This window comes from Rhinatrema bivittatum, chromosome 14 (assembly GCF_901001135.1).
Source record: "Rhinatrema bivittatum chromosome 14, aRhiBiv1.1, whole genome shotgun sequence".
Classification (NCBI taxonomy): Eukaryota; Metazoa; Chordata; class Amphibia; order Gymnophiona; family Rhinatrematidae; genus Rhinatrema; species Rhinatrema bivittatum.
The window spans coordinates 73,400,996-73,545,174 of record NC_042628.1 but is presented as its reverse complement, the minus strand read 5'-3'; the positions used below and the strand labels follow the sequence as shown (position 1 = coordinate 73,545,174).

At 47.8% G+C, this 144,179-nt stretch overlaps 1 protein-coding gene across 1 annotated transcript; it reads left to right on the top strand.

The window, feature by feature from the left end:
- Positions 1 to 57,077: 57,077 nt before the first annotated feature.
- LOC115075987 (neural cell adhesion molecule 1-like) lies at positions 57,078 to 137,888 on the top strand. The gene is made up of 11 exons (XM_029577021.1): positions 57,078 to 57,228; positions 78,544 to 78,627; positions 79,779 to 79,994; positions 81,347 to 81,493; positions 90,048 to 90,185; positions 98,004 to 98,185; positions 107,855 to 107,951; positions 114,967 to 115,091; positions 116,443 to 116,617; positions 133,040 to 133,238; positions 136,460 to 137,888. Exons 1-11 carry the CDS (start codon positions 57,180 to 57,182, stop codon positions 136,518 to 136,520), a joined length of 1,473 nt encoding a protein of 490 aa, XP_029432881.1. The 5' UTR covers positions 57,078 to 57,179; the 3' UTR covers positions 136,521 to 137,888.
- Positions 137,889 to 144,179: the final 6,291 nt, after the last annotated feature.

Here is a 144,179-nt window from a genome sequence, read left to right as displayed (position 1 = left end):
CAAGTAGATAAAATAAATTAAGTACTGATAAAGATTCGGGTACATTCAAGTGATGACAGTGAAACTAGGAAGCTGTGGAGACGGGGGAAGGACTCTAGGTTTAGAGCTAAGGATAAGGGAAAATATGACAGGGGAGGGGCTGGACAAAATCGACCTATAAGTTTGTACCTGAAGCAACAGAGGGTAAAGTGACTTGCCCAAGGTCACAAAGAGCAACAGTGGGATGTAAACCCTGGTTTCCCTGATTTGTATCCCACTGCTCTATCTAGGGTTGCCAACTGTCCAGTTTTGGACTGGACAGCCAGGTTTTCAGGTGTTCTGTATAGTGTCCAGTCAGAAGTACCAACGATACTAAGGGGTAGATTTTATACATCTACGCGCACGCGTACTTTTGTTTGCGCACCAGGCGCAAACAAAAGTATGCTGGATTTTATAAGATACGCACAAAGCTGCGCGTATCTTATAAAATCCGGGGTCGGCGCGTGCAAGGGGGTGCACATTTGTGCAACTTGCATGCGCCGAGTCCTGCGTGTGCTGCCTGTTCCCTTCGAGGCCGCTCCGAAATCGGAGCGGCTTCGGAGGGAACGTTCCTTCTGCCTCCCCCCACCTTCCCCTTCCTTCCCCTACCTAACCCACCCCCCTGGCCCTATCTAAATCCCCCCCTACCTCTGTCGCGCCTGCTCGAGGCAGGCGTAACTTTGCGTGTGTCGGGCCGGCTGCTGCATACCATGTTCCGGTCCGGAGGCTGTGGCCACACCCCTGGAACGCCCCCGGGCCAAAACCACACCCACGGCGCCGCCCCCGGATGACACGCCGGCCGTGTCACGCCCCCCCAACATGCCCCCCGATGACGCGCGGATCACGACACGCCCCCCTGACACGCCCCCCCAGGAAAGCCCTGGGTCTTACGCGTGTCCCGGGGCTTTGCGCGCGCCGGAAGCCTATGCAAAATAGGCTCGGCGCGCAGGGGCGTTTTAAAAGGGTTACGCGCATCCCTTATGTGCATAACCCTTTTAAAATCCGGCCCTCAATGTCCGGTTTTTCAGGTGGGTCCTCCTTTTTTCCACAGCCTCTTAGAGGAAGAGAAAGGCAGGTCGGAGCCTATCGGACCTGCCTCCTCTCCCATGCTTTGATTGGACAGCATAGGGAGAGGAGGTGGTGCACTGGCAGGATCTAACATTTATGCAAATGAGGGGATACCTCAAGAGTCCAGTCCTGCTCTATGAAAAGGTTGGCAACCCTAGCTCTATCCATAGGCTGCTGGGGATCCCCTCTGCCTCTACCAGGTATTGCCCCTCACTCCCCCACCACTGAAGATCCTGAGTGCCAGTTCAAGGTTTTCTGAAATCTTGATGCTGTTTGGCTGCCCACCATCTCCCCAGAGGTGGTGGGCAGCACCCAGCACCCTTTCTGTGACGCACGTGTGCAGACAACAAATTGCCCCACGGCTGCATGTGAAATGACATCGCCAGCCTTACTGTTTGCACAATAAAACGAGCTGCATCAGAAGGGCTGGGGCCTCTGTATACAAGCCTGGACAAAAAACCGTCCCAGAGAAAGCCAGCGCCTTAAAAACGAAAAACACAGCAGAGTGTTTTGCTTTGAAGGTGCTTCAGCACTTTCTTTTGATCTCCGAGAGGAACTACAAAAGCTTTCTTGATTTTCCTAACAGAGTGCACAGTGCCTGCTAACAGTCTCCCCGCCCCGTCTCTTCCCGCTTGTGAGAACGTAAAACCTTAAGAGGAGGGGGAGTTGTGTTTGCCTTGTTGTGACATGTCCATCCTGATCTCTTTTCCTTGCTTTCAGAGGACTGATCAAAGTACCCCATCACCCCTGCCTTCCCGTAAGTCCAGGAGGATACTGGGTTGCGGCAGACTGGCACCGCATCATCCATGTGTGTACGTGACCTTCAGCACAGAGTATACTCCTCTCTCCGGCAGGAAGCTCACTGTCACAACCTGATAAGTTTAACGAGATTCCTGCTGCTTCCTACACTGACAGTACCAGACCTGACTGGGCCAGAAGTTAACCTCGGAAGCTGCTTTGCCCTGCGCTGCAGGGCCACTGGGCAAACAGTGGCAAATTTGTGCTCTTGGGTATGCTTGAAAGGAGAAATAAAATAACGCAGCAAGCACTGTATCTCCTCCCCAACTGTACAGTGACCAAGTGGCTCCAGATCTTCAGGGACAGAGCTAATCCGGTTCTGCATCAAAAGGCTTGCAGGTATCATTCTCCTCAGCCTTGGCATCATCTTTGATTTCTGTCTCCTTCTATGCATACGTCCTATGCATACATACTGATAAAACATATCATTTCTCTCTCTATAATATCAAAATCTGACCCTTCCTTTCTGAAATGGTAAGCAAATACCCTTATCCCCTCTCTTATCACCTCCCACTTAGATGGCTGCAGCCTGCCTCTCACAAGTCTCCCACTGAACCATCACCCTGCACTAAAATCTGTGCACGGTTCTTCTGTGCTGCTTGTCTTCCTGCAGTGTCACTTCAACTATGTTCTCCCTCTTCTCAAGTCACTACACTGGCTCCCTGTTCTCTTACTTACCTTTAAGTCAATTCATTCCTTTCTTATCTCCCTAGAAACCCCACCTTCCAATGCCAGGAGGAGGGGCAGGGCTGGCATGACCAGACAGCTGTCTAGGGCACCAGCCATGGGTGGGGTGGCATTTTCAAAATGTCAAAGGAGGTATGAGCAGTTGCAGAGCACGAATGAGGCGGTGAGAAAGAAAGAAGCAACCATTTGCCATCCAAAACATTTAACAAGAAGAAGAAACACTATAGGATGGCATCCCCCTGACGGAGATATTCAAACCATGGACCCGTATTGGGGAGTACTGTCGTGTGCAATGCTAAGATAAGTTTTACTTGCATACATAAAATAAAGGAAAAAGGGGAAAATATTGACATTTGGCTGGTGATTAAGAACAAGGCAAGAAGGTGTTTAATACCAGGAGTGCCTATTATGATGGTTAAAACTGTGATTGGTGTGCATATAATACATATGTTTTCAGCACCACAGTCTCTTGTCTCGTAATTGTTTTCTCTCTGTCTGCGCAGGAATCTTTAAGTAAGCAAGGGATCCTACCACCCTCCTGGGTATGGTGAAACGGAGCTCCAGATGGGCAGGAAATCCCCTTCCATGGATGGCCAAAAATCCTGTCCTTACACAGAAAGTCATCTTTCTTCTCTCCCCAGGGGCTGAAGACTCCCTTCTAGGATCTTTACAGTTCTTGTACTAACGTTTAGCAATTTTTCCATTCTTTAGTTTATCTCAGTCTGACTCTCTTCGGGATCCCTGGACACGGGCCTTTTTTCTTACCCTGCTCCACTACAGGCAGGAAGGGGCAGCCAAAAATCTTGCTCCTGAATGTCTAACTTAATAGTCTCTTAAATGAAAACAACACCAGAGTTAACGCCCCACAAAGGGACACCACCAATTCTGGGGTCCCAGACACAGGGTTCCCCATGCCCTGAATCCAAGAAAGGCCCAGGTTTCCAGTGAGGCTTTTACCACGAAAAATCTCAAGTGCCTGAATACAACCCAGAGGGATATCCCTCCCAACCAGCTAGTGAAAACTCTCCCAACTCTGGTTAGTATGTACAGGCCGGGTTAGCCTGCTTCCACTGACTGGGCCTGAAAAATAACAGACAGAAGCTCCTCTCCACCTCCTAACTCTAGACAAACCATAAGAATCTGCCTCCAGACTCTCAGGAGAGCTGTCATAAAGCCTCCTAAGCAGAGATGGCGAGCTCCAGTCCTTGAGTGCCACAAACAGGACTGGTTTTTAGGATATCCATAGGGCCAGATTTTCAGAAGGTCACACGCGTAAATCCTCTGGATTTACGCGCATAACCATCCTTACGCGCGCCGGGCCTATTTTCAAAAGCACCGGCGATGCGCGTAAAGCCCTGAGACACGTGTAAGTCCTGGGGCTTTACAAAAGGGGCGGTCCGGGAAGGGGCCAGAGGCCTCTGCATGGCCGCTGGGCCGGGGATCGCTCGCAACTTACTTCAGCCCCAGGGCTGAAGTAAGTTTTAATACAAAAAAAAAGAAATCAATAAAGGTAGGGGGAGATAGGGGAAGGGAAGGGGGGGGGGGTAAGGAAGTTCCCTCCGAGGCCGCTTTAATTTCAGAGTGACCTGGGAGGGAACAGGGGAAGGCAGCAGGGCTCGGATAGGGCTCGGCGCGCACAAGGTGCACAATTGTGTACCCCCTTGTGCGCACCAACCCTGGATTTTATAACATGCGCGCGCGCCGGGTAGTGCGCACTCATGTAGGCTACGTGCATATATTTTAAAATCCGGCCCATAATGAATATGAATAAGATAGATTTGCATACAACCTATTCTTGCTATTCTCTTCCTGGGGATACTGGTAACCGAAGAATGGCTCTCAGTTACGCATCATAACAACATGACATACAAAAACCCCCATAAAACATGGAACATAAACACCAAGAAAGATGTCTAAATTGTACGTATTAAAAAAATTATAATAGCACCGTCATCTACCCTGCTTATGCAAGTTTTAAAGTAGTTAACATGTAAAAGATAATCTCTCATAGGTCAAAAGTCTGCTGAAACAGTTGCGCCTTTACTAGGCTCCTAAATTGTATAGATATTGTTTAAGAAGTTTTGAATGTATTTGTTTTTCCATAAAAGGATAGCCAGACAGAACATGTGCTCCTCCCTAATCCACTTACACCATCATACCCAGCACCCTCCACCCCCCCGCCCATGCCAGCTGGAATTGGTAGGAGAAATCTAAAGACATTAGTAGCTCTGTGGGCTGCACCCTCCTGTACCACTGCATCTCTCTCTGAGCTGAAGTCAGAGCAAGCAAACTCTCAGGCTGTTACAATAAGCTGAACGTACAGCTTTACCTGCACCTGAATGCACATTTTCTGCGTGTAAATCTTACTGCCAATGCAGAAAGGAGTTATATGTGTGTTTAAAAAAGAGTGAGCCCTGCTCTGCTCCCTCGCATGGCATCCCATGCAAAAGAAGGTATTAAGCAGTACTCCCCTAATTCACCTTTTCATAACGCTGAAGCCTTTCCTCCTGGTCAGAGGTGGAGTAAAGTTTCCAGCCCTGCTGTGTCCTTAACAAGCCAGTGCAATTTACTCTCAGGAGGAAATTGAATCTGTTAAAAAACAGTGACCAGCGAGCCTGTCTGTGGTTCAAGCATTGTGCATGACACAGATATTTGAGGTTTTTATGATCGATAAAAACTGTTATTTGGTGTGGAGCACCTTCGAGCCATGGACACCACTCCTCGAATGCCAACTTGATTGCAAGCAATTCTTTATCTCCAATTCCATAGTTTCGCTCAGCAGGGGAGAATCGCCGAGAGAAAAAAGAGCATGGGTGGAGTGTATATGTATCACTGTGTTGGCTTAGAACAGCGCCAACTCTAACATCCGAGGCATCTACCTTGACTACGAAAGGTCGTCGAGGGTCAGGGTGATGGAAGACATGGCTGCTGGAGGAAGGCTTTTATGAGTTCCTTGATGGCTGTTACAGCTTCAGGAGACCACTGAGAAGGGTTGGCTCCCTTGCATGTCATGGCGGTGAGAGGCGCAGTCAAAGTGGAGTAGTTATTTATTTATTTATTTATTTATTTAACAGTTTTATATACCGATTTCTTGTAACAGGTTACAAATCAAAACGGTTTACATAATAACGTGACGTCACTAACATCGGACAGTTAAGACAGCCTCAACACCAGGCGTCGCGTGTGGGAAGCCAGATAACATCAAGGGGGACCCTGCAGCGCTTCTCACCCCACAGTCATGGGAGGGGAAGTGAAGGAAACAGCTTGATCTTCACCTGGAACTGGAAAGAAGCAGCGATGTAAGTGCTGCGATCATTAGACCCGCCCCCCCTCATGACGTCACTAACATCGGACAGTTAAGACAGCCTCAACACCAGGCGTCGCGTGCCGGGAGTCGCGCGCCAAAGGGGCTCTCCCCTTTGTGCACCCCTTCGTGCAAACCTTTGTGTATATGTAAAAATTTATTTTTATGTTTCCTTTGTTAACTAAGCTGTTTCATTGTATTCGACTAAGGAATTTTTTCCTGCTTTTTCTGTTTCACTGTAAACCGGCATGATTTGCATTTAATGCAAGAATGTCGGTATATAAAAGTTAAAAATAAATAAATAAATAAATAAATAAATAACAATAACAGTGCCTCAAATAGTGCAATTACATAAAATAGAGGAATACAGAACTAGGATCATGAAACTGTTGAAACAAACCAGGGTATATATATATATATATATCGAGCTATGATACATGGCTGGTAGAGAATGGTTAGGTTAAGACCATGGTATTGGCAAAGGGCCTTGGGAATTGGGGCTAAAGTAGGACATATAGCAGTTGACTGAATCGAGAGAAAGCAGGCAAGAGTCAATGAGTTACTGGTGATAGAGTTGATTTAAGTTCATCAGGCGTATGATTCAGCAAAGGCCTGCTTGAACAGCCAGGTTTTGAGTCTTTTCTTAAATGTGACCGGGCAATGTTCCAGCCTGAGGTCTGGTGGAAGAGAATTCCAATGTATTGGTCCAGAGGCTGAGATGGCTCTCTTAATTAATGAAGTAGTGATGAATAAATGACCTATAGTAGTTGGTAAATCCTAGAAAACGGAGTAGGGCCTTTAAACCCTTAGGTTGAGGCCAGTCCCGAATGCTCTTAGTTTTCTGTGACCCATCTGGAAGCCCTGGCTGGACACGATGTATCCTAAGAAGGGGACTGACTCCTGGTGGAAGGCACACTTTTCTAGATTGGCGTATAGATGATTATCTCTAAGTCTCTGAAGAACCTTGGAAACGGGCGCAACATACAGAACCTAACATTGTGTAACTATAGCATGGGTTATTTTTCCCTATATGCATCACCTTGCACTTATCCACATTAAATTTCATCTGCCATTTGGATGCCCAATTTTCCAGTCTCAGAAGGTCTTCCTGCAATTTATCACAATCTGCTTGTGATTTAACTACTCTGAACAATTTTGTAACATCTGCAAATTTGATTATCTCACTCGTCGTATTTCTTTCCAGATCATTTATAAATATTTTGAAAAGTACGGGTCCCAATACAGATCCCTGAGGCACTCCACTGTCCACTGTCCACTGTCCACTGTCCACTGAGAAAATTGCCCATTTAATCCTACTCTCTGTTTCCTGCCTTTTAGCCGGTTTGTAATCCACGAAAGGACATCGCCACCTATCCCATGACTTTTTACTTTTCCTAGAAGCTTTTCATGAGGAACTTTGTCAAATGCCTTCTGAAAATCCAAATATACTACATCTACCGGTTCACCTTTAGATAAAGGTTTATTAACTCCTTCAAAAAAGTGAAACAGATTTGTGAGGCAAGACTTGCCCTGGGTAAAGCCATGCTGACTTTGTTCCATTAAACCATGTCTTTCTATATGTTCTGTGATTTTGATGTTTAGAACACTTTCCACTATTTTTCCTGGCACTGAAGTCAGGATAACCGATCTGTAGTTTCCCAGATCGCCCCTGGATCCCTTTTTAAATATTGGGGTTACATTAGCCACCCTCCAGTCTTCAGGTGCAATGGATGATTTTAATGATAGGTTACAAATTTTTACTAATAGGTCTGAAATTTCATTTTTGAGTTCCTTCAGAACCCTGGGTGTATACCATCCGGTCCAGATGATTTACTAGTCTTCAGTTGGTCAATCAGGCCTACTCCATATTCTAGGTTCACCGTGATTTGATTCAATCCATCTGAATCATTACCCATAAAAACCTTCTCCGGTATGGTTATCTCCCCAATTACTAGCTCGATATAAAGCTCCAAGTTGCAGAAGTCTGTTGGTTCTTGTATTAGTCATGCATGAATTGTCCCTGGATCAGTTTCTTTTCAGATTGTGTGCAAACTTCCCTGCACAGTTTTGCAGGTAGACACAGGACAGGAGGTGGATTTCTATAGCTAGGCAATTTGGTGCCTAGGGCCAAGTGAAAAGTTGTGCCCTCACCGTTTCACAAAACATGACTCTACAAGTTAGGTGACTGTCAAATGTTTGTTCAGCATTGCTCATGGGTATTAGGCACCCTGGACAAACCTTATAGCCTTGCACTCTATCCCATTTTGTCATAACATCCCTAATCATAATTACAAATTATGCTTTTATAATAACAGATTTTACATGAGAAAGGATATTCAAAGCATAGTCTTCTGAGATAAAATATCACTTACAATATGTATGTTTTATTTACGTGTAATGCTGTGGTATCAAACAGAAAGCCCTGCAAAACAGCAAAACTGACACTTGGAACCCATATGGTATTAGGCCTACTATAACGCACCATGGGCATGGGCTTGGTCCTCTGAAAGCCACAAGAAAACAGAGTTACAATACAATAAACTTTCTATATCAAAACAGCACTAAATGCCAGCATTCAAACAGCAACAACTTCTAACTATGAAAAGACAACACTGTAAACATTACAACAGGCCCTAAAACACCAATTCACACCCTATTAGGAAAATAGAACAAGCCAAGCTGCTATAGATCTCTTCAGAGAAACTATACACTGTTGGAATACCTCACTTCAGTCACAGACACCAAAATACCGAATAAAGAGACCATAAAATATAAATAGAAACATGTAGACAAAAACTGAACTGGAATCTCAAGAAGCCAGACTCTGTATGCAATGCAATAAAGGAAAAAAATAAACATTACCATTCCTCATAAAACAGTAAAATCAAGAAATATAAATTTCATCAATAATAGTAAAACCATATGAATCAAGAGTATAATTTAAAACAGCTAATGAATACAATAGCATCCAATAATTAAAAACTCATATAAACATTTTCTGAACATCAATAAAATATTTCAAAACACATACATCAAATAACACCCAATAATTAAAACTCATATGGATTTTTTTTTAATGCTTTATTTAGCCCTATAGGGATTTTACAATAGCACAACATTACAGCATGTGGCATATAAATATATTGTCATACATTGTCCAAAAATCTGTGATTAACATTGCAGTATATTAACATCAAGTAGAAGAAATCGTTAAGAAGCTCCATTGTACAATAGATACCCATATGCATTTTATAATGATAAAACTTTGATATAACTAGAAATCACTTTCATACACATCCATATAACCATTCATACAACTCAAATCACTATAGCTATATCTACTTCGGTGGTTCAGGACATCATGAAAATAAAAAATCAAAACTTGATTTGCAAGGTATTCACCTGTCATCAAGGAATTTTGAGATAAGACAGGTAAAAAATCATATGTGGCAGTCCAAACATTAATTTAATCAATATGCAATGACCTATTTCTTAAGAGTGCATCTAATCTCTCAATTTGTATCCAGTCTGCTAATTTTTGATACCACATCCATTGTGAGGGACTCTGAGGAAGGATCCAGTTGGACAGGACGCAGGGTTTTGCTAACAAACCACAATGCAGATATATTTTATTTGATGCTTACAAACATTATTTAACCACTTTAAAGAACCCAGTAATAAAAATTCTCCATAGAAAGGTGGTTTATGATGAATAATTGTTACGGTCATGGAACCTTGGGCCGGTTGAGACTGCAAATGTTGCACTGTGGGGATCTACAGGGAGTGTCGCAGCCGGGAGGCGGCTGGAGAGAGACTCCAGAGAAGGCTTCACCACTGGAAGTACGAGGTCCCCACAGGAGGAGCCCATAGGGACCTGGACCTCTTGGACTTAGGTGGGACCCTATGCGACCAAGGATCCAGGAAGCGGCCGAAGAGATGGTCGATGAGGACGGCAGGGCCCAGGAGGCTGAAAGAGTCTTCACCCTCAGAAGCCTGCGGCTCCCCCAGGAGCCCGAGCCACTGGGACTTAGGAGAATCCTCTGGGCCAGCAAGAACTGGATACCTGCGGAGGTGGATGAAGCTGAAGTCAGAGTCCAAGAACAAAGCCGGGTCAGAAGCCAGATGTCAGAGATCCGAAGCCAAAGCCAGGGGCAGAAACTGGAATCAGAGTCGTTGGACGGAGCCGGGTCAGAAGCCAGAAGTCAGAAGTCCGAAACCAAAACCAGGGGCAGAAGCTGAAGACAGAGTCAATGGATGAAGCCGGGTCAGAAGCCAGAAGTCAGAAGAGATGATCCAAGATCCAAAGCAGCAACTAGCAACTCAGCGAACTGAGTGAACCTCGTTGCAAGGCGAGGCATAGCTGTAGCTGCCGGGTTTAAATAACCCGGAAGCGTCTGACGTCATCAGGAGGGCTGTCTTTAGTTTCCCGTGCTGACCCCTTTAAATCGTGAGCCCCAGCGCGCGCGCACCTGCCTAGGGTGCAGGGCCAGCCGCGGATCGGTGTCGGCATCTCCCTCTCAGGGAGAATGCTGCGGTAGGCCGCGCTTCGGGCCTGGGCGGCCGACGAGGATCTCCCCCGGCTGGACCAGGCCACATGGTAAGTGGAGGTCCCGGGTCACGGCCCGGGACCGTAACAGTACCCCCCTCCTACGCCCCCTTCCTGGGGGCCTGGGTTTACCGGGATGATCCACATGAAACTGATGAAGGAGATTTTTGTCCAGAATATGAGACGAAGGTTCCTAGGAATTCTCCTCTGGATCATAACCCTCCCACGAAAGGAGGTACTCCCACCAGCGATGGTGGAACCAAATGTCCAAGACGTCTTTCACAGTATAAGTAGCATCCTGTTCAGCTGTAGGGGTGGTCGGTTCGGGAGGTAAGACCTGAAATGGGGAAAGTACCACAGGTTTGAGCAGGGACACGTGGAAAACATTATGGATCTTCAGGGTGGTCGGCAGTCGTAGCCGATAGGACACTGCCCCAATTCGTTCTGCTACTGTGCAGGGACCGATATAGCGGGGCACCAGCCACATAGAGGGAATCCGTAACTGAATGTTTTTGGTACTTAACCATACCTTCTCTCCCGGATGGAAGACCGGAGCAGGTTGTCGTGACCTGTCCTCGTATTCTTTAGCCTTGGAGGCAGTCTGACAAAGTTTCTCCTGGGTGGACTGCCAGAGGTTGCGCAATTGTCGTGCCGTAAGTTGTGCTGCAGGCGATGGTACTGTCAGCGGCAATGGCAATGGAGGCCTAGGGGTTTTTCCATAGACCAACTGAAAAGGAGACAGGTTAGTTGCAGAGTGTTTATGGCGGTTGTAAGAGAACTCTGCCCAGGGTAACAAGGTGACCCAGTCATCTTATAGGTCTCCGACGAAGGCCCGAAGAAAGGCCTTTAGAGTTCGGTTGGTACATTCGGCTTGGCCGTTACCCTGGGGGTGAAAGGCGGTTGTCAGGTCCAGTTGCACCCCGAATTTTCTGCAAAGAGCCTTCCAATACTTCGCCGAAAACTGTGGACCACAGTCTGAGGTGATGTGTGAAGGGAGTCCATGTAGTCGGAAGATATGCTATGTAAAGAGGTTAGCCAACTCTGACGCTGAAGGCAGTTTAGCGAGGGGCACGAAGTGAGCCATCTTCAAAAAACGGTCGACCATGACCCAGATGACGGTCTTCCCATCTGAGGCAGGTAAGTCTACAATAAAGTCTGTGGACAGATGAGTCCAGGGCTCAGTAGAAATGGGTAGCAACTGAAGGAGCCCCCAGGGGCGACCATGCAAAGGTTTCTGCCAGGCACAGGTAGGACATGACTGAACATAGAGTCGAACACCTTTCTTGACCTGTGGCCACCAGTAGAATTCCGTCAGAAGTTCTAACGTTCTGGCTGTTCCTGGATGTCCCGCGGTCAGGGAATCGTGGGCCCACGCTAACACTCTCCTACGTGAACAAGTTGGCACCACAGAGTTACCCGCGGGGGCCACCTCGGACGCGGCCAGAAGAACTTTGGCCGGATCCAGGATGTATTGAGGCGGGTTGACGGTATCTTCTGTCTCCGTCGTGCGGGAGAGTGCATCTACGTGGACGTTCTTAGATGCCGGTCTGTAACGGAGGGAAAAATTGAATTGGATGAAAAAGAGTGACCAGCGCGCCTGCCGTGGATTAAGGCGCTGGGCGCAGCACAGATACTCCAAGTTCTTATGGTCTGTGTAAACAACTACTGGGTGTTGGGCCCCCTCCAACCATTGGCGCCATTCCTCGAATGCTAGTTTGATGGCCAGTAGCTCTTTATCCCCTATGCCGTAGTTCCTATCTGCGGGTGAGAATTTGCGGGAATAGTAGGAGCATTGCAGGGATTTGCCTCCACTGGACAACTGACTTAGAACGGCCCCGACAGCCATGTCGGAGGCGTCGACCTCCACGATGAACTGGCTTTGAGGGTCTGGGTGCCAGAGGCATTTATCCTGGAGGAAAGCGTTCTTCAATTCCTGAAAGGCTCGTAGGGCCGTCACCGGCAGGTTCCTAGCGTCGGCCCCCTTTCGGGTGAGGGCCGTCAGCGGGGCCACCATCTGGGAATAGTGGGGGATAAATTGCCGGTAGAAATTAGCAAACCCGAGGAACCGCTGAAGCGCTTTGACTCCCATAGGTTGAGGCTAATCTTTGATGGCTGCCACCTTCTCTGGATCCATATGGAATCCTGTGGAAGGTACAATATACCCAAGAAAAGGCAGTGATTCTTGCTCAAATTGGCATTTCTCGAAGTTTGCATAAAGTCGATTATCTTGCAGTTTCTGTAGCACTTGACGAACATCGTGGCGATGCGTCTCCAAGTCTTTGGAATATATTAGTACATCGTCAAGGTAGACAATTATGGAGGTATGTAGCATCTCCCTTAGAACCTCGTTCATGAGGTTCTGAAAAACCGCTGGGGCATTGCAGAGACCGAAGGGCATGACGAGGTATTCATAGTGGCCATCCCTTGTGTTAAATACGGTTTTCCATTCGTCACCTGACCGAATCCTCACCAAGTCATACGCCCTGCGGAGATCCAATTTAGTGAACATCTTGGCCCCCTGTAGTCAGTCCAGGAGTTCCGGGATCAAGGGCAACGGGTACCGGTCACGCCGGGTAATGCTGTTCAGGCCATGGTAATCTATGCAGGGTCGGAGGGACCCGTCCTTCTTAGCTACGAAGAAGAACCCCGCTCTAACTGGGGATTTGGATGGCCGAATGAACCCTCGGTCCAGATTCTCCTGGATGTATGCGGACATGGCCTGCATCTCTGGGAGTGACAATGGGTACACCCGTCCTCGTGGTGGCGTGGTACCCGGAAGCAAGTTGATCGCACAGTCAAAAGGGCGGTGCTCTGGGAGGATCTCGGCTTTCTCCTTGGAGAAGACATCGAGGTAGTCTTGATAGTGGGGCAGCAGTGCCAACAAAGTTGCCAGGAGAGGTATCGGTGGTCGAGGAATGGCTGTCAAACAGGAGTTGAAGCACGAGGGCCCCCAGGACGCCACCACGAGGGTATCCCAACAGATTACGGGAGAGTGCTTCCGCAGCCAAGGTAGCCCCAGGATGACCGGATGCATGGACCTTTCCAGGACGAGGAACGAAATTTCCTCCATATGCAGGATACCAGTGCGTAGCGTGAGAGGCTTGGTATGAGTATAATTCAATTCAATAATTCTAATAGGCCTATTAGAAATCCCTATATTGCTACTCTACAAACCCCATTACCTAAACTATTTAAATATACATCCACCAAAGCTCGTGCCATTTCCATAGCTGGCCCTACACTATGGAATACTATGCCCACTGACCTACGCCTTGAACTGTCCTCCAAGACATTCAAGCAAAAGCTCAAGACATGGCTTTTTACTAAAGCCTACACTTGATTTTTCCGTGTTCCCCTTAACTCTCCTGTTTCTAATATGTTTCTAACTTTCATGATCTCTCTTAACTCCTATTACTCCCTTTTCTTAGTCTGCCAATCTTTCATCTTATCTCTACACTTTTTCTCTCACCTTTAATTTAACTATGCCCTCCTCTTCTAGTCATTCTAGTACTATTGTTACTCCCTCATAACCATTGATTTTGCCCTTTGTACATATGTATATAACCCTTTCCTTCCTTACCCTTTCTCTTCCCTTCCTGTTCCATTTTGCTCCTGTTCCATTTTGCTCCCCACCCCTCCCATACCCCTAGTTTTTTAGCCTTAATTCTAGATTCATTTATGCAATCACATTTATTTTACTCTATATTACTATCTAATATTCCGTTAAATAAGTTGTTCTTTCTTTATATTGTATTTTACTGTTTTAATTTATTGTTGAATTCAGCTATTATTATTCTGTTATATGTACACGCAACTGCGTATTTTTGTTCTATGTACACCGACGTGATATCTTTGATGAGCGGCGGTATATAAAAACCAATAAATAAATAAATAAATAAATAAATAAATGAGTAGAGATGGTACCTGGAAGGAGTCTCCCCTGAATGGAAGATACACGGAGGGGGGGGGGGGGGGCTTTGGGGTTGGACCCCAATCCAGAGTTGTTGGACTAAATCCTTAAGGATAAAGTTTCCCCCGGCTCCGGAGTCAACCAGGGCTAGTGTATCGACTCCCCTTTGGGAAGAAGTAAGTTCACTGGGACAGTTCACGGGGAGGCAGAAGTGGTATGACCTAGGGTTAGCTCCCCGACTGTCCCTAGGTCCGGGCGTTTCCAGGACGCTTGCTACAGCGGGCAAGGAAATGCCCCTTGCCAGCACAGTACAGGCACAGTCCCTGGGACCGACGTCTTCTCTTCTCCTCTTGAGAGATTGGGCCCCAACCCACCTGCATGAGTTTGGCATCATGAGCCCTCGGAAAGGCAGAGGTTCCAAAGTTCCTGGGTCTCTGGGCAGGCTTCCTCTCCCGGAACTGGCGTTGGATACGGCGGTCTACGCGACCCGCCAGATCGATGAGATCATGCAAGTCGTCCGGGAGATCCCTGGCCGCCAACTCATCCTGGTCGAGGGGAGAGGCCCTCCAAAAATATACTGTGCAGGCTGTCACTGCCCCAGTTCAACTCGGCGGCTAGGGTCTGAAACTCTACCGCATACTCGGAGAGGGGACAGTTGCCCTGGTGTAGCTGCAATAATTCCGAGGCAGCCGTGGGCCTGCGGGAGGGTTCATCGAAGATCCATCGGACGGAGGTGACGAATTGTACCAGGTTGGCTAGACGGGAGTCCTGACGCTCCCAGCGAAGAGGCCTATGCCAGCGGTCTCCATCCAACAGGGAGATAACGTAGCTCGTTTTGATCCGGTTCGTGGGAAACTGAACAGGTAGTAGATTGAAGTGAATGTAACATTGATTCAAGAATCTTCGACATAACCTCGCATCCCCTGAATACCGCGAGGGTGCTGGCATCTGTATGGGCACGGCTGGTCCAGTATCGGTCACAACTCCAGGTACCGGGGAACTGGCAGCAGCGGCTCCGTCAACGCGGTCGGCTAACCTCTGCACGGTGGCCATCAGTGAATCAAGGCAAGTTTGTTCTGTTGCAACCTCTGTGCAATACCCGGGATGGCTTTCAAGCCCGCAAGATCTGCCATGTCCATGGCCTTGCAAACTGTTACAGTCGTGGAACCTTGGGCCAGCTGAGACTGCAGGTATTGCACTGTGGGGATCCACAGTGAGTGTCGCCGCCGGGAGGCGGCGCTGGACAGAGACTCCAGAGAAGGCTTCAGCACTGGATGTCCAAGGTCCCTCCAGGAGGAGCCCTTAGGGACCCGGACCTCTTGGACTTAGGTGGGATCCTATGCGACCAAGGATCCAGGAAGTGGCCGAAGAGATGGTCGATGAGGATGGCAGAGCCCAGGAGGCTGGAAGAGTCTTCACCCTCAGAAGCCCACGGCTCTCCCGGGAAGAGCCCGTGAGAGCCCGAGCCGCTGGGACTTAGGAGAATCCTCTGGGCCAGCAAGAACTGGATACCTGCGGAGGCAGAGGAAGCTGAAGTCAGAGTCTAAGAACGAAGCCGGGTCAGAAGCCAGAAGTCAGAGATCCGAAGTCAAAGCCAGGGGCAGAAGCTGGAATCAGAGTCGTTGGACGGAGCCGGGTCAGAAGCCAGAAGTCAGAAGTCCGAAACCAAAGCCAGGGGCAGAAGCTGGAATCAGTCATTGGACGGAGCCGGGTCAGAAGCCAGAAGTCAGAAGTCCGAAACCAAAACCAGGGGCAGAAGCTGAAGACGGAGTCAATGGACGAAGCCAGGTCAGAAGCCAGAAGTCAGATGTCCGAAACCAAAACCAGGGGCAGAAGCTGAAGACGGAGTCAATGGACGAAGCCAGGTCAGAAGCCAGAAGTCAGAAGTCCGAAACCAAAGCCAGGGGCAGAAGCTGGAATCAGAGTCGTTGGACGGAGCCGGGTCAGAAGTCAGAAGTCCGAAACCAAAGCCAGGGGCGGAAGCTGGAATCAGTTGTTGGACGGAGCCGGGTCAGAAGCCAGAAGTCAGAAGTCCGAAACCAAAACTAGGGGCAGATGCTGAAGATGGAGTCAATGGACGAAGCCGGGTCAGAAGCCAGAAGTCAGATGTCCGAAACCAAAACCAGGGGCAGAAGCTGAAGACAGAGTCAATGGATGAAGCCGGGTCAGAAGCCAGAAGTCAGAAGAGATGATCCAAGAGCCAAAGCAGCAACTAGCAACTAAGGGAACTGAGTGAACCTCGTTGCAAGGCGAGGCATAGCTGTAGCTGCCGGGTTTAAATAACCCAGCAGCGTCTGATGTCATCAGGAGGGCTGTCTTTAGTTTCCCGCGCTGGCCCCTTTAAAATCGTGAGCCCCGGCGTGCGCGCGCGCCTAGGGGGCGGGGCCAGCCGCGGATTGGCGGTGGCGTCTCCCTCTCAGGGAGAGCGCCATGGTAGGCCACGCTTCAGGCCTGGGCAGCCGACGAGGATCTCCCCTGCTGAACCGGGCCGCTCGGTAAGTGGAGGTCCCGGGGCATGGCCTGGGACCGTAACAATAATATTTTCAATCAAGTTTAGTACTGCCTCCCAAAATGGGAACAACTATGAGCAAAGAACAAAATTATGGAGAAACATGCCTCTGTGTAAGTGACATTTAACACAAACATCTGAGTATAATTTTCATTTTCTATACTCTGATCATATCTATTTATTTATTTATTTAAAATTCTTATATACTGACATTCCTGTATAGCATACAGATCACACCGGTTTACAGTGCAACAGAACAGTCACATGGGAGCGATACAAGGAACATTTGAGAATTTGAGAACATTAGCAACTTATTAAAACAAGTACAAGTAACATTAACAACTAAGATAATATGTAACTTCAATACAGAGCAAATTAAAAATTAAAAAACGACAGAGTATAGGACCACAACAACATATGGAAGTATGTAAAGTAGGGATGAATTCAAGTACTGGGAACTGATCAGGGGCTGGGGCATATCAGGGCAAAGGACAAACGCCGGAAGGCGCTGGTAGGGAAAATTATGTTTCCTGTTCAGAAAGTAAAGAGAATTACCGGTTGCAATATATGAGAAGATGGGGAGTAGCGAGAGCGGTGGACACTAGTCTAGGGAGTATTAGTCCTAGAATCAGGAAACGGCTTACTCAAATGCTTAAGTCTCCGGAAAAGCTTGACTGAAGAGCCAAGTTTTAAGTTTTTCTTGAAGGCCTGAGGGCAGAGTTCTTGCCTAAGATCTGGGGGAAGCGTGTTGCAGAGGGTGGGACCTGCTGTCGAAAAGGTCCGCTTTCTTAAAAGAGTTTTAGCAGGGGGGAGCATAAAGTGACCCTTTGTATGCTCATCTGACAGGTCTTTCAGAAGACTGTGGGCGAAGACGTGTGCTGAGCTTGAGGGGGGAGATGTTGTGGATGTCCTTGTGGATCATCATGAGAACTTTGAAAGAGATCCTGAATTTGATGGGTAACCAATGTAGTGAGTAAAGAATGGGAGTGATATGATCTCTTTTGTTTGCGTTGGTGAGAATCCTTGCTGCGGCATTCTGAACCATCTGCAGTGGTTTGATGATGATCGCCGGGAGACCGAGAAGGAGGGAGTTGCAATAATCAATTTTGGAAAGGATGATGGATTGTAACACAAGGCGGAAGTCCTGGAAGTGAAGAAGAGGTTTCAGTTTTTTCAGAACTTGCAATTTGAAGAAGCATTCTTTAGTAGTGTTTTGAACAAATATTTTGAGATTAAACTGATCATCTAGCAGGACCCCTAAATCTCTGACTGAATGTGAATAATTAATTGATGTTTTAGCGAATTGAGAAGAGCTGGGGGAGTTGAGAAGGACTTTGTTTTCATCCGGTGTTATGAGGAGAATCTCCGTCGTATTGGAGTTGAGGATCAGGTTTAATCTAGTGAGAAGGTCGTTGATTGCTTGCAGACAAAAATTCCAGTGGGACCATTTTTTTGGAGCGATTCTGTGATTGGGAGAAGAATCTGAACATCGTCTGCGTAGAGGTAGTGAATTAGTTTCAAGTTGGTAAGTAATTGGCAGAGGGGGAGAAGGTAGATGTTGAAGAGGGTGGGTGAGAGTGCTGATCCCTGGGGAACTCCGAAGTTGGATCTGATTGGGTTTGATTCCTTATTGTTTATCCTGACCTTGAAGAATCTATTGTCGAGGAAAGATTTGAACCAGTTGATTACAACTCCCTTGATGCCTATGTCTGACAGCCGCTCGAGAAGAATGGTATGGTTGACAGTAACAAAAGCCGCAGATAAGTCTAGAAGCACTAGTAGATAAGGTTGTTTTTTTTCCAAGTTTAGAAGAATAGTGTTCGAGAGTGATGTTAGAAGGGATTCGGTGTTAAGGGTTTTTCGGAATCCAAACTGGAAAGGGGAGAGAATTTTGTTGTCCTCTAGGTATTCGGAGAGTTGTTTGTTTACTATTTTTTCCATGATTTTGGTAATCAGGGGCAAGTTCGCTATGGGACGGAAATTAGCTGGGTCCTTATCTACATAAGTCCTATGTAATAATTTGCGCTGTAACTTTTGACGTTTAGCATCAATCAATGTTTTGTGTGCCATTTCAAAATATTCAACCATTTTCTTCTCTGAAATAGGTGTACCCAAATCAGCAGCCCAGATGTGTGCTAGAAAAGAAAATAGAAATGAAGCCTTAATCTGGAAACGAAGATTGTACCACAAAGGCAATGTATTATTATATTTTTTAATTTGTTGGATTATTTCAACAAACGAATCTTCTGCAAACATTTTAGGCATTGTGACTGTACAGAAAAGAAATAATGACTGGCTTGCAAATACATGTAAAACTGGTGAACTGTTAAGTCATAGCAAAACTGTGGTTGTTCAAAGGAAAGAATATTACATTGTGTTTTACAATAAAAATTTTCAATATTGAGCAGTCCATTTTGTTTCTATATTTTAAAGGTTGGATTTTGTATGAATGGGAGAAAGTTAGAACTCCCCACTAATTCTATCAGTTCTGTTATGTAGAGATTATCTCTACGCCAAAATCATGTCTAATTAAGACGCCTTCTAATCTTATGTGGAAGTGAATTATTGGTTTAATGCAATAAGTTAATAGCTGCCAAGGGATAAGCAATACCATTGATTAAAGGGTAGATTTTAAAACGTGCACATGTGGTTCCACGTGTGCACAGTTCCCGGCGTGCGCACATGGACGCGACTATTTTATAACATGCGCGTGTTGGAAGGGGGCGGGAATTTTCAAATTACGCATTCCCTGTACGTACCCGGATCAGTCCAGACACCTGGGTTGTGACTCCGCACCAGCAGGTGGAGACAGAGCAAAACCTGTCGGGCTCCCTACATATAGAAGGTGCCACCCACAGCCCCTCAGTCTTTCTCTGTCTCCAGCAGATGGGGCAGGTCCACCCACAGTCTCTGGGATCCCTGGGGTTGGAGTTAGCTAGTCAGGGATAGATAGAAAAAAAAAAAAAAAAGAGGATAGCTCGGATTCCTTTTTTATTTTAATTAAAAAAAAAACAAAAAAAACAAGAGATAAAATTAGAACAGGAAGATTTTTCTTTCTGGAAGCTCCCGTTGGAGGTGTCTCCCAGGGGGGTTGCCAGATCCTGAGGGGATCATCCTCCCCTGGTAGAGGCCGCTGCTGGGGTCGAGGACCCGGCCCCTCTGGCAGCAGCGTCGGGGGTGACACCGGGGAGCCCGGTTCACTCACCCCCGGTGGAGCCCGGAGGCCTTCAGCACCTTGGTCAGCGAACAAAGTAAAAAAAAAAAAAAAAAAAAGGTTTTTTTTTCTTTATTTCTGCGCCGGCTCTCTCTCTCTCTCCCGCGCGACGGTTCATTTCGTTCGGGGGGGGGGGGGGGCGGTTTTTGGTGAGGCGGCGTATCTGTTTTTTTTCCTTGCTTGGCCGAGATGCCCGTCGGGTCCGCCTGCTGCGCGTGCGGGTCCGCGCGCACGCGAGTCTCGCGGGACGGGATGTGCTCTAGTTGCCTCGCCAGAGGCGAGGGACCGTCCAGGGGCGATTGGGGGGGGGTCGGACCCGGGCGTCCCGTTCGCCGCCGCGCGTTCTTCCAGCCGAGGCGGGGGGGCCGGATCCGTTCCCGCTTAGCGCGGGAACGGCGGCCATTTTGTCTTCGGTCCACGAGGCAACCAGGAGAGCCATGGAACATGGCGCCCAGCCTCCTCCTCTCTCTCCCCAGCCTCGGGCCTCGGGGGGGGGGGGCGCCTCGGGTGCCTCCGATGCGGCTGATTGGGGCTCGGAGGAGGGGCCCTCGGACTCGGAAGAGTCCTTTTCGGAAGATTTTAATTTTTTATTAAAAAAACTGGCGAAGTATCAGAGGACACGGTGCAGGCACGGGAAGGTGCCAGGGGATGAAGGAGGACGCGCTCGCTCCCGGAAGAGGTCGGCCCGCCCTAGAGACGTGTCGGTGCCCCCGAAGGACAAGAGACCGGCGCGAGGCGTGCCCCAGGACGCGGAATCGGAGTCCACTTCCTCGGAGGAGGAACGGTCGGTCTCGGGGACGCCTGGAGGGCCTGAGGGGCCCGATGATCAGGGTCCAGCGCAGCCGGGCGCGGGCAAGGGCGCGCTGACGGGGGATGGAGATGACCCCAAGGTCGTCCGCCTCTTTAAGAGGGAGGATCTTTCCCCTCTCATTCCAGCGATCCTCGACGAAATTGGGGGGGTGGCCCCGCCGGTGGAAACCCGTCAAGGGCCTAAGATGGATCCGGTGCTTCTGGAGCTCGCGGGCCCTACGGTGGCGTTTCCTTTCCATTTCTCTGCGTCCGAAATTCTTTTCCGAGAATGGGACACCCCGGAGCTGGGCCTCAAGGTGTGTAAGGCCATGGATAAGCTATATCCTCTGCCGGAGGATGCTTTGGAGCTGCTGCGGCTTCCTCGCGTGGATGCCGCTGTGTCAGCAGTCACCAAGAGGTCGACCATCCCCGTCACAGGCGCTACGGCGCTGCGGGATGTCCAGGATCGGAAGCTGGAGGTACAGCTCAAGAAAGTTTTTGAGGTGTCAGCCCTGGGGGTCAGGGCGGCCATTTGCAGCAATTTTGCGTTACGGGCTGGTCTCCGCTGGGCCCAGACCTTACAGGCGAATGCGGGTCTCTCAGAAGGGGAGGCTTCTCAGGCGGATCTTCTGGAGGCGGTAATCGCTTACAGCGCTGATGCCATGCACGATTTACTGCGGACCTCGGCCAGGGCTATGGTGTCTGTGGTATCAGCGCGCCGTCTTCTTTGGCTCCGTAACTGGGCGGCGGACGGTACTTCTAAGGCTCATCTAGGCGCCTTGCCCTTTAAGGGGAAGTTGCTCTTTGGGAAGCAGCTGGATGATATCATGCAGTTCCTGAGTGAGAACAAGGCTTTTAAGCTACCGGAGGACAGGCCACGGCCTAGGCCCAATTTCTCTACACGGAACCGTTTTCGAACTAACAGTCGCCAGAGGCCACAGAGGTCAGCTGGGGTGGGTCAGTCCTTCCGAGGGGGCGCTGTCAGATCCTCCACCTGGTCTCAGTCCTTTCGGGGGAAGAGATTCAACAGGTCAGGTGGACCCTCGGCGGGATCGGGGGCCAAGTCGGCCCAATGATACGCGATCGGTTCGTTTCTCGTCGGTGGCTCCAGAGGCCGTTCCACTTGTGGGAGCGCGCCTCGAACGTTTCTACGAGGAATGGACCAAAATCACTTCGGACCAGTGGGTGTTAGACGGGATAAGACACGGTTACGCGTTAGATTTTGCACATCTCCCCTGGAACAAGTTTCTCGTTTCTCCCTGCAAGGCCATAGCCAAAAGGGCGGCCGTACGGGCAACCCTCCAGCGCCTGGAGGCTCTGGGCGCCATTACTTCCGTTCCGCCGACGCAACGGGGCATGGGAAGGTACTCCATTTATTTCGTGGTCCCAAAGAAGGACGGGGCGTATCGTCCGATCCTCGACCTAAAGGGGGTCAACCGGTGCCTTCGTGTTCCCTGTTTCAAGATGGAAACGATTCGCTCGGTAGTGGCTGCGGTTCGTCCGGGCGAGTTCCTGGCATCCCTGGATTTGACAGAGGCGTATCTCCACATAGGGATTCAGCCAGCCTATCACCAGTACTTGAGATTTTGCATCCTGGGCAAGCATTTTCAGTTCAGGGCTCTTCCCTTCGGTCTGGCCACGGCACCACGCACCTTCACCAAGGTTATGGTGGTGGTGGCTGCTCAGCTCCGACGGGAAGGGCTCTTTGTTCACCCTTACCTGGACGATTGGCTCATTCGGGCCAAATCCAAGATCGAGTGTCGGCAAGCGATTTCCAGGGTCCTGCAGCTCTTGCAGTCGCTTGGTTGGGTGGTCAATCTAGCCAAGAGTCATCTTCAGCCCACCCAGAGGTTGGAATATCTGGGGGCATTGTTCGACACCGAGAAAGCCACGGTATCCCTGACTCAGGACAGGGTCCAGGGACAGGTGAGGCGCTTGTTAGCCCTGCGATGCCCTTTGGCCCGCGATTACCTGATGGTCTTGGGTTCCATGGCGTCGACACTCGCCTTGGTACCCTGGGCTTTCGCTCATCTGCGACCGTTACAATCAGCGTTACTTTCCCGCTGGAAGCCGGTATCGGAGGAGTTCCTGCGTCCGCTGCCTCTCACAGACCGCGCCAGGGCCAGCCTGCAGTGGTGGCTCTGCCCCAACCATCTGACGTGCGGGGTTTCTCTGATCCTGCCCAACTGGACGGTGGTCACGACGGATGCCAGTCTCTCGGGTTGGGGGGCGGTCTGTGGGGGGCGCTCGGTGCAAGGTCTGTGGTCAGACCGGCAATCGCAGTGGTCCATCAATCGGTTGGAAACCAAGGCGGTGGCGCTGGCGTTACAAGCTTTTCTGCCGTGGATATGGGGTCAGGCGGTAAGAGTCCTGTTGGACAACGCGACCACGGTAGCCTACTTCAACCGTCAAGGCGGGACAAGGAGTCAGCAAGTGGCGGAGGAAGCGAGTCAGTTGATGTGCTGGGCGGAACGGCACCTCAGCAGCATTGCGGCGTCACACATCGCCGGCGTCGACAACGTCCAAGCGGACTTCCTCAGCCGGCATCGGCTGGATCCAGGAGAGTGGGAGCTACCGGAGGTAGCGTATCGTCTCATCTGTGCCAGGTGGGGTCAGCCATGTCTGGATCTGATGGCCACCGTGCAAAACGCAAAGGCTCCGAGGTTCTTCAGCCGTCGGAGGGAGCGGGGCGCGGAAGGAGTCGATGCACTCGTGCTTCCTTGGCCCACGGACATGTTGATTTACGTGTTTCCCCCGTGGCCTCTGATAGGCAAGGTGCTACGGCGAATCGAGTTGCATCCGGCAGAGGTGATATTGGTGGCGCCGGAGTGGCCACGGCGTCCGTGGTTCGCGGATCTCCTGCGGCTAGCGGTGGAACCTCCGCTTCGTTTTCAGGGAGACGCGACCATTCTTCGTCAAGGACCCGTTTGTTTGGAGGACGCGGATCACTTTTGTCTCGCGGCTTGGCTTTTGAGAGGGCGCGCTTGAAGACTAACGGGTACTCCGAGGCAGTGATTACTACGTTGTTGAGAGCTAGAAAACAGTCCACGTCCTTAACCTATATGCGGGTCTGGACGGTTTTTGAGGACTGGTGTAGTTCTCACGAGGTTAACCCCATTCGGCCTGCGGTGCCTGAGATCCTCGCTTTTCTTCAAGAGGGTCTCTCGAAGGGGCTGTCCTGGAGTACCCTGAAGGTCCAAGGTGGCTGCCCTTGGTTGCCTTAGAGGAAAGGTTCAAGGAGTGTCCTTGGCGTGCCATCCAGATGTGACGCGGTTTCTGCGGGGGGCTAAACATCTCCGCCCGCCGGTCCGGAATCCGTGTCCCTCCTGGAATTTAAACTGCGTGCTTTCAGCTCTTTGTGGGTCGCCTTTTGAACCGGTCAAGCGGGCGACGTTGAAGGATTTAACATTGAAAACAGTGTTCTTGGTCGCTATTACGTCCGCTCGTCGGGTCTCGGAACTACAGGCTCTGTCTTGTAGAGAACCATTTTTGCGTTTTACAGAGACGGGTGTCTCTCTGCGGACTGTCCCTTCCTTTTTGCCCAAAGTGGTGTCGTCATTTCACTTAAATCAGTCGGTAGATCTTCCTGGGTTTTCGACCGTGGATCCCCAGGCCAGGGAGTCGAGGGAACTGAGGAAACTCGATGTGCGTAGGATTCTAATTCGTTATCTAGAAGTTACGAATCCTTTCTGGGTTTCCGATCACCTGTTTGTTCTCTGGTCGGGGGCTCGTAGAGGGTCGGCGGCCTCCCGGGCCACGATTGCGCGTTGGCTCAAGGAAGCGATTGGTTCGGCGTATCTTCTGCAGGGCAAGTTGGCGCCCAAGGAGCTTCGTGCCCATTCGACTCGGGCGCAGGCCACGTCTTGGGCCGAGGTTTCTAGTGTGTCCACCCAAGAGATCTGTAGAGCGGCAACGTGGAAATCGTTGCACACTTTCACGAGACATTACAGACTGGATGTCCAGGCGGCTGAGGCTCAGGGTTTTGGGGCGAGTGTTCTTCGAGCAGGACTCTCTGCTTCCCACCCTGGGTAAATTGGCTCTGGTACATCCCAGGTGTCTGGACTGATCCGGGTACGTACAGGGAAAGGAAAATTAGTTCTTACCTGATAATTTTCGTTCCTGTAGTACCACGGATCAGTCCAGGCTCCCGCCCGTCTGTGTCTTGTAGTTTATGATAGAAAGAGAGAGAGTCTGCTCGGTTGATTATTTAGCCATTGTAGTTTGCAGTTTTTTGCACTTGGTGTTCATGGTTCTGAAGGTTTTTCGGTTCCAGCTCGAGGGGCTGTTGTGAATCGGCCTCATTTTTGGTGTTTTTTCTTAGTTAGCTAGTTTTTATCTGGCTTTGACATTACGTGCGACTGAGGGGCTGTGGGTGGCACCTTACTATATGTAGGGAGCCCGACAGGTTTTGCTCTGTCTCCACCTGCTGGTGCGGAGTCACAACCCAGGTGTCTGGACTGATCCGTGGTACTACAGGAACGAAAATTATCAGGTAAGAACTAATTTTCCTTTTCAATGCGATTTGCGTTTTTCTCAGTTCCCTCTGTCTACTCCAATAAAGGAGTGGACTGGGAGGGAACGTCCCTAACCCTAACCCTATTCTTCCTCCCTCTTCCCTTCTCCTCCCTGCCCCCTAAACCTACCCTAGCTATCCCCAAATTTTCTATTTTCATATTTACTTCTCCTCTGGAGCAGAAGTAAACTCCGCACGCCAGGCAGCTGCCAGCGTACGCTTCCCCAGGACAGTGGCTAATGACGCTATCCCGACCCCCTCCCCACCCAGATCTTGCCCCCGGCCTGCCCCTTTTATCTGGCCCGGCACTTCTGCGCACCCTGGGAAGACATGCATGGGCAGGCCCTTTGGAAAATGTGAGCAGCGTGCACAGGGCCCAGCCATGCACGTAACCCCCTCAGGTTTATATTGTTGCTTACAGCACTCTCAACAGTATCTTAACTGACATGCAACATTATAAAAATGGAAGTGGGAAATGTGGAATAATTAAGTTGAGATATTTTCCCATGCCAAATAAAATGTATAACTGACGAATGCAGGTGGGCAACGTCTTTGGTTTTTAGCCAGATAGGAAGCATCTGAAGTTGATATAACAATTTAGGTAGAAGAGTCATTTTAAATAATGCATACCAGCCAAATAGTGAAATGGGAAGATCTTTTCAAACCTATAATTGCTCATCAATGGATTCAATTAGTTTGGAAATGTTTAGATCATATAGCCTGGATAAATCCTGGGTATCCATTAGGGATGTGAATCGTGTGCCCGATCGTCTTAACGATCGAAATCGTCTGGCAGGAGAAGAAAATCGTGTTTAGCACGATTTTTTAGTTAAAAAATCGGTTTTTCCGATTAGTGCGCGCTAACCATTGTTAGCGCGCACTAACAGAAAATGATACAATTTGACACTTTTCAGGTCAGTTAAGGTCAGTTTAGGAATGAATATGTATTCCTATTGGCTGCCCTCTTATGTATTCATGTTACCAAGGTTCCCACTGACAGTATATGGGGGATGGGAAATGGAAACAGTTGGTAGCTTGACAAAAAAAGTAATGTGATCAGTCAATGTGACTAGAACTTGTGCCCTATCCCTGATACCGGGAGTGTTGTGATCTTATTTATTTATTTATTTATTTATTTATTTAACATTTTTTTTTTATATACCGCAGTTCTAGTAACAATGTTACTAATCACTTCGGTTTACAAGTAACTTGGGGTGACATAACATATGTGTGTGTCTTACAGAGAACAGGAAGTCTGAACTGGGATTTGGTTAAGATTAATATACGTGAACATGTAATAAATATAAATATAAAGATAAGTATAAATATAAATAACATTGATCAGAAACGATATAACATTTTAAATAATGTATCTAACATAAATAGCGATTTTATAGTCAAGTAGCAGTCCTGTAATATATAAGCAGTCGTTTGGGGATGTGTTATATATGTATTCTTGATTCCTTAGGCAGTGGGACAAATGATGAGAAGCTCATGTAGTGATAGTGATATTACAGTTCCTTTCATACGAAGGCTTGGGAGAAAAGCCAGGTCTTGAGTCTTTTTTTGAAGTTTATTGGGCATTGTTCAAGCCTAATGTTCGCAGGGAGAGAGTTCCATAGGTTAGGGCCTGCTGAGGAGAATGCTCTTTTGTTTGAAGATGTCTTTAATGGAGGTGTTTTTAGAGAGCCTTTTTGTGCAGATCTTCGTGGACAAGAGGAGGAGTGCAGCTTTAATGGGATTATTAGGTCTAGGTGTGAGGTTTTGTAGATGGCTTTGTGGATGTTCGAGAGGGATTTGTAGAGGATTCTTTGTTTAATAGGGAGCCAATGGAGATTCTTTAAGATTGGGGTAATGTGGTCCCTTTTTTTTGTTTTGGTCAGAATCCTGGCAGTGGCATTTTGTAGCATTTGTAGAGGTTTAAGGGAGATAGCTGGGAGACCAAGTAAAAGAGAATTGCAGTAATCCATTTTTGAGAAAATAATTGCTTGCAGCACTGATCTGAAGTCATGGGGGTGGAGTAAAGGTCTAAGACGTTTTAAGACTTGGAGTTTGTAGAAACAATCTTTCACGGTGTTGTTAATAAAGTTTTTGAAGTTCAGTTGGTTGTCCATGATAACTCCTAGGTTTTTTACCATGGGCGATAGAGTAGGTGTTACCACGGGATGTGTGTTGGAGAGCTGGTAGTTGCCATCTTGTGTGATGAGGAGGAATTCGGTTTTGTTGGCATTGAGAAGTAGGCAGAGATCTGCAAGTAGATTGGATATGTTGGTGAAGCATGAATTCCAATAATGGAGGGTTTCTTGCAATGATTTGGTTATTGGGATGAGAATTTGTATATCGTCCGCATATAGGTAGTGTGTTAGATTCAGTTTAGATAGTAGGTTACAGAGGGGGAGCAGGTAAATGTTGAATAAGGTCGGAGATAAGGAGGATCCTTGAGGTACTCCTAGGGTTGAATCGATGGGTTTGGACTCCTTGTAGTTGATCTTAACTTTATATGTCCTGTCTTGTAGGAATGATTTAAACCAATTGAAAGCGGTGTTTTTGATTCCAATCTCTGCTAGGCGGTTTAAGAGCATCTCATGGTTTACCATGTCAAATGCCGCTGAAAGATCGAGGAGTATAAGGAGGCACGGTTGGTTTTTCTCGAGGTTGAGGAGAATGTTGTCACTTAGCGAAATTAAAAGTGATTCTGTACTTCTGGATTTTCGGAATCCGAATTGAGATGTGGCTAGAATGTGGTTTTCATCTATGAATTCGCAGAGTTGATGATTTACAATTCTTTCAAGGATTTTTGCTATGAAAGGGAGATTTGCAATTGGCCGATAGTTGGCTGGGTTTTCCGGTGAGAGATTTGGCTTTTTTAGAAGTGGTTTCAGAATGGCAAGTTTGAGTGGAATTGGCACTAGGCCTTGAGTAAGTGAGGCATTGATAATTTGAGATATTGGTTTAGCGATGACTTTGGCGTTTGCTATGAGAAGATTCACTGGAATTGCGTCAAGCGGGTGTGAAGAAGGTTTGAGTTTCTTTAGTATGTTTTCAATCTCTAGTGTAGATGCAGGTTTGAAGATATCCAGGTTTGAGGCCTGAGGTGGTGTAGCTGCTGAGATTGGTTGTTGAGGGAACCGATTTTTGTGATCCCGAAGAGGGTATAGGAGGTTGGAAATTTTTTCCTTGAAGAAGATGGCTAGTTCCTCAGCTTTGTTTGCGGCTTTTTCATCTGGAATGACTATTGATGGTGGTTTAGTAAGGGATGAAACCAGGGAGAAGAGGGCTTTTGGGTCATAAATGAAGTTGTGGATTTTTCAAGAGTAAAAATCTCTTTTGGTTTGAAGGATGGAGATCCTGTAATGGTGCATGCTGGTTTTGAAGGCTGAGATGTTCGCATTTGTAGGGTTTTTCCTCCAGATATTTTCTTTGATTCTGACTTCCCGCTTTGAGTCTGAGGTCTGAGGTGAACCATGGCTTTTTCTTTTCTTTATTGGTGTTGATGTTTTTGGAGACAAGAGGGCATGTCAGATCTGCGACTTTCTTTGTTATGTTGGTCCAGGATGTGAGTGCTGAGTCCGCGTCAGAGATGTTCATGTGTTTTAGTTCCTCAGATAGCTTTGCGGTGATAGTTTGTTGGTTGCATAATTTTCTGAACTGTACCGATGTTTTCTGTGATGTAGTTGTGTTTAGGTTGTGGCAGGCTAGAGAAATGTTGATTAATTTGTGATCAGACCATGGGATTGGCAGATAGACTGTTGAAGAGGAAAGGGTGAGACTTTGATTGATAAAGATTAAGTCTAAGGTGTGGCCTGCTTTGTGGGTGGGTTCTTTTAGCAGCTGTTGAAAACCCATGAGCTTAAGAGTGTTAATGAATAGTTCACAGCTGGAGGAGCGGGGATTAGTGTCCACGTGAAGATTGAAGTCTCTTCCTGCATGGAGTGCCGTATCCCTGATACTGGGAGTGTTGTGATCTTCCTGCACGGAGTGCCGTATCCCTGATACTGGGAGTGTTGTGATCTTCCTGCACACAGTGCCCTAACCCTGATACCGGGAGTGTTGTGATCTTCCTGCACACAGTGCCCTATCCCTATCCCTGATACCAGGGGTGTTGTGATCTTCCTGCACTCAGTGCCATATCCCTGATACTGGGAGTGTTGTGATCTTCCTGCACACAGTGCCCTATCCCTGATACCAGGGGTGTTGTGATCTTCCTGCACTCAGTGCCATATCCCTGATACTGGGAGTGTTGTGATCTTCCTGCACGCAGTGCCCTAACCCTGATACCAGGGGTGTTGTGATCTTCCTGCACACAGTGCCCTATCCCTGATACCGGGAGTGTTGTGATCTTCCTGCATGCAGTGCCCTATCCCTGATACCAGGGGTGTTTTGATCTTCCTCCACTCAGTGCCATATCCCTGATACTGGGAGTGTTGTGATCTTCCTGCACGCAGTGCCCTAACCCTGATACCAGGGGTGTTGTGATCTTCCTGCACAAGGTGCCCTATCCCTGATACCGGGAGTGTTGTGATCTTCCTGCACGCAGTGCCCTAACCCTGATACCGGGAGTGTTGTGATCTTCCTGCACGCAGTGCCCTATCCCTGATACCAGGGGTGTTGTGATCTTCCTGCACTCAGTGCCATATCCCTGATACTGGGAGTGTTGTGATCTTCCTGCACACAGTGCCCTAACCCTGATACCGGGAGTGTTGTGATCTTCCTGCACGCAGTGCCCTATCCCTGATACCAGGGGTGTTGTGATCTTCCTGCACTCAGTGCCATATCCCTGATACCGGAGGTGTTGTGATCTTCCTGCACGCAATGCCCTATCCCTGATACCAGGGGTGTTGTGATCTTCCTGCACGCAGTGCCCTATTCCTGATACTGGGAGTGTTGTGATCTTCCTGCATGCAGTGCCCTATCCCTGATACCGGAGGTGTTGTGATCTTCCTGCACTCAGTGCCCTATCCCTGATACCGGAGGTGTTGTGATCTTCCTGCACTCAGTGCCCTATCCCTGATACCGGAGGTGTTGTGATCTTCCTGCACTCAGTGCCATATCCCTGATACTGGGAGTGTTGTGATCTTCCTGCACTCAGTGCCCTATCCCTGATACCGGAGGTGTTGTGATCTTCCTGCACTCAGTGCCCTATCCCTGATACCGGAGGTGTTGTGATCTTCCTGCACTCAGTGCCCTATCCCTGATACCGGAGGTGTTGTGATCTTCCTGCACTCAGTGCCCTATCCCTGATACCGGGAGTGTTGTGATCTTCCTGCATGCAGTGCCCTATCCCTGCTCAGTGCAGGAAGATCACAACACCCCCGAAAACCTACCCCAAACCCCCCCTGCACGCGCGGAGCGGCATTTTGGGGGCGTGACGCGGCGTTTTGGGGGCAGCACCATGGGCGTGGTTTCGGCCCGGGGGTGTGGCCGCGGCCTCCGGACCAGCCACCGGGACCGGAACATGGAGCGGGGCAGCCGGCCGGCGCGCGCAAAGTTACGCCTGCTGGAAGCAGGCGTAACTTTGCCGACAAAGGTGGGGGGGGTTTAGATAGGGCCGGGGGGTGAGTGAGGTAGGGGAAGGGAAGGGAAGGTGCGGGGGGGTGGAAGGAAAGTTCCCTCCGAGGCCGCTCCGATTTCGGAGCGGCCTCGGAGAGAACGGAGGCAGGCTGCGCAGCTCGGCGCGTGCAGGCTGCCGATTTTGGGGAGCCTTGCGTGTGCCGACGCCGGATTTTAATGGATACGCGCATATCTATTAAAATCCCGCGTACTCTTGTTCGCGCCTGGTGCGCGAACTGGTTTGCGCCTGGTGCGCGAACAAATGTACGCGCTCACGCTAATTTATAAAATCCGGCCCATCGCGCCTGGTGCGCGAACAAATGTACGCGCTCACGCTAATTTATAAAATCTGGCCCATAGCTTTTTGTAAGTCATCTTCCTGTCTTCTCCAAGTTCTTATCATCTTTTCAGTTGGCGGTGGCCCTTAATTCCTCTCTGCTGCTCTGTTTCCTTGTTGTTTAGCATACGCAATCACTCGTAGCTTGAATGCAATATTATAACAGAATCTGCGTTGTTTTTGAGCCATGTTTTGTGTTTTGCCACGAGCGGGGCACAATGGGAGAGGAAAGCGGGGGATAACGTAACGCCGGTGATCGAGATTGTGGGTTGAAGTTTCAGTGTCTAAAACTTGGAAGAGAAGTCCATTAAGTTGACTTAGAAAATAGCAACTGCTATTAATTGCGTCAGTAGCATGGGATCTTCTTAGTGTTTGGGTAATTACCAGGGTCTTATGGTCTGGATTGGCCACTGTTGGAAACAGGATGCTGGGCTTGATGGACCCTTGGTCTGACCCAATATGGCAATTTCTTATGTTTTTATGTTCTTAACTCAGTCTATTTTCTGATGTACAAATCGAATATTGCTTCCACAATTGTGGAAATCAAGGAGGAGCTGCAAGCTGGGCGTGACGTGCCTATTTCTCTTTTCGGGAGAAATGTTTTCTTTAAGATGTCCTTACTCCCTAAAATACTACATAAGCTCCAAATGCTGCCATTTTGGCTTGCTGCTGAAGACATTGATAAACTTCACTCCTTAGTCACTTCTTTTATTTGGAGAGGAGAACCAGCAAATTGTAGCGTGTGTTAAACTGACTTATAATAAGAACTTTGGGGCACTAAATCAACAGCATCTGGTGGAGAGGGGGAGTGACGCAATGGGGTTGGGGAGTGAGGGTGCGCCGCCCGATTGGCTGGTGCTGGGCAAAAGGGGCTTGCCGAAGCGTGGCTTCCCCAATCCCCAACGCTACCACATCACTCCCCCCCCCCCCCCCCCTGCCTACCGGACGCTGTTAATTTTAATTATCAGCGCATAGGACGCACTCCATATTTCCCCCCTATTTTGAAGGAAAAAAGTGCGTCCTATACGCCGGCAAATACGGTACGCTGAATAATTTTGTATCATCTGCAAATTTGATCACCTCATTCATCCTACCCCTTTCCAGATTATAAATATATTAAAAAGCACCGATCCAAGTACAGATCCCTATGGCACTTCACTGTTTACCTTTTGCTATTTAGAAAACTGATCATTTAATCCTACTCTCTGTTTCCTGTCTTTTAACCAGTTTGTTATCCATGAAAGGACATCGCCTCCTATCCCATGACTTTTTAATTATCTTAGGAGATTCTCATGGGGGACTTTGTCAAACGCCTTCTGAAAATCCAAATACATCACATATACGGTTCAACTTAATTCACCTTTAACCCCATCAAAAAAATGTAGCAGATTTGTGAGGCAAGACTTCCCTTGGATAAATCCATGCTATCTGTGCCCATTAAACTTTGTCTATTTATATGTTCTGTGATTTTGTTCTTTAGAATAGTTTCCACTATTTTTCCTGGCACTGAAATCAGGCTCACTGGTATATAGTTCCCCGGATCACGCCTGGAGCCCTTTTTACATCTTGGGGTTACATTGGTCACCCTCCAGTCTGATGATTTTATTGATAGTTTACAAATTACTAGCAATATGCCAGTAATTTCATATTTTAGTTCTTTAAGAACCCTAGGGTCTATACCATCTGGCTCAGGTGATATGTTACTCTTCAGTTTGTCAATCTGGTCTACTACATTTTGCAGGTTCACCTATATTCGTAGCACTTAGGAAGAGATTGCTTTGACAACAGTGCTCCCCTCTCTCCTGCAATCCTCGCCAACCAGCACTCGTCAGCCCTCCTTCCGCAGTTCCGCACATTTTAACTCCCAATGCATTAGCATTGCATTAGTTTACTACATCGGGAGTTAAAGTTAAGTTTAGGTTGTGTGTTAAGAAAATGGGCGCTGAATTTTAACACACAGATTACTGCATCGGCCTTTCTGCGTGTTCTTCTAACAGAGGCTGGGAGGCCTTCTAAATGCCTGTTTCCCATCAGCTCCTTTGATCTCACCTCTGACCAATCCCCTTGCCTCAGGGAGGGAGTCAGCAGGTTATCTAATTGAATCTTTGTGCCTGCCAATCCAATATAAGATGCACTTGGCAGACAGCACACTTGTACATGCAATTGTGCAGCCATTTTTTGAGTGCACACTTTACCCCAATGCACCCAAAAAATGTGTAAACTGGTTAGCACCCTTGCATGGAAATCCCTTGGTAATGAAGGCAGTGAGAGTGGTGCACAGGTTTAATCCATGTATTCTCAGAGCTTGAAATTTCATTCCTCAGAGAAACATAGAAACATAGAAATGACGGCAGAAGACGACCAATCGGCCCATCCAGTCTGCCCAGCAAGCTCTCACACTTATTTTCCCATATTTATCTCTTTCACCAACCACCAAGTTCAGGGCCCTTGTTGGTAGCTGTTTGATTCAAGTTTCCTGCAATCCCCTGCCATTGTTGCAGAGAGTAATGTTGGAGGTGCATCAAAGGTGAGCATAAGGCTTAATGGTTAAGGGTAGTAACCGCCGCATCAAGCAAGTTACCCCGATGCTTGGTTACCCAGACTGCACAGATCAATGCCTTGTTGGATGTTGTCTGAATGTAAATCCTGTTTTCCACATTTCCCCCTGCATTATTTCTGCACACAATTTATTTTCTGCAAAGAAAACACTTTTTGTAAGCTATTGTTATGCTCATGTATTGAGAGTTTAAAAAGCACTTTAACCTTAAAATACGTGCAAAAAATTGCTTAGAGCACATAAAAACGTGCACAAGTCATGTTCTTATCTGTGTTAACCATTTGTTTTGCAAACATTTTCCAGTTGGTGTGCTTTTTGGACTCCCCATGCATTACTTATTGCAGCAGGAACTAACTCTGTCTTTAGTATCAGGCCGAGCGCACCGTTTAGCCCCCATTTGGTCACGCGTTTTTGATGTGTTATTATTACCCCTTATACTGTAAGGGGTAATAGTGCATGGAAAACGCACGGCCAACATCCTCGAATCTAAGAGATTTCATCACATGCAAATGCATGTTGATGCATTTGCATGTTGATGAGCCTATTAGTTAGTCGCCCGCAATACAGAAAGTAAAATGTGCGGCCAAGCCGCACATTTTACTCTCAGAAATTAACGCCTGCCAAAGGATTAGGAGTTAATTTCAGACGGCACCGGGCAAGTGACAGGACAAGTGTAAAGAAAAGCAGAAAAAACTGCTTTTCTGTGCACCCTCCGACTTAATATCATAGCGATATTAAGTCGGAGGCCCCAAAACTTGAAAAAAAATGTATTTAAAAAAAAAATCTGCCCGCAATTAGCGTGGGCCTGAATTTAAATAAAGAATCGTGCGCCCAGGAGAGGGGCCTGGGCGCGAGTCGGGAGAGCGGTCGCTTGCCTCGAAGCGCCGGCTCTCCCGCGGACTTTACTGAATGGGCCTGTATGTTAGCTCACACACGTTTTTCACTCACGTTAGAGTATCTCGGGCCCTTTGTTGGTAGAGCCCAGTTGGTTAAAGCCTTTGGCCTTCCTTCCCAGCCGACCCCATAGGAGGAAAACTTTATTCGGCTCTTTTAAGATAGTTGGGCTAACTTTGCAATCCAGCTAGGGGGCCATCCATAACTGATGCCACGCTCCAACGGGGTGGGGGGAGGGCGTTACCACATTTTGTGATGAGTAGGGTTCTAACTTGAAAGGGGCTTTGGAGATTTGTGACGACGTGTGACGAGAAGAGAAGATGTGGATTGATTTCATGTGTGACGTCATTTATGGACGGCCTCTAGTCCCTGATAGTAATGGTTTGCAGCAGGGAATAAGATGGAGGAGGATTGGCATGAAGAAGAACATACATAGTGGATCCATAGGAAACAAAGAGGGAAAAAGCTATTGATCGGAGGTAATGCTAGGACAGGTGCCTCCTGCCACCAAGAGACCCTGGCTGCAGCATTTCCCCTTGGGTCTCTTATGACCGCCCGCTCACAAACAGCGACTTTTTCTTTTTCCCCGGGTCCCAGCAGCCCTATCCTTTCTTCTTGGATCCTCACCTGCCCGTAGCCACATCTCTTTCGGGCCAGCTGGGCTCAGGACTTTTCAGAGAGATGCCGGGTTATGTCAGAGGGGCCAGGTTTCAGGTGGGTGCTGCTGAATTTTCTGCATCCTGATCAGGGCTCCAGCCTGCCTCTGCCATCTCCAGACTGCGATCAGGCTGAAGCTTCCGTGTAATGGGTGACACGGCCGGCAGGATGAAATTCCTCTGCGGTCCGGACCCCTGCCCTAATTGATACTAAAAGCAGTTAATGGCCAACAGGAAACCTCCCCGTGGGATGGAACAAACACTCCCAGCCCAGAAAAGTACAGAAGCTGACGCTGACAGCCTGACACTCTCGGGGGACAAGAGAATTGTTCTCTTATAACTCCAAACAATCTTTTTGCTCAGAATACAGAAAAGGGAAACTTCTGCACTCCGTTTTCTCCAGGAAGGAAAAAAGCCATTATTTCATCACAATGGGGACGATCATTTCTTAAAATGTCATCCAAGTATGTTAGAGGATTGTGCACGGGCGCTGGACAGATTGTGTTTTCCAGCCTGACACAAAAGCAGAAAGTGTTTGAACAAAGTGATCCAGGAAGGAGCTAACAGCTGCCACCAAGGCTGCCCACGCTTCTGAGGTTCCTTCCCTGAGCGAGGCCGAAACGTATCCAAGCACAGGATGAGCAGAGGAGCCAGCGAGAAGCACACACTGCCATATGTGTAACTGGATGTGTCAGGGGTACTGGACCTGACTGGCTTTAGGCTTCAGATGGTGTGAAACGCTCACAGCACAGGGCTGATCAGGCGCCTCCATTAGGGTTGCCAACTTTTCCATAGAGCAGGACTGGACACTTGAGGACCGGGGGGTGGGGTAGGAGAATGGTACCCCCTCATTTGCATAAATTTTAGATCCTGCCAGTGAACTATGTATCTGCAGAACCACTGGGAGCTGAAGGCTGTGCTGTCCAATCACAGCATGGGAAAGGAGGCAGGGATACAGCACAGCTGTCCTCCGATAGGCTCCGACCTGCCTTTCTCTTCCTCTAAGAGGCTGTGGGAAAAAGGAGGATCCAGCTGCAAAACTGAACATTTAGCGTCCGGTTGGTACTTCTGATTGGACACTATACAGAATCCCTGAAAACCTGGCTGTCCCGCCCAAAACTGGACAGTTGGCAACCCTAGCCTCCATGGATGGTATTAGTAGTTTTTAAGGCACAGAACTGAAATTTACTTCAGCACCGGAACCTTCTTAGGGGCTGATGCAATAATTGTGCCCTGAACGCGGGCGCTGAACAGTCAGCTCCTGCTTTCCTAATGCACCGCCAGGCACCCCTCCTGGGGGCACCATACATTTAAATTAGGGGTTGCATTATTAAAGAGGCACTAGGGTCACTTGCGCGCCCCTAGCACCTCCTTGATAACGGGAGCCCATGAGCATCGGCCGTCCGCCGGTTAGGCGGCGAATTTATCGGCGTTACTTTTCCTAAACGGCGGACAGCCAGGGGTTCAGGAAACGGACACTTGTCAACCGAGCATCCGTTTCCTGCACCCGATGTTGCAGTTTGATGCTGCTGGAGAGGATAGTGGACCCTTGGGCCGACCTACCTAGGGAGACAGGGTAGGCCGGGGGGCGGAGCCACAAGCTGGACAGGTTCAACCAGGGACCCCCCGGGAGGAGCCCGTAGGGTCCCGGGTCCTCGGGACTGGGAGCAGTCTATGGAATGTCCAGAGGTTGAGATGGGCGTAGGCCGGGACCAGAGCAAGCAGAAAGACTAGGAAGTCCAAGGTACCCGGAAGGCAGAGGACCGGCTGTACAGGGCCGAGGGCTGGCTGAAGGCAGGGCAGCGGGCGGCTGTAGAGTCTGTAGCAACCGGAGACAGAGGCAGGCAGTGGGTGAAGCGGAGTCGGAAGCAAACCGGAGTCTGAAGCAGGCTGTAGGCTGAAGCGGAGTCGGAAGCAAACCGGAGTCGGAGGCTGGCTGCAGGCTGAAGCGGAGTCGGAAGCAGACCGGAGTCAGGGGCTGGCTGCAGGCTGAAGCGGAGTCAGAAGCAAACCGGAGTCGGAGGCAGGCAGCGAGCTGAAGTGGAGTCAGAAGCAAACCGGAGTCGGAGGCAGGCAGCGAGCTAAAGCGGAGTCAGAAGCAAACCGGAGTCAGAAGCAGGCAACGTGGAGATCAACAGGAACGCAACTGGGAACAACTAAGGAGTTGTGAACCTCGTTGCAAGGCGTTGAGAGAGAGTCTGAACGCCGGTTATATCGGGACTTGGGCGTGACGTCAGCAGCGCGGGCGGGGCCGGGCTTCCGGGAGCTGGACGCTCAAGAGGGACGTCCTCGCGCGCGAGACCGAAGGGAAGCAGGCCCGTAATGGCGGCCGCCACGTGGAGTGAGAGAAGCCCCCGGGGTCCGGAGCGGGTGGAGTGCGGTGATCACTGAAGCAGAGGTAAGCGGGCCTGAGCCCTAACAGAAGGGAAGTGGTCGGGGGCAGGCAGAATGAAGGAGGCTTCCCATTGGGCAGTGGGGATAGGAAGAAAGGAGGCTTCCAATTGGCCCACGGGGGCTGGAAAAGGGAGAAGGAAAGTACAACAGAGCAGTGGGACACTGGGAGACGCGACACACCTGCCGGTGTTTGGCGACACACTGTGTGTCGCGACACACCGGTTGAGAAGCGCTGGTCTAGAACTCTATCCACTCTCCAGCGGTTTTACTGGTGGCCCACTATGAAAAAGGACACGCAGGCCTATGTTGAGCCCTGCCCCACATGCGCTCATCATAAGCCCCCAGTGGGTCATCCTTGGGGGTCTCCTGCAACCACTTCCTGTGCCAAGTGAACCATCGACGCACATAGCCACAGATTTTATCGTGGATCTTCCTCCCTCGGGTGGCAACAATACTATTTGGGTCACTGTGGATTGATTTTCAAAAATGGCCCACTTCATGGTGCTACCTGGTCTTCTTTTGCCACCAGAGCTAGCTAACCTGTTCATCCATCATGTGTTCCATCTCCACGGCCTCCCTAAACATATCCTCTCAGATCAGGGAGTACAATTCACTGCCCGATTTTGGAATTCCCTCTACAAAATGTTTAGCATTTATTGAATCTCAATTCGGCTTACCATCCCCAAGCCAATGGTCAGACAGAGAGAACAAACAGGACTTTAAAGCAGTTTCTGTGAGCCTATGTAAATTCACGGCAGAATGATTGATCCGACCTTCTGCCATGGGCGGAATTTGCCTTAAATTCCCACCAGTCTGCATCCACTGGATCATCACCCTTCCAGGTGGTTTACGGATGCCAGCCGCTGCCTCCTCTCTTGCTCTCGCTGTCAGTGCTGTCCCCAGCGGTGCACGCTACCACTCAGGAGTTGCATCGACTTTGGAACAACACTAAACAACTTCTTCAGCAAGCTGCCCAAGGATCTAAGAAATTCTACGATGCTCATCATCGAGAAGTTCCTCAATTTAAACCGGGAGACAAGTTGTGGCTCAGCACCGGTTTATCTGAATTAAACTGCCTTCAGTCTGCTTCGCTCCCAGATACATTGGGCCCTTTCCCATGGTTCGCCGTCTGGGCCCAGTTAACTACAGCCTTCAACTCCCCTCATCTCTTAAAATCCACAATGCCTTCCATATATCACTACTAAAACCTTTGGTACTGTCAAACTTCTCTAAGAACCCACCAGAGCCGCAACCTTTGACATTGGAAGCGGACGTCACTTTCCAAGTCCAAGATGTCTTGGACATCAGGAAGCGTGGAAAGAGGTGGGAGTATCTCCTCTCGTGGGAGGGCTTTGGGCCTGAAGAGAACAGTTGGGAGCCTGTGGCCAACATCCTTGACAAGGATCTAATCAGGCAGTTCCATGCCACACATCCTAATAAACCCAACCTTAAGAGAGTGGGTACTGTTATGACTTCGGTCGCAGACGGCTGCGACTGCTCTTACTCACATCATGTGCTGCCGCCCTCTCTTCTTTGGGTGAACTCGCGGCTGTGGCTAGCCGCTTCTGGCGCATGTCGCCATGACTCCTCATGGCGGCAGGGATGCCGCCAACCTCCATGTCTCCTCCGGGCCTTCCTAGGCGCACGCGTTACTCGGCCCACCTTTAAGGACACTAGGGCGGGAACCTCAGGGGCGTCTCCTCCTGATGACATCACTAGCCCTGGACTCTTAAGCAACACCTGGGCCTGGCTCTAATCGACTTGGCAACGAATTCCCTCATTGCTGATTCCTGCTGCAGTTAGTATAGCTGTGTTTAAAAAAGCATTGGATAAGTTCTTGGAGGTGAAGTACATTACCTGCTATTAAGTTCACTTAGAGAATAGCCACTGCCATTAGCAATGGTAACATGGAATAGACTTAGTTTTTGGGTACTTGCCAGGTTCTTATGGCCTGGATTGGCCACTGTTGGAAACAGGATGCTGGGCTTGATGGACCCTTGGTCTGACCCAGTATGGCATTTTCTTATGTTCTTATGTCCTTGGACCCGTGGTTCCCATATCCTGTACTTCCTGGCATGAGACACTCTCCGGGTACCCGCTCCTCGGGGGCTCGCTCCTATCTCTGGCTATCCCGCTCCTCGGGAAGGCCCTGCGCCTCTGAAGCTCTGCCTGCTGGCTTCCCCGCTCCTCGGAGTTGCTCCTGGAACTACCCTGCTTCTTTGGAAACTCAGCGTTGGTATACCCCGCTCTGCAGGCCATTGCCTTTCTACTTCAGTGACTGTGCCACGCTCCCCCGCTCCTCGGGGCAGCGCCTTGTGTTCTTCAGTGACTGTGCCGTGCTTCCCCGCTCCTGATTCACTTCAGAGACTGTGCTCGCACTTCCCCACTCCTCGAGGTAGTGCCTACTTGCATTGCCAGAGTCTCCATTGGGCTTCCCCGCTGCTCGGGTAAGCCTACGTCATTTCTCCTGTGCTGACTCACCACATGGCTCCGCCCCTCGGAGTTGTCCTCCCGGCACTCCTCCAATACTCTGCCTCGCATTCCCTGCTCCTCGGAGCCTGTTCCTCGCTCCACCACAGTGAGTTCCTACTCTGGCACTTTCACCCTCTTCCCAGCCTCTCTCCGTACTCTCTGGGCTGTGTCATCTGCTGCTACAGAACTCGCCTCCTGATGGTGAGGCCCAGTGGGGCTCCTCCCAGTTGGCGGTACCAACTCTCACCTCGGGCCAAGGTCCCACTAACCCAGGATCCTAACAGAGTTGCAGTAATCCATGACCAGTAGCATTGATGCTTGGACCAGCAATTTAAAATTGTTAGGTTCAAGCAAATTTCTTAAGCCATGAAAAACCCTCAACTTAAAAAAGCCATTTTTGATCACAGTCTTGATATGATGATGGAATCAATCCAGACACCAAGGCTTTTAACATGAGGAGAAATGGAAAATTTGATGTTATTCAGAACAAAATTAGCAGGTACAATGACACTGTTAGAACGTCTGACAACCAAGAACTCAGTTTTAGCCACATTCAAAGAGAATGCTTGTTGAAGCCAGTGTTTAATGGCTGATAAACCAATACCGATGCCACTAACTGTCTCTGACCAGATAGTGCCAATTTTGACATAGAATTGAGTGTTGTCAACATATATTCTGTAACCATCACAAAGGCTCGATAAGATTTTACAAATAGGAGCCAAATAGATATTAAATAATAGGGCAGAACCTTGTGGAATCCCTGTTAGCGAACCATGGGGAATACTGGTTTTCCTATTTTAATCTGTGAAAAGCAATCGGACAGATAAGATGTAAACCACATTAGAACTTGCCCAAATATCCCACATTCCTTCAACCACTGAAGAAGGACATGATAATAAAGAGTGTCAAACGCGGAGGAAATATCCAATGTGACCAGGACGTAACTATGGCCACTCTCATTGCCCTGTCTAATGCTGTTGAGAAGGGAAACAAGTAGAATCTCAGTACTGAGAGATTTTCTCAAACCAAATTGGAAAGGATCCAAAACCTGGTGATCTTCAACAAAATCAGACAATTGCTTCAAAACTACATTTTCCAAGAATTTACTGTGGAAAGAGGTGGGAGTATCTCCTCTCGTGGGAGGGCTTTGGGCCTGAAGAGAACAGTTGGGAGACTGTGGCCAACATCTTGACAAGGATCTAATCAGGCAGTTCCATGCTACACATCCTAATAAACCCAACCCCCCAGGGGGGCCTTAAGAGAAGGGGTACTGTAATAGGTCTGTAATGCATGGGAATTGAAGGATGCAAACCTGTTTTTTTTTTTTGAGTAGTGGTCTAACAACAGATTGTTTCAATCTAGCAGGCACTATATCAGACAATGAAAGATTAACAAGTTTAGTTAGAGGAGAAGCAATTAACTCTCTTGAGGCTTTCAAAGTTGGAACACTACAAATGTTGAGAGAAGAACAAGAAGAATTAAGTTGGGAAATTGCCTGAACAATTTCAAATGTAGTTGTAAGATTAAATTCAGACCACAATAAAGGACATGTATCTAGAGTTAGTCTGCAAGGAGAAACTTGATTGAAAACAAATTATCAAAGATTGAATTTTGGACTCTAAATAATCCTTAAACTCGACAGCTAATAGAACAAGACAAAACCTCATTTCCTTTCTTACTTAAAGAAGGCTCATTAGAGAGGTTCTTGGCTTGATCAAAAAGAATTTTAGGATGAAAACCAATCTCTCAAATTACTTTGGAATAGAAATCTTTCTTAGATGACGCAATCAGAGCTTTGCCTTCAAGCATCATTTTTCTGTAGGAAATTAAAAGAGTATTTGAAGAACATGTCTTTGTTCCTAGTCTTATCGTGTTCCTGGTTCCTGAGTCCTGTTCCTGGTCCTATCCAGAGTCTCTGTCTGCTGGTCCAAGTCTCCGGAAGTTCCTTGGTTTTAAAGTCCTGTTCTGAGTTCCTGAATTCCAGGGTCCCTTCCCAGGTCCTGAGTTCCTGAGTAGGAGTCCGAGTTCCTGAATCCTGTCCCTGGGCTTCAGAGTTCTTGTTCCAGTTTTTGCCTTGTTCCTGAGTTCAGTGCCAGCACTGCTATTGTCATGGTCCACGATCAGCCCGCGGGTTGTGTAGGGCGAGTAGCAGTGCTGGATCTGCTCAGTGCCTGCAGTGCTATTACTGTCATCAATGACCAGTCTACGGGTTGTGTAGGGCACACAGCAGTGCATAGCTCTCTCAGAGCTTTGTCTAGTTCCAAGTCTTCAGTGACTTTGTCATGTCCTCATCTTCAGAGTCATCTTCGTCCTTGCCATCGGCTGACCTGAAGCTCAAGCCGTTCCCAAGTGGCAAGTCTAAAAGGGCTTGCGGAGAGGCTGAAGGGCTACCCTGGAGACCAGCATTGCGTTGCTGGGTCTCACTTCCCAGACAACACTGTTCCTAGTTCCAGTCAGCCCGTGCTTTCACCTGCCAGCGACGTGGACCACAGCCAGCGCCTCGGTTGGGCAGATCATGTCGCGGCACAGGGGCTCACACTCTCGAGCGCCATCTGTGCCTGCAACAAAAATTCATCTTTATCAAGCCCTTATCCACTCTCTCATCACCCCTGCACCCTGCTTCCTACAAGGCTCTCACTAAACCATCTTTCTCCCCTACAATCTATCCAAAATTCAGCTGCATGATCTTTTTCATCGGTGTTGCTACATTCCGCATGCAGCTCGAGCTCCTCTTACTCATCTACAAAAGCCTTCACTCTGCAGCTCCCCAGTACCACTCCTTGTGAACTTCGCTCATTAGGCAGGTCACTCCTATCTATGCCCTTCTCTTTCACCACACTTGCAACACCATGCTTTCCACCTGGCTGCACCATATTACTTGGAAGAGACTTCCTGAGCTGCTGCGTCATACTCCCTCTCTGGTCTTATTCAAATCCAGTCTAAAAACCCATCTAAATCTTAATCCCTGATTCTCTCACTCACAGCCTTTTTGGTTGTAATAATTTTCTTAATAAATGAAATTCCCAGAGTCTCTTTGTCATTCATGTTTTTCTTGGACTAGATTGTAAACTCTATGGAGAAGAGATGGTTTCGCATATGTATTTGTACAGTGCTGTGTACATCAAGTACTGCTATAGAAGTCAGAATAGTGAAGTAGTGATGCCTCTGACCTCTCAGTGCCAGTCTAGGAATTATACCAATCTCCTTCCATCTCTACCTGTTTGGCTTCCCACAATCTTCCAATGGCCATCCAACATTTCAAATGACATCCAATTGCTCTGCACATCTCCCCATTCCCACAATTCATTCTGGAAATTATTTATACAGTATTTATATTAATTTGATATTCTGCCTTTTCTAGGAAGGCTCATTACAAGAAATAATGGAAGATGCATTAGGTACAGGGAGAGGGGGAATTACAGGGAATAGTGGTGGAGTAAGGTGACAGTGACACAGGTAGGAACGTAGGCAAGTTGTAAGGCAAACAAATAATGCAAGGCCAAAGATTAAGGGATCTGAACAATTAGGGGAAACTAAGAGTGAGATGCAGGTGATACAGGAACCAATCACATAATACAAGAATTCATAAGGGAATTATAAACTTATAACAGATGGGTGCAGTCAGGGGCGTAAGGGAGGATCTCTGCTAGAGACTCTGGGGGAGAGTAAGAAATCGAGTACCTGGGTAAACCTAGGGAGGACTCAATTTATAAGCATTGGGTGCAACCCTGTAGTGAGAGGAGAAGTCTGGTGAACCTGACATTGATGCTGGGCAAAATGACAAAAGTCATTCTTAAAAACAAAATTCTTGGCCGTATAGATAGAATAAATGGTCAGTCTTCCAAATGGAGAAAGTGCCCCAGGTATCTGTAGTGCAACCTATTCTATTTAACATATTCATAAATTATCTGGAAAAAGGGAACCAGCAGTAACGTGATCAGATTTGCTGATGACTCAAAATTATTCAAACCATAGTGGATTGTGAAGAATTGCAGAAGAACCTCGCAAGCCTAGGAGATTGGGCATCTAAATGGCAGATAAGGTTTAATGTGTCTAAATGCAAAGTGAGGTGCGTAGGGAAAATAATCCCAACTGCAGGGATACCACGCTGAGTTCCTTATTAGGGATCACCACCCAGGACAATACGTTGAAATCCTCAGCTCCGTATGCGGCAGTGGTCAAAAAAGCAATAATAGAATATTAGGAAATATTTGGAGATGAAAGGAGAATAAAATAGAAAATATCATATTGCCTCCGTAACGATCCATGGTGCAAGTGCACTTTGCGCATCATGTACAGTTCCTGCCACCCCATCTCAAAAAATAAATAGCAGAACTCGAAAACGTACAGAGAAGGGCAACCAAAATGATAAAGGGGATTGGGGCAAAGGGTCGTTAGTGCACAGTGCTTGAAAGAAATGCTGAACAGGTCAGATCCTGAGAGCCGCACTAGCTCAAAATTGCTTCACATCTTCCATGTGTAAAGCTAAGAGCTGCGCTAGGCACTGCATGGGTTTGTTTATTTGCATGTTTAGCTTGCAAAGAGATGGGAAATTTACTCAGAAGCTCTGCACAGCTCCAAAGTGCCAGGAATTAGGGAGGTTATGTTCCGCAGGGAAAGGGAGATTTCACAGAATACTTAAAGATGCTAATTCAGGAACTGATTTCCTTATTTTCCCTCTGCATGTTAGAGTCATTGGACAATGAAGAATCTCGCAGAAACCGTAGCACGTTTCCTTTCTGCATTAATTCCCCCTTCCCGCCAGCCCTCTGTACACTTCTTCTTTCTTGTGAGTCCCTAACTGCAGCCCCTTTCCTCCTCCTGGCAGGGGTTTGTTGCTTTTGTATCTCCTAATGAAGACTTAGAGATAGGAAGCCCCAGGAGCATAGACTGCTGCAGAGAGTGTGAGAGACTGCTAGAAATCAGAGCTCAGAGAGTGGATACATACAGCTATAGACTAGGGCTGGAAGAGACATCCCGAAACTAGAATTTGGGGAGAGTGAGGGACAGCTAAAATACGGCTGGAAGAAGGGAAACAGCTAGAGAGTAGGACTAGGAAAAAGGAAACAGCTGAGGACTAAGATTAGCAGAAGGCCAATAGAGCTAGAGACTAGGATGGAAGGGGTGAGACAGCTAGAGACGGGCTAGGAGAGGGTGAGAGACAGCTGGAGATTAGAGCTGGGAGAATGGAAACAGCTAAAGAGTAGGACTAGAAAATGAGACAGCAGAGGACCGATAGAGCTAGAGACTAGGATGGAAGGAGTGAGACAGCTAGAGACTATTTATTTATTTATTTTTAGATTTTTATATACCAGTGTTCCTATATGAAATAAAGATCACATCGGTTTACATTGAAACAGAACATGAAATGATTTATACACGTTTATAATGTATTGATCACCCCTGTTTTATGTAAACCGACATGATACGAATCTCCGTGAATGCCGGTATAGAAAAACTCAAATAAAAAAAAAATGAAAATTGCCAAAAGGCATTACATAGAACAAGGTTATGAAACTTGGAACAGTGTACATAAGTTCAAAATTTAATGATAACATTGTAACATTGATGACCAAAAGATAAAGGAGAAAAAAAAAAAAAAAGACTTAAACAATTAAGTTGACAGGTCTTATTGAGCATAAAAATTATAACGTATAAGTGAGAAAGTCTCAAGTGTCCTGCAGCAAGAGATTAGATACCGAAGTAGGTAGTGGTATGGAAAATGGGGGTTTGTGAAGAAGATATGTTCTTGCTGGTTGGAGGGGAAAAAATGATGATCATGGTCCTGGAAAAGCTTGGCTAAAGAGCCAGGTTTTAAGTTTTTTTTGAATGAAGAGTGGCAGAACTCAAGCCGAATGTCTGGTGGGAGCGCATTCCATTGAATGGGGCCTGCTGTAGATATGGCACGTTTATGATGCGAGGATTTTGTTGAAGGTACATAGAGTGTGCCTTTATATGCTCCTCTGATGGGTCTAGAGGAGGAGTGAGGGGCGTAGTTGGTTACATAATTGAAGAGGAGAGATATTGTGAATGGATTTATGAATTACGGTGAGTACTTTATATAGGATCCTTTGCTTTATAGGCAGCCAGTGGAGGAGCTTGAGAATGGGGGTGATGTGATCTCTTTTATTCGTATTGGTAAGGATTCTGGCTGCAGAGTTCTGTAGCATTTGGAGGGGTTTGATGGATGAATATGGAAGGCCAAAGAGAAGCGAATTGCAATAGTTGACTTTTGATAGAATAATGGCTTGTAGGACCATCCGAAAATCGTTGAAATAAAGAAGAGGCTTCAATTTTTTTAAGACTTGTAACTTATAAAAACAGTCTTTGGTGGTTGTGCTTATGAATTTTTTAAAATTGAGCTGATTGTCTAGCATGATACCTAGATCTCGAACATGTGGTGAGTGATTTAATATGGGAGTGGATGAGCTTGAGTAGGTCAGCTGGGTTTAGAAGTTTGATGTTGATGTCTTGATTGATGATTAGGATCTCAGTTTGTTGTTGTTAAGAATGAGGCAAAGGCTGGAGAGAAGATGATTGATCTGTTGCAAACAATTGTTCCAGTGAGCCAAGGTTTTTTGTAAGGATTCTGAGATTGGGATGAGTATCTGGATGTCATCCGCGTAGAGATAGTGAGTTAGGTTTAGTTTAGTAAGTAGATGACATAGAGGTAAGAGGTAAATGTTGAAGAGGGTAGGGGAAAGGGAGGAACCCTGAGGGACCCCCCGGTTGGAAGGGATCGGTTGTGATTCTTTGTTGTTAATCTTTACTTTGAATTGTCTATTTGCTAGGAAGGATTTGAACCAGCTGAAGACTGTTCCTTTAATGCCTATATCTGCCAGACATTTTAATAGAGATGAATGGTTGACAGTGTCAAAGGCTGCAGAGAGATCTAGTAGTATCAAAAGATGTGGTTGTTTTTTGTCCATATTAGATAGAATAGAATCGGTAAGAGAGATAAGGAGAGATTCAGTGCTTAACGATTTCCGAAAGCCATACTGGGAAGATACAAGAATGTTGTTTTCTTCCAAATATTCAGATAGTTGTTTATTGACTATCTTTTCCATAATTTTGGCGATCAATGGCAGATTAGCTATTGGGCGGAAGTTAGCTGGATCTGTGGTTGGAAGGTTAGGTTTTTTAAGTAGAGGTTTGAGAATGGCTAATTTAAGTTGGTCAGGAACTAGACCCTGGGAGAGAGAGCAGTTAATGATGTCTGCAATTGGTTTTGATATGGAGTTTCTTATTGCGATGAGAAGGTTAGTAGGAATTGTGTCTAAGGGATGAGATGACGGTTTCATTTTTTTAAGTATGTTTTCTATCTCAAGTGCTGAAGTGGTCTCGAAAGTTTCCAGCGTTGTATTTAGTTGAGGTGAGGTAATGTGAGGGAAAGGGGGATATGAAAAAGATGATGAGAAAGAGATAGTCAGTTTGTCAATTTTATCCTTAAAGTATTCTGCTAGTTCTGATGCTTTGTTGAGTGCTTGATCATCAGGAATGGTAGGAGGTGATGGTTTAGTGAGAGCTGAAACGTAGGAGAAAAGTGCTTTTGAATCAAATATGAAATGATGTATTTTTTTTGAGAAAAACTCTCTCTTTGTTCTCAGTATGGTGATCCTATAAGCATTGAGGGAGGTTTTATAAATAGCTAATGTTGTGGGGGATGGGTTTCTCCTCCAAGTGTGTTCTTTATTTCTTAGCTCTTGTTTAAGCAGCTTCAGTTCTGGGGTGAACCAGGGTTTCCTGTTGTCTGGCGAAGGTTGTACTACTTTTGTGATGGAAGGGCAGGTAATGTCTGCGATCTTTTTGGTGATGTAGCACCATGAGGTGGTGGCTGTAGATGCGTTGGAGAGATCGAGATGTAATAATTCATTAGTGAACTGATTGATGAGAAGGTCTGTAGAACAAGGTTTCCTGAATTGAATAGTGTTTTTTGGGAACGAAAGTGGAGGATGTTGTGAAAGCTTGAAGGTCGTGTTGATGATTTGATGGTCCGACCAAGGGACAGGTGAACATGTGATTGTATTTGTGTTTGAGATGCACTGATTAATGAAAATAAGGTCTAAAGTGTGACCTGCTTTGTGGGTAGGGGCTTTTATAATTTGTGTGAAGCCCATGTAGTTGAGAGCTGAGAGTAGGGTAACACAATTTGGGGATTGTGGTGAAGCATCGACATGTAAGTTGAAATCACCCAGTAAGATGGCAGGTTTGTCTGGGTTGAAGTATTTGGCAGAGAGTTCAATGACTGGTGAAGGGTCAGAATCTAAAGATCCTGGTGGAGCTTAGATTAGGCCAATTTGTAAATGATCAGATTTAAAGAAAGAGAGCTCTAATTTTGATGTGGTATATGAATGTTGTAAAGATATTCTTAGACCTTTCTTGGCTGCGAGAAGCAGACCTCCTCCCTTTCTTTTGGTTCTAGGTATGGAGAAAAAATCATAAAGCTGAGTTGGTAGTTGATTTAACAGAGCTAAATCTGAAGGTTTAAACCACGTTTCTGTGATTGAACAGATATCTGGGTTTACTTCAGTAAGGTAGTTGTTTAAGATATGAGTTTTTTTTTTTAAGTGATTGAGCATTGAATAGAGTAAGAGATAACAGAGAAAGGCCGAGGAATTGTGTGATTGGTGAAATCATTATTGGAATTAGCCTTTGATGACGGTTGTAGTGTTGTGGGAGAGGCTTAGTTTGATGTTTACGTTGATTCTTGATGATTGGTATGGAGTATTCGCCATGGCAAACATGGTGATGTATAGGGATAGGGAAACCAAGAAGCATGTTGATCTGTTTGTGTGGTATAGAGAGAATATTAGAGGCTTACTCGAGTGCTCCAAAGAAGATGAAGATTCAAGGGCCAGTAAACTGGCTTATTATTGACCCGAAGCTGGCTTTAGGATCAGGGAACACTATCTGTTGAGGTTCCAGGGTTTGTGGAGATTTTGGATTACAATTTCAATTTGTTTTCCTGTTGATGAATAAAGCTTGGGATCTATTCTCGTCTCCCTTACACGAATCAGCTGACTTGAATCTTGTTGCCAATGTAATTTATAGATTTAAAGATGATATGCTGAATTCTAATCAAGGTATGAAAGGAGAATTAAGCAGATAATGAAAAAGAGTATGATCTCAGGGGCTGCACGAAGGGGCGCACAAAGGGGCAAACCCCTTTGTCGCGCGCCAAAGGCGCGCGACGCCAGAGAGATGTGAAATTTAAAATCCCTCTCGTCTCCCTGATTGGATGGTAAGTCTGGAGGGAGGGACTTAGCTGTTGTGCTGTGATGCTGTCTGTGCGATCGCAGATCAGGCTCGCCGGGGGGAAGGGAACAAAAAGGCCTTACCCCGACGGGTCTGGGCGCCGATCGCGCAAGCCTTCCTCTTGCAGCTGCAGCAGAAGCGGTAGCGGTAGCGTCAGCAGCAGTGGCGGCCTCAGGTTGTTATTGTCAGCGGCGCCGGAGAGAGGTGAAATTTAAAATCCCTCTCGTCTCCCCGATTGGATGGTAAGTCTGGAGGGAGGGACTTAGCTGTTGTGCTGTGATGCTGTCTGTGCGATCGCAGATCAGGCTCGCCGGGGGGAAGGGAACAAAAAGGCCTTACCTCTAGGGCTAGGAGCGGGTGAGAGACAGCTGGAGATTAGAGCTGGGAGAAGGGAAACAGCTAAAGAGTAGGACTGGAAAATGAGACAGCAGAGGACCGATAGAGCTAGAGACTAGGATGGAAGGAGTGAGACAGCTAGAGACTAGGGCTAGGAGAGGGTGGGAGACAGCTGGAGATTAGAGCTGGGAGAAGGGAAACAGCTAAAGAGTAGGACTGGAAAATGAGACAGCAGAGGACCGATAGAGCTAGAGACTAGGATGGAAGGAGTGAGACAGCTAGAGACTAGGGCTAGGAGAGGGTGAGAGACAGAGTAGAACTGGCAGACAGGCTAACAGATGCTGCATGGCAGACATGACAAAGGTTAAGAAAAGAACTGAAGGCTATTTTACTTACATTTTCAAATCATTTGTAATGCTTTGGGAACGCTAACTGCAGTATTAAGTAAATGCTGGTTGAAAAAGAGCTTTGGTCTGAAGGAGGGTGTTGTGTCACTGTAACTTGTGGACTGGCCTAGTGGTCAGAGCAGCAGGCTTCATATCCTATCCTTCCACTCATGCTCCTTGTCACTTTGGAGAAGTCACTTTGCTCTCCAATGCCTCAAGCACAAATGTAGGGAGCCATTTACTTAGCTGCATTAGGTGTTTACTGTCTGGTAAATGGCTTAACACAGACATAATGTGTGATATTTCAAATTCCACATGTTATCTTTCCCCCACCCAATAATGCATGGAAATGCGTGAAAAGCAGCTCATTACTAGGCAATCTCATGGAAATCAAATAACACCGATTGCCTCAAAAATGGAAAGCTGCATTATTTGATGTAAAGTTAGCTATAACTCCTGAATTGTAGCTAACGATCCCCAGGATTATTGGGCTGCTAACGTGCATCCTGATGCATTGAGGTCCAAATGGGCCCCCATAGACCCTCCAAATATTGCCCAAATCCCAGGGGGTCTATCAAGACCTCATGCCCCCACCTTCCCCTACCACTCCTGGATGCGGCTGAAGTAAAATGGCCCTGCCCCTTCCCCAAACCCTCCCTTTTTTGAGGAAACCCCCTGGAGCGTGCCCACCACCTTGACCTCGCCCCTGCATCTTATCAAATACATCCCTTGTGGTCCAGTGTGGCCCACAGTACCCCCAAGAGTCCTGGACCTGGTGGTGCTGGTCATTTACTATGTTACCACGTTATGAGAGGAGGATTTCCCACTCATCTTCTAGCTTTTTACATTTCATTCCATTTTACTCTCTCTCTCTGCCCATCATACCCACAGTACTGCCTCACCTGCCTCCCTACATCTCTCCCCTCACACTGTCCATCCTTCTCCCCATATCCATGAATCTAATCCCTTCATCTTGCTTACTCACTGTCTCTCCTTATCAATCACTTCATTCCATCTCTCTTCTGCAATCCCTCAATGCCTCCATCTTACTCTGTCTCTCATTATAACCCTCCTCTCTCCAGAACCTCTCTCACACTGGCCCCATCGTCTGCTCATAGAGTTTCTACTGCACTTCATGCACACAATTCATGTTTTTTCATTGATCCTGACCCTTATACCCTCTTTAACCACCCGGTCAGTGTGTCCCAACCTGGTCCTGAAGTCTCTTTCAGGATATCCACCATGAATATACACACAGTAGAAAAGGGTAAACAGTGGAGTGCCTCAGGGATCTGTACTTGGACCGGTGCTTTTCAATATATATATAAATGATCTGGAAAGGAATATGAAGAGTGAGTTTATCAAATTTGCGGATGATACAAAATTATTCAGAGTAGTTAAATAACAAGCAGACTGTGATACATTTCAGGAGGACCTTGCAAGACTGGAAGATTGGGCATCCAAATGGCAGATGAAATTTAATGTGGACAAGTGCAAGGTGTTGCATATAGAGAAAAATAACCCTTGCTGTAGTTACAGGATGTTAGGTTCCATATTAGGAGTTACCACCCAGGAAAAAGATCTAGGCATCATAGTGGATAATACTTTAAAATTGTCGGCTCGGTGTCCTGCAGCAGTCAAAAAAGCAAACAATGTTAGGAATTATTAGAAAGGGAATGGTTAATAAAACGGAAAATGTCATAATGCCTCTATATCGCTCCATGGTGACACCGCAACTTGAATACTGTGTACAATTCTGGTCGCCACATCTCAAAAAAGATATAGTTGCGATGGAGAAGGTACAGAGAAGGGCGACCAAAATGATAAAGGGGATGGAACAGCTTCTCTATGAGGAAAGGCTGAAGAGGTTAGGGCTGTTCAGCTTGGAGAAAAGATGACTGAGGGGGGATATGATAGAGGTCTTTAAGATCATGAGAGGTCTTGAACGAGTAGATGTGATTCTTTACACTTTTGAATAATAGAAGGACTAGGGGGCACTCCATGAAGTTAGCAAGTAACACATTTAAGACTAATCGGAGAAAATTCTTTTTCACTCAATGCACAATAAAGCTCTGGAATTTGATGCCAGAGGATGTGGTTAATGCAGTTAGTTTGGCTGTGTTCAAAAAAGGTTTGGATAAGTTCTTGGAGGAGAAGTCCATTAACGGCTATTAATCAAGTAATTGCCAGGTTCTTATGGTCTGGTTTGGGGTCTGTTGGAAACAGGATGCTGGGCTTGATGGACCCTTGGTCTGACCCAGCATGGCAATTTCTTATGTTCTTATATATAAGTAGCATATATCTGGCCTCCAATGCATGTGGCATTTTGTTGGCAATGCAGGATCTGTAGAGGATGGAATAAGATCCAAGGACGAAGTAATTAGAAAGCAATAGTTCCTAGGAATCACTGCCTGCTCCCTCTCTGTGCTGTCCTGAGTAACCACAACGAGTTTCACTAATATGACACAAGGCCCAGAGGATGCTCCCAACTGTTGTGAAGAAAGCCATCAGCCTGGAAACAATGGGAATGTCACCTGCTCAGGAAAGCTGGGAAAACAATAAAAAATATAAATATCTTTGCTTCTTACTGGTATTATTCGGCTCCCAAATGCCTCCTCTTCATAAACTCCGACCATAGCGAAACAGCTGGGACCAGGGGGGCGGGGGGCTCACTGACATTGTGTCCCAACACGGGAGGATAAACAATACACAAGCCACAGACAGGAACTCCGGGCAGAGGAGGAAACCAGGGATTCGACTGATAGCAACAGCAGAGCCGCACAGTCTCTCCGTGCAGGCTTGGCTTTGAAATAGAAAGACAATGGGTTTGCATCAGAAGCGCTGATGACCTCTAGGAGAAGAAGCAGAATGCGCTTCCGGGAGCACCTGATGAGCAGGCAGCCATGGAAAGGTTAGGAGTCCACAACGCCACACCTACCGTCCAAGCAATTTAGCCAGTAGTATCCTCCAGATGTGGCCTGACTGAGAGCACCAGTCCAAAGGATGCCTTCAGTGCATCACTGTGAGAGTCAATATGCACCAGTAAGAACTGCAGAGTAAAGCAGGATTGATCCCGACATCCCAAGAATACAGAAGAAGCCACTCCTATTAGGACCGGGCTCTGATGGGGATTGTGTGGCAGCAGGCGAGGCTTAGCGGTAAGAAGCAGCTGAAAATGTATGATAATCAGTAAGTTATGACTTGTGAAATAACTGAGATCCTTTAACGCACCCCCAGAAGTAAAGAACTCCACGCCACAGTATTTTCCTTGTAAGACAGAAAAAGGAGACTTTTCAATGCAAACTTAAAAGCATTTCTTCATTTCTAGTTGAGGCCTCAAAGAAGCTGAAGCATATTATGATGTCACCAGGCATTTTTAAAGCTGCCCTGCAATTGGTTAATGTTGCGGGATGTGTTACATAGTAAATGATGGCAAATAAAAAACCAAAATTGTTCATCCAGTCTATCCAGTTGGGAGTCCTCCATTTTGAGGAAGGCACATATAGATTCCCATAAGCAACCCAAGTGCTGGAATGCAGTGGAAGGATTTTGCTGCATTGCTCGGGTTTTTTCATATCATTTTCTAATCCATCCTGTACCTTATCAGATGGCACAGACAGAGAGGGATTAGCTCTGAGGTCATTGCTAGAATGTAAGCAGTGACAAAGGACACGGAGAGGCATGCACAGCTACGTGGCTCCCAAACTTGTCCTGGGGACCCCACTAAGCAAGGTCAGTTGCCGGGATATCCACAATGAATATGCATGAGATGCATTTGCATATGTGGGAGACCCAACGAGGTCAATATTCCAAAGCATTTATCCAGAAAACCTGTGGGTTATCTGGATAAGTGCCGACATTTGAATATTGCCGCCAATATTAGCACGATAAGTCGTTATCCAGATAAAATGTCTCTGAATAATTTAGCAGTGTTTCTCAGGGGTGTTCTCGGGCAGGGAGGAGTTCACCAGGAAACCTAACTGGCTAGCTCTGATGTTTGGAGTTAGCCAGATACGTTTTCCAGCTAACTCTAAATGCCCCACAGAGCAGGGTTAAAGTTATCCGGATAACTTTCAGCTGTTAGAGCTATATTCAAAGAATATGGCCACATGAGCACTGAGCAAATGAAAGAAAAAGCAAGTTCAGGCCAGCCGGTCAATGCCTGCACCCCCTACCCAACTGTGCAAGCACTCCCCAAGCCCCCCAAAATGTTTAAAAATGGTGCTGGTGGTGGTAGAAAGAGCCAAGGCGATGGGCCAGCCTCAACCCCCCAGCCCTCCTGTGTCTGCAGCCATCGAGAGGGGGCCAGCAGGAGTGGGAAGAAGAGCTGGGAGGAGGGGGAACTCCGTTTTAAGATTAATAGAGACACCAGGGAGGCTGGCACACTCCTCAGGCCTTTCAGCCACCACTATATTCAAATATTTTAGGCCCATTAGCCCAAACTTGGGCCTGGATTCTCTAAGGTCGCAGACCTTAGAGAATCCGGCGGTAACGGGGGGCGGTCCTGCGATAGCCGGCAGCGATCGCACCTCCGCGCGATAAGGAATCTTACCTTTCACGTGCGATAGCGTTAGAGAACGACCCCCCTTGGTTTGTTTGGGGTTTTTTTTTTTAACGTGTCAGCACTTATTGTTTTGAATATCGCTGCATAAGCTCCCTTTACTCAGATAACTTTAAACCTAATTAGCTGCATTCAAACATAGCCGGCTAGGTTTGAACTAGACATGCAACAGAATATTTGCCTACTGAATCTCTCTCCCTGATAATTTCTCTGGCTAGCCCTTATCCAGATATTGGCCTTAGTATGTGAGAATATAACTCATGCATACTTACCGTGGATCTGCTGAAAAGCAGACCTGTTTGTGGTGTGTGAGAGGGCCATGTCTGTGTCATCATCAGGCACCGTCACAGCTGTCTTGCCGTTGGCTGGGACCTCATGATGTACTGGGTGCATGATAGGGGCTTCACAGCAGTTCACAAGAATCGTGCTTGGGTTTTTCTCAGCCATCGTCATAAACCAACTTATATTAAAAGAAATACGAGGTACAAGAAAATAATGTACCAGGAGAAATAATTCACTAAGAAACCATTTCAATTCAAACTTCCGTACAGTCTTGACTTCCGTACAGTCTTGCAAGCCATGATACTCTCCAAAATTGACTACTGTAACTCTCTCCTCTTAGGCCTTCCCCCATCCTACATCAAGCCCTTGCAAATCCTCCAAAATGCTGCAGCTAGAATACTAACCAACACTAGAAAAACAGACCACATCACCCCCATACTCAAGGAGTTACACTGGCTCCCCATCCCTGCCCGTATCCTATATAAGAGCCTCTCCATTATTCACAAAACTCTACACAACCGTAACCTGGAATGGCTCGATAACGCCATCCGCCTATACTCCCCAAAGCGACCCACCAGAGCAGCATACAAAGGCACCCTCCACATCCCGCCTCGCAACTCACATCGCCTCCAATCCACTAAAGATTGCAAATTTTCCATAGCTGGCCCCACCCAATGGAACTCCGTGCTGCCAGACCTTCGTCTTGAAACTTCCACACAAAAATTCAAGAAAAAGCTAAAAACCTGGCTGTTCAAGCAAGCATTCCCTGAATAATTTCCCTACCCCTCCCTGCCCCCGCCCCACCCCCATCGCACCCCGTAGCATTTCCCCCCTCCCCCCTCCCCCCTCCTCCAATCCCCCTCTTGCAAATAAACAGTTCAAAAAACAGCCTTCAATCCTTCTATATGTAAATATCAATACACGTTGTATATAATACTGTATTTATGTTTGACTGATCTATATAATCTTTATAACCTCTGTTCCCCTCCTCACTGTTACCTGCCCCTCGTTCAGTGTAATTTCTCTATTGTTAATGAGTTATCTGTAAACCGATATGGTGACCCAAATGAATACCGGTATATAAAAAACGTTAAATAAAATAATAAAAATAAACTGGACGTGTGCTGTTTATAGTTAGCATCATTTATTAAGAGGAGCCAAGACAGTAGCTAGGGATGAATTCTTGATCTTTGGTGCTAATTCAGCCCCTTCGTGTGTGTACTACATTTTTGTACAGTAGTGGAGAGAAAGCAATACGGGTTCCATGCTAGGGGTCTCCAGAGGGTCCCTTCTTCAGATGGGAAGGTGGAGCTGGCCTTCTCCGGTGCCCACGCTGCTAAAACGTTACATTAGGGTGGGTCCCCTGAGCCCCAGGATCCTCTCCTCCTGTCCCCCAGTAACGGGGACTTCAGACAGGGGAAGGCACTGGGTTTCATTATTAGAGCAATTCTTCTTGTCTTATGTAATTTCCCAAGCCTCTGCTTTTCCAAATGTAAGTGAGTACCTTGGGTGAGAGACCTGTACTGAGATCCAAAAATACAAAGCAAAACCGGTCCCATCCCTTCCTTTCTCCTCATTTCTTATCTACAAAAACTGAAGTCCTGGCTTTATTGCATCTCCTCTCCTACTCTTTCACACGGGACTCTTCTCTTTTCTGTAATTGTTGGGGGTTTTTTTCTTCCCAGCCTTTATCCTTTCCTGTCTCTAACTCTCAGCCTTCTTTAAACCATTTCCTCTGATTTTTACCCTTCTGTCCTTGCCCAGAACCGCTCCTTGGTGCCCCGTGGCATCCCAGCAGGTGCAAGGATCCTCAGGTCTGAGCTTCAGCAGGCTCGGGCTCTCGGGGGATGGGACCCCCGCCTGATATAACACAGAGGGAGGGCTTTACCGCCCACGCTGGGGAGAGGTGAAGAAGCAGGAGTAGCAGTGCCCAGGACGGACGGGGGGAGGGAGGATGCTGGCGCCGGGCTGCTCCCTGGGCTGATGATGTCCCAGAAGTGGTGAACGTGCAGAGATCGGGCAGATAAGGGGGGGGAGGGGCAGCAGGAAGGGACGCGTTAGGCTGAGTCCCAGAGGGGGGCATATAAGTGCCCCCGGACCAGAAGGGGCCCCGCAGCAGCAGCTTCTCCCGGAGAGCCAAACGATGGGGCTGGCAGGAGCGCTCCTCCTTGTCTTCTTCACCTCTTCCTCAGGTAAGGAACGCAAAACGCGTGAGCCGACTGCAAACGCCCATCAGGTTTGACGCCTGCGACGAATCTGCTCGGGACCCGAACGCAACCCCATCTGCGCGGGGAATGCAAGGGATTTTAGAATCCGCGACCTGCAGCCACTTTTACCGGGGCAAAGGTGGCGACTGTGTGTGTGTGAGGATGGCTGGGGGAGAGTCTGGTGCGGTAATATTAAGTCAGGCATGGGGGTGGGAGGGCGAGAGACCCTCAAACACCCTCTGGGAGGCGCGCAGATTGCCTGCTGCGCGTCCTATCCCAAAACGTCTTGGCGTAAAACTCCTTGGCTTTACCTTTACTTTTCTTGTCCAGAATAAGCCGTCCCCCCCCCCCCCCCCCCGTGAGCTGCCTGTTTGTTACAAGGTTAAAGTGGCCCTTGAGTAATTTGTTGAAGGAAAAATGCCAGCGTGCCTTGACATGTTAAAATGATCCAAAAATTACATTTCTCAAACTAAATATGCTACCCACGTCCCGCTTTGGACGCATTAAAGTTAAAGGGGGAGGGCTCTGCAATGAGCCAGGGGGGTTTATGAGTACAAATTGCTACGTAGGTTCTGGTCCTAAGATCAGGGGCAAGGGGCAGCTGGGCTCTTCTGTACTGCCCTGAATGCACCTGTGAGGAGCCTCCCAGTGCATCACCACTGACCGCCTGCAGGGAGTAAAGCTGGCCTCACACCTATGACGTTAGACCCAGTAAAAAGGTCGCAACTGGTCTGCTGTCCCTTATGTGTGGTGTCCAAATGACCCAACAGGGCGACCCCACTAATAACTCAGCAACGGTCTCTCTTGTTGGATGACAAGGAACATCGGACAACATCCAGCAAGGCATGGATCTGTGCAGTCTGGGTAAACAAGCATCGGGGTAACTTGCGTGATGCGGCGGTTACTACCCTTAACCATTAAGCCTTATGCTCACCTTTGATGCAGCTCCAACATTACTCTCTGCATCAATGGCAGGGGGTGGCAGGAAATTTGAATCAAACAGTTACCAACAAGGGCCCTGAACTTGGTGATCGGTGAAACAGATAAGTATGGGAAAACAAGTGTGGGAGCTTGCTGGGCAGACTGGATGGGCCGATTGGTCTTTTTCTGCCATCATTTCTATGTTGCTATTCCTTATAGAAAACTAAATGCAGAAGGAGATCAGTGTCGCAACTGTAATTCTTTGTGATACTGTTAAGGTGCACTGTGAAATTTCTAATGTTTCTAATCCACGGATACTACTCCTGGGGGAATTCTGCACACAAAAACTTAAAATTCTGCAAACTTCTGTAAACTTTATATTGGTCAAAATAACACAATTTACATGGCAGTCTTTAAGTAATTACATTTTAAATTAATGCAGAAGAAAAGTTATTACCTAAAGATGCAGAATTTTAAATATTTGGAGCAGAATTTCCCTAGAAATTCTGCTCAAAAGGGACACACTTCCACTTTCTCTCCCTACTCCCCTGGCCACTTTGCCCTCCCAGGCCCCAACTCCTCCACCTGCCAGAATCTTTCCCTTCCACCTCTAGGCTCAACCCCTTCCACTCTATCACCAGTCCCAGAGTTTGACCCCTATTCTCAGTTCTGCTCCCAGACAGGCTCCCTCTGTCTCTCTCTCTCACACACACATGCTCCCTCTCTCTAATACACATACACACCCCCTCATACAAGCTCCTTCACACTCTAGTACACACACATACACATTCCCTCATACAGGCTCCCTCACTCTCTCTCACACACACACATCCCCTCATACAGGGCCCTCTCTCTTGCATACACACCCACACAAGCTCCCTTTCTCTCTCACACATACATCCTCTCACAGGCTACCTATGTCTCTCTCTCATGCAGCCCCTTCACACAGGCTCTGTCTCACACGTACACAGTCCCTTCACACAGGCTAGCACCCTCACACACACACAATCCCTTTTTCACACACACCAGCTCCCAATCTCTCATACACATACACACTCCTTCACAATCTCCTCTTATATGCTCCCTCTCCTCTTATATGCTCCCTACACTCAAGCAACCCCCCTGCTCTCTCTCACCCCCCTGCTTAACCCCCTGGTCTCTCTCAAACCCCCTGGTCTCTCTCTCTCTCTCTCACACCCCTCCCACTTGCTCTCTCTCTCTCTCATAAACCCTCCTCCCTGCTGTCTCTCACCCCCTTGCTTACCCCCCCATCCTCTAGTCTCTCTCACACACCCCTGCTCTCCCCCCTGTCTCTCACCCCCTGCTTCCCACGCCCCCTGTCTCTCTCTCACACCTCCTATTCACCTCCCTGCTCTCTCTCCCCCCTCCCACACCCCCACCCCCTGCTCTCTCCCACACCCCCTCCCCCACTCCCTCCCCTATCTCACCCCCTCCCCCCTCTCTCTCTCACACCCCCCTCTCCCCTTTCACACCCCCCCTCTTTACATACACTCACTTTCAGCAGGGCCTTCATCTTCACCATGAGCAGCCTGCATCTTGTGGCATGCCGGGGCCTTCATCTTCGCTGCAAATGGCACGCACTGCGTTTGCAGTACGCGCTGCCATTTTCTGTGCGGAATTTGGCAGGGCTGCACAGGGTGGAATTCTGGGCTAATTCTATGCTCCGCAGTAGCACAGAATTCCCCCAGGACTGTTATTTATTTATTTAAAAGTTTTTCTATACCGCCATTACGTTATTTACCATCATAACGGTTTACAGAAGGGCACAAATAGAAGAAAAAATAATAAGAAAAAACTCTACAATGAAGGTGCCATTAATAATCGGTAACAATTGAATCACTAGAAACTATTTGATTTCTGACGTGAGATGTCTATTGGTACCTGTCTCGTGGGTAGGTACCTACGGTTTTAATGTTATTTATGCTTAACAGTGAGATGAAGATAATTTCCAGGTTGGTATCTGGAGATTATGTGCTGGGTGCTTTATGCTGGCTCTTCCTTATCTGTTTTCAACCTTCTCTTTGTAAAAAGCCTGTTTGAAAAGCCAGGTTTAGATAGTCAACTCCCGTCCTGGTCTGGTTTTCAGGACATTCACAATGAATATGCAGGAGGTATATTTGCATGTGCTGCCTCCATTTGTATGCAGATCTAGTTCATGCATATTTATTGTGGATGTTTTGAAAAGCAGAACTGCTTGTGGCACTCCAGGACAGGAGTTGCCTATCCCTGTCCTAATCTATGGCTTGAGCAGAGGGAGGAGATCACAGAATATTTACAGAACCAAGTTTTTCAAGACCTCAGCTTCATTCAACTACTACTCTATACTGCCAGCCCTATCTACCCTTAATTTATTATTATTATTAGTGATTATATAAGTACAACAATATACAAGCCTCTATCTGCTTATGTTTTATACCTTCCTACATCTTATACCCAATTAGAAACAGAAAACCATGATGGCCTATCCAGTCTGTCCATCCACTCCATCTAATTCAGCTCCACGATCCCTACCCCTCCCTCAGAGATCCCCTGTGTCTTTCCCATGCTTTCCGTTGTCAGTATCATAAACTCATCTCTCATACCCTTCTTCTGCATAGATACATTTCCCAGTACCTGGCTAGGGGCACGCAAGACTCACTTCCTCTTCTCCTTCGCATCCTCCTCCTTCTACCCTTCATCACTAGTATCAACTCAGTCTCTTTGCCCCCTTTCAGTAGTGCCCTGCATCCTCTCTTCTCACCCCGTACCTGCCCAGAATCTTCCTTCTCTCTGCACCACACCCTCACCTGCCCAGCATCCTCTCTCCACAACTCCCCTACTCACCTGGCTTCCTCTCTGTTTCCACCCCCACATCTACCCAGCATTCATTTCCTTCTTGTTATGGCCGCCCGCGGCAGGCTCAGCTCACCTCATGTCATGCTTGGCTCACTACCCCCGGTACACTCGCGGCGCTGGCCAGTCACTGCCGCCGCGCTCCTCCTGGCTCCAGGTGCTCCACGTGATGGCTGGGATGCCGCCGACCAGCGTCCCGACCCTGCGTCTCCCTAGGTGCACGCGCCCTCCGTCCTCCCTTTAAAGGGCCAATGGCGGGAACTTCAGGCTCGTCCCCGGCTGATGACATCACAGGCCTGGGATATTTAAAATTCACCTCCAGCCAGCACTAACCGACTTGGCAAACGAGTTCCTTGGTTCCTATTGATGCCAGTTCCTTTTCTACGGACCTGCTTTCCTGCTCTTCGGATCTCTGCACTTCTCCACCCGGGTTCCAGTCACAGCGCTTCCCGCTCCTCGGGGCCTGGCTCAGCGCTACTTCACCTGGCTCTCTCTCAGCACTTCCCGCTCCTCGGGGCCAGCTCAGCGCTACTTCACCTGGAGTCTCTCTCAGCACTTCCCGCTCCTCGGGGCCAGCTCAGCGCTACTTCACCTGGACTCTCTCTCAGCACTTCCCGCTCCTCGGGGCCAGCTCAGCGCTACTTCACCTGGAGTCTCTCTCAGCACTTCCCGCTCCTCGGGGCCAGCTCAGTGCTACTTCACCTGGACTCTCTCTCAGCACTTCCCGCTCCTCGGGGCCAGCTCAGCGCTACTTCACCTGGACTCTCCCTCAGCACTTCCCGCTCCTCGGGCCCTGGCACAGCACTACTTCACCTGGACTCTCTCTCAGTGCTTCCCACTCCTCGGGGCCTGGCACAGCACTGCTTCACCTGGCTCTCTCGCAGTGCTTCCCACTCCTCGGGGCCTGGCTCAGTGCTACTTCATCTGGACTCTCTCTCAGTGCTTCCCGCTCCTCGGGCCCTGGCACAGTGCTACTTCATCTGGACTCTCTCTCAGTGCTTCCCACTCCTCGGGGCCTGGCACAGCGCTACTTCACCTGGCTCTCTCGCAGCGCTTCCCACTCCTCGGGGCCTGGCTCAGTGCTAATTCACCTGGCTCTCTCGCAGCGCTTCCCACTCCTCGGGGCCTGGCTCAGTGCTAATTCACCTGGACTCTCTCTCAGCGCTTCCCACTCCTCGGGGCCTGGCTCATCGCTACTTTACCTGGACTCTCCCTCTGCGCTTCCCGCTCCTCAGAGCCTGCTCAACACTACTTCACCTGGACACTTTCTCAGCGCTTCCCGCTCCTTGGGCCTGACTCAGCGCTGCTTCACCTGGATCTCCCTCAGCACTTCTCGCACCTCGGGGCCTGGCTCAGCGCTACTTCACCTGGACTCTTTCTCAGCGCTTCCCGCTCCTCGGGGCCTGGCTCAGCGCTACTTCACCTGGACTCTCTCTCAGTGCTTCCCGCTCCTCGGGCCCTGGCACAGTGCTACTTCATCTGGACTCTTCTCTCAGTGCTTCCCACTCCTCAGGGCCTGGCTCAGTGCTAATTCACCTGGACTCTCTCTCAGCGCTTCCCCACTCCTCGGGGCCTGGCTCAGCGCTACTTCACCTGGACGCTCTTCTCAGCGCTTCCCACTCCTCGGGGCCTGGCTCATCGCTACTTTACCTGGACTCTCCCTCTGCGCTTCCCGCTCCTCAGAGCCTGCTCAACACTACTTCACCTGGACACTTTCTCAGCGCTTCCCGCTCCTTGGGGCCTGACTCAGCGCTGCTTCACCTGGATCTCCCTCAGCACTTCTCGCACCTCGGGGCCTGGCTCAGCGCTACTTTACCTGGACTCTCCCTCTGCGCTTCCCGCTCCTCAGAGCCTGCTCAACACTACTTCACCTGGACTCTTTCTCAGCGCTTCCTGCTCCTCAGGGCCTGGCTCAGCATCTCTATATGTGAGTCCCTACCGCAGTGCCCTCTGCTCCTTGGACTCCCACGGCACTTCTATGTTGAGGATCTTTTCCTCATCAAGACCTGGCTCAGCGCTGTAATTCTACCGGACTGTGTTTCGGTGTCCCTGCACTTAGGAGCACTCCCCAGCGCTTCTACTACAGAAGGTCCTGTCACCGCATTGCCGTGTCTCGAGCAGTACTCCTGTGCTGCTACTCTTCTGGCACCTGCTGCAGTGGGTTCCCCGCTCTAGCCCCTATCCAGGTTACTACAGTTCAAGTCTCCACACCTGCACCTCCTCTTCTCGAGGCCACTCCCACGTGGTCCTGCTCTTCACTCTTGGGACCTGCAGTGGCTTTGCACCCCCTTGAGATTCTCTCTCCTTCTCCCTCCGAGAGTGCTCCTGTCCTGGACCCTACTTAATCTCTCTGACACTCTCTGCATCCAGTTCCCTGCTCTCCCCGGGACCAGCCACACAGAGGTGCTCCCAAGTCCAGCCGACCCCGGCACGCAAGGGTTGCAATTTGCCAGGAACGAGGGCCGGTACTGGCGAAGTCTCAGCTTGCCTCTGTTCCTGGCCAGGCTCACCTCCCGATGGTGGGGACCAGGTAGCATCAACCCCACCTCGGGTCAAGGGTCCACAATTAAGAACATAAGAACATAAGAAATTGCCATACTGGATCAACCCAAGGGTCCATCAAGCCCAGCATCCTGTTTCCAACAGTGGCCAATCCAGGCCATAAGAACCTGGCAATTACCCAAACACTAAGAATTCCTAACAGATTGCCAAGTCCATGGACATGGCGGAGGCCTTGGCAATTCAGGCCATTCCTGGTCTGGCACACAAGATCATCAAACAGCAAACGATCCTGGAAACCTTAGTGGCTGCAGTAGAGAATTTAAGTACCTGACTGGATGCCACCATAGCGGTAACCACGCCGTCTCCCAGACCCAACACTTCGACCTCCATGCCGGTCTCACACGGTTCCTTTGCCGGCATCTCCTCGTTTCTCTGGGAACCCCCTGTTGTGCAGGGGTTTTCTGAACCAATGTAACATGCATTTCTGCCTGCAACCAGCTTATTTCTCAGATGTGATCACTAAAACCACCTACATCCTCTCTCTCCTGGATGGCAAGGCCTTGGCCTGGGCCTCACCCCTTTGGGAGCGTGCGGACCCGGTCCTCCAAGACCTGCCCGGGTTTCTTGCCTTGTTCTGCTCTGTCTTCAATGACCCAGGCAGAAACTACGCATCCGGATCCACGCTCCTTCATCTCCGACAAGGTACCCAGTCTGTAGCTGACTACGTCATAGAGTTCTGGACTCTGGCTTCAGAGCTACTTTGGGATCTCAATTGTCTCCGAGCCATATTTCTGGAGGGATTAAACTCTCAAATCAAAGATGAGTTGGCAGCCGGTGAGTTGCCTTCATCCCTGGACTCTCTAATTGACCTCGCTGGATGGATAGATCAGCGTTTCCAGGAGCGTTCGCAGGAGGTCCAAGCTTCCAAGAAATCTACTGTGAGCTTGCGCCATGCTCGACGCTCTCCTTCCCCTAGGGTGGACTCTGCTCCACAAAACAAGACTGGAGAGGAACCCATGCAAATGGGTCGAGGTAAGCTCTTACCCGAAAGACAATGCTGATGCCAGCAGTCAGGTTTCTGCCTCTACTGCAATAATTCTGGACACGCATTGCCCACCTGTCCCATGCGTCTGGGAAACTCCTGGGCCTAGGTTCGGCAGGAGGACTGCTCCTAGGCCTGACTTCTCCATCTCCTCCATTAATTCTTCCTGTTTCAATCAAAGTGGACCTTGGCTCTTGTGGATTCAGGAGCCGGAGGTAATTTTATTTTGAAGCAACTGATGGAACACCTTCGGATACCCACCATCCACACCCCAGTGCCTCTGCTTCTTTCATCTATCCATGGAGAACCCTTGCCCAGACGGGTCACTCATGTTACAACTCACTCCATCTATGAACTGGATCCCTGCATGTGGAGTCCATCTCCTTTCATGTTTTAGACAAAGCCATATAACCTGTGATCCTGGGCTTGCCATGACTACAAAAGCACACTCTCCAGTTTGACTGGGCCACTCTGCATCTCTCTCGCTGGGGGCCCTCCTGTCATTCCAACTGTCTGGAGCCTGTCTCGCCCCGGCTTTACTTAATACCTTACTTCTTCCTCCCTGCCTTCCTCCTCAATATTCAGCCTTTGCAGATGTCTTCTCCAAGAAGGCCACTGACACCCTGCCTCCACACAGAGCCTACAATTGCGCTATCAATCTGTTGCCCAATACTGAGCCACCTCGGGGCAGGATTTACCCGCTGTCCCTCACCGAGACGCAGGCCATGTCAGAATATATCCGTGAGAACCTGGCCAAAGGATTCATCCGATCCTCCAAGTCTCCCGCCGGAGCAAGTTTTTTTTTGTTGGGAAGAAAGACGGTTCGCTCTGTCCCTGCATTGACTATTGGGGTTTGAACGAGATCACTCAGAAGGACCGTTATCCTCTTCCCCTCATTTCTGAGCTTTTCGGTAGACTCCAAGGGGCGAAACGTTTTTTCAAACTGGACCTCAGAGGAACCTATAACCTGGTTCGTATCTGCGAGGGAGACGAGTGTAAGACAACTTTTAATACAAGAGACGGCCACTACGAATATCTCGTGATGACGTTTGGCCTTTACAACGCCCCAGCTGCCTTCCAGAACTTAATGAACGAGGTCTTTAGAGATATGTTATACCATTGGGTCGTGGTATATCTCGATGACATCCTTATTTTTTCAAAGATCTGCAAAGCCACAGTCAAGACATTGCCTGCGTCCTCCAACATCTCAGAGAAAACCAGATTTATGTTAAGCTAGAAAAATATTCTTTTGAGCAGGAGACTGTACCTTTCCTTGGATACATCGTCTTGAGCCAAGGCTTCAGAATGGACCCTCAGAAGCTAAAAAGCATCCAGGATTGGCCTCAGCCCACGGGTCTTCGGTCTCTACAAAGGTTTCTTGGCTTTGCCAATTATTATCGTTCCTTCATCCATCAGTACTCCACTCTGACCACATTACTGAGGGAACTGCAGTTGGTACAACATGCAGCCGCACGCTTCCTTGTGGGTCTATCGTGATTTGAGAGACCTACATTTGCTTCCTGTAAAAAGCAGAAGTAAATTTCATTTATTAGTAATTGTGCATAAAATGTTATATGGACCTCATGCCTGCTTTTTAAAACAGGGTCTCCAATGGTGTCCACCATCCAGATCGCTGCAATCTACAGGCACCCATTCATTAGAGGTACCAACAATGCAGCAATATGAAAGTGCGGCGGCTAGGTCAAGGGCTTTTTACTTTATTATCCTTACAATGTGGAATACACTTCCGGTGCAGCTAAGAAAAGGAATTTAGACGACAGGTAAAGGCTGTGTTATATAGAGAAGTGTTTGGCTGTAACAGTGATTGATTTCATTTCTATTTTTGCTTTTGTTGTTATTGTATTATATATACATGTATTTTTGGTGTGTTGTATTATGTATGTATGGCTGTGATCCGCCCTGTTTTGGAAGAGTGGAGAATATAACATTGTGAAATAAATATAAGATAAGACAAGCAACAGACAAGGAGGCCGAAGCAGGCCATAAGGCAAGGTGAGAAGACTACAAGGCCTGAAGGCCACGAGGCAGGGAAAGGCCAGACCAAAAGGCCCGAAGGCCACAAGGCAAAGCAAGAAGGCCACAGGACAAGGCAAGGTGAGGCAAGAAGTCCACATCGGCCATGCAGTAGCAAGGCAAGGAGCCAAGGAGGCTCGATGAAGAGAGACAGTCCTACAGCATGGAGGGATCAATGATGTGGCTAGAGCGGGAGAAAACATGGCTCCGTGAGGACCTCTGCTGGTGGGGGGACTGCCTAGCAGCCAGGATCGTTACAGATTTTCAATAAATAATGCAGTAACTGTACTGCTCTTTCTGAGATCCCTTGTACTTTTTGAAGGCTCGGCTTTTTGACCTTACTTTTTCAGCTCTCTCTTTGGAAAACCAAACAGGTCTTGCCTATTACTTTTATTTACTGTTGCCATTCTGTAGGTCTCTGTTCTATTTCACAATGAGCTACCTCCCTGTACTCTCCCATTTTAACAAAATTAGCACTCCTGAAATCCAGGACTTTGAATTCTTGGGATAAGCAGCTTGGGATCTATCTACCCCTTGAGATCCTGCCAGGTACTTGTGACCTGGCCTGGCCACTGTTGGAACAAGATACTGGGCTTGATGGACCTTTGGTCTGAGCTGATAGGGAAGTCTTATGTTCTTATGTTCTAACGTAATGCTGACATGGCGAAGAAAACTGCACAGGTGACAGAGGGAAGAGAAGGTGGAGTGCAAGACAGATCATGATATAGAAAGGAAACAGGGAGGAGGGCAGCAGAGAGATTCGAGGCTTAGAAAAGAGGGAAATAGGCCACCTTACCCCACTTTCACCCCTGTTCGGGATACTAAAACCTATTATACAGGTGTCCTAAGAGAATATGAGGAGCTGAGGGAAGAGAGAGAGATCACACGTGTTCAAGACTGACTAGAGTAGGGCGGAAAATATTTTGGGGGCGACCCCCAGTTAATCAACAAAAACAATTCCGCCAGTTTCTCAGAGCCTTCTACGCTAGTTTCTGTCTGCAGGACAGCCCAAAACAATACAGGAAGAAATTGGATTAAACAAAGGAAACAGAAACCAATACAAGTCTAATAACAACATCCTGGGATGGCCATCAGGAGCCAGAGTTCCTCCCTCCCCCTATCTCCTGCTGCTATCTATAGTAACCTCTATTTCAGGAAGCTTCTAAATTTACAGGGGAACAATGGGACCAGAATAGAGGGGGCTCCTCCGTCAGACCTCTCCTTGGCACACAAGGTTAAGAGAAGTGGTTTTAGAGCACCGTGCGCATCCGGAAATGCCAGCTGCTGAAAGGAGCGCTGCTGATCCTGCGTCCTGATAAGCACCAGCGTCCCATTGTCCTGCGTTCTGGTTGCACTGTACCTTTCAGCACTATTAGTCCCAGAGGGATTGCACCATCTGTAATCACAGGCAGCTTCACGGGACGAGGACGTCAGCCCCCTCCAGAAGGATCAAAGGAAAGCTTCTAGGCCAAAAGCATTCCTATTTCTTCCTTGCAATGGATTAGTTCTTCTTGCAGAGCTACCCAGAGGCTTCAGGTCATAAGGTAGGGCTTCCCAAGCTGGGGGTCAGGGCTCCAAATGGGGTCACAGAACCTTTAGCTGAGGTCACAGGTGCCTCAACGGGCAGAACTCTTCAGGCCCCAGCGGCAACATTAGCAGTGGAAGTCACTCACAGGCCCCGAGGTGACACCGCTCTTGCAGGAGTTTCTCTGGTAACAGGAAGCCCTGCATGAGGAGAGATCAGCACCACTGCAGGGTCTGTGAGCCGGCACTCACTCACTCACAGGCCCCGAGGTGACACCGCTCTTGCAGGAGTTTCTCTGGTAACAGGAAGCCCTGCATGAGGAGAGAGCAGCACCACTGCAGGGTCTGTGAGCGGGCACTCACAGGCCCCGAGGTGACACCGCTCTTGCATGAGTTTCTCTGGTAACAGGAAGCCCTGCATGAGGAGAGAGCAGCACCACTGCAGGGTCTGTGAGCGGGCACTCACAGGCCTCGAGGTGGCACCGCTCTTGCAGGAGTTTCTCTGGTAACAGGAAGCCCTGCATGAGGAGAGATCAGCACCACTGCAGGGTCTGTGAGCCGGCACTCACTCACTCACAGGCCCCGAGGTGACACCGCTCTTGCAGGAGTTTCTCTGGTAACAGGAAGTCCTGCATGAGGAGAGAGCAGCACCACTGCAGGGTCTGTGAGCGGGCACTCACAGGCCCCGAGGTGACACCGCTCTTGCATGAGTTTCTCTGGTAACAGGAAGCCCTGCATGAGGAGAGATCAGCACCACTGCAGGGTGTGTGAGCCAGCACTCACAGGCCCCGAGGTGACACCGCTCTTGCATGAGTTTCTCTGGTAACAGGAAGCCCTGCATGAGGAGAGATCAGCACCACTGCAGGGTGTGTGAGCCAGCACTCACTCACAGGCCCCGAGGTGACACCGCTCTTGTAGGAGTTTCTCTGGTAACAGGAAGCCCTGCATGAGAAGAGATCAGCACCACTGCAGGGTGTGTGATCCAGCACTCACTCACAGGCCCCGAGGTGACACCGCTCTTGCAGGAGTTTCTCTGGTAACAGGAAGCCCTGCATGAGGAGAGATCAGCACCACTGCAGGGTCTGTGAGCCGGCACTCACTCACAGGCCCCGAGGTGACACCGCTCTTGTAGGAGTTTCTCTGGTAACAGGAAGCCCTGCATGAGGAGAGATCAGCACCACTGCAGGGTGTGTGAGCCAGCACTCACTCACAGGCCCCGAGGTGACACCGCTCTTGCAGGAGTTTCTCTGGTAACAGGAAGCCCTGCATGAGGAGAGAGCAGGACCACTGCAGGGTCTGTGAGCCGGCACTCACTCACAGGCCCCGAGGTGACACCGCTCTTGCATGAGTTTCTCTGGTAACAGGAAGCCCTGCATGAGGAGAGATCAGCACCACTGCAGGGTCTGTGAGCCAGCACTCACAGTCCCCGAGGTGACACCGCTCTTGCAGGAGTTTCTCTGGTAACAGGAAGCCCTGCATGAGGAGAGAGCAGGACCACTGCAGGGTGTGTGAGTCAGCACTCACAGGCCCCGAGGTGACACCGCTCTTGCAGGAATTTCTCTTGTAACAGGAAGCCCTGCATGAGGAGAGATCAGCACCACTGCAGGGTCTGTGAGCCGGCACTCACTCACAGGCCCCGAGGTGACACCGCTCTTGCATGAGTTTCTCTGGTAACAGGAAGCCCTGCATGAGGAGAGATCAGCACCACTGCAGGGTCTGTGAGCCGGCACTCACTCACAGTCCCCGAGGTGACACCGCTCTTGCAGGAGTTTCTCTGGTAACAGGAAGCCCTGCATGAGGAGAGATCAGCACCACTGCAGGGTCTGTGAGCCGGCACTCACAGGCCCCGAGGTGACACCGCTCTTGCATGAGTTTCTCTGGTAACAGGAAGCCCTGCATGAGGAGAGAGCAGCACCACTGCAGGGTCTGTGAGCCGGCACTCACTCACAGGCCCCGAGGTGACACCGCTCTTGCAGGAGTTTCTCTGGTAACAGGAAGCCCTGCATGAGGAGAGATCAGCACCACTGCAGGGTCTGTGAGCCGGCACTCACAGGCCCCGAGGTGACACCGCTCTTGCATGAGTTTCTCTGGTAACAGGAAGCCCTGCATGAGGAGAGATCAGCACCACTGCAGGGTCTGTGAGCCGGCACTCACTCACAGGCCCCGAGGTGACACCGCTCTTGCAGGAGTTTCTCTGGTAACAGGAAGCCCTGCATGAGGAGAGTTCAGCACCACTGCAGGGTCTGTGAGCTTACACTGGCTCACAGGCTTAAGATTGACCTTCCTTATCAGTGCTTCCCTTCATGGCCAGTTTGGGACCAGCCAGGAGGGGAAGGCTGGGCTGCTACTGCTCTCTCCTCACCCACCATTCGACATACCCTGGCAGTAGCCTGCCCTCTCTTCTCATCAGTTGTCATCCACTTTTGGCCCTGGGTCACAAGGAAAATGTTGCTGCTGACCCTTAACGGGGGCTGTTTAAAGGGAAGGGAGCAGATGCAGGAGGCGTTTGAGAGTTGAATCCGCTGGAGAGGGATTGGCTGTGGAAAGTGAGGGGGGGGGGAGTGATAGACGTTCGTGAGAGAAAATCAATTGGGAGGGATGTGAAAGGAGAGTTAGGAGAGGAGAGGAGATGGAAGAAAGTGGATGGATGATGGCGTGAGAAGGAAGGAATGACTGAGGGATCAGCTGGGATGATACAAAAAGGGTTGGATGGGGTGGGAGAGGGGACGAGCTGGGGCATGTGAGAGGAAGTCTTCTGGAGGGGACAGGATTTGAGAGAAAGGATCAGCCTGAAAGTGAGGGCAGAGTGATTGTTAGAGGAGGATCACGTCCCTGCCAATTTGCTTCTGTCGTCCTCTGGGGTCATGGGAATTTTCGAGTGCTAAAATGGGGTGACATTGGCTGAATGTTTGGGACCCCCTGTCATAAGGGAGAGACTGAACTAGCTATGGTCTTACCCCATTGCCTGTATAGATCTGTAATTCTTGCCCTTCTTAGTGAAAGCCAGGACTGGCTCAGCTTGCCCACACGATGGGACCAGTACTGGGAATCCCACATTTTCACCCTCCCTTTTAATGCTCTAGGTAAAGGGACCATCCCTCCCTATTGATGGGCACTGCTTTCTTTTCTCATGATGTCACTGACCAGTGATGTCATAAGCATTTAGTAAAGTTATCTGCAAGTGCTGACATTGCTGCAAGCGTCAGGAAAACGCAAAATACTTACTAAAATCAGGGCAACCCCAGAGGGATGCGCCGCTCGGAGCAAATCACCCAGAGGTTGAAGAACAGTGGGGAGCAGGAGGCATTTTAGGTGTGGAGACCACCCCCCTCCTCAGTCTCTTGCAGGGAGGAGAGTTCTTTCCTCAAACCCCTCCCCTCCCCCCCACAGATTGAAGCATGGGGGCCTCTCCACCCATACAGTACCTCCTGTCGCCAGAGTTGTCAGGTGTAGCGCGGGCTCCCCAAATCTCATCCCTGAATCCCAACTACCCCCGCTCCTTCAGCAGACTCCTAATCCCCCCAGCTGCTCCTCCTGCCACTGCCAGCTCCTCTCCCTCCTCCACCGGTCAGATCAGCGAATTGAGGGGGGGGGGGGTGGGGGAGGGGGGAAGGACCCAGTGGCAGCAGGAGGGGCGTTGAAGCTGCGAACCCTCTGCCACCAGTGTCCTGCCTGAGCTTCCTTTCACCTCCGGCGGGGTGAGTTGCGCAGGTCTGTGCCCAGGCTATGCAGGAGGAAGAGGAAGAGTAGCAGGGCCTCACGGAAGGGAGCACGGCCGATGCTGAGGGTGGGGCTAACGTAGCAGCGCCCCAGTTTTATCTCCTCCCAAACCTACTATCAAAGGCAGAATGTAAGGAGGGAGGGGTCACTGACCAGGCCTGGATTTATCAATAGGCACACTAGGCCTGTGCCTAAGGTGCCAAACATCTGGGGGCAGAAGGCTGCCTTCCAGCTGTGCTGAATTTCACTCAGTGGAGGACAGCCCTCTACTCCCTGATCCAGTCCCTCCCTTCTCAGGCAGCAAACAAGAGGAGAAGGGGCTGAGCCTGGAGCAGATAGAGCAGAGCAAAGAGCTGCTCTGCTCATTAATCCCGCCCCTTCACCTCCTCTTCTTCAGGAATAGGAGGGAAGGGAGTGCACCTGGAGCTGAGAGAGGTTAGGAGAGACGAGCGGGCCGTATTGTTGGTGGTAAGAAGAGAGGCTGGGGGATGTGTGTGTCTGTGTGTAAGAGAGAGGGGCAGTGCTTTTGTGTGTATGCCAGAGCGAGTGGGAGGTTAGTGAGAGGACCGCAGCATTGCCTTTTTCCTACCTCTCTTATAACTCAGATCCATTTCTTGGAACCTCCCTTTCCCACCTCTCTGTTCTCCCAAATCCTCAATCCCAAAGCTTCCCTCTCTCTCTTTCCCTCCTTTTTCCCCATCCCAGACTCCTGATCTTCTCTCCCCACCACCAGTACTGTCACCACACACTTCCTTGATCTTTCCCATGTCTGATCCTTCCCATCCTCTCTCTCCTCTCATCTCCCATCCCCAATCCTTTCTCCAACTCCATTCCTGGTCCTCCTCCCTTCCTCTCCCACTCACCTTCTTTTCTCCCCATCCCTAAGATCTCTTTGTGCTAATATTTGAAATCCCTTTTCCTCATCCAATAAAAAAAATTAAATTATACTGACACAAGCAAGGTCAGAAAATTACTCTATTTTCATAATGTCAAATTAAAAGAGATAAAATGTTTGTCAATGTGCTTCACAATTTTCACAGTTTTACCACAGAACCTACCCCTGAGCTGCCGCAGGAAACGATGAAGCTTAGGGTTGCCAACTGGCTCCAGATTTTCAGGACAGGGCGATCCAGTCCTGGTTTTACCCCACTGCATGCTGGGATTTATTCTGATTTCCCTATTGCATTACCTAAGAAAAGCAAGATTATAAGTATCTGCATGCAGGGGAGTAAAAGCAGGACTGGATCAACCTATCCTGAAAATCTGGAGCCAGTTGGCAACTCTAATGGACAGGAGCGCTCAAGGCAATCTGCTGTCTGAGGTGAAGGATGAGATGGTGATCCCCTTGCCCCCACCCCCACCCCCTTCTGCCCTCCCTTTGTCCCCTATATGCTCTCTCAAGGACCCTCACACATGCTCTCTCATCCTCTGCCAGGCTTACAATCTCTCTCTCACACACACACACACACAAAAGCAAGCTGCCCCACACACGCGCACATACACACAAGCTGCCTCTCACCCAAGCACACACACACACACACACACACAAGCAAGCTGCCCCACACACGCGCACACACACACAAGCTGCCTCTCACCCAAGCACACACACAAGCAAGCTGCCCCACACACACGCACATACACACAAGCTGCCTCTCACCCAAGCACACACACACACACACAAGCAAGCTGCCCCACACACGCGCACATACACACAAGCTGCCTCTCACCCAAGCACACACACACACACAAGCAAGCTGCCCCACACACGCGCACATACACACAAGCTGCCTCTCACCCAAGCACACACACACACACAAGCAAGCTGCCCCACACACACGCACATACACACAAGCTGCCTCTCACCCAAGCACACACACACACACAAGCAAGCTGCCCCACACACACGCACATACACACAAGCTGCCTCTCACCCAAGCACACACACACAAGCTGCCTCTCACCCAAGCACACACACACACACAAGCAAGCTACCTCACACAAATCACTGCATAGCTAATAGTGCTATTCACATGTAAATTTATGTAGATGCTATTAGCCACTCCCCTCAATCCAATACATTTTCTGCACGGCCAATACGCCCTTGCAATATGGCTAATTTTATGCCAGCCTGGGGCTGCCGTAAAGATACGCCACACTCAAGGGCGCATTGAAAAAAATAGAAAAATCCTGCTTTCTGTGATTCCTCCTAATAGTATCGTCATGATATTAAGTAGGAGGAACCAAATAAAGGAGTATTTCGTTTAAAAAAAAACAACACGTTTTTGAAAAAGAAAAGAAAAATTCTGAATGCCCAATAAACACTCAAGATTCACGGTCCAGGCCATGTATCTTGTGCGTGTAAATGCCAGAAGCAGGAGAAAACAGATGCTCGTAGATTGAGCATTGTTTCCCTAACCCGCTTGACAGCCACCATTCCCAAGAGGCGCTAGAGACACACATTTTTCCCTAGTATCTCCTTTTCAGTGCGAGCCCTCATTTCAATCGTGGACCGCGCGCCCAGGAGAGGTGGCTGGGGGCGCGCTTAGGAAAACAGGCGCTCAACACTGAGAGCCCGTTTTCTGTGCACAGTTATTGCATCGGCCCCAAAGAAATATCATTCCGACCAAACGGCGGCGAGTATATTGTTTAAAATCAGCCAGTTCACCTCATGAAAATCTTGCATAACGATTTGCATGAAGGCAGTCGTTCACACACAGTAATTATACCCGAGGGGGCTCTGCATTGTTTGCATTCTCTTTCATTTAAGACAACAGGAAAAAATGTTCTGTTACAGCGAGCAATCCCTGGCCATCTGTAGCTATGTTTCCTGTCTTCAGACCCGCTGGCGTTGTCCTGATCCTCATCCTTTGGGACTTGCCCAACACTCCTGTCTACTGCATGCAAACAGAGCAGTAAACAGGAACTTTTCTCTAAATACAAGGAAAACAATACCCACTTCCCTTCCACTCCTGCCCCAGCCCTAGCAGGGCAGGTTCAGCCTTGGCTGCTTCATACCAAAAAAACTACAAAGTGTTATCTCTTAACGCCACCACCCTCAAATAACACCATGCAAAACCAAATTCACTTCTTATGCGAATATCATGAATTCAAAGTGAAGCAACGAAGGTGAAATATATTTCTTAAGGAGAAATGAGTGTTTGAAAATTCTTCTGTTGGAACCTCTAGAGTACCCTTCCTCTCTACTGTACAAATAAAATAGGAAGAAAAGATTCGCTCAGTAACGTAAATAGGGAAAGCTGTAGAGAACACAAATCCATAAGTATAGTTTAGCTTAGTGGCGAAATGTGCAACGGAGTATCAAGGAGGACCCCCCAGGACCCTGCCATTTCATGCAGAGCCAGTGCAAGCACATTTATTCATTTATTTATTTATTTAACAACTTTTATATACCGACATTCGTGGGTACGTCATATCGGTTTACAAGGAACTAAAAGAAATACAGAGAACCGGGGGGGGAAGCAACAACAAGGGGGGGAGAATTAACAAGGGAAAAGGCATAGGGTGCAATTGATTAAATAGTTGCAAATAACAGGAGTAATAACATTATATAATGTAGTGTGGAATAATAAATAACATAATAATACATTATATACTGTAGTGTGGAATAATAAATAACATAATAATAATAATACATTATATACTGTAGTGTGGAATAATAAATAACATAATAATACATTATATACTGTAGTGTAGAATAATAAATAACATAATAATAATACATTATATAATGTAGTGTGGAATAATAAATAACATAATAATAATAATACATTATATACTGTAGTGTGGAATAATAAATAACATAATAATAATAACATGGTAGAGTGATTGAAAGGAAGAGCTGGAAGACCTATGCTGGGAATGCTTGCTTAAAGAGCCAGGTCTTTAGCTTTTTTCCTAAATTTGTACAGGCAGGCACCCCAGGTGAGCTTTCTCTCATTCACACCCCCTCCCCAACGATTACTGGCGGCAGCTCCAGCACAGCGCTCCTTCCTACTGGGAGCAGGAGATCCAGCACAATGATCCCTTCTTTGGCAGGGTTGGATCTGGTACAGCACCCGCTCTGGACCTCACACTGGCAGGATTTTCCACCCCCACAATCTTGGCGCTCGAGGCGATTGCCTCGTTTGCCTAATGGAAGCACCAGCCACATGAGATCAAGGCTGGTAAAGATACTGCAAATCCTAACGCAGAGGCGACATTTACGCAACAATGTATTATAACACAACTGTATTAGTATGTCAATACAACTGTGCTTTTTATATCAAAAGGTTGTGCAAAATATTATACAAAATACAGAAAACAGATCCACCTGGTGCATCTTAAATGCTGACAGGAAATAGGATGTTTCCATACCATTGAATTGCTGCTATAACTGTGGAGCTTAGTGATGATATGAGATGCAATATGAGAACTGGATTTCATCATACACAGATATTAAAGAATGTTTTGTATATTGTATACTGAATGTATGTTTTTGTAATTAGGCCTATTTTATCCTGGTGTGTGTGTGTGTGTGTATGACAGATGTGATTGATGTGTAGTGACAAGTATTGCCTTCTAAGATGCACAATCATCTGTTTTTTTTTATTTTTTCTTTATTTTGTAAAATATTTTGTTTAATGTTTTGATATAAAAATACATGGTTGTATTAAATATTAATAAACTTGTGTTATAACACATTGTCATGTATATTTAGCCTCTGCATTGCATTAGGATTTACACTCGCAGGCAGAGTGCGCACCTTCTGGACTGAAACCCGGAGAAGTCCCACAATTCACAGTGGACCACAAACGTGGCCCAGTGCTGCGAGCTGAGGAGGAGCAGGCAGTGATTGACGTGGGAGCACTCACCGGGTAGCAGCTACAAGCACCCATGATAAAAATGATGCAAGATTGGAGTGTAATGCAGCAGTCAGGCTATTCAGATGCACGCCTTGCCCATATCAGACCTCTGTGACACTCAACAAAATAGGACAACATTAATTTACTTAAGGCTTATTTTATTTATCTGCTTTTTTTAAAATAAGAAGTTCATTCAAGGTGGGGTACAGCATGTTAGAATGTCAATAACGGAAGCAATAACGATTAAACATGACCTAAATAAGCATCTCATTAGCATAGAAAGGGAACTTTTGGTTTTATGGTGTAATGTACTGCTTTTTCTGTTGGCTCTGCTTATTGCTGGATTTGTTTATACGTAAGATGCTGAGAGCAGATGGTTTTGACTTGTAGAGTTCCTCCCATCCCATTGGCTGCTTTTCTTATGATGACTGTAAAGGGGCCTGACTCCAAGCAGCCTTTGTCAATTAATCTCCAATCATGGCCTCATTGTTTTAAAATTTATTTTATATTACTTTGGGAATTCTAGATTTGGTATGTTGTTCTTCAGCTATCTTTTTGATGGTTGCATTAATGATGGGACACTTGTTGCATACGTCCACCATGCATAGAAAATGACCACTTATGCACACAGTTTGATGTTATTCTTGTATAATTCTTGTTTTCTGAGATATTTGGTTGTATATGAATAAAAAGCATTACAAACAAAAAAAAAATTTATTTTATTAGTGAGTTTAGTTTACAGATGTACTAGACGTCAGATTAGTAAAGGTTTGATCACAAGACTGTATTTTTCTCCTAACTTTCTATTTGTTTATTTTATTTTACATTTTATTTTACTAGAAATATTCTGGTTCTAGTCCAGTCTATTCTTGTTTTATGATTGATTTACCATAGCTTCATTTTATAGTATATTATATTATTTTATTTTGTTCTATTAATTTTACATTGTAAACCGTTTTGATTAATTATATATTGTTAAAGACGGTATAGAAATATTTTAAATAAATAAATAAAACTCTAAGCTGTTTATTTGGAGGGGTTTTTTTTATCTGTGTGTCTTGTCCATCCATCTTGTCCTGATTGCATGCTGCTCAGAGCAGGGACTGCCTCTTATGTGTCTCTGTCTAGCATCACATAGGTATGGTTAGTGCTATCCAAATGATTAATAGTCATGATAATAATTCAGAGAGCACAGCTTCTTACTAAGGGACTGATTTGCTAAGACGTTTTTCCTAATCTATGCTTTGGATTTAGAAAAGTGAGAAATTAAATCCAAAATAGGCCCTAGGTCTGAAAGGGTCTTCAAAGCATTGATAATGTGGTATAATGTATGGTGTCCTGTTGCTTTCCTACCAAAGGTATACCTGAGCTGAACCGGGGTCTGTGGTCTAGTTACAAACCTTTGGCATTGACTATATTTGTGGTTAAACAAATTATCAAGATGCTGCTTTCATTTAGGTTCTCCTCTTGTGGATATGTCAAAAATCAAAAAGAAGAGAATCTATTAGAAATAAATTACGAGGACAATTTTCAATGCTATTCGCATGAGTAAATCGCAAACTGGCCATCAGAAAAATGCCTGCCCTCAATGTGATGAAAGGCTGTGCGGTGCGCCCCCAGCACTCGTAGGGGTAGCTGCACGTAGAGGAGGTGTTCCTACGGGCGTAAAAAGGGCCCTATCTGCTGAGCTTTGTCCATTGCCCCTTATATTGCACCCTGTAGTCTGGCAAAGTTTAACTAAGTGCTCTTTAGATGACGGGTCCCGATCGCTGTTATTTTCACTGTCAAAACGTTGTTCTCTTTTCACAAACCTTCCTAAACCACCTCCTTTTCTACCTGCAGTGACTGGCGAAAGCAATAAAAATTATATTATTCCAACCAATGGAGACATTTATCTGGGCGAGACCTCGCACTTCCTCTGTAAAGGTAAGGCTGAGAGATGTCGTCTACCACTTCTCTGCTACTCCCAGCCTGCTCTTTTCTCCACCTCTCCCTAACCTCTTCCAGGCCGATACAGAACGGGACGCTCGGCCAAGCGCACCCTTTAGCCCCTCCCTTTGGCCGCGCGTTTTTGACACGGTATTGTTACCCCTTACACAGTAAGGGGTAATAGCGCGTGGAAAATACGCGGCCAACCCTCCCGAAACTAATAGCGCTCATCACATGCAAATGCACGCCGATGAGCCTATTAGGTAGTCCCCCGCGATACAGAAAATAAAATGTGCGGTCAAGCCACGCATTTTACTCTCAGGCGTTAATTTCAGACGGCACCGGGCAAGTGTACAGAAAAGCCGAAAATACTGCTTTTCTGTATACCCTTTGATTTAATATCATAGCGATATTAAGTTGGAGCCCCCTCCCCCCCCCCCGAAAAAAACTTCTTTAAAAAAAAAAAATCTGCCCGCGACCCGTGGGTTGGAAAACAGACGCTCAATTTTGCTGGCGTCCGTTTCCGAACCCTTGGCTGTCAGCGGGTTCGACAACCAACGCTGGTAAAATTAAGCATCAGCTGTCAAACCCGCTGACAGCCGCCGCTTCCGCCAATAAGGAGGCGCTGGGGACGCGCTAGTGTCCCTAGTGCCTCCTTATTAGCGCGGGCCCTAATTTAAATACTGAATCGCGCGCCCAGGAGAGTGGCCTGGGCGCTCGCCTCGGAGCGCCGGCTCTCCCGCGGAGCTTATTGAATCGGCCTGTTTGGGATGAACCGTGGACACGTAGGGACTCCACACTGCTTAACCCTCTTCCTCTCTCTCTCCTCCTGCTTTTGTCTCCCTGAATTCATGCCTTACTGTTTCTGTCACGCTGCCTCTCTCGCCAATCTCATTCATGTCCAAGGGCAGAGGGCAAGTAGCCATACCAGGTCCTAGAGAAACCCGAATGCGCTGCAGGCTGTGCTACTGCTGGCCCAGGTTAAGAATTATCCAGATGTTCCCTCTTCATGAACTTTCGAGTCTCTTGCATTACATTTTTCTTCTTTTTCTAGTCCCTCTCCCATTGTCTCTTTCCTTCCTCCCACTCTCTCATTATTTTTATTCCCTATCCATTTCTCTCTCTTCCCCGTTCCTCTTCTCTTGCAGTCGATAGCGGGACTGAAGCCTCGTTCAGCTGGTTCACACCAGATGGGGAAGAGATAGCGGACGACAGCGACCTCTATAAACTGAATGAAATTGATGAAAACTCTAAGGGGCTGTGGATCACAGCTAAAGATCCCAAGCTGAATGGACAATTTCAGTGCAAAGCTGAATTTGACAGTGGACGAACAAGTACTTCCAACATCAACATCCGTGTCATCCGTAAGTCGGCCTCCGATTCTTTACCTCTTTTTGGGGAGGATGCTTATCCAAGGAATCCAGTAGTAGTCAGAACAAACATGACATTTATTATACACCTCTGATATCCACTCTGTGGCCTAAAGGATACATTCAGATGTCCTTTCCATAGCCACAAAATAGAAAATAAATGTTTTCAGACAGGGCCCTCTTGAAAAATGCCTACAATGAAACTTGCCTTGAGCTGCCGATGAAAAGGAAATAAACACGAAACAAACAAAGATATAAAATAAAATAAATCCATCCATGTGATTTATACATAGCATCACGCCTGCTTTTAATTCTGGTGGGGCTCTCCTATTTTGAGTCTGCATCTCCAATTTCAACATTTTTTGGGGTAAAAAACCAACAAATTTCTATTATGCAGAATAAAGTTGATTCTCTAAAAAGAATTCCTCTTTGCTGTTCCCAAAGCATATGAAGCCAGCCAGAATTTCCTGCACACATTTGGCTTCCTGATTTATCAGAATAGTTCCTGTACTGTCCATGCAGTATTCTGCACCGGACCAGGAGAAGGTTGGATGCATTCTCTTTGGGGCAGATTTTAAAAGGCACGCGGGCGGCCTACATTTGTGCGCGCTACCCGGTGCGCACAAATGTAGGCCCGATTTTATAACATGCGCGCGCAGCCGCACGCATGTTATAAAATCAGGGGTCGGGGCACGCAAGGGGGTGCACACTAGTGCGCCTTGCGCGCACCGAGCCCTAGGGGAGCCCTGATGGCTTTCCCCGTTCCCTCCAAGGCCGCTCCGAAATCGAGGGAATTTGGAGGGAATTTTCCTTCCCCCTCCCGGCCCAGCGGCCCCAGACTGCCCATTTTTTCAAGCCCCGGGACATACACGCGTCCCGGGGCTTTATGCGCGCCGCCGGGCCCTTTGAAAATAGGCCCGGCGCGCGACAGCCCCCTACGCACGTAAATCCTCCTGGGTTTACGCGCGTAACCCTTTGAAAATCTGCCCCTTTGGCTTATGAGATCTTTCAGAAAAGCAAGAAAAGGATTTTGTAGTACAGGAGCTTTATCCAGACCTGAAGAAGAGGTCTGTGAGATCTGGAAATCTCATTTGTGACAACACGTTTTTGTTGGTCCTTTAGAAGGCATTACAAGCAACCAAGACTGATAAATATTAGCAAATGAAAACAGCAGGATTGGCTCTTGCTGTTCAGTGGTTTTAGACGTAAGTGTATTAAACACAGATGATGAGATTTAGAAAATTCTTCCAGTGGTGCCCCAGCTGTGTACCGTGATAGCCTCCTACACATGTCACACGTGCTCCATGTTTACAGCTTCTTTCCGGCTTACTTTTCATGGCATCCAGAGAGACCACAAATTACTGGTGAAAGCAGAATGTTGCAGGAGTTTGTAAAAGGAAACGATGCGGAGCTCCAGTGTAACGTGATCGGGATTCCCCAGCCAACAGTCACGTGGCTTTACAACGACCGTGATGTCGCTCACCTGGGAATCCGTGAGTATGGCAGACATCCGTCTCATTACATGCATTTGTGCTCAGCTACCTAAGAATAGGGCTTTTAATTTTGGCGCAGAATTCTGGTTGCTATGTTAGTCCAGTTGGATATATGGAATTAAGGGTCAACAGTTGTAGGTGAGACTTTATCTGGACTAACTTAATACGTCTGTGACAAGCTTTCGAGAGTTATTCTCTCTTCCCCAGGGCAGTTACAGTGGGCTTAAATAGCGCCGAGTCAGCCTGGTCTTAGTAACGCATGCTAACCCGCGGCTCGGCCCTCTCACCTTTCTCAAGTGACTCCAGTGCCTGGTCCCTCGTTTCTGGCAGCGGTAGACTGCCGGCTCCATCCTCGGGCCACCCCTGGTGCCTCTGGCTCAGCTACAGCTCCTGGTGCTCCGCGTCTGACCTCTCCGCAAGGCCCACAGAGAAATGTTGCTACTCGGTGCCATGCCCCTCCTTAGGCGCTCGCAAGCGCATCAATATGACTTAAGTAGAGCTCAGGCAGGAAGACTGCCTGCAAGCTATCTACCTGGATGGACGAGCCGTGGCCCCGGATGATGACGTCAGCGGAGCACCGGTATATAAGCCTGGGCTCAGCTCCCTAGCTTTGCCTTTGCAACAGGTCTCTGCACTGGTCGAATACTCGTTGCCTCCTGAGGGATTCTCCTCGTTCCTGTGTTTTTGATCCTCGCTGACTCCTGTTCCTGATTTTATCGTTCCTGTGTTCCTATTCTCCAACCTACCTTTAGTTTGCCTTCTCAGATCTCGACCTCTGCTTTGCCTGACCATGCCGCTGACTCTCTCCAAGCCTGGACCTCTGCATTGCCTGACCATGCCGCTGACTCTCTCCAAGCCTGGACCTCTGCTTTGCCTGACCACTCCACTGACTCTCTCCAAGCCCGGACCTCTGCTTTGCCTGACCATGCTGCTGACTCTCTCCAAGCCTGGTCCTCTGCTTTGCCTGACCACACCGCTGACTCTCTCCAAGCCCGGACCTCTGCTTTGCCTGACCACGCCGCTGACTCTCTCCAAGCCCGGACCTCTGCTTTGCCTGACCACGCCGTTGCCCGTCTCCAGACCCAGATCTCTGCATTACCTGACTACTCTATTGCCTCTTTCCAGACCCTGACCTCTTCATTCCTTAACTATGTCTGCCTAGCTCCTTGCTCAGACCTTAGCCTTGCTTGCCACCACTTCCAGATTGCTGCTAGCCTTGACTCAAGCTTGCCTTTTGATGCCTCTTCAGTCTATGTCCTAGACCTGGCCTATTCAGGCTTCGGCCTGCTCTTGCTCGGGCGCCCCCTGTCAGACTTTGTTCCTTTGGCGCCTGGGTCTCCGGGTCTCTACCTCATCCAGTACAGACTGTATCTTTCCTCTGATGCTATCTCTGGGCTGACCTCTTTCCTTCCATCGACGATGACATACGGAGGCCCACCTAAGTCCAGCCGGCCGCAATACCCAAAGGCTCAACCTGCGGGGAACGAGGGCTGATGATGGTGAAGCGCCAGCCGGCCTCCGTCCATCAGCCCACTTCACCTGCCGACGATGGGGGACCCGTAGGATCCTTCCTGCGGGTTGCGTCAACCCCTCCTCGGCGCAACAGGTTGCAAGGGCCATGGGCTTGGCGGAGCCTCGTGCCCTCCAGACTATTCCTGGCCTGGCCTCCAAGGTGCAAGAACAGCAGCAATTTCTTGAGGCACTGGCCTCCTCTCTTGAGTGTCTTCAGGCCCGGCTTGATGCCCTAACCAGCAACCCAGTTCCAGTACCGGCTTCTTCCCATCAACAGCCGTCTCCTTCCACCCCCTAGAGCTTTGTTGGCTCTAACAGCTCCACCTCGTTTCAATGGTGACTCCAAGCTCTGCAGAGGGTTTATCAAACAATTCTACATGCAGTTCGCTCTGCAGCCCTCCGTCTTTCAAGATGAATTAACAAAGGTCAACTTTATCTTGTCTCATCTCGAAGGGAAGGCGCTGGCTTGGGCTTCTCCCTTGTGGGAACGATCAGACTCCCTTCTACAGGAACTGTCTCGATTCATGACCGTGTTCCGGCGGACCTTCGAAGATCCTGGGTGGCATGCCGTGGCAAGCACAAGTCTGCTACACCTTCGCCAAGGCCAAAGAAGCTTGTTTGACTACACAATTGAATTTCGGACTCTAGCCTCTGAACTCGCTTGGCAGGAAGACTGCCTGCAAGCTATCTACCTGGATGGACTTTCCCTGCAGCTGAAGGATGAGCTGGCTGCGCGGGAACTCCCTTCCTCTCTTGAGGATATTATTGACCTGACGGGCTGAATTGATCATTGTCTCCATGAGCGTCACCGGGAGAATCAGATCCCGCCAAACTTAAAGGATTACAAGATTGGCCACAGCTTGTGGGTCTTAAAGCACTACAATGATTCTTAGGATTCTCAAATTATTACCGTCATTTTATCCCACATTATTCAACTCTGGTAGCTCCCCTACTGCGTTGACTTGTAAGGGCCAAGATACTCGAAACTGGACACTGGGAGCTATTACAGCCTTTCACCGCCTTAAAGAAGCCTTTCTGGCTGGTTCTTGCCTCCATCACCCAGACCCAAACCGCCCCTTTCTGGTTGAGGTAGATGCCTCTGCAATTGGGGCTGGGGCTGTCCTGAGCCAACACTCCACTTCTGGATCCGTAATCCCGTGCTCATTCTACTCTTGCAAGTTCTCTTCCATGGAACAAAATTATAGTATCGGAGATCGCGAGTTACTCGCCATAAAACTGGCTTTAGAAGAATGGCACCCGTGGTTAGAGGGTGCTCAACACAAGGCTTTATTCTTTTCCAGATTCAATTTTGAACTTCGCTACCGTCCAGCTGGAGAAAACCTCCGGGCAGACGCCCTGTCACACTTTTTTGAGCCAGAAGATACTCCGGAAGAACCCGGTCACATAATACACCCAGCTTGTATTTGCCTGTCTGAAACTCACCCAGTCTCCACTGGGAAGACTGTTGTGCCCCGTTAACTCTGAGAAAGAGTCCCCTGGTCACCCAGGATGAGCGCGAACCCTGGCGTTGCTCCAGCGGTTCTTCTGGTGGCCCACTATGGTCTCTGACGCTAAAGTGTACGTCGATTCCTGTAACATTTGCGCTCAACAAAAACCCCCAGTCGGTTGACCCTGGGGGTTTGCTTCAGCCAGTTCCAGCCCCTGAGGAACCGTGGACACACCTTTCTACAGATTTCATCGTGGACTTGCCACTATATAAGGGCCACACGATCATATGGGTTACGATAGATTGATCCTCAAAAATGGCCCATTTTGTCCCCCTACTGGGCCTACGGGACCATCTGCTCCCGAGTTGGCACACCTGTTCTTTCATCACATCTTCCGATTGCATGGTCTGCCCAAGGACAGTCTCCGACAGGGGTCCACAATTTGTTCCCCGATACTGGCGCGCCCTTTGTCGTAAATTTGGCATCAACATCAGTCTAACAACAACCTACCATCCTCAAGCCAATGGACAAGCTGAGCGTATGAATCACTCCTTGAAGGCTTTTCTCCGCGCCTATATCAATGATCGTCAAGACAATTGGTCTGAACTCCTTCCTTGGGCAGAGTTTTCCCAAAACTCCCATATTTCCACTGCTACAGGTATGTCACCCTTTTCCATCGTCTGTGGGAAGCAACCATGACCACCATTGCTCATATCATTATCAGTACCTTCTCCTGCTGTGCAGGCCACTGCTGATGCCCTCAAGGCACTATGGGAACAGACGAACCTTCACTTATGCGAAGCCGCTTCCTGGGCCAAGAGTTCTGCAGACAGTCGCCATCACTCTGCTCCTGTATTCCTTCCTGGCCAGAAAGTCTGGTTGAGCACTCGGTATATTTGGCTCAAGATACCTTCTCAAAGGTTTGCGCCAAGGTACATTGGACCTTTCCCAATTATTCGTCACGTTGGACCAGTTACATACCAGCTTTGGCTGCCGCCTACATTGGGAATCCACAATACGTTTCACATATCCCTCTTGAAGCCAGTGGTCCTATCCTGGCCTTCACGAAAGGCTCCCAAGCCATCTCCATTGGTTGCTGAGACTGACACCACCTATAAAGTCTACAAAGTCCTTGACATTCACTGGTGGGAATACCTCCTTTTTTGGGAGGTATATGATCCTGAAGAAAACGCATGGGAACCAGTTCGAAACATCCTGGATAAAACCCTCCTCCTACAATTCCATCGTGCCCATCTGGGCAAACCCAGAACTCTAAGGGGGGGCGTAAAGGGGGGTACTGTTACACATGCCATCCGCGGCACACCCGCGGCTTGGCCCCCTCACCTCTCTCAAGTGACTCCAGTGCCTGGTCCCTCGTCTTTGGCGGCGGTAGGCCGCCAGCTCCGTCCTCGGGTCACCCCTGGTGCCTCCGGCTCAGCTACAGCTCCTGGTGCTCCATGGAAAGACGTTGTTACTCGGCGCCATGCCCCTCCCTAGGTGCGCACATCATTGTGACTTAAATAGGGCCCGCGGTGGGAACCGAGCCATGGCCCCGGATGATGACATCAGCGGAGACAGGTATATAAGCCCAGGCTCCGTTCCCTAGCTTTGCCTTTGCAACAGGTCTCCTTGCTGGTTGAATACTCGTTGCCTCCTGAGGGATTCTCCTCATTCCTGTGTTCCTGATCCTCGCTGACTCCTGTTCCTGGTTTCCTCATTCCTATTCTCCAACCTACCTTCAGATTGCCTTCTCGGATCTCGATCTCTGCTTTGCCTGACCATGCTGCTGACTCTTTCCAGACCCAGACCTCTGCATTGCCTGACTACTCCGTTGCCTCTCTTCAGACCCTGACCTCTGTGTTGCCTATCTCCTCGCTCAGACCTCAGCCTTGCTTGCCACCGCTTCCAGATTGCCGCCAGCCCTGACTCAAGCTTGCCTTTCGACGTCTCTTCAGTCTACGTCCTGGACCTGGCCTATTCAGGCTTCGGCCTGCTCTTGCTCGGGCACCCCCCGTCAGACTTTGTTCCCTTGGCGCCTGGGTCTCCGGGACTCTACCTCCAGGACTCTACAGACTGTATCTTTCCCCTGTTGCTATCTCTGGACTGACCTCGATCTTTCTATTGACGACAACATACGGGGGCCCACTTAAGTCCAGCTGGTCCCGGTACCCAAAGGCTCATACCGCGGGGAACGAGGGCTGGTGTTGGTGAAGCGCCAGCCGGCCTCCATCCACTTCGCCTGCCAATGGTGGGGGACCCATAGGATCCTTCCTGCAGGTTGCGTCAACCCCACCTCGGCCCAAGGGTCGACCTCCAGCGCAACACTTAGGCTGCCTACATGTCATATTACAGTTCAGTAAAGGAAAGAGTGGAGGGGAATGCCAGAGTTGATGAGGCAGTAAACATGTTTATTTTCCAGATTTGGCCCAGCTTCTAGAATTCTGCCTTTGTGTGACCTAACAGTTGGTCAAACAATTGCTGTGTAATTTTAAAAAACTGGCCAGGTTTTTAAAAATTGCACAGAAGGCTCTTTGAACTTGTTCTTATTGTCTCTTACAGCCAATTTAAAGGCAGGGAGCCATGTTGAAGGGGTAGGAGCCCCCTTCTAGGTGCCTTTAAATTGGCTGTAAGAGACAATAAGAACAAGTTCAAAGAGCCTTCTGTGCAATTTTTAAAACCCTGGCCAGTTTCAACCTCCCAGTAAAGCTGCCATTAAAATGATATGATAACCTTGTTCAGGCAGTTCTACCTGGATAAGAGCATGAAGTCTGGAGTCCATACAGGAAGGGACAGAATCTCAATCTAAATCCTGAACTTCCAGTTCTGTAACACACTGTGCAGCCCACCACAACGGACCTAGGACATTGAGCCTTACAACTCACTATACAAAACATTATGAGGCCAATATTCAGTAGGCCATTTAGTGGACAAGTTATCCGGCTAGAGTTATTCAGTGGGATAAACGTCCCACTGAATATACTTTGCATGTTTTTTTATATTATTGCTGTTAATTTCGTATTCCGCGTACATGGCTGTAAACCGATGGGACAGTAATTCCAAACACCGGTATATAAAAACCCAATAAATAAATAAATAGATAAAATACATAAATATCGGGCTACATGTAGCCGGATAACTTTAAAACCTAACTAGACATGTTTGAATATAACCGGTTAGATTTTGGGGCTATGATAGAGGTGTTTAAAATCTTGAGAGGTCTAGAACGGGTAGATGTGAATCGGTTATTTACTCTTTCGGATAGTAGAAAGACTAGGGGACACTCCATGAAGTTAGCATGGGGCACATTTAAAACTAATCAGAGAAAGTTCTTTTTCACTCAACGCACAATTAAACTCTGGAATTTGTTGCCAGAGGATGTGGTTAGTGCAGTTAGTATAGCTGTGTTTAAAAAAGGATTGGATAAGTTCTTGGAGGAGAAGTCCATTACCTGCTATTAAGTTCACTTAGAGAATAGCCACTGCCATTAGCAATGGTTACATGGAATAGACTTAGTTTTTGGGTACTTGCCAGGTTCTTATGGCCTGGATTGGCCACTGTTGGAAACAGGATGCTGGGCTTGATGGACCCTTGGTCTGACCCAGTATGGCATGTTCTTATGTTCTTATGAAGTTATCTGGCCTTGTGCGGCTGGATAAAGTGCTACTTAACCAGATATCTTCAAATATATCCGGTTAAGTAGAGATCTGTAAAAGGAAAAAAAGCCCCATATATAAAGGAGCCTGTGGCCTGTTTTTTTTTGATCCCTTGTCCAGATTATAAATGAGGCTCCGTCAGCTTTGCATCTGCCACCCCTCAAACACAATAAAGTTTGTATAATTGTCCCAGGCCCACCAACCCCGTTAGTGATTTAAACAAATAGTAAGAACATAAGAACATGCCATACTGGGTCAGACCAAGGGTCCATCAAGCCCAGCATCCTGTCTCCAACAGAGGCCAATCCAGGCCATAAGAACCTGGCAAGTACCCAAAAGCTAAGTCTATTCCATCTTCCTCCTCACCCACCCATGACTTAGGATATGGCCAGTCCACAAACACACCCTCCCCAACCCCTCCTCCCCGAGTCCTCGTAGTCCGTGCCGGGAGTGGGGTATTATCTTACCCCCTCCTGGTGCTCTAGCACTGAGTCTGTCAGAGTCAGCGCTGGAAACGTAAGTAGTGCATGACTTACTCTTCCGGCACTGAATCTGACAGACACACAAAGCCAGATAACTTTATTCCTGCTCAGAAGCAGGTCTGGAGTCATCCTAGCCAGGTTAACCGGATATCTCAGCCCCTCCCTGGAACAACCCTGTAATGTCCCTTTTTTCTCAATCTAAATTATAGCCGGATAACTACTTATCTGGCTATAATTTAGACGGATAAGTGGCTGAATATGCCACATTTACCATTTAGATGGATAACTTGTGAGTTATCCATCTAAATGAAATGCTGGCAATGTAATCATTGTAATGTGCCCTTGAACACCAATGCTCCTCCTTTAAGGAGGTGCAGAATGATAAACAAAACAAGCTGGACTGCTACTGATCCCTGCACAGGAGGTACACGCTGGTAGAGTCCCTCACTTCAGTCACACGTGCAGACAATACTAAGATGGAAACCCCAAGAACCCAGAGTCTGTGAGCAGTGTAGGAAAAAAGATGCACATTTCCCAAAGCTGACATATTCCAGTTTCAAAAAAACTGAAAATAAAATCTGGGCAGGTTTTTTTTTTCTTTTCTTAATTGGCTTGGTCCCATCTCTCTCTTTTCCAGTTTCCTAGTATAGGAAGAAGCCTACAGAGGGTTCAAGAGATCCCAGATTTATAGCCCAGGCACACACTGCCTGGAAAAATCTCACTGGTCAGCCAGGGCCTTCAGCCTCGCTCATTGGGGAAGCCCCCATTCAAGCTCTGATCTCGGGTTACCTTTCTACGTTAGCAAATAGAAACACATCACCTTCTGTTGGCTTTTATTTCTGTATATTTAAATGGACTAAGACGGCAAGTGCACAACTTTATCTCTTATTTGCAAACTTCTTGGATATCCTGTTTATTACACATGGATCATATGGGGGGGGGGAAATGTTTAAACCCTACAATTGTTTTACTGTACTCATCTGTTTAATTACTTTCTCTGTTTTTATTTTCTTTTATGTATGTTTTGTGTTTTTTGTTTTTTTTTATATTGGGCCTTCGAAATGGATTTAAAGAAATAAATGTGTGGGCCCATGGAGGTAGTTTTGCGCGCCCTGCGGAGCTTCCCTTTGAAAGTGGGACACTGGCCGACCCCACGGATACTTCAGGACTCACAGACTTGGCAGCAGGGGCAACACCCATGCAATCCCCCGTGCATTGTTTGCCGCCTTTATGGCGTGGGGAAACGCGCTCGCACCGGTACCTTTACCTGCGGGGGTGGGGGGAGGGAACCTGCCAACCCCCCGATGTTACCCAGGTGATTGCTGACCAACTCAAGTAAAACCTTTCAAAAACTGTAAGGCCAACTCTTAGACATCCAGATTAATCTTCAACTGCATTTTAATTCCTGGCGTAAACGAGTCCCTGAAGGCCAGCTGACCTGGGCTCTTATCTGTTATAGTTCGTCTCTCGGTAGGAGGGAACGGGAGTCTGAAGATTCGGAAGGTGCAGCCCTCTGATGCCGGGGTTTACAGCTGCAAAGCCAGTATCCTGGAGAGAAATGAATTTGCTTTTAAAAACATCACTGTCTCCATCACGGGTACGTTACCGCTCTCATCCATCTTTGTTTAACGAAGGCTGCAGGAAACTGGACTGTAGCTCGTGTACGATAAATGCGGCTATGCTAGAAGAAGGGGCTTCTGGAAATAAAATAGATTTTGATAGTTATTTCCCCTCTCTCGGGCCCTGAATTAATTAGAAAAGCGTATAACGTGATGTATTTCAGTGCATATTTTTGTAATGTGCTCACTAAAAAAAAAAAAGTGAACCCCCAGTGAAAGAAACCAATCGTATGCAAAAACTCGAAGTTACAAAAAAGCGTGAACACCTACAAGTGTGCACAAATCAGATTTAATTCACACAAAGCATGGTTTATGCTTAAGAAAAATGACTTAGGCACACAAACCAATAGTTTAATGGCACAAAACCTGGTTCCAGTGCACAAGCTATGTTTTGCATGCATAAATCATGGTTAATTTGCACAAAACATGATAGGATCATCAGCCATGGTTTGTGCACATTGTGCCAAAAAACAAACAAACCAGAATTTGGAGGCACAACTTACACGTGCACAAACGTTGTGCATTTAAAGCATGGCTTAGGCGCACAGCTTTTATTTTCCTAAGAACATAAGAAATGGCCATGCTGGGTCAGACCAAGGCCCACGCAGCCCAGCATGCTATCTCCCACCGTGGCCAGTCCGGGTCACAAGTACCCATCATGCAATTAGAGGTTGTGTTCACAAAAGCAGCAGAAATCTTGTGTACATGGCCCTGGCACCCTGAGCTCTGGGTTCAGCCCCGCAGACTAACGCAAGCCCCAGAAACTTTCCTCCAGCTCTGCTCAGGAGTTACATTTCCAGAGTGAGTTAGGCCAGCACACCTCTTTGCATTGGGAGTAATAGTGAGAAATGAAGTTAAATGTGGCTACGACAGTTAGAGATAAAGAGGAAGGGGCGCGAATCTCTTCCTGGCAGAGCATGGGTGGAACATAGACCCCCCCCCCCCCATCCCCCTAACCAGCTTTTATGCCTAAGCTGCTGAAAGGAAACACCGACAGCTGGAAAGCACCCTTGTTTTGCTAAAGCACAGAAGAAAGAATTAAAGAACTGTTTAAAGTGCTGCTCTCTCTAAGAATGCGAGGGAGACATTAAACTCTGTTTCTAGGAATTATTTTTACGCTTCTGGCCTTAGAACGCACAGCTCTCTTGTCAGTTCCCCGTTTAAGCAGCAAAACCACAAACTGCAGAGTGGGCTAGAAACAGGCTCATAGTATACGGGCCTCTTTCTAGCAGGAAAACATAAGGTTAGGCTGCCTTCCCCAGCACCGGTATAAACCCCAGCATGTAATTAAAGTCACTTTATAAGCCTGTGGGGTAAAATAATCCCAGGCCTCTGCAGACAAGGAGCATAGAACCAAAGCCCAGACTTCTCTGAACCTATGCACAGAAGATGTGGTACTTCCCTTTCTCTGCAGAAGCCATTAGAAGTCAAACTGCCAAATTGAGAAATCCTCTCTTAGTCTATATAATCTGTAAATTTATCAGTGTAAGGCGTGGCTACAGCCAGTAGCCACCCGGCTTGCAAGTTCGTGAGAATAAACTTTTAAAGAGAGGTTTCACGGACTCGTTCTGTGTTCACTATCTAATCATTCCCAGAGAGGAATGTGTTTGTTTATTACACGATGAACACAGAATTTGCATGGAGAAGCACTAAGCTGTGCACACATTTTCACTCATGTGCGTGCACAGTAGGGTAGATTTTTTTAAAAAGCGTGATCGCGTACTTTTGTTGGCGCACCAGGCGCAAACAAAAGTACGCTGGATTTTAGTAGATACGTGCGTAGCCGCGCATATCTTATAAAATCCAGGATCGGCGCGCGCAAGGCTGCCAATTTTGGGCAGCCGGCGCGCGCCGAGCCGCGCAGCCTACCTCCGTTCCCTCCGAGGCCGCTCCGAAATCGGAGCGGCCTTGGAGGGAACTTTCTTTCGCCCTCCCCTCACCTTCCCCCCCCTTCCCCTACCTAACCCACCCCCCCGGCCCTATCTAAACCCCCCCCTACCTTTATCCATGGATTTACGCCTCCCGGAGGGAGACGTAAATCCACGCGCGCCAGCGGCCTGCTGACGCGCCGAGACCCGACCCGGGGGTGGTTCCGGAGGGCGTGGCCACGCCCCCAGAACACCCCGGTCCGAAACCATGCCCCCAGGCCCGCCCCCGAAACGCCGCATCCCGCCCCCAAAACACAGCGTCATTCGGCCCCGCCCCCAACACGCCCCCTAAAAAAACCCCCGGGACTTACGCGCATCCCGGGGCTCTGCGCGCGCCGGCGGCCTATGCAAAATAGGTGCGCCGGCGCGCGAGGGCCCTGCTTGCGTAAATCTGGGTGGATTTACGCGAGCAGGGCTTTTAAAATCCGCCCGAGTATTTTTGTGTGCAAAGCTCCTTGCTACATGAGGAATAAAGTTGCAGGCAGAAAAATGTTCCCACAATCCAGTGCACCTCATTACTCTAAGGCTTCACTGTGGAAGGCTTTTGAATGTTCTTTACACAGAAAAGCAAAGGGCCGGATTTAAAAAGGATTACACGCGCCGGGCCTATTTTAAAAAGGCCTGGCGACGGTCATAAAGCCCCAGGACACGTGTAAGTCCCGAGGCTTTACAAAAGGGGCGGGGGCGAGATGGGGGCAGGGCGGGATGGGGCGGGGCCAGAGGCCTGCAACACAGTGGCCATTGCCGCTGTGTCGAGGGATCGCGTGCCGGCAGCCTGCCGGCGCGTGCAACTTGGACAGGCGCAGAAGGTAAAATAAAAATTTTGGGGGGGCTAGAGTAGGGCTAGGGGGAGGAAAGGTTAGGGGAGAGGGAATGGGGGAAGGCAGCGCAGCTCGGCACATACAAGGTGCACAATTGTGCACCCCCCTTGCGCGCACCGACCCTTGATTTTATAACTTGCGTGCACCTGCGCGCGCAAGTTATAAAATCGGGTGTACATGTGCGTGCGCCGGGTAGCACACGCACCTTTTTAAAATCTATCCCATAGCTTCTTTTGCCACAGAAAATCAATGCCTAATTACCATATTCTTTTAGATAAATGTTTTGTCTACAAATAATATTAAATATTGGTGAATTCATTTTAATAATAGTGTGGGGATTTTTACACTACCTTTCCAAATAATGCACAAGGTGATTTACAACACTTTTAGAATTCAGGTACAAGAAGTCCCTGCCTCAAAAAGCATGCAATCCAAGTGGGTACATGACTTAATGAGAGATAAAGTGACTTACCAAAGGTGTGTCAGTGGGATCTAAACGCTGGTTCCTCAGGATCACTAGAGCACTCCTTCCTACAAAGAATATTTGCTTAGACTACTGGAGACAGGCACCGTGAAGAGCTAGAAAGGTTAACCAGCAAACCAAGGTCACCTCAAGATTGCGAGTGTTATTTTAAGTGAACTAATAGAGAATGGGACAGCGGTAAACATTACATACTAGGGATGCTAGATCTATCAGCGGCATTTGATACAGTAAACCATGACATACTACTAAATATAGAAGAAATAGAACTAAGCAACAAAAGAAATGGTTCAGATCATACCTAAATAACAGGTACTTCCAAGTACAGATCAAAGACGTAATGTCAGACAAAATAGACCTTCAAACAGGAGTTCCACAAGGTTCCGCCCTATCTGCCACACTATTCAACATATACCTGCTGCCATTATGTCACCTGCTAGCTGGACTGGGCATATTACATTACATATACGCAGATGATATTCAACTAATACTTCCCATCGACAACACAATCGAAAAAACACTGGACCTAGCCAACATATACCTAGATATTATAAAACAGTTTCTAAACCAAAAGGAGTTAATTATAAACATAGATAAAACAGAATTCTTACATCTAGAAAGAAAAAACTTAGAAATCATTCAAAACCCAATCACACTCAAAAACAGCCAAAAGATAGAACTAACTGAGAAAGTACGAAACCTAGGAGTGATAATCGATACAGAACTAAATATGAAACAACATATATCTTTTAAAATAAGGGAAGGATACAACAAACTTATGACTCTTAGAAGACTTAAACCAATGTTAACGCTAACCAACTTCCGATCAGTGTTACAAGCCTTAATTTTTGCGAGCACTGACTATTGTAATGTCCTGCTACTGGGTTTACCATACACAACAATTAGACCACTCCAGATACTGCAAAACACAGCAGCTAGAATTCTGACTGGAAAAAGTAAAAGAGACCATATCACTGACACCCTAATCGAATTACATTGGTTACCTATTGAGCAGAGCATACAATGCAAAACGCTATGTACCATACATAAATTAATTTATGACGAAAAAACAGATTGGCTGAACACAGCACTCCGAGAACACGTCCCCAACAGGAACAGGATCAGCAAACAAAGCACTGCTAACTATTCCCTCCGTCAAAACAGCAAGACTAACCCAAGTAAGAGAGAGAGCCCTATCATTAGCAGGGCCTATATTATGGAACACCATGCCGCTAGAAATCAGATTGCAAAAGGACATCAAACTATTCAGAAAAAGCCTAAAAAATTGCTATTTGAACAAGCATATCGCAGAGAGAATGGAGAATAGAATCCAGGGATATGTAGAACGTGATATTTTTTTAACATCAACACGCTCCACCTATTCAATTTTTGTATGTTTTACTTTTTTCAAACAGTAATGAATAACATGTAGACTCTAATATACTTTAAAGCCGTTACTGATAAAACTAAGCATAAACTACCTCACTTAGCAATTAATATCTATTATGAAACTATGTACCGTACTTTACAGGCACCTGTTAGTTGTTAAAATAAAACACATTTAAGCAACATTAATTTATGTGCCTCATTGTGAGCCGTTGTGACAGCTACTGGCTTAACGACGGTATAGAAAAGAGTTTAAATAAATAAATCGGAAACTGCAGAGCAATGCTCTTGGTTCTCATTTTAAGCTCTAACTCCCAAAAGCTCAACTCAAATTAACAAAAAATATCTTTCAAATAGTAATTTAGAAAATTTAAGTGGCAGACATTTTGTAGTAACCAGACCGTTGCTTTCAATTTTAAAATGTTCTGTTCATACCATGGGCATTTCTTTCCCGATAACTGTGATCCATGGACTTTGAATTTAGCACTGTTGCAGTGGAAAGAAAATATCAGAGGTGTTCTAAGGGGGGGCAATGGGGATGGTCGGCCCCAGGTAGCAACAGGGGGAGGGGGTATCATTGCTACCAGTAGGAAGGTCCTGCAGTGGCACAGAACAATGAAGTGGCAGGAGAAACCCTGCTAGCAAAAGCAAGGACTTGCAGTGGCAGAGGCCAGCAGCGCTGCTGGCAAAGATCAGGCCCAGCGTTGCCGCCAGCACTCCGGGAGCCGATGGCAGAATAGAGCAGGTGGCAGAAGAGGCCTTGCAGTGCCGCCGGCAGCCGAAGAAGGGAGAGACTGGCCCTGTCAGTGTATGAGGGTGTGTGTGTGCGTATGAGAGTGTGTGTGTATGCGTATGAGAGTGTGTGTAGCGGCATATGAGGGTGTGTGGGTGGGTGATGAGAGGGTGTGTGTGTGTGTGTGTATGAGAGTGTGTGGAACGGCATATGAGGGTGTGTGGGTGGGTGTGTGGCTGTGTGTGTGTGTGTGTGTGTGTGTATGTGTATGAGAGGATGCTGGTGTGTATGAAGATGGTGAGTGTATAGAGTAGTGAGTGTGTGTGTGCCTGTGGGTGCATATGTGTGAGAAGGTGCCCATGCATGTATGAAAGGCTGCCTGTGGGCGGGAATGGGGGTGAAAGAGGAAGCATGTGTGTATGTGTGCATGAGTGAGACAGGAAACATGTGTGAGAGAGAGAGAGAGAAAACGTGTGTGTGTGTCTGTTTCTCTCACACACACACACACACACACACACACACACACACACACACTCAAGCTCCCTCTATCTCTCACCAAGCATGTATGTGTGTGAGAGACAGAGGGAGCATATTTTGTTTGTATCTGTGTGTGTGTGTGTACCCCCAGTTCACTACATTCTCAAAATGACAGGTATGAAGCGTGGTGGATTTTTAAAATCCTTGTTAGTTTTAATTACTGGGTGTTATTTGCTGTTTTGAAAAATTATCAATTTATCAATGTTTGGGAATTTTTTAAAATTTGTACAGGAGCTTCTAATTATTGAATATTATTCTGTCTATCTGCTGTTTTTAAATGTATATTTTTTAGTATGGTTTTTGTTGTGCTGCGATGCTGGAGAGCGTTAGAGGGCGCTCCCAATTGCGGGACAAGTGGTGTGTGCCCCTGCGGTGAGACGAACCTCATCTGGGAATGGAATTCTGAAGAGACGAAGACTCGGAACTGAAGTTAGGAGAGACGACTTGGCACTTGGAACTGAAGACGAGGACTTGGACATTGAAGAGATGGAGGCAAGAGCAAGGAGCTCTGAGGGCCTGGACACAGTTCAAGGGAGAGCTCGGAGACAGGGCTTGGAGCCAGGTACCCAGAGACGGAAACTCTGAGCCAGAACACTGAGGCAGGACTCGGGGTAAGGAAGGTTAAAAGCCAGGAACCTCAGGAGACTTGCACAGCCATGGAGACATCAGGAGACGAAGGACGTCAAGACAAGGAAGACTGAAGACATCACAGGAACATGGACGAGGGATCCAAGACAGGCAGGAACAGAAGACGGAAGTCCAACGGAGCAGAAGAAGGAGTCCAAGGGAGGACTGCTCCAAGGAAGCTCGCTCCTTGCCAAGGCGAAGGCTGAATGAGCTCAGAGCCCTTTTCTAGGGCAGAAGAGGCAACTCCCTGGGAGGAGCTACAGGTGGAGCCAAGAGGAACGCACCTTCACTGACCCTTTAAGAAGGGGAGAGGGCGCGGCCTCGCCCCTTAGGAGGAGCAGGAAAAGGAAGCAGGACCCTGGACAGCGGTGTCCCTGCTGCTGCCGTGCAGGAACTGGAGCAAGAGGAAGCTGGGCCCTGGGCAGGCCCCGACGTAAGAGGTGGCCTCCCTGCCGCTGAGGAAGGCAGGTGAGGGCAGCTACAGCCATGGGAAGACAGCGGGGATGAAGGCCCCACCGGACCGCAGAGTGGTGAGGGCGGCGGTGGCTCCAGCCGCGAAGAAGGAGCTGAAGTCCGCAGCTCCTGTCACGGTGAAGGGAATCTGGTGGATGGCCTCCAGGCCGCAAAGAGGCGCGCAGAGACAGTGGCTCCTGCCGCGATGAAGTCCCGCCGGCGGCGGCTGAATTGCAACAGTTTTACTATTCTGATTGATTTATATTTCTTGATTGTATTGTTTTGAAGAATAGTGATTTTCTGTTTTTCCATTGTTGCACTGCATACAGATTCTGGCTTGTGGTTTGTAGTTCAGTTTTTGTCTGTGTGTGTGTGTGAGAGTGTCTGTGTGTGTACGTGTTAGACTGTGAGAGAGACACAGAAGAAGCGTGTGTGTGAGAGGCATGGAGGAAGTGTGTGTGTGTGTGTGAGAGAGAGAGAGAGGTACAGAGGGTGTCTCACTCACACACATGCTCTGTCTCTCACCAAGAACGTATGTGTGTGTATGAGAGAGAGGGAACATATTGTTTGTGTGTGTGTGTGTGTGTGTGCAAATGTGTGCCACCAGTGTACAACAATTTTAGGATGATAGATATGGCGAGCAGGAGATTTTAAAAATCCTTATTAGTTTTAATAATTGGGTGTTGTTATTTGTGTCTGCTGTTTTGAAATATTTTATTGATGTTTAGGAAATTTTAAAATTGTATATTGGGGGGGGGGGGGGGGGGGTACCAAATACTCTAGGTATGCCTCTGGAAAAGACTGTTTTCTGCCTTCCAACCCTCTTTCAGACACTCCCGAGATCCGTTTGGATGGACAGGAACCATTGCTCTCCTGGCCAGGGCATCCCATCACTCACAGCATCACAGTGCAAGCGAATCCCCGGGCTGCTCTCTCCATCACTCAGAACGGCAGGTCTGTTCCAAGCAGGGAAACGGCCCGCGACAAAATGACACAGACATTCACGTTCACAGTAAGTGCTCACAGCTTCCTCCTTCCTATTGCTCTGGAAAGGGGAAAGCAAATTCCAACTGCAGATTTCTTTTGGTTTAACTCGGATTTCATGTTACGGTGTGCACAAGCCTGGCTGAAATACTTCCACAGATCTTGTCCTAGGAGTCAGTTTACCATGTGCTGCTGAATTATGGGCTGGCCGTGTGGCCTTGTGCTGCAGTGTAGGAGACGTGAGTGCGCAGGCCTGAGAAGAGAAGCAGAGGCAGCCGAGGTGCGACGCCGAGGAATTGTTATTTCCATAACACATTTGTGGGCGAGATAATCCACAGGGCGGCAATGCAGTTACCCCCATTCAATTTACAATTTCAATTTGGGCACAGGGAGGTTAAGAAGCTCTGTTTACAAAGGTTTTCACCAGCAGTGCGACACCATAAATTGCAGTACAGAAATGCAAAAGGGCTAGTTAGATGGCTGATATATTGTGAAAGAAGCATGTTATATACCTCGGGTTAAATGGAGACATTCAAAAGAGTGCATTCTTTAAAGTAACAGCACCAAGGTGAGATGCCCCCTTCAGTATTCCAACAGGGTTTCAGGCATCTAACACTGAATCAGACCGAAGGTCCAATCAAGCCCGGCATCCTGTCTCCAACAATGGCCAATCCATATCAAAAGTAGCCAGCAGGATCCCAAAGAATAAATCCAATCCTTCTTGTTCATAACCGAGATAAGCAGCGGCTTCCCCCAGTCCTCATGGCTAATAGTGGTTTATGGACGTTTCCTCCAGGAACTTGTTCAAACCTTTTATTAATCCAGCTATGCTAGCTACTTTCACCATATCTTCTGGCAACAGGTTAATTGTACAACGAGTGAAAAAAATACTTTCTCCGATTTGTTTTAAAAGTGTTGCCCATTAGCTTCATAGAGCGTTCCCCGGTCCTAGAACTATAGGAAGGGGTAAGTAACCATTCCCTGTTCACCTCTTCCGCCCCGGTCATAATCTCAGCCTTCTTTTCTCCAGACTGAAGAGCCAATATCGGTTTAGTCTTTCCTCATAGGGAGCCGTGCCGCTCCCTTTATTAATTTGGTTGCTCTTCTCTATATCTTTTCTGAAATGAGGTGACCAGGACTGCGCACAATACTTGCACTTATCTACATTAAATTTCATCTGCCGTTTAGACACTCAATCCACCACAAGCCTCCTCTTCCTCCTGCAATGCATTTCCACTATCGCCCATCGGTGGGAAGAATGAAACTCAATCGTTTTTCCAACAAGAGACATTTTTACATGGCCATTTTGGCTGCAGCGCGAGCTTTAGACAATAGGCAATCAAACTTGGGATTTTCAACATTTTCAGATATAAACCACAAAACATTTGCACATAATTCTAACCTCCTAACCAAACAGGGGTGATCAGGTTTACCTTTTCCTCGACCGATTCCTTGCTCTCGGTCTTTTTTCCGCTCCTGGCCAGTGGGCCTGTGACTTGCCCATTCTGTAGAAGTCCAGGGCCCCGCGGTAATGCTTGCCGTCTTCACATGTCCCCCTCGCCGTTGACGCGAGCGGAGAAAATGTCGAACTTTGTCAGCGGCGCCACCTCACTATTTTGAGTTCATTTCCATTGTGGGCGTCTCCTGCTTAGTCCCCTTTCTGTCCTCTGGTCACCCCGCCATCGTCTCCCAGTGTTGAGGCTTCTATCGCTGGGATGAGCCCCCCTCCCTCCAGAACTGTTTGCTCAGGGCCTTAAGAAAGGTGGAAGACAGAGCTATTAGTAATATAACAAACAAATACAAAAACCTAGGCAGCTAAGTCATAAGGAGAGCATTTAGTCTATCCAGCCAGCTCATAGGCAATCTCTTTCATCTCCCAGTGTCTTCTATCGGTCTAGCAAATAGAGGTTTAAAACTCAGATGAAAAAGATCGCCAACATGAATGGAGATACAAACTCCCAAATATTTCAACCCATCTAAATGTCCACTCAGGGGCAGATTTTCAAAGGGGTACGCGCGTAACCCCCGAAAAGCTGCCCCTTCCACCCCCTGCGCGCGCCGAACCTATGTTGCATAGGCTCGGCGGTGCGCGCAAGTCCCGGGACGCGCGTAAGTCCCGGGGCTTTCCTGGGGGCGTGTCGCAGCCGGGGGCGTTCCGGGGGTGGGGCCGCGGGCATGGTTCCGGCCCGGGGGCGTGGCCGAGACCTCCAAAACTGCTTCCGGGCTGGGGAATCACGCGCCGGCCGTAACTTTTATAATAAAGGTAGGGGGTGGGTTTAGATAGGGCTGGGGGGTGGGTTAGGTAGGGGAAGGGAGGGGAAGGTGGGGGGAGGTGGTAGGAAAGTTCCCTCCGAGGCTGCTCCGATTTTGGAGTGACCTCTGAGGGAACGGGCAGCGCGTGCTGGGCTCGGCGCGCGCAAGGTACACACATGTTCACCCCCTTGTGCGCGCCAACCCTGGATTTTAATGGCTACGCGCGTATCTATTAAAATCCGGCGTACTCTTGTTTGTGCAGGGTTGCGCGAACAAAAGTACGCCCGCGAGCTTCTATTAGGATCTGCCCCACAATCTCTAAGATTTATAAACCTGGAGAGCTCCTAATAGCATAAGCTCTGACTTTTGAACATTGATTTGATATCCCAAAACTTCACCATATACCCTCACTGCTTCAAGTGAGCCTGGAATTGAGGCAGCAAGATCAAAAACTTAAAGCAAACCGTCATCTGCATATGATGCTACTTGATATTCCTGGGCGTGAAACATTATCCCTTTAATATTACTGGACTTGTGGACCAAGTCAGTTAGGGTTTCTATTAGTAAAGTAAGCAAAAGAGGAGAGAGGGGACATCCCTGCCTCGTTCCCCTAAATAAACGAAACCTGAAGCCGCCCCATTAACCCTCACCTCCACTGTAGGAGAAAAATGTAGGGCTCTCACCCAGCTCCTGAAATTATCCCCAAAATGTAAACCAAACTGACCTAAAAAATTCCACTCTGTCCTATCAAAAAGCTGTTTCAGCATCTACTGATTATAGAGAGGATCGTCCCTCTCCTTCTAACGCAGTCAAGGCAAACGTTCTCAGCATATTATTATAGATTGCCACCCCGAAATAAAACCCATTTGGTCCCTATGGGTAAGTAAACCCATAGGTTTGTCCAGTATCATGGCGAGTATTTTATCAAAGCCTTTCATATCCATATTCAATAGTGGGATGGGATGGTAAAAGGCACAATCACCCCTGGGCTTCCCCTCCTTATGTATGACCACAGCCTTGGCCTCATACATAGTGTTACTGTTGCGGACTGGATGGTGGACCCTTGGGCCGGCCTGGCGGAACCGAAGCTCCGCAAAGGAAGAAAGGCCGGGAGGTGGAACTTTGGCTGGAGGGCCAAGTGAAGTCTTTGCCCTGGAGGTCCGAGATCCCCCCAGGAGGAGCCCGTGAGGATCCAGACCGCTGGGACTTAGGTGATGGCAGCGAGGTATCGAAGCGAAGGAACCTTCACCCTGGAAGTCCTCGGTCGCCCCAGGAGGAGCCTGTGAGGACCAGGACCGCGGGGACTTAGGCGACAACAGCGAAGAGAAGACAAGACGATCCAGAATTCAGGGCAGGCAGCAGGCACGGAGAATCAGGAGCAAGCCGGAGTCGGAACCAGAGAAGCAATCCAGTGGAAGTGGGTTCAGGAACAGCAGGAGCGGAATCAGGAACAGCAGGAGCAACTAGACGCTCACACGGAGAGACCTCATTGCAAGGCGATTTGGTGAAGGCAGATGCCGGCTTACATACCCTGCCGGCGTCTGACGTCATTTTGGGGCTGTCCAGCACTTCCGGGTGCTGGACCTTTAAATAGCTCCCCTTCGCGCACGTTCCTTAGCGGGGGCGGGGCCAGGATCGGGCCTCGGCGGCGTCTCCCTCATGGAGACGCTGCTGCAACGCGGCCGGGCAGGCCCGGACCACAGCGGACCTCGGCGCGGCTCAGAGCAGGGAAGATGAGGTAAGGACCCGGTTGCTAGTCTGGGCAGAACTGCTACATCCAGCACATTCTGAAATATCCCAGCTAAAACAGGAGCTAGTTACTCTGCAAATGTCTTATAATAGCCAACTCCCAAGCCGACCTTACCACAAAAGTCTTTTTGCTACTTAATCTTTTCATTGCCTCTAACCCTTCCCAACCATAATTATCAATTCCAACTTCTCCCTATCTATCATCCCAAGTTTTGATGACTGTACTGACTCAAAAAGATCTCTAATAGTCTGCACTCCCTTACTCAATTGAGCCATATACAGCAACTGTTAAAAACTTTGACAGTATCTACAGTTGGCTGAGGGTAGGTTACTATTTTCCTATTCCTCTATATACATTTGATCATATTACTTACCCTATTTCCTCAGAGTTGCCATGCCAAAAGCCTTCCAGGTTTATTATTAGTCTCAAAATAACTTGCCTTATTAAGTTTCATTAAATTTCCAGTGCACTCATTTAACACACTGTTGTACTGTGTTTTGAGATTAAATAGCTCTCTAAAAACCAAATCCCTCCCCAAACACTCAATAGACTGGAGCAGCTTCTGTAGCCTTCCCTCCCTCATCTTTTTCCTATGGGCTACTGAAATAAGCCGTCCTGTGCCTCCCACAGAACGTTTACATCCATCTCAAGTAAATCATCCCAACTGTAATGAGTAGTCTGGCATCCAGCATCGTCTTGCCACCAAGGCTTGTTCAGCCTGCAACCTCCACTACACCATGGACCAGAGGAGCTCCAAACCAAATTAAGAGCCATGGGGTCATGATCTGAAATCATCACGGCTTTGATTTCACCCTTCCAAATTCTCCACAAGTCCTCCCTCCCCAGCCACCACAAATCAATGCTAGTATAAGACCTGTGTAAGGCTGAGAAGAAGGTAAAACCACCTTGTTTTGGGTGGAGCTAACTCCATACATCACATAACCCAATCTCCCTCAAGCTATCCTGCTGAAATATACATACCCCTTTCCCACGGTTCCCCACAGATGCCTTGCCATTCCTATCTAGGGTCACATTAAAAATAACATTAAAATCTCCACCCCCTAATAGAGCCTCTTACCCTCAGAATTCACATTCAAAACTTTTGAAAAAATTGTTAGGACTAGTCGGTGAGAGCATGCACGTTAAGAAGCATTTTTGGTTGACCACCTAACTACCAATATTCTAACAGAAAACTGCCTTCTGGATTCCTTATCACCCTCTTGTTCTTAAAACGAACATTTTTCATTATCAGGATTGCTACACCTTTCTTCTTCTTTCTCCTAAAGGATGAAAAACAATCCACAATCCAGGAAGCCTTAAGCTTCAAGGTTTCATAGATATCAGGTCAATGAGTTTCTTGCAAGAAGACTACATCCAATTGCATCGGATTCAACCTTTTTTCATCTTAATCTGATGGTTCAAACCCCTTAACATTCCAGGAGCAAAATTTCAACTTGCCCATTCCAGACACTAGAAATCAAACACCACTCAAACATCCCCAATCCATAAAGTCTCCATTTTAACGTACCAAACACATAGAGTATAAAACACCCTCTCAAATAATTTTCCCCTCCCTTTGCCTTCTTGTTCCTTCCCATCCCCACAGCCTCACTCATCACTATATCTGCTACCATTCCTATAACTCCATGAAAATCCCCTCATACCCATCCAGTCGGCCTACCCTAAACAGCAAGACAGAGATAGAAACTGAGCCTTACAACCCCCAATCTGCGTCAGAGCCCGCCCCACTTTTCTGTAATAGAAACATGTAGAACAGAAAAAGCTTAACCAGAATACCAAGATAACATCAATTTAACAGCACCCAACACGGGAATTAAACGTAATCCCTTCCCCCCACCAGTGCTAGCGTAGCACGCGAGGTAAATGTCAGGAACTCTGGCTTGAGTTCCTTGCTTAGGTTATGCTAAGTAGCCGTCAAGTCATAAGGACTGAGACTGCACTATTTAGGCCTAGCCTTAGAAACAGCTAAAGGTGAGAAAACTTAAAATGACCTAGCTACAGCATGCTAGGAAATAAATATATTCTTTAGTATCCAAAGCATTACCATGTTATAGCAGTACTTAGAGTTGTTTACTAAATAAAGTTAACGGTTTTCACATGAGAAAGACTTAAGCTTATGCATAGGTATTAGCTACACAAATTAGGTAATAGGTATAAATTCTTGGAATTCATTGCATATCAATGAATATGCATTTAGATTATAAAATACTGACAGCTGATTTGTCTATTGCTTGTTATCAATATCTTAAGATCATATATAAAGTGTGAATTTCTTCTGCACCACTCAGAGAGCTCTCATACCCTGGGTTGCTGGTAGTGACCCGTTATATCTCTCCATGCATGATCAGATAATAAGTAAGGAAGTTGTTTATTACATTCCATCTTATTGGCGATTACAGATACAACAAAGCCAGGTCAAGGGGGAAATTCCACAAGGTTTTCCCTTAAGAGATTTTCCACACAAGAGAGAGAAGAAAACAGCATAACTTGCAATCAACAACATATATCTGGCCTTCTAAGATACAATAAAATGCATTCCCTGTCCTATAAGCAATCAACCCGTGCAGCAAGACAGAAGCGCTAAGAGATCACCAGCAGGAATTTGAAGATTGGTCCACAGTTGCCCATATTGCATCCTCCACCTCAGTCAGGGACCCGACTGCCTCCAGGCTATTGCCTCGCTTGAGTCTCCTTTGACACACATCACACTGGGGGGATCACTGCTCCAACCTCCAGTGACTAGCGAGACTCTGTTCTCACCAAGGCCTGAATACCCAATTGATGATGAGACTGCTCTTGATCACCTCAGTGTCCCCCCTCAGCTGCTTCATGTGGCAGATCCAACTTGGCAAGAAAAAAGGCCTTAGCCTTTCTGGGAGAACAAAAATACTCTCCATGCATCCAAAATCTGTAGCAAGATTCTTGCTAGATAAAGCAACCTGAATGTCAGATGTTTTTCATGCAATATCCGCTTAATTTCAATGGACGCCTCTCTCTTAGGCATTGTTTCAGCACTGTAATCAGGAAAAATGCACACTTGCCGGGTTTTATTTTGCAAATGATCCAATTCCCTGCATCTCTGAAGTACCCATTCCTTTGCCTGGAACAAGTGGAATTTAAGAAGTACAGCTCAGGCTCTATTGCTATCACTATGCAGCCCCCCCAGCAGTTCTGTGCCCATAATAAAGTCCACCCAGATATAATTATCAAAGTGCTGTTAGAGGGTAGGATGATGCTAATCAGAAAGAATAGAGCTGAGTAACCAACAGAGCTCTAGCAAGGAGTGGCCACTGCTATTCACACTCAATAGCATCCCGCCCCGCCCTCCTCCGGCTGTGGTACCTTTTATTGGACCAACATAAGAATGATCCAGAAATAAGAGTTCTTCCATAGTTTTAGGTTGTGCAAACCAGAAATTCTGTTCCATTTGCCCTCTGTTCTCTTATCCTTCCCCCCTCTCCTCCCTTTTATATACCCCTGTGCTCTCATTCCTCAGTCTGTTACCTCCAGAAGAGGGTCAGGAAGTTGCCAAGGGCACAGGTACCAAAATAATATCTTCAAGTTTCTTCCTTCTGCTCCTTCCTCATTAAAAATATCCCAAAGAGGAGACCAGGTGACCAGATGATAGAGTAGGACGTGGATCCTGCTTGCTCCCGGTGCCCCCTTCAGAAATCGAGCAAATTTTACCAACAAATCTGCCACAGAGAGAGACGACTCTCACTCCTGCTGGCTTCCCAAAGGTGCATTGATGAATTCCTGCTGCGAGATAACAGACCGATGGCATCTAAACTGCAGCGAGAGAAAAAGATGCCGAGCCGCGCACAAGATCCCAAAATGGCCGATGGAGCGCCGAGCCCCAGAGCAGGCCCAAGCACAGCAAATGCCTCCCTGGTGGAAGAAGTGACTCAGGCTTTGGATAGTCGATTCGTGGAGATATCACAGCAGGTGCGAGCTGGCAATGAGACGCTAACTAAAATTCAAGCATAGGTGGAAGACACCCAGCAGTGAGTGACTGTGATGGAAATGGAGGCTCAGGCCTTGCACGCTTCACATTCAGCGCTACAGCAGCAGTGCACAATACTGGAGAGGATAAGGTCGATGACCTAGAAAACCAGGCCCGCAGAAATAAGATTCGTGGGATTCCCTGAGTCTCTGGTGGATCACGAAATCCATAAACATTTGGAAGACTGGCTGCCGAAAGAGCTGGGGTTGGACTTTTTAATACCTCGGTGTGTGTTAGAGTGGGCGCACAGATTTGGGCCACGGATGGAGAGCGCGGGGAAACCCCATACGATGATTGCCTAATTCTTTAATTATGCGCATAAAGTTAAGATATTGCAGGCATCTAGAAAGAACCCTCTCCTGTGAAGGGCATAAGTTCTTGTTATTTCAGGATTTCTCAGAGGAGGAGGAGGAGGGGCCCTTGCACCTCTCCGTACTGCCTTCCGTTTAACAAGCACCTGTGATTCAATCTCCAATACCCGGCTAAGCTGAGAGTAGAACAGAAAGGGGTCTGGAGAGATTTTGACCCGGTACCCGACAGCCAAACAATCCATAGAGTCCGTATCAGAAAAATGAGAGTTAGAGAAGGACTTTGTCCAACTAAGGGACCGAAGCGATCTTATGAAAGAATTTTGAGATGACGCTAGCAGGATTTCGCTGAGGTGGCCATCTGTTTTTATAGCTGCCTTTTCCGGAATCTGGGCCATTTGTGTTTATAAAGAAGGGGTGCGCTGGGGTGGGTACAAATGTGCTCTCCATACCTCCTCCTATTGGGGGGAGGCTTGGTTTGTACATGTTGGGGAAAATGGGATATGAAAGGAGAGAGAGGGAAGGCTATGAAAAGGATGGGGTGACCTCATTCTGAACCGAAACTTAAGCGGCTACCTGTTCAAGCAGAGAACAGGACCTTCTTATGTCCCGATTTCTGGGAGATATGCTGGCCTAGGCATCCCTTCACTTCCAAGGGCGTATAGTATGGCACTGCGCCAAACATATGTTGGTTTCCCAGACTGGTGGGGGGGAACTACGTGGAGAAGACACAGAAGCAATTTCTACAAAAAGCCTTTTTATTAATGAAGCAATCAATGCTGGCTTTTTGGATGACAGTTACTTACTGGAAAACCAAGCTACGGAGACTCGCCATCTTCGAACACTTGACGGTTTGCAGATCCCAGGGCCATAACTCCGCCAAAAGGTAGGCTAACAGTATGGCACTCTGGAGAGACCACCTTATGTTTCTGCCAACTAAAGCCCGCAAAGTCATTCTAGAGTTACGATGAACAGCCTGGAGCAACTCGCCCCCGGATTGGTAGAACAGGTTTTACTATCTAGAATAATGAACATTATGGTTCCGGAATGAGGAAGGGATGGGGAGGGGGAGGGGGAGGGCGGCATTGGGGAGTTTTATGGATACTAGGTGTGTTGTATCTGCTATAATGTTCTCTGCATTGTGTTAAAAACTGAAAAATAAAATAAATAAAAAAAAAAATATATATATATCCCAAAGATCATGTCTGAAGAAGGGACCTCCAAAACTCCTGTGCAACTTTTGGCTAATTCTTGTGGTGGTTTCAATAAAAGTATCACAGTCTGCAAAGAAAAGGTTGTCCTGAAACTTGGAATTTTATGTATTTGGCTGATGTGATAAGATTTCTTTTTCTTCTCTTTTAGCTTACCCCAAAATCAAAAGAGGACTTCATGCCCCTTGTGGTGCAGGCAAAAAATAAAATTGGCATGAGAGAGCTACGAATTCTTGTTAAAGAAGCAGGTGAGCTAAGCTACAGAGTCATTGGTTTCCTGTGACACGTTTTTCAAGGTTCTGCAGCAATTATGTGGCAAATCTGCATAATTTTGCATAAAGATTCACATCTCTCACTATGCAAGAAAGTCACTTTTGATTGAAAACCTTTTACATTATTTTTAAAAAATGTTTAAACTATGCACAAATATAAAATTGGCCAAGTTAAGACATATGTTAAACTTTTAACTGTAAGATATGACTTTTCTTTTGAACTGAAATAGTGCAAGCCTCCTTTTTATATTCTCTTGAGAAAGTCCTTGTCATCTTTCCGAGTATTTGAACTCATGTATGCAGAAAATGCCCTGAGCATCAGTAGTTTGCCGTGCTGTTAATTACACAGAAAGTTATCTGTGCACATATATTGGGCACGTGGTAATGGACACAAAAAGGGAGTTGGATAAGCTCAAGCTGAAACTTGTCAGCAGTAGAGTTGTCATCCGGGCTGCTATGAATTTAAATTCTCTGCGCTTTCTGTGAGCAGCAGTTGCAGACTTCCAAAATATACAGTCGGCCACACATGCAGGTGCAAGAAGCTTTGCGTAAAGATGAAATTCTTCTAGAGGGACAGCACTCCATCCAGGAATTATATCAAAGCCATATGTGGTTTGATTTAAGACATCTTTTAGGGATCACCATTCCGACTGCTTTCTCTGTCCACTCGAACATCAACTGGAACAATAAATTGGTGGAATAACAGGAGGGGAGATGCTGGATTAGAGAGGAGAGTGCCTGTTCTCTGCTCTGCCTGCTCCAGGATCCTTTTCTCTCCCCACTCCATCCCCTGCAGACTGCTTGCCAGGGGAGGGGGGCTAGAGAAGGAAGCAGTCAGTCTGGCCGATGCAATAAGGTGCATTCACCAGGGTGCGCACTTTAACTCTCCGTTGTATGTACATTTTTCGTGCATAAAATGTTTCCTCTAATGAAAGAGGTTTCTCACAAAATTTGCATGTAAAACTGTGCATTCTGCTTAACTATTACCCCCCAATGCAGAGAGGGGCGCTGGCTTAACTCGGGTTTTCTTAGCACTGGAAATCTTTCTCCTGGTCAGAGGTGGAGTAAAGTTCCCAGTCTATGAGCCGAAGCTGAAATTCCGACACCAGGACCTGTAATCGGGATTTCCGTGCGTGCAATATATTTGTCTGTTAAAGAGTCACATTTCTTTCAGTCTGTGCTTCACTGGGCTTGGATTTGTTAATTGGGAATATAGATATTTATAATTGAAAGAATACCTGGCATCACTAGGCTTAGCTTTATAAAACTGAGACTGATTCATCAGTTGCAATCTTCTTTAGATGAAGCCAACCTCGGGCTCTGATAATATCCTGTCTGCTGTAATTCCCTCTGTATAAGAAATCCATGACTGAATAGTGCAGCCAAAATAATACCAGGAAGAACCAGAAGAGACAGAGCCTCTCCCTTGCGCAGAGAGCTTCAATGGCTTACCTTATTCATTTTAAATTCCTTTTGCTCACCCTGTATGAGATGGAGCCGGGATATCTCGGCAATCAGCTGATCGGCAAATTCCTGCGAGGGCTCTGAGGTCCACGCCAGTCAGAGTTTTCCTGCAGCAGCAACTCACCTGTGGAGATCACAGAGTCCAAGCTTTACAAAAAGAAAGGGGAGATCCAAACGGAAATTAGATTACATCAAACTGAAGACCTAAGAATGTCAGAGCTGAGGTCAACTATCCTGCTTTTCAAAGAAAAGTGAAAAATGGCTCTTGGTAAAGTTTAGGTTAGACAGGAGCCATTAAGAAATGTTGCTTTACCACCCAAGGGTAATTTTCAGCAGAATTTTAAAGCAGACTTGTGCGCATAAGAGTGCATGATGAAAACTGCTGGTAGACAGATACTGAGCCGGTGTAAATTCCTGTGTGTACATTTACATGCGTGCTTTCCAAAAATCAAACGTACGCGCGTAAATGCTTTCCCTACCCCATATCTGCCCCCTGGAACGTCTACCAGGAGTATGGAGAAAAGTTCACATAATTAAGCTATACACATATTTCCTCCTCACAAGCCCCTGGATAATTTTCAAAAGCCGATTTACATGCGTGAACCAGGGTTTATACATGCAAATCCTTCGGTAAATTACCCCCATAATGGGGGCGACTTTCAAGTGATGCACACTGGAGAAACTAATCCCAACTCCAGAGCCATAATACTGGGTTACTTACCCAAGAAAAGACCTTTGGTGCTCATGGACAATACTTTGAAATCCTTGGCTCAGTGTGCAGCAGCAGTCAGAAAGGCACATAGAATGTTAGGAATTATTTGTAAAGCAATGAAGAATAACATGGAGAATATCATAATGCCTCTCTACAGATTCAAGGTGCTACCGCCCTATGAGCATTGTGGAAGATATAGTAAAACTAGAAAAAGAGCAGAGAAGGCCAACAAAAAGGAAAAAGATTTAGGCGTCATAGTGGATAACACATTGAAATCGTCGGTGCAGTGTGCTGCGGCAGTCAAAAAAGCAAACAGAATGTTGGGAATTATTAGAAAGGGAATGGTGAATAAAACGGAAAAGTCATAATGCCTCTGTATCGCTGCATGGTGAGACCGCACCTTGAATACTGTGTACAATTCTGGTCGCCGCATCTCAAAAAAGATATAGTTGCGATGGAGAAGGTACGGAGAAGGGCAACCAAAATGATAAAGGGGATGGAACAGCTCCCCTATGAGGAAAGGCTGAAGAGGTTAGGGCTGTTCAGCTTGGAGAAGAGATGGCTGAGGGGGGATATGATAGAGGTGTTTAAGATCATGAGAGGACCAGAATGGGTAAATGTGAATTTGTTTTTAACTCTTTCAGATAATAAAAGAATTAGGGGGCACTCCATGAAGTTAGCAAGTCACTAATTTAAAACAAATTGGAGAAAATTTGTTTTCACGCAATGCACAAGTAAGCTCTTGAATTCGTTGCCAGAGGATGTGGTTAGGGCAGCTGGTGTAGCTGGGTTTAAAAAGGGTTTGGATAAGTTCCTAGAGGAGAACTTAACCAATGTTTGGGTGCTTGCTAGTTACTTGTAACTTGGATTGGCCACTGTTGGAAACAGGATGCTGGGCTTGATGGATCCTTGATTTTTCCCAATATAGCAACTTTTTATGTTCTTATGTTTCTCCATAAAGGAGTTTTTCCATTCCCTTTAATATTTTTGTTGCTTTTCTCTGTACTTTTTTGTGTCTTTTTAAGATGGGACAACCAGAATGCACACAATAGTCAAAGTGCGGTCACACCATGGATCTATACAAATCTAGTCAATCATCCTCTTGCTGGAGGATGTGGTCAAGGTGAAAAGCATATAAGGGTTTAAAAGAGGTTTGGTCAAGTTCCTGTGTCATGAACAGGAAAGTGTGAATCCTAGGCCACTGCCGAGCTGTCACTACCTGAGACGTGGAGCCATGGATCAGGCCTCAGCAGATGACAGCAGATACACCCACAGACAAAAACCAGGAGAACTGTACCAGCCTGTCTTCCACGCAGATTAGCCCTTGGGTTCTGGGGGCTAGCAGGGCTTAGAGAGCAGACCAAGGTTGAGTCAGACAGTACTAGCAGAAACAAGGTCCAAGTAATGGTCAGGGCAGGTGGCTAGTATCAGAGGCGAGGTCCAGGCCAAGGTCAGCAAGAGAAGAGACATCCGAAAGAGGAAGAACAAAGAGACTGGACAAAGAGAAGGGAACAGCACAGGGGAGAAAGCAGAAGTAACACAAGAGCATAGCAAGGATAGACCAAGACACGGGCACAAGCAAGGCAAGGCAGGAACCACAGGACAGGACCGGCAAAGAAAGGGAGGAACTGCAGGACGGAGCAAGGCAAAGCAGGAGGTCAGGAACATGGCAATTTAGCACCACGAAGAATTGTAGGAGGACCTGTTGCTGAGGCGTCAGCATGCAGCAGGACTGCCCTTTAAATATCCCAGGCTGGTGACATCATTAGTGCACGTCCAAGAGGATTTCCCACCAGAGGCCCCACAAAGGGCAGGAGTGTGTGCATGCGCCCAAGGAGATGCACATGCAGTCTGAATGGCAGCGGCAGCAGCAAAACAGCATGGCCAGGGCCTGAGTCCTGGGAGGTAGGAGGACACCAGTCGAGGCATGGCTACCACAGCCAGTGCACATGCTGGCAGATAAGTCCATAAGCAATTATTAGCCAGGTAGACTTGGGGAAAGCTATCGCTTAGCCTCATGGGTGAGCAGCTAGGACTAGATCTACTCTTTGGGATCTGTTGGGTACTTCCTAATGACCTGGATTGGCCACTGTTAGAGACAAGATGCTGAGGTAGATGAACCCTTGGTCTGACTGTTACGATCAGTGATCCACAGGCAATGAAAAGATTTGAATCATTAGTTACCGAGAAAGATGAAGAAATACGAACCCTGTACACCCTTCTGCATCAAGAGAGGGAAAAGAAACCTTAATTTCTATTTGATCCTGCTTTCTGGACCTGAAAAAGGAAAAATGTTATCTACACCCTAATATTGAGACCTGCTCTCTGTCAAAGTAACCCAGAAGAAACCATCCCTTCACCTGCTGCTTATGTTCATTCCCTGGGGACAAAACCAATCATTTGGTTGCAGAACCTACCTCCCAAATCAAGTGACCCATAGGGGTCTGAAGGACTCTTCATGGCCGATACCCCTGCCAACTCAAGGCTTTTGGAAGGGGGATTAACTGCAGCGGATTCCCGAGGAAGACCGGCCCGGGGATTCGCCGCCCAGGCCGGCCCAGGACACATCACATGGTCTGCCGAGTGCTGCTCCATCACGGCTGCGCACGGCAGACCACGTGACTGGAGTGACCAGCCCACCGGGTGATGCCCGATCCTCCGATAGGCCAATCCGCCCCTGGATACTGTTTCAATCGGTGGTCCATAAGCTATCGCCTTGGACCACGCTCTCATCTCCAGCTCAGCCTGAACAAATGCGCTGCATCCCAGCACGATGAGGGCCTTCTCCAAGATCACACCACTGCCCACAGCAGGAATGCCATCTCCCTCTCTGGTCTCAGGCCGCCAGGACATGCAGCTGAGATGCCGTTGACGGGGCCTCAAGGTGGCACGTCCTCCTCAGGGGTGCATGCGTGTCCCCCCTTTAAATTTAAAGGGCGCACGGCGGGAAAATCCCCGTGGCCCTTCCTGATTAGATCACTGCCTTGGACCTTTAATAGGCCACTTCTGCTCTTGTTCCGGGACTCGGCAATATGTCGACTCCATTGAAAAAGTGCATTGCCTCTGGATTCCTGATTTCTCAGTGTGTTGATCCTGAGTTCCTGTGTCCTGTTCCTGGTTCCTTGGCAGTCTGGTTTGTCTTCTGAGTTCTTGTCTTCGTGGCCAGTCTTCCCTTCATCTGTCTTCAGTGTCTTGTCTTGCTCTTGTCCTCCTTCCTCCTCTTCATTCCTCATCCCATCGGATTGGACTTCTGGCTTTGACCTTGGATCGGACTTCTGGCTTGACCTCAGATTGAACCTTGACACTGCATGACCTCCGCCTGCCACTGACCACTGCCTGTTTTCCGTTATTGATTGAACTCTGCCTGCCCCAAGCACTGCCTGAACCACAACACCGAGTGAACTCCGCCTGCCTCAGACCACAGCCCGAACCAGACTCCGTTTGCCTGCTGCCTGCCCAGTCCGCTGTTCAACCTGACTACCTCCTCCCTTGTGCTGGCCCACAGCATCTACTATACAACGGATCTTCACCTTCTCAGAGGCCTGCACCTAACTCCAGCCCTGGCACCTGCCGGCTCAACCTAAGGGGAACGAGGGCTGGTATTGTTGAAACTCCAGTAGGGCTTCTGCTTCAGCCTGCTCCGCCTGCTGACAGTGGGGACCTGCAGGGCTCCTCCCTGCAGGTTGCACCAACTCCGCCTCAGCCTAAGGGTCCATTTCTACAATACTGATCCAGCAAAGCAAATCTGATTTTCAGTGTAGCTCCCTTGTCTTGTCTGCTGTTTTGATCTTCTCTGACTCCCTTCACTAGTCTCTCTGAATTCAACTATGCAACTTAATAATTATAATATAAGATTGACAGCAAATCACAAAGACGTCAAGAAAAAATTGAAAACTTACCTGTTTAATAAAGCGTTCAACATCCAGTAACTTCAGCTAAACTAACTACCCACCACCATCTCCAGGCACCCTGCAACACCTCGCAGCCATGAGAAAAGAAAAGAAAAAATGAAAAGATTTCACCTGGAACTGGGAATGGAAGGGCGGCGTGAGATCCGACCTGCCCTTCCCGACGTCACCGATGACAGCGCCGGACCATTAAACGGCGCCAGACCACCAGGCGTTGCGCGCTATGTATCGCGTGCCGAAGGGGCGCGCCAAAGGGGCACCACCCTTTGTGCACCCCTTCATGCAATCCGTAGTGCTAACATTCATATTAACATGTTTGTAACCTTCCTATGTTTGTAAACCGTTATGATGGCTTTATAATGAAGCCAAATGACGGTATATAAAACCTGGTAAATAAATAAATAACTAGATATACTTACCGCACCTGAAGTACTCAAAGTACATCTAAATGTTGTTTGTCCTGATTTTATGAATGTAATATTGTAAACCGCCTGGACGGGCAGATACCTGCCTTATTCGTGCGGTGTATAAGAATTTTAAATAATAAATAAATAAATAAAATCTTTGGAGCCCTTTGGATCTCTTTTTAAAGTTTCCACATCAGGGCTGTAACTAGGGCTGGGTGAGAGGGGCAGAATAATGACTGAAATGCCAGCAGGAGCCGGCAGCAGATAAAAAGTTAGAGCAAGTGTCATGTTCCCCCTACCATCCAGGCTGTGGGGAGAAAGGGGAGAGAGGGGAAGAGGGCTGGGGATGAGATATCAGGGGAGACGTGCAGATCTGCTTACCTGCTCCAGGCACTGAAATGCCTCCTTATGCCTCCATTCCACGTCTTTAGTCTGATTTCTCTCCTCGAAGAACAATCGTGCCAGTAATAATAAATAACTGTGCATTTTCTGAACCTCAGATGGACCAAACGTGCCCAAGCTGTCGGGATCCACTGACGTGAAAGGCAACACTTTCAGCCTGCGCCTGGAGGGCGATGAGACCAGCGATCTGCCCGTCCTGCACTACATCGCCAGATACAAGCCGGTAGGGTCCTGGAGATGTCTGGCTTGCATTTTATCAGCAGACCAGCGATATCGCTTAGATCTTACTTATGCAGACGTAGAAACGAGCCTTCAACCTTCCCACAATCTGCAATTCCCACTGCAGCGCCCTTACAGGGATTGAATTTTTTTTTTCCTTAGCCGTGCTACGGTGCCTCAGTAAACGTTTACATATCCTGCAAGTAATTTCCCTGATTTGCTGAGGTCTCAAACACTCCAATTACTTTATTGCTCCTAGCAGAGAATTTGAATTTCAGTACCAGGTGGGCACTAAACTCAAGTGGCAGCAGTAACTGCACCTCAAGGGCCCTGAGCCCGGGCAGCAGTACCAATGATAAAATTAGTGTACAAGAACAAATAAATTACGAGCTTCTACTGACAGTGACCCTGCAAAACAGAAAGAGGCCCTGCAGTTTGCCCGTTCAGTTCAATAACCTCTACCTGTTTTAGAAAGAGGCCCTGCAGTTTGCCCGCTCAGTTCAATAACCTCTACCTGTTTTTTACTTCCTGCTCTCACTCCAAAGAAACCACAAGATGCTTTTCCCTTAAGGACACGAGAAGGGGCTCTGCAATTAGATGTAAATGTTAGTGCAGGTACAGTATAACATTCACAGCAAGTCCTTCCTTGTAGCAGAGCTGAGAATCACGTCCTTAGGGTGATATAAAGCATGTGCTGCTCTAGGTTTGCTGATAGCCCCAAACAGGAGACCCAGCCCAAGCACCTTTGCCCCCCATATTCCCTCTCATATCATTCCATAAGCCTTTATAATCCCTCATCTCCCTTCATGTTTCGTCAGAGCCTCATCTAACCCTAACCCGCTTGTTTCTTCTCTCCTCAATGTGTTATCTTCCTCTCCCTGCAAGCCACGTAGTCTTCTGTAACACTTCTCACTCACCCACAAACCCTTCTGTGGCTTATCTGGGTAACTCTATTCCCCTGTGGCTCTCCTGGACACCCATCACTTCCCCCCTCCTCCTCCCCAGACTCCTCTATGACTTTCTCGGGTGCTCTGCATCCTATGCCTCACCCCTACCCCCTCCACAACAGCTCTTCTCCCAAACGTACCTCAATACCTCTCACATTAATCATTATTTTCCAGGTCGGTAACATTTCACTGGCATCTTCAGTGCCTGTAGTACTTGAGAATCGATATAACACATCCACATCTCCAGTAAAATTATTGCTGAAAGCCCCTGATACTGCAAACTTCACGACGGCTTCTTCGGTTTTTCCTGTTTCCTGACTCTTTGCTCTCATTTGCATCTGCTTAACAATTCATTCTGCTAAAGATAAAAGAGAATGGCCTCTCTTACCTTTTTTTTTTTTTGCCCAGGAAAAAGAGAAGAGCTGGACTGAGAAGAATGTGTCGTCCGATTCCCGTATCCTAGTGTTGGAAAACCTGAACTGGGACACAGAGTACCAACTGGAAATCATTGCCGTGAATGAGAAGGGGCAGTCTCGACCGGCAGTGCGCACGTTTACAACGTCAGATGGGGACTCTTTGCCAGGTAGCTAACGGGAACATTTTATGGGAAGCTGAGTTGTGTCTAGGAGATCTGTCTGCTTCTGTGGGTGGAGGACTTCAGTGAGATTCAGGATAGACATTTGTTCAAGCTTTGTGTTTGCTGAATTAAAGAACAGGTATGGTGCCTGATTTCCTAAGGCTTTTCTCCCATTCTCTGCCTATGCAAAACTGCTCCAAGTCCACACGAATTACCTTTTGGACAGAGGATTTCTTCCTCAGTGCAGTCCATCCCATCCATGCCAGTGGGTCCCTGTTCGGCCACCACGTTATGTAGCCAGTTCCCCGTCCAGGTGGTGCTATGGTTTACTGGTGTTCAAGTCCAGTGGGAGGGAAGCTAAGTTCCTGGGACCCTGGTGTGGTCAGTATAGTCAACTGAAAGGCCCACACTCCAGCTGAATGATGCTGACCCGGAGATCAGTTTTAAAATGAGCGTGCCTGCACCCAATCGCGTGCGTATGGGTGCACAAGCAGGGATACGCTGAAATGTGTAATTGTGCGCGCGTATGTTTTATAATGCACCAGCCACGCATAAGCAAGCTCCTACTTTAAGAGGTTACTCGAGCACAGCTAGCAGGCGTGTGTCTTCTGAAGGACCTTGTCAGCTTTTACGCACGTATGTCAGCGAATTTCAAAACATGCTCGCGCAAGGCACATTCCCAGTTATGCAATTAATCCACTAGTTTGTCCAATTCATAGCGAGGTCTTTCCGACCTTTCTAGTTCTCCATCCTACACCCTCCTCAGTTGACCCGGAGCCCTCATCCTGTTCTGTATGCCCTAAAATTTGAGATCTGCAGACTTGCTCCTCATCAGGAGCAGCAGTAAAGTTACGCAGATACCTAGCATACGTGCGCTGCGGTTTTCAGTTTTAAAATTCGGACTTACGTGCGTAGGTCTTGTCCCCGCCCTGGAACACCCATGCTTCACCCATTGTATGCCTCTTTATTCCTTATGCATGCATGAGTACCTACACGCATATTTTGCAGTTTTTAAAAATCTACTTTGCTCGTGCGCAGCCCCCATATGAGCATATGTGGGCATTTGTACGTAAGCAACATTTTAAAAATCAACCTTCAGGTGTAGAAGAACCCAGAATAAGACTAAATGTTGTGAGCAGTGGGTGCTCAAGAGCATGAGCCTCTGTGCTCCGTCACAACCGACACAACCCCAGGGCTAGTTGTGGTTCATGCCACTGGCGGGCAAGCATATCCGGGCACGGGCTTGCTGAAACAGGAAACTTCTTGACTTGGAACACTTGGACGTACAACACGCACCAGGAACTGAGAACCAGCAACCCATGCTGGTCTCTGGGGTAGCCATCCAGCCACTCCAAAAGCCCTTTTAGACTGCAGCTTGGAAGCAGATCATGCGTGATGACACCTGGAGGCTGAGGACTTTAAAGATGTGGACAAGACACTGAAGACTTGGATGTGGCTAAGGCTGAAGGTTTGAACAATGAATGCTGAAACATGGCTTGAAGATGGACACAAAGCTTGAGACAGGAACATGGTTAGACGGAGGTCCAGGCTTGACAAGGAATTAGATGTGGACCGGAGACAGGGATTCAGGCGAGGACAAGGAACCAGACAGGATGAGAGACCAGGGACAGGATTCAGGAACTCAGAAATCGGAATCAGACTCAGGAACTAAGGAAGAGACTTCCTCCTACGATGAAGACTTGGACAGGACTTTGAAGACTTGGACTGAAGGCTTAGACTGATGGCTTGGATGCAGGATTGAAGACTTGGACACAGGAACCAGGAGACCAGGAACATGAAGGACCACAAGAAACAGGTGACCTTGAAGGACATGGAGACCACAGAAAACCCTTGCGAAGGCCTGGAGTAATGGGAGAAGTGGATTTTTAAAGGCTCTAGGCAATGATGTCTTCAGGAGGGACCGCAGGGCTTTTCCCCCCCCCCCCCCCCCCCGCATACCCTTCAAATTCCAAGCAGGGGCATTCACGTGTACCTAGGGAAGCAGCACACTGTGTCAGAGAATGTCGGCGCCATGTCAGACTGCACAAGAAGCAGGAGCAGCATCAGGTAGGTCAGAGGCCGCACAGGAAGCAGGCAGTGCCCGCTGGTATCGGAAGTTGGTGGCGTCCGGGTGAGTGAGGTCGCACGCGGGGATCTACCATGAGCAGAATCACAACAGTACCCCCTCCTCAAAGCTCCTCCCTCCAGCCTCTTCTCTTAGACTTCAGAGGAGACAGGTAATCCCTTGCCAACAGGGGAACACGAAGGTCCAAACACAGGATCCGGAGATACTTGGATTCAGGAACTGAAGCAAGGAACCATACTGGACTGGCTGGACGAAGACATGGCTGCAGACATAGATGAATACATGGCTTGAAACACACTGAAGGCTAGAACTAAGACTGAAGAACCTGAACAAACATCTGGATGCAGGCACTTCCTGCGGGTTGTAGACAAAAAACAAAACCTTAGGAAGAAGCAAGAGTCAAAGCATGGAAGACTCGACATGTGAACATGTTCACTGAGCTCATTGACTTTGCAATCTTTTGCGAGCGGCAGGTGCTCGAGAGCATAAGCCTCTGTGTCATGACACAACCGACACAACACATGGGCTGGCCATGGTCCATGTCGCTGGCAGGCGAGCGCATCCAGGAACGGGATGGCTGAAACAGGAACACTCTTGACTTGGAATAGGAACAGTTGGATGTCCAACACGCACCAGGAACTGAGAACCAGCAACTGATGCTTGTCTCTGGGGTATCCCTCTGAAAGCCCTTTCAGACTGCCACTTGGAAATGGATCCTGTATGAGGACAGACAGAGGCTGAGGACTCTGACGATGTGGACAAGAAACCCTTGCAAAGGCCTGGAGCAGTGGGAGAAGTGGTCTTTTAAAGGCCCAAGGCAAGGCCAAGGCCCATCAGGAGGGGCCACAGGGCTTTTCCCATGGTCCCTTTAAATTTCAAGCGTGCGCCTAGAGAGTCAGCACGCCGCTTCAGAGTATGCCAGCGGTGTTTCAGGACACGCAGGAAGCAGGAGCAGCATTGGGTAGGTGAGAGGCCACACAGGAAGTAGGCAGTGCCCGGCAGCATCAGGAGTCGGCAGCGTCTGGGCGAGTGAGGCCGCTCGCGGGGGTCCTCCCGCTTGCGGAAACTTAACAAAAATGTCCAATAGCAGTCAGTCCATTCAACAAGGAAAAGGAAGAAAAATAAATCAAAGAAAGTCTAACTGGTGTTCAAAACAAACAGTTGACTTTAATTTAAAGATGAGTATCCAGGCCAAAAAAATAAAAATGAGAAACAGCATCAGGAAAATTAAAGTAAGAAAAATCACGATTTCCTTGTCCATTCCATCATCCATCCTTGAAGGGTAGAGTAATTGGAGTGTACTTCCAGCATGCACTGCTCAATAGACGGATAAAGATCTCCGAGCTCAGGTCTACTTAGAAAAGTACAACGGGTCCCGAAACTCTCAAACTGCAATCCAACTCTCAAAACGTCTAGGTCTCTTGAGGTCGCTGATCAAGAGTTCACAATTCTCACCCTTGCTTTTCTCGGTTCGTCCAGGCAAAAAAAATCTTCTCCACAAAATCTCTTCAGAAAGCAAATCTCACTCCTTATTTCCCTTCAAGTCTCGAGGGGTGAGGCAGGGACCCCCTCAGGAACCCCTTCCCACTTCTCGCCAACCCACTAAAATCACTGAGCATGCTTCAGGGGATTTTATATCCCACTGAAGATCCCCCAAAAAGATGGGGTTATAGCCAGGGGAGGACTCTCCAAAAACAAAACTCCCCTCCTACAGTCCATGATGGAAGCTGTGGGAAATGACAGTGACAGGCAACACGTCACCTTTAGAATTAGGCAGAGCCAAACCACCACCCCCTCCCCCCCCCCGAGTGTGATGCTTGTAGACGAGCCAGAGACACCGTGAGCCGTGCATTTGTAGAATTGAAGCTTGGCTTGGTCTTCCCCTCCAGTGTCCAGGGATGGTTTCACCATAAGATGGTAACTTTCAAAAGGCCGCACAAGCGCACACGTATGCACACCTGCCGGCTCGCACCAATGGACACAGCCATTTTATAACATATGTGCATATATGTGTGCATAGTATAAAATCGGCTGTACGTGCAATTTCATATGGACGCTTGCATGTGCGCACAAATGCTGACTGTACTGCGTAAGTGGGGGCATTTTAAAAACAATGCTCGCCGACCCAATAGCCCTTTTTCCCAGTTTGCCAGTTAATGGATCGGACTTCCTTAACCCTCCTTGTTGTTTAGCCTCCCTTTTATCCCTGACTATTCTAGTTGGTTTTTTTTTAATTTTAATACTTACACACCGTCCATAGCAGAAGGAAAGTTACATGGTAGGGAACCCCGGTGCGCAAATTTCAAGGTAACTTCCCAGAGCACCCATGCCCCGCCCATGCTCTGCCCAGACCACGCCCATTTCCAGCCCCTTTTTCAAACGTTTTGATTTGTGTGCGCACCAGGAGACACGCGGGTACTCGTGCGATCCCTAAAATCCGTGCAGCACGCACCGGTCCACGATGCTCACGTATCCCCCAGCCTTGGCGCACATAGGACATTTAAAATTCACCTTTAAGGGTTTCATTGACGCCATCTGTACCCAAGTTCAGTTTACAGCATTCACATTAAATTGGGTTGCCACAAAAATTGTTTAATCTTCAACTGGTGCAGAGCTCTGCTGCCCATCTCATTTCATGCTGTGATTTTAAGAACCACATTACATGTTCTCCACTGCATCTGCACAGGATCCCTTCTCATTGCAGAATCAAGTTTAGTCTGATTCTTCCTACCTTCCAGATCTTGAAGAAATTGGGGCTGATGCATTTGACACTCCATGGGCTGCTCCCGCAAACTGCTGCCCTTACCTTCCCAGCTGGGCACGGTGCCAACCCCCCACCGAGCTCCACGTGGCAGGATGCCGCCAGCCTCTGGCACCATCTCTCTCTTTAGGCATGCACATCCCCCCAATGATGGCCTACTTAAAGGACCCATAGCAAGGAAAACCCTGTGTCGCTCCTTGATGTCATCACAACCTTAGTCCTGTGCCCTCTCTACCTCTTCCTCACTGCTTCAGCAACAGGTCCAGCTACCGAGTGTAGTGCGTGTTGTTTCCCAAGCCTGCCCCAGTCCTCATCTGCCTGACCTGCTCCTGGCTTGCCTGTCTAACTCATCCCTATCCGTTCTTCTACTTCTCCCTCGGACAGATACCTGGTTTGACCTTTGCCTGGACCTTAGATACTCCTGACCACTGCCTGCTTCTAACCCTTGCATGGACCCAGACACGTCTACTCGCCGCCTGCCTACAACCTTCGCCTGGCCTCAGACCACATCTCCAGTCACTAGCAGAGATCCTTGCCTATGTTCTGCCTGCCCCGGCCCCCAAAGGCCCAACCCGAGGGGAACATGGGCTGGTAAAGTGAAGCTCCTGTCTGGTCCCTGCTTCGTCTGGGTCTGCCTGCCGGCAGTGACCACCTGCAGGGCTTCTTCCTGCAAGTAGAGCCAATCTTGCCTCCGGCCAAGAGTCCACAGACACAGGGGCCAGAGCATTTGATTGCTTGTTTGTCAAGACTTATTCATAGAAACATAGAAACATAGAAATGACGGCAGAAGAAGACCAAATGGCCCATCCAGTCTGCCCAGCAAGCTTCACACACTTTTTCTCTCATACTTATCTGTTTCTCTTAGCTCTTGGTTCTATTTCCTTTCCACCCCCACCATTAATGTAGAAAGCAGTGATGGAGCTGCATCCAAGTGAATATCTAGCTGATAAGTTAGGGGTAGTAACCGCCGCAATAAGCAAGCTACACCCATGCTTATTTGTTTTACTCAGACTATGTTATACAGCCCTTATTGGTTGTTTATCTTCTCCCCTGCCGTTGAAGCAGGGAGCTATGCTGGATATGCGTGAGGTATCAGTTTATTCTTCTCCCATGCTGTTGAAGCAGAGAGCCATGTTGGATATGCATCGAAAGTGAAGTATCAGGCACATTTGGTTTGGGGTAGTAACCGCCGTAACAAGCCAGCTACTCCCCGCTTTGTGAGTGTGAACCCTTTTTTCTTCTCCCCTGCCGTTGAAGCAGGGAGCTATGCTGGATATGCGTGAAGTATCAGTTTCAGTTTTTTCTTCTCCCCTGCCGTTGAAGCAGAGAACTATGCTGTATATGCATAGAAATAGAAGTAACAGGCTTATTTGGTTTGGGGTAGTAACCGCCGTAACAAGCCAGCTACTCCCCCCTTTGTGAGTGCAGATCCTTTATTCCACATTTCCTCTTGCTGTTGAAGCTAGAACGATGTTGGAGTCACAGTAAGCATGTGTACGTTTATTGAATAAGGGTATTGTCTCCAGGCAGTAGCCATCATTCTGGTGAGTCACCCACTCTTCATTGGCGGCCTCTTGACTTTATGGATCCACAGTGTTTCCCACGCCCCTTTGAAGTCCTTCACAGTTCTGGTCTTCACCACATCCGGAAGGGCATTCCAGGCATCCACCACCCTCTCCGTGAAGAAATACTTCCTAACATTGGTTCTGAATCTTCCTCCCTGGAGCTTCAAATCGTGACCCCTGGTTCTGCTGATTTTTTTCCTACGGAAAAGGTTGTCGTTGTCTTTGGATCATTAAAACCTTTCAAGTATCTGAAAGTCTGTATCATATCGCCTCTGCTCCTCCTTTCCTCCAGGGTGTACATATTTAGATTCTTCAATCTCTCCTCGTACGTCATCCGATGAAGATCCTCCACCTTCCTGGTCGCCCTTCTCTGTACCGCTTCCATCTTGTCTTTGTCTTTTTGTAGATACGGTCTCCAGAACTGAACACAGTACTCCAGGTGAGGCCTCACCAGGGACCTGTACAAGGGAATAATCACTTCCCTTTTCTTACTCGATATTCCTCTCTCTATGCAGCCCAGCATTCTTCTGGCTTTTGCTATAGCCTTGTCGCATTGTTTCGCAGACTTCATATCATTAGACACTATCACCCCAAGGTCCCTCTCCTGCTCCGTGCACATCAGTCTTTCCCCCCCCATCGAATACAGTTCATTCGGGTTTCCACTCCCCATATGCATGACTTTGCACTTCTTGGCATTGAATCTCAGCTGCCATATCTTCGACCACTCTTCCAGTTTCCTTAGATCCCGTCTCATTCTCTCCACTCCTTCCGGCGTGTCCACTCTGTTGCAGATCTTAGTGTCATCCGCGAAAAGACAAACCTTGCCTTCTATCCCGTCCGCAATGTCGCTCACAAAGATATTGAACAGGACCGGTCCCAACACCGATCCTTGCGGTACACCACTTAAAACCGCTCTCTCTTCAGAGAAGGTTCCATTTACCATCACACATTGTCTTCTGTCCTTCAACCAATTTGCAATCCAGGTCACCACCTCGGCACTCACTCCCAAGCTTCTCGTTTTATTCACCAGTCTCCTGTGCGGAACCTACTAGGCGTCTTTGCTCCTGGTAATTTACTGCAGATTCGATCACCGGAGACTTTAATCAGTTAGCACTAAGAGAAACACATTCTCGTGTGCTACATCCGTTCACTGGAATTCACTTCCTAAACTCATCCATTTGCTGTCTGATTGATTGGCTTTAGGAAGTTGGAAACTTCCTAAAGCCAAGCTGGAAACTTGATTGTTTTCTTTCAGCATATGGTTAATGTTATGAGTGCTGGCCCCGGCAGGCCCGCGGCCAGGCCCTCTTACCCTCTTCTGCCTGTTCCAGCATCTGGCTCCACTTCCCTCGCGGCTGTGGGCGGCCGCCTCCGACCTCGAGCTGTCCCCGGCGCTCCTGTCTCCATGGCAGACACCTGTGCTCTGCGGCGGGCCTCTCCGCGTGGTCCACAAAGAGATGCCACCGTCCCGAACCGCGCTCCTCCCTAGGCGTGCACGCTCGCATCTCTGTTCCTTTTAAAGGGGCCGTGGCGGGAATCCAACCCACGGCCCCGGATGACGACGTCACTGGGCTCCGATATATAAGGCCGGGCCCAGCTCCTGTTAGTCGCCTTTGCAACAGGTCTCCACGCTGGACGTGTACTTTGTTGCCTCCTCTGGTGATTTTCTCATGTTCCTGGTTCCTGTTCCTTCCGTGTTCCTAATCCTGGTTTCGTCTTCTCCTGGTTCCTGTGCTTCGTCTTCCTCAACTAGATTTACGGACTGATCTTCTCCTGGACCCGACTTCTGCTTTGCCTGACCACACCATTGATCTTCTCCTGGACCCGACCTCTGCTTTGCCTGACCACGCTACTGATCATCTCCTAGTCCTGACCTCCACCTTGCCTGACCACGCTACTGATCATCTCCTACTCCTGACCTCCACCTTGCCTGACCATGCTACTGATCATCTCCTGGCCTTGACCTTTGCCTTGCCACTGTTCCTTGCTTGCCACCTGCCCTGATTTCAGCCTGTTCTACGACGCGTCTACTGTCTCAACCCTGGACTTGGCCTTTCCGGCTTCGGACTGCTTTTGCCCGGGTGCCCCCTGTCTGACTCTTGTTCCTTTTGGCGCCCGGGTCTTCGGGACTCCGCCTCATCCAGGACAGACTCTCCATTTCCACCGCTGCTAGTCCCTGGCTGACTTCTTTATCATCTCCCAGAAGACCTCAGACAGAGGCCCACCTAACTCCAGCCGGCCCCGGCACCCAAGGGCTCAACCCTCGAGGAATCAGGGCTGGTATTGGCGAAGCTCCAGCCGGCCTCCGTCAATCAGCCAGCTCTGCCTACCGACGGTGGGGACCCATAGGGCTTCCCCTCTGTGTAGCATCAACCCGACCTCGGCCCAAGGGTCCACTCCTGCGCAACAGTTAATTGCTGTATGGTGCCTGGAAGTTTTATAGAAACAGACAAAGAAACATAGAAAATGACAGCAGTAAAGGTCCATCCAGTCTATCCAGCAAGCTTATGGTAGTATCTGCTGTGCCGTATAAGTTACTTATCAGTTTCCCAGACCAAAGTCTTGGCTCTTTTTGGTTGCTGTTTGAGTCCAATTCCCCATTCCTCTTGCCGTTGAAGCATAGAGCAATGTCAAAGTTGCATCCAAAGTATCAGGCTTATTGGTTAAGAGTAGTAATCACCGCATCAGCAAGTTACCCCCATGCTTATTTGTTTACCCAGACTGTAAAATCCAATATCCTTGCTGGTTGCTGTCTGAATCTAATTCCCCTTTTCTAATGTCCTCTTTTCCCCCTGCTGTAAAAGCAAAGAGCAATAATGGAGTTGCATCAGCAGTTTGAATGCTTATTGCGTTCTCTTTTTGTTATGGATATCTATGTTGATGGAGTTTCTTTCAAGATCTGTGGGATTATATTTTATGATTTTATTGTATGGATCATCTTACTGTGCTCTGGATTTAGACGTGTGGATTTATAAATCTAATGAATGAATAAATGATGAACATAAGAACATAAGAAAATGTCATACTGGGTCAGACCAAGGGTCCATCAAGCCCAGCATCCTGTTTCCAACAGTGGCCAATCCAGGCCATAAGAACCTGGCAAGTACCTAAAAACTAAGTCTATTCCATGTAACCATTGCTAATGGCAGTGGCTATTCTCTAAGTCAGAGCTTTCCAAACTGTGTGTCGGGACACGTTAGTGTGTCGCCTGCAGTATGCAGGTGTGTCGCGCAAGCCCGGTCAACTCTGATGCGAGTTTGGGCTTTTTTTTTCCTAGAGATTCACTTTTTTTTTTCAGTTTATGGGTTGCTTATTATTGGGTGATTTTTGCTGTCAATCGTGTTTTTTGGGGGGGCTTGGTGGGTGGAACGAGCCCAGCCATCCTTGCATTGGCTGCTGCTGCCGATGAGGCCTGGCCATGAGGAGTGCTGACTGCAAGCAGCAGTGTCTGGTGATCATGGAAGGGAGTGAAGCACTTAACTGGCAACAATCAAAAAGACGAGGTACATGAGTGTGGGGGCCAGACATGTGCTGGGGGGAGAGAGATGAGTGAGTGGGGGCAAACGTGCTGGGGGGACAGACATGTGCTTGAGGGGGAGAGATATGAGTGTGTGGGGGCCAGACATGTGCTGGGGGGAGGAGAGAGATGAGTGTGTGGGGGACAGACAATTTGTTTTATTATTGTTTCTCATAAATTATAACAATAACATGAATCTTGGAATATATATTTTTAATATAAATTTAAGGTTTTCATGAGATAGGTTGTGTCGTGAAACATTTTATTTATGTATATATTTAAGGAAACATACATAAATTGTCGAAATATGTTTCGTTCGTTTAACCTTTAACCTCTTATTTACTAGTAGACTGAATTACCGTGTCGTGAAATTATGTTTGTCTAAAAAGTGTGTCACCAACATGAAAAGTTTGGAAAGCTCTGCTCTAAGTGAACTTAATAGCAGGTAATGGACTTCTTCTCCAAGAACTTATCCAATCCTTTTTTAAACACAGCTACACTAACTGCACTAACCACATCCTCTGGCAACAAATTCCAGAGTTTAATTGTGCGTTGAGTGAAAAAGAACTTTCTCTGATTAGTTTTAAATGTGCCCCATGCTAACTTCATGGAGTGCCCTCTAGTCTTTCTACTATCCGAAAGAGTAAATAACCGATTCACATTTACCCGTTCTAGACCTCTCATGATTTTAAACATCTCTATCATATCCCCCCTCAGTCTCTCTTCTCCAAGCTGAAACGTACTAACCTCTTTAATCTTTCCTCATAGGGGAGCTGTTCCATTTCCCTTATCATTTTGGTAGCCCTTCTCTGTACCTTCTCCATCGCAATTATATCTTTTTTGAGATGCGGCGACCAGAATTGTACACAGTATCCAAGGTGTGGTCTCACCATGGAGCGATACAGAGGCATTATGACATTTTCCGTTTTATTCACCATTCCCTTCCTAATAATTCCCAACATTCTGTTTGCTTTTTTGACTGCCGCAGCACACTGAACTGACGATTTCAATGTGTTATCCACTATGACACCTAGATCTCTTTCTTGGGTTGTAGCACCTAATATGGAACCCAACATTGTGTAATTATAGCATGGGTTATTTTTCCCTATGCATCACTTTGCACTTATCCACATTAAATTTCATCTGCCATTTGGATGCCCAATTTTCCAGTCTCACAAGGTCTTCCTGCAATTTATCACAATCTGCTTGTGATTTAACTACTCTGAACAATTTTGTGTCATCTGCAAATTTGATTATCTCACTCGTCGTATTTCTTTCCAGCTCATTTATAAATATATTGAAAAGTAAGGGTCCTAATACAGATCCCTGAGGCACTCCACTGTCCACTCCCTTCCACGGGGAAATTATCCATTTAATCCTACTCTGTTTCCTGTCTTTTAACCAGTTTGCAATCCACGAAAGGATATCGCCACCTATCCCATGACTTTTTACTTTTCCTAGAAACCTCTCTTGAGGAACTTTGTCAAACGCCTTCTGAAAATCCAAGTATACTATATCTACCGGTTCACCTTTATCTACATGTTTATTAACTCCTTCAAAAAAGTGAAGCAGATTTGTGAGGCAAGACTTACCCTGGGTAAAGCCATGCTGACTTTGTTCCATTAAACCATGTCTTTCTATATGTTCTGTGATTTTGATGTTTAGAACACTTTCCACTATTTTTCCTGGCACTGAAGTCAGGCTAACCAGTCTGTAGTTTCCCGGATCGCCCCTGGAGCCCTTTTTAAATAGTGGGGTTACATTTGCTATCCTCCAGTCTTCAGGTACAATGGATGATTTTAATGATAGGTTACAAATTTTTACTAATAGGTCTGAAATTTCATTTTTTAGTTTCTTCAGAACTCTGGGGTGTATACCATCCGGTCCAGGTGATTTACTACTCTTCAGTTTGTCAATCAGGCCTACCACATCTTCTAGGTTCACCGTGATTTGATTCAGTCCATCTGAATCATTACCCATGAAAACCTTCTCCATTACGGGTACCTCCCCAACATCCTCTTCAGTAAACACCGAAGCAAAGAAATCATTTAATCTTTCCGCGATGGCCTTATCTTCTCTAAGTGCCCCTTTAACCCCTCGATCATCTAACAGTCCAACTGACTCCCTCACAGGCTTTCTGCTTCGGATATATTTTAAAAAGTTTTTACTGTGAGTTTTTGCCTCTACAGCCAACTTCTTTTCAAATTCTCTCTTAGCCTGTCTTATCAATGTCTTACATTTAACTTGCCAACGTTTATGCTTTATCCTATTTTCTTCTGTTGGATCCTTCTTCCAATTTTTGAATGAAGATCTTTTGGCTAAAATAGCTTCTTTCACCTCCCCTTTTAACCATGCCGGTAATCGTTTTGCCTTCATTCCATCTTTCTTAATGTGTGGAATACATCTGGACTGTGCTTCTAGAATGGTATTTTTTAACAATGACCTTGCCTCTAGGACATTTTTTACTTTTGTAGCTGCTCCGTTCAGTTTTTTTCTAACAATTTTCCTTATTTTATCAAAGTTTCCCTTTTGAAAGTTTAGCACGAGAGCCTTGGATTTGCACACTGTTCCTCTTCCAGTCATTAATTCAAATTTGATCATATTATGATCACTATTGCCAAGCGGCCCCACCACCGTTACCTCTCTCACCAAGCCCTGTGCTCCACTGAGAATTAGATCTAAAATTGCTCCCTCTCTCTCATCGGTTCCTGAACCAATTGCTCCATAAAGCTATCATTTATTCCATCCAGGAACGTTATCTCTCTAGCGTGACCCGATGATACATTTACCCAGTTCGGCATAGGGTGAAATCTCAAAGATTCAGCCCAAATATATTGATATACAATTTACTTTACTGTTATGAGTTTACAGCTTGCTCAACAGGTCTAGCCACACATAGCTCAAGAGCCTTCAAATTGTCTGTAACATAGTAATGAGGACAGGTAAAGATCAAATGGTCCATCCAGTCTGCCCAGCAATGTTCTTATGGTAGTAACTGCCACTCTGTGCAGTTACCCCCATGCGTCCTGTTAAGAGTAGTAGCCACTGCTCCGTACAGGTTACCCCCATGCAGAAATGTTATACCATCCCTTTCTTTAAGCAGTGTTTAATCACCCACCCTTTCAAAGTCATTAACTGTTCTCATCTTCACCACCTCTTCTGGGAGGTTACCCCCATGCATTCTGTTAAGGACAGTAACTGGCTCTCCATGCAGGTTACCCCCATGCATTCTGTTAAGGGAAGTAAGTGCCTCTCCAAGCAGGTTACCCCCATGCATTCTGTTAAGGGTAGTAACTGCTTCTCCATGCAGGTTACCCCCATGCATTCTGTTAAGGGAAGTAAGTGCCTCTCCATGCAGGTTACCCCCATGCATTCTGTTAAGGATAGTAACTGCCTCTCCATGCAGGTTACCCCCATGCATTCTGTTAAGGGAAGTAACTGCCGCTCCATGCAGGTTACCCCCATGCATTCTGTTAAGGGAAGTAACTGCCTCTCCAAGCAGGTTACCCCCATGCGCTCTGTTAAGGGAAGTAACTGCCTTTCCGTGCAGGTTACCCTCATGCGCTCTGTTAAGGGAAGTAACTGCCACACCATACAGGTTACCTCATGTGTTCTGGTAAGGGCAGTAACTGCCGCTCCGTGCAGGTTACCCCCATGCACTCTGTTAAGGGAAGTAACTGTCTCTCCATGCAGGTTACACCCATGCGTTCTGTTAAGGGTAGTAACTGCCGCTCCATGCAGGTTACCCCCATGAGTTGTGTTAAGGGTAGTAACTGCTGCTCCGTGTAGGTTACCCCCATGCACTCTGTTAAGGGTAGTAACTGCTGCTCCGTGCAGGTTACCCCCATGCACTCTGTTAAGGGAAGTAACTGCTGCCCCGTGCAGGTTACCCCCATGCACTCTGTTAAGGGCAGTAACTGCCGCTCCATGCAGGTTACCCCCATGCGCTCTGTTAAGGGAAGTAACTGCCACACCATGCAGGTTACCCCCATGCGTTCTGTTAAGGGAAGTAACTGCCACACCATGCAGGTTACCCCCATGCGTTCTGTTAAGGGAAGTAACTGCCTTTCCGTGCAGGTTACCCCCATGCGCTCTGTAAGGGAAGTAACTGCCTCTCCAAGCAGGTTACCCCCATGCGCTCTGTTAAGGGAAGTAACTGCCGCTCCATGCAGGTTACCCCCATGCATTCTGTTAAGGGAAGTAACTGCCTCTCCAAGCAGGTTACCCCCATGCGCTCTGTTAAGGGAAGTAACTGCCGCTCCATGCAGGTTACCCCCATGAGTTGTGTTAAGGGTAGTAACTGTTGCTCCGTGTAGGTTACCCCCATGCACTCTGTTAAGGGTAGTAACTGCTGCTCCATGCAGGTTACTCCCATGCACTCTGTTAAGGGCAGTAACTGCCGCTCCATGCAGGTTACCCCCATGCCTTCTGTTAAGGGTAGTAACTGCCGCTCCATGCAGGTTACCCCCATGCACTCTGTTAAGGGCAGTAACTGCCGCTCCATGCAGGTTACCCCCATGCCTTCTGTTAAGGGCAGTAACTGCCGCTCCATGCAGGTTACCCCCATGCCTTCTGTTCAGGGTAGTAACTGCTGCTCCATGCAGGTTACCCCCATGCGCTCTGTTAAGGGAAGTAACTGCCTTTCCATGCAGGTTACCCCCATGCGCTCTGTTAAGGGAAGTAACTGCCACACCATGCAGGTTACCCCCATGCGTTCTGTTAAGGGAAGTAACTGCCTCTCCGTGCAGGTTACCCCCATGCGTTCTGTTAAGGGAAGTAACTGCCTCTCCGTGCAGGTTACCCCCATGCGTTCTGTTAAGGGAAGTAACTGCCGCTCCCTGCAGGTTACCCCCATGCGTTCTGTTAAGGGTAGTAACTGGCTCTCCATGCAGGTTACCCCCATGCGTTCTGTTAAGGGAAGTAACTGCCTCTCCATGCAGGTTATCCCCATGCGTTCTGTTAAGGGAAGTAACTGCCTCTCCATGCAGGTTACCCCCATGCGTTCTGTTAAGGGAAGTAACTACCTTTCCGTGCAGGTTACCCCCATGTGCTCTGTTAAGGGTAGTAACTGCTGCTCCATGCAGGTTACCCCCATGTTTCTGTTAAGGGCAGTAACTGCCGCTCCGTGCAGGTTACCCCCATGCAGAAATGTTATGCCAAGCCTTTAGAGATCCGTAGTACTTGTCCCATGCTCTTTTCAGTTTGATAACTGTTTTGGTCTTCACCACCTCTTCTGGGAGGGCATTTCAGGCAGCCAACACCCTCTCCGTGAACAAATATTTCCTGATATTCGTTCTGAGTCGTCCCCCTGGAGTTTCATATTGTGACCCCTAATTCTACAATTTCCAATAAAAGTGGGTGAAGTGTTGTTCCTACTAATCCTCAGGGGCAGGGCTGCATATCTTACCTCAGACCCTGTACAAACCCCTTCTGGTTTATTCAGCTTCCATTTATTCGAGCCTCCCGGTGACCTGAGGTCAAACTCCAGCCTTCCACCCTGTCATTCACTGGTCATTGCCCTGTCAGGATATACAAAAGCATTATCTGGTGCCTGGCATGGCAGCATACAAAAACATTAAAATGAAATCCAAAGGTCAAGTATCAACATTTTATCATTTGTAACACTAACACATAGTAAATAGAAAGTGCTATGGCTAATATGTACATTATGCAGGCATTCCCTAAGGGGTAGATTTTAAGAGGCGCGCGAACAGCCTACTTTTGCTTGCGCATCAGACTCAAGCAAAAGTACGCTGGATTTTAGTAGATACGCGCGGAGCCGCGCGTATCCACTAAAATCCTGGATCGGCGCGCGCAAGGCTATCGATTTTGTATAGCCTGCGCGCGCCGAGCCGCGCTGCCTCCCCCCGTTCCCTCCAAGGCCGCTCCGAAATCGGAGCGGCCTCGGAGGGAACTTTCCTTTGCCCTCCCCTCACCTTACCCTCCCTTCCCCTACCTAGCCCACCCGCCCGGCCCTGTCTACACCCCCCCCTTACCTTTGTCGGGGGATTTACGCCTCCCGGAGGGAGACGTAAATCCCCGCGCGCCAGCGGGCCTGCTGCGCGCCGGGCCGCGACCTGGGGGCGGGTACGGAGGGCGCGGCCACGCCCCCGGGCCGTAGCCACGCCCCGTACCCGCCCCCAAAACGCTGCCGACACGCCCCCGGAACGCCGCGACGACCGGGCCCGCCCCCGACACGCCCCCCTCCGAGAACCCCGGGACTTACGTGAGTCCCGGGGTTCTGCGCGCGCCGGTGAGCCTATGTAAAATAGGCTCACCGGCGCGCAGGGCCCTGCTCGCCTAAATCCGCCCGGTTTTGGGCGGATTTAGGCGAGCAGGGCTCTGAAAATCTACCCCTTAGAATCAAAGCTTAAACTACAAAAACCCATAACCCGAGGGCGCTTCGAGCAGGATAGTATCAATGCTGCTCATCAGCTCAGCTTTCTTGATATTGTGTAGTCTTCTAACCAGACTGCTTCATTTTAATATTTTTTTGTAGATGCCCAGCCGGTCTCCCAGAAGCAAGGTATCGGCACAGGCGGCATTGTTGGCATTGTAATGGTGATCTTCTTGGTGTTGCTCCTGGTGGTAGATGTCTCTTGTTACTACACCAATCGATGCGGTATGCTGATGTGCATTGCAGTGAACCTCCTGGGGAAGCAGCCACCTGGAGTCAAGAGGCAAGAGCCGCAGGCTAGGTACGCAGGAAACCGGGCAGAGAAATGTTCCACGCCACTCTTACTAATCTGCCAAGGTGGCAATGCAGACGAGTTTAAAACAATTCAGCAAGTCAGAGCTTCCGCACCCCAGGTCAGATTAAGTGGGGATGCTGCAGAGGAGCATTCACAGCTCTAGGGGGTGGGGAGGTGTTATGGTCATTGAGGGTGACACTTGGTGGCCGGATGTAAAGCTCAAAATATACAGGGTTCTGGATGGTTCCTTGATGCATAGTTCCTGTGCTGAGGACCATTGCTGCAATGTCCAGACAAGGAAAAAAAAAAAGGGTAAAAAAAATCCCTGGGGATTGCAAATGATGACTCGCGGTACCAGAATCCCAGCCCTGGTTCCGACTGAGCTGGAAGAAAAAAGGAGAAAGGAGGAACTGCCGAACCCAAAAAAAGACCCAATTCAGTCCTCCAAGCTACAGGCATGAGATTTGCAAAATTCACTCTTCAAAGTACAGATTTCAGGCTAAGCCAATTCAATCTCCCGAAATGTGGGTAAGAGGTTGGCAAAACTCTATACTCCAGTAGATATGAATGTATCATCATTTGATCATCTATTAGGCCTGAGTCTAGGGTGACAAACTTCTGGCAGAGGCAAAGGTCCAGCAATCACAAACATTACATTGAGTTGAAACAGAGCATCCCATTGCCTGCCCCGTTATGTGTCCCATTGAGGGAAGCAGAGTTTTGTAGTCTCAGTGGTAGCAGCGGGGCCTGAGAGACTCTTGGTGATATCAGCTCACTTGCTGTCTCTACCGTTCATTCTCAGGCAGAAATGGCAACACAGGGGCTGCACCACCAAGAGGCTTCCATGGGCTTCTGCCCCAGGCCATATTCAACCTTCCCAGGAAGGAAGGGAGTTAATGGCACCAACAGGACCTGCTGATGGCAAACGCCTAAACCCATCACTGAGGTCTATAGGAGTTGTTAGACTGCATTTTATTTTCTCAAAATGCTTATTGGTCAGAACCTACCATAAGTCTAACCTTCAAATGGTTTTGATTAATCCAGTCCCTATCTGAAGCCAGAATGAGATACCCAGGACTAGTGCATGAGGAACCAGATGTACTAATGGGTTGATCTCATTTTGTGTTTATGGGGGAATAAACTTTAGAGGATAACTTTCAAACAAATGCACACAGAGGCATACATGCGCGTATACACAAGCAGACATGTGCACGTATGATATATGCTCATTTTATAAAATACATGTATCTCGACCCTGCAACACATGCACACATGTGTAGGCTTATGCGCAAATACACGCAATGCATTGAAGCCACGTATATCAGTGCATTGAACAGGCATACTTTACCCCCCTATTTTAAATATACTCATGCATCTATTTTACATGTGAAAGTAAAGTAGGACTTACTCACTTAAGTCCCAATGTACACATGGAAGTCGGCCAGTTTTAAAACATGCAGGAAGCTAGCCAGTTTACCTATTAGTCTACCAGTTTGCCCAGTCCTCCAGGTCATCGAGATCTTCCTGGTTCTTCAGCCTGAACTCCCCCAGTTCATCCAGACCTCTCCCAACTCTATCAGTGCTACGCAACAAACCCGTTTAATATAATTTATGCCAGATAATTAGAAGGTGTAAAAGTACACAAGTAAGCTGGCAAATGTATGCCCGTCCTGGCGCACCCCTAGATCACCCCTGAAAATCTGCGCATGTTTTTTACTTTTATAACATGAGTACACAAGTAGAGGCCGCCTACACACGCATAAGCCACCCCTCCACGCCTCTGCACATTTCCTTCCTCCCAGCCTTTGACCACCTTCCTTGATAACTCAATTCCAAAACAGCATTGTATACTCAGCACTGACCTATTCTTTTTTATAATGATAATTATTAAGTCTCTCAGCTTCTGCCATGGCATAATATAAAGCAACTTCAGAAAAATAATCCGCAGAATATTCTAATGCATAACCAAAGCTTTCATCGACTAAATTAATAGCCACCCCTGCAGGTATACTGTATTTTATTCTGAGTTTGCAGCTTCCTCTAGGGCAGAGCTTTCCAAACTTTTCAATTTGGTGACACACTTTTTAGACAAACATAATTTCGGGACACAGTAATTCAGTCTACTAGCAAACCAGAGGTTAAAAGTTAAACGAACGAAACATATTTCGACAATTTATGTATGTTTCCTTAAATATATACATAAATAAAATGTTTCACAACACAACCTATCTCATGAAAACCTTTCATTTATATTAAAAATATATAATATTCCAAGGTTCATGTTATTGTTATAATTTATGAGTAACAATAATAAAACAAATTGTCTGGCCCCCCACACTCATCTCTCTCCTCCCAGCACGTCTGTCCCCCACACACTCATTTCTCTCCCCCCAGTACATGTCTGTCCCCCACACACTCATTTCTCTCCCCCCCAGTACATGTCTCGCCCCCACACTCATGTACCTCTTCTTTTTGATTCTTGCCAGTTAAGTGCTTCACTCCCTTCAGGGTTCAAGCCTGCCATGGTGCATAAAACCTTCCAGGATCACCAAACACTGTTGCTTGCAGTCAGTACTCCTCATGGCCAGGCCTCATCAGCAGCAGCAGCCAATGCAAGGGCAGCTAGGCTCGTTCCACCCACCAAGTCCCCCAAAAAACGCGACTGACAGCAAAAATCACCCAATAATAAGCAACCCATAAACTGAAAAAAAAAAAAAAGTGAATCTCTAGAAAAAAATGCCCAAACTTGCATCAGAGTTGACCGGGCTTGCGCGACACACCTGCACACTGCAGGCGACACACTAACGTGTCCCGACACACAGTTTGGAAAGCTCTGCTCTAGGGCAATTCCTACATAGCTTTAGCTTTAAAAATTATCATGTGATTTATGACCACCTCAGATTTGTAAAAAAGCTGTACTGACTTCCTGAAATCCAATTTAGAGCCTGATTTACTGAGGTTTATTGCCCGTTCTGTGAGCATCATGGAAAAAGCTTAATAACTGAAGGCCAGGATGGGAATGCAGAAGAAATCCATCCCATCTGTATGTGCTGCCAGGTCTTATTGCATCTGCTGCTGTGCTCTCATTATACCAGTGACGCTGGGATCCCATGCGCTCGTCTTCCTGCTTAAAGTTGCTCTTATCCTGCCTCCCTAACACGGCCTTCAGATGGACAAAGAGAGGCTGAGTGTTTCTTGTTAACAATCGTGTTGTGATTTATTTTCAGAGCGACTGCACACAAGGCCGAGAGGAGCACCGTGGTGAATGTCTCTGGGCTTGAAGCCTGATACCCTGCAGGATAAGGCGATGCCCTTGGACTTAACCTTGAGCTCTCAGCATTACGCAAGTCCACTTGGACTGGGGCCGTTGCCCACCTCCTCCAGCTCTTTTCACTACTGGGACAATTTATTGCCATTGTAATTCCAGATCTGCAGCTTTCCTCTTGTAAATACTCTTTCTAAGATTATCGTAGCTGCCAGAGAAATGTTGAGCTTGCCTTTTTCTCATATTCTTAGTTTGAAGGAAAGCTATTAAGCATTGACTCCATGTGACTATGGGGTCAAGGCAGATTCTTTCCTTTTAGGATACTTTCTAACTATAGATTTGGTTACTGTATCTTCTTTATATAGATATATATAAGCGGGCCTGGACTTACATACACCTAGGGAAGTAACATTTAGGTGGGGAGCAAGTTATCCTGCCCTGGTTCCTGCCACCGCTGCCACTGCCCCTTTCTGTGGGCCTCGCTGCCCAGGGCAATGCTCACAGGGACGTGAGCACTACCAGGAAGCCTGCATTGACCGAGCTTTTGTGCAGAGGCAGCTCCTACGGGCACAGGCTTAGTCCCCCACTCTGAGGATTGTAGCTGAGGTCTAGGGGCAGGGAAGGGGCCGTGCAATTCCTGGGATTTTGCACCGGCACTGAATGAGCACCTAAGTGTTGTGGCGGTGGACCAGATCCATCCTTGTACATAAGTTTAAGGGATCTCAGTAGACAGACATTTTATTCTTCATCCCAGGGGCGATGTTAAACTCCAAGAAGATGGTTTAGAAAAACGTTTGGCCACACAGAACTGCTCCAGCTTGAAAAGATAAGCAGAAAGCTCATATCAAAACAGGGCAGTGAAAGGGGAGGCAACAACAGAAAGAGAAGTCAAGGAAGCCAGGGATAAGCAAAGAGGATCCCTAGAGGCAAAGAAGTAAAAAGAAAGCCAGTGATCTGTTGGGAGCTGTGGCTCTGTAAGAAGTAGATTGGGCAGATGAGATGGACTTCACATCCTATTTCATGGTTTTGTATTGCTGAGTGCCTACAGGAGAGAGACATAGAGACCCGGGACTTGTGAATGGAGGTTCTTGGTTCTGACTGAGCTGGAAGTCCAAAAGAGCAGGAGGAAACAGCCCGACCCAAACATTTAATAACAGGGCCAGTTTGTGCCAGCGTACCTCCAGGCAATTTTCAAAGAGACGTTCCCAGAGTGCTTTCTACTTAAAAAGCCGCCTGCAGTTATACGGGTACTGAGCCACTATGCAGCCGCCTATATCAGAGCTCATTATAATAGGAAAGTCTCCATTTCAGGGAGAACTGGAATGCACATTTCTTCTTTTTTGTTCCATATAAAAAACAGTGCTGTGCTCCTAATAAAAGTATGATAAGTATTTTGCTTCTAATGTTTTGTTGTTGAATAGTTAGAATTAGAGATGTGGATCGGATGCCCAATCCTTTCCGCTTTCGTTTTCGTGTAACTGCGGGAAACGTTCGTATTCCCGCGGATCGGGATTTTTTTTTTTTCGTATCGAATCGTTTTTGGTTTAGTGCACGCTAACATAAATCCGCTAGCGTGCACTAAAGGGAGCTAGTGCACACTAACATTAGCGCACACTCCCGATAGCGCGCACTATACCGAAAAACAATTTTTTCCAAAAAATCGTGGAAAATGTGATCGTTTTATCGGTTGTGCCGATAAATGACAAATTAAGAATTATCGTATGATATTTTAATTCATCACATCCCTAGTTCGAATGCACGAGGTCCTAATGAGGTGGGGAGCTGGGGTTAGTCTGTGGAAGTGGAATTGTTCAGATAATTCTGGTTTGCTGACGTTCACTCTGTCCCCTGAATGAGATGCAGAATGCATGTGTGAGAAGGGACTGCTCTCCTGGAGCAGAGTGGTTGCAGCAGAGAAGCTCAGTATTTGCAGGAAGACGTGGGCAGTGCTCCGCAGTTTTTGCTGCTGGTGGTGGGACTCTGCCGGGTTCCCTGCCGCTCCACCTCAGTCACCAGACCTCCTTCCTGGAATGGGGGTCATTTTCGGAGGGGTTAATGCAGATAAATCATCGCACAGGGAGGGGCAGGGAAACCTATCTGAGTAACTGGGTTACACACAGATTCTTCCCCCCACATTCATGGGAAGAGGAGGGGGTGGAATAGTGGGGGCAGGGAAAGCAGTTACACGGATACTTTCAGTTTTTAAAATTGTGCAGGTGAATGTGCGCAGAGAACATTACATTTGCTAGGGAGCAGGAGTAACTTTGTGCACTTATGTCCGTGGGCCTGGCGACGCAGCCTGGGACTTACAGGCTAGGTCCACTTTGAAAATTCAAGCTAGAGTTTGCGGGTCCTGAACGCAGGCGCCAGATGCTCCCCGGGGACTCTGTAGCGTCTCCGTCATCGGGTGACTGAGAGAGCGGAAGTCCCGGCTTGGGGACTGAACCTGGGACCTTGCACGTGGCCATACAAAGCACTTTACACTGGAGATGCCGGGTCAGCCCACACCAGCTCAGGTTTCCTTACTGACATGCTGGCTCCAGTTTGGTTTCATTTTCACAAAAGACAGAAATGGCCCTTATGATTTAAAAAGTTCTGCCCAGAACCTGATACCAGTGTCTGAGTAACTATACTAACACATGAGTGCATATTTGTGTCTACAATTTTTTTGTTTTTTTTTTACCAAAATGGTTTGTCCAGTAAAGGGCTCCCAAAACAGTGGCTTGTAAGCCTTACAAAATGTGAGTGAAGGACCTAAATATGTATAACCCGAAAAAAGGCCGGAAAGGAGGGATTGAAACACCTGAAAGGCATATAAAATGCACAAGAGGCGTTTAGCAGCAGAAAGGAAATTCCAGAAGAAGGGATATAAGATGAATAGAAAAATGTCTTCACAGGAGGGGTGGAGTTTAACCTGGAATCTGTGAGTCCTGGTCACCTTACAATTAGCAGGGCCGGGGGTACAGGTCTCCCCTCACCCTCTGTGAAGGCTTCTTGTATACGCAGGGTAATTTTATACCAGGCCACATACATTTGTGAGCTATGATGAGCCCGAGTTACACTGATTTTCAAAGGGAACTTACATGTAAAGGTTTGTTTTAGAATTGTCCCAGCAGCACTGTGTGCACACATTTCCATCTCTTTACTGCACGTAGCTTTGCTGAATTTGCACGCATACCTTTTAAGATCAGAACATCTGTGCCTAACTCCCAAGCCCACCCAGACTGACGTTGGTGCAGACAGTGGTTTCTGCGTGTGAAGCCACTGCCCCGATTTGACCCTGGGCACGGGGGTCCCACTGAGATGGTTCTGGCTTAGCGCAGGCCCCATGACCTCCAGGGTTCCTGCCCACAGTTAGGGGGATGGAGAAAACTCCCTTTCAAGTCACCACAAGGCCATTAAAACTGCTGCTCAAAAAGAAAGGTTCTTTACTGCTACTGATGACAGGAGAAAACGAAAGTCCACAGAAAGAGTTACACAAATGGCACAACACTGCAAAGTCCAAAAAGCAGAAAACAAAATAATCTGAGTCACCTGCAACAGTGTTGTCTGCTGCACTCCGAGCTAGGTAAGCTCTTCAGGCCGGAACCCCCTTCCTAGGGACTCCCCAGGTTCCTGTTATGAAGGCAGATCCCCTTCCTTCCCTCCAACTGGTGAGCTTCTGGCTGATTCCTCTTCTGCTCAGGAACTAAATAGGACTTCTTCCTTCCTTCCAAAATCCCAGCAAGGATCAACCTTCTCTTTCAGGACAGATGAGGAACATTGAAGACTTCAACGCCAATCAGGAATCCAGAACCTTCAGACGCCTTCCTTCCTAGAAGACATAAGAACATAAGAAATTGCCATATTGTGTCAGACCAAGGGTCCATTAAGCCCAGCATCCTGTTTCCAACAGTGGCCAAACCAGGCCACAAGAACCTGGCAATTACCCAAACATTAAATAGTTCCCAAGATAATATTCCTTATTGATTAATTGCACTTTATGGACATTTTTTAAACCCAGTTTCACTAACTGCTGAATCCACATCCTCTGGCAATGAATTCCAAAGTTTAATTATGCGTTGAGTGAAAAAGAATTTTCTCCAATTTGTTTTAAATGAGCTATTAGCTAGCTTCATGGAGTGCCCCAGTCCTTTGATTGTCTGACAGGCCGATTCAGTAAAGTCCGTGGGAGAGTGGACGATTCAGTATTTAAATTAGGTGGTGCGGTAGAAACAGGCAAAAGGAGGCGCTAGGGATGCGCTAGTGTCCCTAGCGCCTCCTTTTAGCCCAGAGCGGCGGCTGTCAGCGGGTTTGACAGCCTACGCTCAATTTTGCCGGCGTCTGTTCTCAAGCCCGCTGACAGCCACGGGCTCGGAAACCGGACGCCAGCAAAATTGAGCGTCCGGTTTTTGGCCCGACAGCCGCCGGCCCATTAAAAAAAATTTTTTTCTTTTTTAACTTTTTTACTCTTCGGGACCTCCGACTTAATATCGCTATGATATTAAGTTGGAGGGTGCACAGAAAAGCAGTTTTTACTGCTTTTCTGTGCACTTTCCTGGTGCCGGCAGAAACTACCACCTACCTTTGGGTAGGCGCTAATTTCTGAAAGTAAAATGTGCAGCTTGGCTGCTCATTTTACTTTCTGTATCCCGCGCACATACCTAATAGAACATAAGAACATAAGAAAATGCCATACTGGGTCAGACCAAGGGTCCATCAAGCCCAGCATCCTGTTTCCAACAGTGGCCAATCCAGGCCATAAGAACCTGGCAAGTACCCAAAAACTAAGTCTATTCCATGTAACCATTACTAATGGCAGTGGCTATTCTCTAAGTGAACTTAATAGCAGGTAATGGACTTATCCTCCAAGAACTTATCCAATCCTTTTTTAAACACAGCTATACCAACTGCACTAACCACATCCTCTGGCAACAAATTCCAGAGTTTAATTGTGCGTTGAGTAAAAAAGAACTAATAGCGCCCTCAACATGCATTTGCATGTTGAGGGCGCTATTAGGTGCCGCAGGTTGGATGCGCGTTTTCCTCCCCTTACTGAATAAGGGGTAAGGGAAAACGCGCATCCAAGGGCAGGTTAACAGTGCCCTCTGTCGGAGCGCACTGGACTGTATTGGCCTGTATGAGAGTAAATAACCAATTTACATGTTCCTGTTCAAGTCCTTTCATGATTTTGTAAACCTCTTTCATATCCCCCCTCAGCCGTCTCTTCTCCAAGCTGAAAAGTCCTAACCTCTTTAGTCTTTCCTCATAGGGGAGCTGTTCCATCCCCTTTATCATTTTGGTAGCCCTTCTCTGTACTTTCTCCAGTGCAACTATATCTTTTTTGAGATGCAGCGACCAGAACTGCACAAAATATTCAAGGTGCGGTCTCACCATGGAGCGATACAGAGGCATTATGACATTTTCTGTTTTATTAACCATTCCCTTCCTAATAATTCCCAACATTCTGTTTACTTTTTTGACTGCTGCAGCACACTGAGCTGATGATTTCAAAGTATTATATCCACTATAATGCCTAGATCTTTTTCCTGGATGGTAACTTCCAAAATGGAGCCTAACATCGTGTAATTATAGCAAGGGTAATTTTTCCCTATATGCATCACTTTGCACTTGTTCACATTAAATTTCATCTGCCATTTGGATGCCCAATCTTGCAGCCTCACAAGGTCTTCCTGCAGTTTATCAAAATCCGCTCGAGATTTAACTACTCTGCATAATTTTGTGTCATCTGCAAATTTGATTAATTGACTCGTCGTACCCCTTTCCAGATAATTTATAAATATATTAAAAAGCACCAGTAGAAGTGCAGATCCCTATTTAACTTTTTCCACTGTGAAAACAGACTATTTAATCCTACTCTCGTTTCCTGTCTTTTAACCAGTTGCAATCCATAAAAGGACATCGCTTCCTATCCCTTGTCTTTTTAGTTTTCTTAGAAGCCTCTCATAAAGGACTTTGTCAAACACCTTCTGAAAATCCAAAATACACCACACTTACCATTTTACCTTTGTCCACATGTTTATTCACCCCTTCAAAAAAATGTGGTAGATTTGTGAGGCAAGACTTCTTTTGGGTAAATCCATGTTGGCTGTGTCCCATCAAACCATGCCTAAATGTTCAGTGATTTTATTCTTTATAATAGTTTCCACGGTTTTTCCCTGCTCTGAAGTCAGGCTCACCGGTCTATAGTTTCCCGGATTGCCCCTGGAACCCTTTTTAAATATCGTACATTGGCCTCTTTCCAGTCTTCAGGTACAATGGATGATTTTAATGATAGGTTACAAATTAATTGTTATAGATCCGAAATTTCATTTTTGAGTTCTTTCAGAATCCTGGAGTGTTTACCATCCGGTCCAGGTGATTTACTACTCTTCAATTTATCAATCTGGCCTACCACATTTTCTAGGCTCACTGTGATTTGCTTCAGTTCATCAGAATCATCACCCCTGAAAACCATCTCCGGAACTGGTATCTCCCCAACATCCTCTTCAGTAAACACAGAAGCAAAGAATTAATTAAGTCTTTCCATGATGGCCTTATCGTCCCTAAATGCCCCTTTAACCCCTCGATCATCTAACAGTCCCCCAACTTCCTCACAGGCTTTCTGCTTTGGATATATTTTAACAAGTTTTAAAAAAGCCCTGGCAACCATGACCTTAGGTCCCAGCCACCTTCCCTGAGCAGGAATTCTTCTCTTTCAGGCACCCTTTTGAGTAGAGAAGGGCCAGTTCCTGGTTCTTCCCCTATGGAGGGAAAGACCCTTCCAAGTGCTCTTTTCAAAAAGAGATACTCACTGACCCTCAGCCCCCAGGTGACTAAGGCTGACTCCAACTGAACCCAAGGCTCCCCCTGAATCACATGGGTACAGTTTTATTAAACCCGATACCTCCCCAAACACTCCTACCTACACTGACATCACTGGCTGAGACCACTGACTCTTCATTATAGGGCTCCAACACTAGTAAGCGCAGATTCAGGGCTCCCATAACCCATGTCATTTTACATACGTTTCAGTCAGATAATTATCTACAGACATTTCTGTGAGTAAAGCATTACTTTTCCTGCAGAAGTTCCTTTGAAAATTACCCTCATGCTGTTTCTCATACCATGCTAAGATTTGCAATCTATCAAGTATTAAATAAACTAAATTAAAACTAAACTCTCACATATGCAGATGCAATCTCTCACTTCTCCTCTATCTTCCCCTCCTCCCCCACTTTGGGTACCACCCAAATACTTCCCCATGTCCAGGCTCAATCCACCATGTGCTCGCTGCCCTCCCCCAGCCTTTTCCTCCTCCTCCTCCCGCTTCCTGCGCAGCCCCATGCCTCCGACCCCTTGAGTTGTGCCTGCCTCCCTCCAGCCTGACAAGGGGCAGAGTCCACAGATTTACAGTTTGTCTCTAGAGATCTAGAAATTTCAATTAAATCTCGGGGTTCACCTAGCGTGCTCCCCAAGAATGATGCTTACATGAAACAGCCTCTCAGGGGAGGTGTCGGAGGCAGAAACAGTATCAGAATTCAAGAATCACAGAGGATCCTTAACTGCACAGACGCTAAGAGAAAGCCAGAGATTTCACAAGATCTGCAATGCTGCAAGCAGTGAAAATGGGCAAATTAGACAAGCTTTGAGATCTGTAACTTCCAGCATCTTCTGTCAGGTGCAAATCAAATTTGTGCTCA

Bases quoted from the DNA above. Each gene is read 5' to 3' on its own strand.
- LOC115075987 (XM_029577021.1), top strand. From the start codon at position 57,180: ATGGGGCTGGCAGGAGCGCTCCTCCTTGTCTTCTTCACCTCTTCCTCA. The intron at 81,494-90,047 runs GTGAGTATGGCA...TATCTGTTATAG, and splicing joins TGTCGCTCACCTGGGAATCC to TTCGTCTCTCGGTAGGAGGG. The intron at 115,092-116,442 runs GTAGGGTCCTGG...TTTTTTGCCCAG, and splicing joins ACATCGCCAGATACAAGCCG to GAAAAAGAGAAGAGCTGGAC.